Source organism: Triticum dicoccoides, chromosome 5A, assembly GCF_002162155.2.
Source record: "Triticum dicoccoides isolate Atlit2015 ecotype Zavitan chromosome 5A, WEW_v2.0, whole genome shotgun sequence".
In the NCBI taxonomy this organism is placed as follows: Eukaryota; Viridiplantae; Streptophyta; class Magnoliopsida; order Poales; family Poaceae; genus Triticum; species Triticum dicoccoides.
Genome location: NC_041388.1, coordinates 645,506,515 through 645,624,689, shown reverse-complemented (window position 1 = coordinate 645,624,689; position 118,175 = coordinate 645,506,515). Strand labels below are relative to the sequence as shown.

At 47.2% G+C, this 118,175-nt stretch overlaps 2 protein-coding genes, 1 long non-coding RNA gene and 4 other non-coding genes across 8 annotated transcripts; 5 read left to right on the top strand and 2 right to left on the bottom strand.

Moving 5' to 3' along the window:
* Positions 1–9,653: 9,653 nt before the first annotated feature.
* On the bottom strand, positions 9,654–14,444 carry LOC119303709 (glycine-rich RNA-binding protein GRP1A-like). The gene is made up of 5 exons (XM_037580847.1): positions 14,269–14,444; positions 14,027–14,148; positions 13,833–13,901; positions 13,644–13,750; positions 9,654–10,567 (listed from the first exon to the last, which is right to left on the bottom strand). The coding sequence occupies exons 2-5, from the start codon at positions 14,133–14,135 to the stop codon at positions 9,935–9,937; spliced, it is 918 nt and encodes a 305-aa protein (XP_037436744.1). The 5' UTR covers positions 14,136–14,148; positions 14,269–14,444; the 3' UTR covers positions 9,654–9,934.
* Positions 14,445–19,505: 5,061 nt separating this feature from the next.
* LOC119298246 lies at positions 19,506–20,729 on the bottom strand. 2 transcript variants are annotated; one of them, XR_005145827.1, is made up of 3 exons: positions 20,388–20,729; positions 20,108–20,292; positions 19,506–20,019 (listed from the first exon to the last, which is right to left on the bottom strand). It is a non-coding gene; the product is annotated as an uncharacterized LOC119298246 (long non-coding RNA). The 2 variants fall into 2 exon arrangements; XR_005145826.1 differs by having other exon boundaries at positions 20,416–20,726.
* A 27,259-nt stretch (positions 20,730–47,988) lies between these two features.
* On the top strand, positions 47,989–51,384 carry LOC119298245 (DNA-binding protein EMBP-1). Its single transcript, XM_037575720.1, has 9 exons — positions 47,989–48,162; positions 48,302–48,421; positions 48,535–48,641; positions 48,728–48,785; positions 48,887–48,938; positions 49,140–49,375; positions 49,822–49,899; positions 50,651–50,776; positions 50,879–51,384. Exons 1-9 carry the CDS (start codon positions 47,989–47,991, stop codon positions 50,999–51,001), a joined length of 1,074 nt encoding a protein of 357 aa, XP_037431617.1. The 3' UTR covers positions 51,002–51,384.
* Positions 51,385–53,065: 1,681 nt separating this feature from the next.
* Positions 53,066–53,226, top strand: LOC119304437. Its single transcript, XR_005148266.1, has one exon. It is a non-coding gene; the product is annotated as a U1 spliceosomal RNA (small nuclear RNA).
* A 3,104-nt stretch (positions 53,227–56,330) lies between these two features.
* LOC119304444 lies at positions 56,331–56,489 on the top strand. The gene has a single exon (XR_005148272.1). It is a non-coding gene; the product is annotated as a U1 spliceosomal RNA (small nuclear RNA).
* A 40,333-nt stretch (positions 56,490–96,822) lies between these two features.
* LOC119304436 lies at positions 96,823–96,983 on the top strand. The gene has a single exon (XR_005148265.1). It is a non-coding gene; the product is annotated as a U1 spliceosomal RNA (small nuclear RNA).
* Positions 96,984–100,559: 3,576 nt separating this feature from the next.
* Positions 100,560–100,720, top strand: LOC119304441. The gene has a single exon (XR_005148269.1). It is a non-coding gene; the product is annotated as a U1 spliceosomal RNA (small nuclear RNA).
* Positions 100,721–118,175: the final 17,455 nt, after the last annotated feature.

The window sequence follows — 118,175 nt, the reverse complement described above, 5'->3', positions numbered from 1 at the left end:
CGACGTAGGCGGCGATGCAGGGCTTCCGGAGACCCGTGGAGCGGTGGGGAGGAAGAGGGGGTCGAGGCGGAGCTCCTGAGCTAGTCGGGGGAGCGAGGGGTGGCCGGTGACGGCTGCTATGGCGAACGGCGGCGACGGTGGTGTTCGGCCGTGAGAGAGAGAGAGAGGGAGCAGCACGGGAGAGAGGGGGGGGATAAGGCCAGGGGATCGGGGCGGCACCGAGAAGAAGCGTCGCGGCGTCGCGCTGGCGGGGGAGGCAGGCAGACGAGCTGGTGGCGTGGCGCTCCGGCCGTGCGCGCGTGCCGGCCACACGCCTGGCCGACTGGCGCCAGGAGGACGACGGCGGTGGTGGGCTGGGCTGGCTTGCTGGGCCGGCCAGCTGGCTGGCCGCACAGGGAGGAGCCCAGGTAAGCTCCTCCTGTTATTTATTTTTCTGTTTTCTAATTTCTGACATTTGTTTTGATTTAAATAATATATTAAATCATTTATTTAACTTATGCCAATTTTTGCAGGAGCTAGATATATTATTCCAGAGCTCCTTTATAATTGGCATAATATTTGGACATATATTAATATATATAATTAATATATTTCCAATGCAAATATTTATGCATTAATTCCAAATGCCCAAAATAAATACCTATGAGCTCTTAAAAATATTGGTTTGATTTTTATCTCTGTCCAATATTTTCAGAGAGCAACATGAGCATTTTCTTGGACCCTTTTGGAGAAATTTTTATTTGGGTCATTTTCAAAATGATTCTGAGGGTTTCACAGATCCCCATTTCAAGTTTCTGATGAAAGAGTAAACATGATGCAACACTCTAATGCATGACTAGCTAGGGTGTGACAGTTTCATTCTCAAGAAAGGTGTTCAGTTGTCTAAATTTGAGGCTAGAGCTTATGAGGGCATATTTGTTGGTTATGCTACAAACTCTCATGCTTATCGTGTCCTCAATAAATCCACGGGACTTATTGAGGAGACATGTAACGTGGAGTTTGATGAGAATAACGGCTCCCAAGTGGAGCAAAGTGGCACTTGTGATGTAGGTGATGAAATTCCTCCTCAAGCCATAAAAAAAATAGGTGTTGGTTTTATCCTACCCATTGAGGAACCCCTTGTGGCCGAAGGAGAAGGACAATGCTCCACTCAAGTGGAGCCATCACCAACCCAAGGCCCACACGCTTCCGAAGAACAACATGAAGGCCCTCGTCCTCAAGAACATGACCAAGGGCAAGATCATGCTCAAGACAGTGTTGACACATCAAGTGATGCCCAAGGTCAAGTTCTCTCCTCCGAGCAAGTTCAAGAACAATAACAAGCTCAAGACGACGCTCAAGATAATCAAGTGATCACTCCTCGTCTCACCCCCGAGGAGGATTTGGAGCGTCGTGCCGCCAAGGTTGCTTCCAAGCTCTCCACCAAGGATCATCTCATGATGAATGTGCTTGGAAGCTTAAGAAAGGGGGTAAGCACTCGTAGACAATTAGCAAACTATTGTGAGCATCACGCGTTTGTCTCTTGTGTCGAACCCCGCAAGGTCTATGAGGCGCTAGAAGATCCGGATTGGCTCAATCCCATGCATGAAGAACTCAAAAACTTCGAGCGCAACAAAGTGTGGAGATTGGTGCCAAGACCGACGGGGAACCACAATGTCATCGGAACCAAGTGGATATTTAAGAACAAGCAAGATGCCCATGAGATTATCATTTGCAACAAGGCTCGTTTGGTAGCACAAGGCTACTCCCAAGTTGAGGGTATCGACTACGGTGAAACCTTTGCTCCCGTTGCTCGTCTTGAATCCATTCGCATGTTGATTGCATATGGCTCTCATCATAACTTTAAGTTACAACAAATGGATGTGAAGAGTGCTTTTCTTAATGGTCCTATTAATGAATTGGTTTACGTCAAGCAACCCTCGGGGTTTGAGGATCCGTACTTTCCCGATCATGTGTATCAACTCGATAAGGCACTCTATGGCCTTAAACAAGCCCCACGTGCGTGGTATGACCACCTTACCGAGTTGTTACAAGACCGTGGTTTTGAAGTTGGGCTAATCGACCCCACTCTTTTTACTAAGAAGGTCAAAGGGGAGTTGTTTGTGTGCCAATTATATGTTGATGATATTATCTTTGGTTCACCTAACAAAGCTTTCAATGAGGAATTTGCCGCTCTCATGACCTCAAAGTTCGAGATGTCTTCCATGGGAGAGTTGAAGTTCTTTCTAGGGTTCGAAGTGAAGCAAAGAAGAGAAGGAACCTTCATCAACCAAGCCAAATACACTCAAGACATTCTCAAGAGATTCAAGCTAAGTGACGTCAAGCCGGCTTCCACTCCAATGCCCACCAAGTGCCAACTTGACATAGATCCCAATGGTAAAGTGGTGGATCAAAAGTTATATCGCTCCATGATTGGATCCTTGCTTTACCTTTGTGCATCTAGACCAGATATCATGTTGAGTGTGGGAATTTGTGCACGGTTTCAAGCTGCACCTAAGGAAAGTCACTATGTGGCGGTCAAACGAATCTTTCGATATTTGGCTCATACCCCAAACTTTGGCTTATGGTACCCAAGAGGATCAAACTTCAAGCTTGTAGGGTTCTCGGATTCCGATTGGGCGGGAGACAAAGTGGATAGGAAGTCCACTTCCGGAGGGTGCCAATTCCTTGGTTGCTCTTTGGTAAGTTGGTCTTCCAAAAAGCAAAGTTGTGTGTCTCTCTCGTCCACCGAAGCGGAGTATGTAGCAGCCGGTAGTTGTTGTGCACAACTCCTATGGATGAGGCAAACTTTAAAGGATTACGGTGTCACTTGTGACAAAGTGCCTCTTTGGTGTGACAATGAAAGTGCCATCAAGATATCTCTCAACCCGGTGCAACACTTCAAGACGAAGCATATTGAGATTCGGTATCACTTCATCCGGGATCACATTAGGCGAGGAGAGATCGAGCTCAACTATGTCAACACTCATGATAGCCTTGCATATATTTTCATGAAGCCCTTGGATGAAGCAAGATTTCACGAGTTAAGGCATGAGCTAAATATCATTGATTCGAGCAATGTGGCTTGAACCCTTGCACACCCCACCACGCTCAATTTGTTGTCTAGTTTAGGTGTAGGCATGGACAAAGGGGGAGTGTTGTTCTCTAAATGAACTCTTCCTCCCCCCATTATGCATAAATTGATCAAGTCTTTCACTTTAGCCATTGTTGATGGTACTTGTGTTTCAAAGACGAGTTTTGGTCATGGGCCCAAGGTTAAAATCTTCGCGGCGCCATACCTCTTGACTCAAACATAGGTGGCCTCGGCCACCGCCCTCAGAGGTGTGTCTTGGCCGTTTGCTGGTGTGCTCTCCCTTCTTGCCTTTTTGTTTTTTTAGCTAAGCCATGTTGTTTGGTTGCCATGGTGTGCTGGGCGGTACTACCGCCCCCCAGTGCGGTACTACCGCTGAGGGACGGGACCAGGGGGTTATATCGGGGCAGGGGGGTTTCTTCTCCCCCATACCCATTCACTTTGCCCCCTCATTCCTCTTCCTCTCTCCAGCCTCGCCACGCCGCGGGAGGGCTCCGGCGGATCTTCGTCTCTGGGGCGTCCCTCTCCATTTCCTTCGGTGGAGTCGATCCCCACCTCGTTCTCTTGCCATGGATGCCGGTATTGCCCCCGTTCCTTCTCTCCCTTTGTCTCGTTTTCAGATCTTGCTTCTTAGGGGGAATGGTGGTTGCATCTCTAGATTTTTTGCTAAATCTAGGCTTGAGTAGGTTGGAGAAGGCAACTAGACTATCTAGATTAGAGTTTGGTAGGAATATTTTTGAATTTGGCAGGCCGGTAGTGCCGGATCTGACCACGGTAGTAGGAAACCGCTGTTTCCCCGCCTCGAGCGGTACTACCGCTCTCGTTGGAGCGGTACTACCGCTTGACCTCTTTGGAGCGGTACTACTGCTTGGGCGGTACTGCCGTGGGCATGTCATGGTACTACCGCTGCCTGCCAAGTTCCATCATGTTCCTGCCTTACCTTGATCCTTTTGTTGTGTTTGTTGGCTTATGCTCGTTCTTTCTGGTTGTTTTGCGTGTTCTTGTGTTTGGCTCCAGGTGATGAACATCCTGAGCATCAAGCTCGCCGTATCAACCCCGGGCGTGCAACGTCAAAGTGCTACTGCACCTCTGAGCCAGCCGGTGGTTCCTCTAGCACCCAACCGCCACCAGCAGGTGCATCCGCAAGTGCTCCTCCACCTCCTCAGTAGTCGAAGAGATCCGCCAACAAGCCAAAAGGAAAGATTGTGACTGAGATGACTGCCAAGGAGTTTTGGGAAAGGCGTCGCCGCAATCCCTATGAGGTGGACCAAGATCCCACTTTGGTCAACCGCCCGTTCTGGAACCGATTTCAGTTTGCCATCTATTTTGATGTGATCAAGGCCAAGAAGAATCTCTATGTTGATGTTCGCTCCATCGACACTGATGCCATGGAGAAGGACCCTGAGTACTTTGGCGAAGCCCTTCAAATGTGCACTCAGCTGAACATTCTCAGGATCATGCAGTTCAACAAGGATTTCGATGCAGATTTGGCGGCTCAATTCTTTGCTACCGTTCATCTTGGAACAGATGCCGACAAGACTCTGACTTGGATGACCAATGGCAAATTGCTTTACGTCAAGTGGAAGGCCTTCATGGAGTTACTTGATGTGGAAGATCGCGGGCTTGAGACTTCAGTAGGTTTCCGCCCTCACCGCAATACTACATCCACTCACAAGCAAGCCCTTTGGCCCTACTGCAGTGTGAAGGTTCACCCAATGACTAAGAAGGAAACCTATGAGTTGTCTCCGTATCTGGACATTCTTCATCGTGTCTTCCGTGAGACTCTCTTCCCTCGCATCGGGAATCTGGATATGGTCCACTCATATCTCGTGGACATACTTCTTTTCTGTCAGCATGAGAAGGAAGCAAACACTGGAGAGAGCCTGGATATTTCTCATGTTATGTGGCTGAACTTCTCTCTGTCGTTTCTGAGCGCAAGTGCCCGATATATGGTTCATTCATCATGAGGCTCATTGAGAGGGCCTGGGCACAAATCTATCCCAGAGTGATGCTAGAAACTGGAGACTTGGTTTCCCATGAGATCAAGCGTCTGAGGAAGAAGGACAATTGGGGCACCCCAGCGCCTAAACCCGAGGGTCCGTCTGCTGTTGTTGTTGCTGCTGCCATGGAGACCGAGGGTGGGGCTGCCACTGATGATCACAAGGAGGACTTTGGGCCCTCTAGTGCAGAACCTTCATGGGCGAAGAAGTTTAAACGCAAGATGAAGAAGCTTTTCTACATGGAGTCTCATGGTCAGTACATGACTCATGTGGCGGAGAAGCATGCCAGGGTGCGCCACAAGGAGCTCATGCGTCACCTGGGAGCGACAGTTGCCAGTGGTTCTGAGGGACAGCTCACTGAAGAGAAGGAATGGATTCATCAGCATTGCCCTTGGACCGACTCCGATGCCGAGCAGTTTCTGACCAACGACGGAGATGCAGACGATCATGCTGAGATGTGATGTTCGAGATCCTCAGCTTGCCATCACCTGGAGTCGTAGCGTCGCTCTTTGCCCTTTTGGTGTCTCGATGCCAAAGGGGGAGAGAGTGTAGGGATTTGTGTTGTTGCCGTGCTTCGAGTGTGTCTTTGTGTCGTCTTGTGTTTTCTTGTGTGTTCTCTTGTTGTCTTTGTTTGGTGCCTGTGAGACCTAAGTTCTAGACATATGGTGTGAGACATATGCTCCCTATCGCTACCTTATTACTTATGTCTATTCAGTACTGTAGTATATTATGAGTTGCATGCTTGTCCTGTTTTATACTCTTCTCTCATATATCATGTGCTTGGAATTGTTGGACTATAAAATATAGGGGGAGTGTTGATCCGGATGTGTGTGTCTTGCTTTCCAAATGCTCCTCTAACTAGGTGCACACATTCAGGGGGGGCGTCTATATTTTGTAGTTCTTAGTTTTCTTACTTTTATATCTTTTCCTTGTGCAAATCCCTAGTTGTCATCAATCCACCAAAAAGGGGGAGATTGTTGAGGCATATCTCTCTCGAGGTAGTTTTGGTGATTGATGACAACATGTTTGCGGACTAATCATGTGCTTTGAGTAGTTCACAGATCCATCCTTGGCACGAGACGTTTTCTTCCCTTCAGAGTGTCATTCAAGACGGTGTAGCTCTTTCGTTTCTCTTTCGGTGGACTAGTTGCGTAGAGGGCACCGTACTATCAAGAGGGGGTCCGCTGGGGTATTGCTTGGGTGGAATCAACACGTAAACATCATCTTCTCACCCTCAGAGCTCTTCCACTTCATTGGAGAGATCTCTTCTCTTTCTGTGTCCTGTCTGTGTTCCAGCGGTAGTACCGCGCAACCCAGCGGTAGTACCGTTGAGGAGTCACAAGCGGCAGTACCGCTCCACAGCGGTAGTATCGCCGGTGACTCGACAGCAGTACTACCGCTGGCCTGCCTGGCACCACCGCCTCGTCCTCAGCCTCGACGGGGAGATCTTCTCTCTCTCTCTTGTCTGTGTCCCAGCGGTAGTACCGCACTACTAGCGGTAGTACCGCCGAAGGGTCACAGGCGGCAGTACCGCTCCGCAGCGGTAGTACCACCGGTGACCCCGCAGCTGTACTACCGCTGGGCTGTCTGGCTCCTACCGCCTCGACTCGAGAGCTCCTTTTCTCGTGTCAGGTTTTGCGGCACTAGTTGCGGCAGTAGTGGCGGTAGTACCATTTTGGAGTGGTAGTACCGCCCTTACCACCACGATAGTACAGCGCTGGGTCCAGATCCCTGCTGCTCTTCTCTGTGCGGTAGTACCGCTAGCTAGAGCGGCAGTACCGCTGGCTCAGCGGTAGTACCGCCCCCCTTTAGCGGTACTACCGCCCTGTGCGGGGCTGGTTGGTGGGGCAACGGTTGGATTGTTGCCCCCACTATAAAAGGGGGTCCCCTTCTTCCCCTTTGACCTACCTCTTCCCCCTCAAGCTCCATTAATGCTCAAGCTCCATTAATGCTCCAAGCTCCATTTTCGCCCGATCTATCTCTCTAGCCAATCAAACTTGTTGATTTGCTCGGGAGTGGTTGAGAAGGCCCCGATCTACACTTCCACCAAGGGATTTTTGATTCCCCCACTCATCCCTAGCGGATCTTGTTACTCTTGGGTGTTTGAGCACCCTAGACGGTTGAGGTCACCACGGAGCCATAGTCCATTCTGGTGAAGCTTCGTGGTATTGTTGGGAGCCTCCGATTAAGTTGTGGAGATTGCCCCAACCTTGTTTGTAAAGGTCCGGTTGCCGCCTTCAAGGGCACCAATAGTGGAATCACGGCATGTCGCATTGTGTGAGGGCGTGAGGAGAATACGGTGGCCCTAGTGGCTTCTTGGGGAGCATTGTGCCTCCACACCGCTCTAACGAAGACGTACTTCCCCTCAAAAGGAAGGAACTTCGGTAACACATCCTCGTCTTCACCGGATCCACTCTTGGTTATCTATTACCTTTACTTGTGCAAGCTCTTTAGTGTTACTTCTCTTGCTTGCTTGTATGCTTGTTGTTATTACATCATATAGGTTGCTCACCTAGTTGCACATCTAGACAACCTACTTTGATGCAAAGTTTAATTTGGTAAAGAAAAGTTAAAAATTGGTAGTTGCCTATTCACCCCCCACCCTAGTCAACCATATCGATCCTTTCACCCCTGCAGGGAAAAAACATCTATCGATAGCCTGTCCTATGGTAACGGACACTTGGAGTTGTATCCCGATCAATACAACTAGAACTGGATACTTGTGATGAGAAATGAATTGTGGATGAGAAATGGATAGTATGGCTCTGGGATTGCTTTCTCGCAGGGAGTCGAGAAAGGATCTCTGGCCGAGGTTGATAACACTACTTCTACTTTACTTTATGCTACTCTACTCCCTCCTGTTGCTGCAAGATGGTGGTTTCCAGAAGATGCTAGTCATCGATAGGATTAAGCCTTTCCTCTATTCTGGCATTCTGCAGTTTAGTCCATAGATACAACCCATTTCCTTTGATACAGATGCATGCTTAGTTTACATCTGATGTAAGTCTTGTGAGTACTTTGGATGAGTACTCACGGCTGCTTTGCTACCTCTTTTCCCCCATACTCGATTGTTGCGACCAGATGACGGATCTCAGGAGCCAGATGACATCACTGATGACTACTGCTACCCCGAGGGTGCCTACTACTACGTGACGGCTGCTGACGACTTGGAGTAGTTAGGAGGCTCCCAGGCAGGAGGCCTTGCCTTTCGATCGTTGTTGATTTTGTGCTAGCCTTCTTAAGGCAAACTTGCTTAACTTATGTCTGTACTCAGATATTGTTGTTTCCGCTGACTCTTGTGTATTCGAGCTTATGTATTCCAGCCCTCGAGGCCCCTGGCTTGTAATATAAAGCTTGTATTATTTTAATTTGTGTCTAGAGTTGTGTTGTAATATCTTCCCGTGAGTCCTTAATCTTAATCGTACACATTTGCGTGTATGATTAGTGTACGGTCAAATCGGGGCGTCACACCGGGCGGGAAGCCAAGAAGGGGAGGCGCGAGCCTCCTGGGCGGCTGGGCTCCGGGATCCGACCGGCTACCGGTGAGGTCGCGGGGAACGACGAGGCGCTAGGTGTCGGGGTCGGACAGGGGAACTGACGACGAGGCGGCTGTGCGAGGGGCATGAGGTTCTCCTCGAAATGGACAGAACGTGGTTGCGTTCCTTTTCCTCATGGATTGCGTTAGTGGGCCGGGTTTTTTTTCTCTAGTCTAGTTAGAGACATAGGTATATAAGCATATCTAAAATCCCAGGTGGGCCGCGGCCTACCCTGGCCATCCTGTAGATCTGCCCCTGCTTATGATATAAATGAGACACGTATTATCATGCAAAAAAACAAACTACCTCTTCCTCTTCCTTCCCCGAGCGCACCACATGCCTATTTTGTTTCAACGAACGCTGCCTCTGCGTTCATTGGGTTTCCAAAGCGCTTGTTTCAATGATCCGATTGAGGAAGGACTACGGCGCCACTTTCGGCCCGATATACACGCACTGCCTCTTCCTTCCTCGTTCTCCCTAGAATCCATGCCTGCACTAGAGGCACTCCACTGGAATCCTCCGCGGTCGCCGCCCTCCCTACGACCCTACCTCCCTCCCTCTAAGCGGCAACTCCTCAAACCAATCCAGGCGATTCCTCGATCTAGTCCACGTCGTCTCCGTTTCTTGCCGCTGTAAGGACTAAGGAGGTACTCCCTCCCTTCCTAAATATTTGTCTTTTTAAAAAATTTAAATGAACTATCACATATACATGTATATAGACATAATTTAGATTTTAGAATGTAGATACACTTATTTTGCTCCGTATGTAGTCACTTGTTGAAATCTCTAAAAAGACAAATATTTAAGAAAGTGCTTTGGAAGTTGGATCATTGAAAAAAAAAACCGAGGCAGTCCCCAAATGATTCTTATGATATAAATGAGACACGTATTACCATGCAAAAAGAAAAAACTAGCCACATTCCGACAGACGCCAATTGGATGTGTACCCACTGAAAGTCAGTTTTCAATCAATGGGATCGCCAGAAGGGGTTTGCATTCCAACCTGCTTGTCCTATGCAAGTGCACCTGAAGTACTAAATTATGATCTATAGCGAACTGATATAACAAACAGCTACTGAAAGTGCAATTTCACAGCGTCCAATACATGCAGAGTTCAGGTTCAAGTTGGCACCATACTATGAATCCAGCACACAGTACACGAAGCAGACGTACAGAACGTAGCTAAGAGACCGAACATAACACCGAACATAACTTGTTTGCAAGCACTACATTATTATCTTCATCACAGGACATACCAAAAACAAGGAGGTCATGGAGAACAAATCCATGGAAAATTATTAGGCCGGTGCTTCATGTTGGAAAGACATTCAGCTTCTCTTGTTGGCGTAGTCATCTTCATCCTTGCTGAAGTCGTCGTCAAGAAAGTCATCCTGGCCCTCGCTTCTCTTGGTGTCCGCATCACCCTCCCCAGCACCATCCTCCTTGCCACCAACATCAAATTTGAGATCCTTCAGCAGGTCATCGAGCTTACCAGGGGGCAGATCAACAGGGGCATCGTTCGCGTAGCTGTCGTTGCCTGCGCCGAAGTTTCCACCTCCAAATGCAGGAGGTGCACCACCCCCTTGATTCAGGCTATCGCCGCCATAGTTGTTGGCAGGAGCAGCATTGTATCCACCACCACCAACCCCTGTGAAACCAGCATCACCCCCATAGCCACCTTGCCCGCCTTGAGGGGCACCATAGTTCCCCCCACTGTTGTACCCTGAATTATAATTGCCACCACTGTTGTATCCACCACCGCCGCCACCTCTGCCTCCACCTCCATATCCACCACCTCCGCTGTACCCTCCACCACCACCATAGGAACCACCCCCTCCACCGTAACCACCGTCAGCACCGCCATAGCCGCCGCCGCTGCCGTAGCCACCCCCACCACCAAAACTTGGACGACTACCACGGTCATGAGCATAGCTCACCCTCACTATCCGACCCTGCAGATCCTGGTACAGCAAAAGGAAAGATGTTAGAAAATGAACCAGCAGGCTAGGATTATAGAAGACTGATCAAGATAATAACAAAATAATCAGATGGATATCACAGAAGCAAACAGGCACAAAAAGAAACGAGCTGCATAACCAGTGTACAATTTAAAAAGACTGATTCAGCTGATAGCACAAATTAACCTCAACAGGATCGCATGCCAGCCTCCAGGAAGAAAAATACAACACATAGAAAAACACGCCAGAGTGTGCATGAGAAAAGAATAATAAATCAAACAGAACAGTAATACATCCATTGCGCAAGTAAGCTGAAAAGTTAACACACAACCTCTATGAGACCAAAAATTATACTGATGTTTGAAGTCCAATCTTAAACCAACTTCACGCTACAGCATATAGGACCAGATGATGACAGGAACAGAAATATTCTGTTATAAAAGATGCAGACTGACTAGCAACATGATAAGACCATAATGTTAGAGAAACATAGTCGTCTTTTGAGCAAGTCGATGGTTTTATCCCATCACCCTGACCAACACAAATGGCTTGTTCACCAACATAATCTCTCCTGCCTACCGTCCTCAACACTATATGCTCCTATTCAATATGCCTTGACAACATTTAGCACATATGACCAAATACTGTCCATTGCTGCCTTAATAGCAAGGCAACACCATTCTGCATTCATCACGTAAAAGCATGCCACATTCAAGCTGCATTAGCTAAATAGAATTTTGCAAGGAATACAACCGCAAAACTTCTGCTAAATTTTCGATCCTAAGAACAAGTTGCCAAGAGCTGACTGTCCGGCTGATGACACAGGCAATGGCATGCCTCAGTTAGGAAAACTGTGGTTTGTTGCTCAAGGGGCATAAAATTTTCAGACCATGAATCAACAGCTAGTAAGCTACATAACAGTTGGAAATGACAGGGAAACATACAAGACACAGTTACAGTGGCCAGCAAATTGTGCTAGTCCTAGAGTGTATTTGTGGCTTTGCCTCCCTGTAACTTAAAGGACCACTGCACAAGCTGAGATACTACGAAGCATATTTCTGAATCATATTTTGATTTCTAGTGCATCAACATATCAAAATATATTTGCTTATCTGCGAACGTAATTCCGGTGAATGCAAATAACAGGAAATATATACAGTAATTAGGTTCTGTAGTAATCAACCATGTTCAATTTCTCAAATATGTTACTATATATACCATTTAAAAAGATAAAAGCAGTCAGCTTTATTTCTTGGATACACAATAACTTAAGTTTTTACCATAGCCTATTCACATGTCAAGTGTGAACATTATCTCCAAAAGCACTGATAAGTACAAAAATGCTAGCGCCCCTTTGATTCAGGAGTTTCATATGAATTTTGGTGGATTGTAATCATTCAAAACTTATCCTGTGTGCTTGATTTGTAAGATTATAGTCCATAGGAAATTTTCACAAGAATTCTTTTCATAGAAAAGATCCATTGACAAAAAAATCACTTGCAAAGAATCTTATGTTTATTTTACAGTCTAATCATGATGTCTGACCCTACTGGTATGAAATGGGAACATTGCAGTCCTATCTCACAGCAGTTAGATCCATAAAACAACAAACTCCTACAAATTTCATCCTTAATTAGAGACAAACCGGCTAGACGGTTGGACCAAAACTTTCAGCAACATAATAACCAGTTTTATGGGAATAGCAGTCTGTTATAGACAGCAAATGTAAAGGTAGTGTCATAATGTTATTCGGCAGCAAACATATTTTTCCAGTATTATAATGCAATAGTGTAGAAATATGCTATTTTCAGATAAATATAACCTTTCCCATAGAACCAATCATGATCGCCAGACATTATGAAAAGAGACAGCAAATAAATATTCTCAATCTCCGGCGACATAGCTAAAATATCTTATGTACAGGTGGTCATCAAGCCACTCCGTCAAGGCAAGTCGCACGGCTAGAATTGATAGCTGGGTGACCAGAGTTGGAAATGGTCAGGGTTGGGCCACTGGCACATCAACTAGGTCATTGGATGTGATACTCCCAATAAACACCACCCCCAGCTATCACACGCGACCACCCCACACTGATTCCTCTCATCACTACCCTGCCGCTAACTCCCACATCATTTCCCTCTTCTCCTACTTGACCTCCCTCACTGGTGAACACAAGTTGTTCACCTCCTGCCAACTAGACAATGAATAATCAACAGCTTGGTAGTGGAATTGCGAACTTCCAATTTCCCATGAAATAGACTAAAAACGATAGCTTGCTTTTGACTTGACGCGTCACAATTAGTTATTTTGTTTATATTACACATAACAAGCTGTAAAAGTAATATGGTGTCAAGTATGCTTATGGTATTACTGAATTCTGATTTTCTATGACACCTTCATTATAAGGTGAAACACAAAAAGAACTACTTATAGAAGCAAATGCATCTTCCACATACTGCGGTATATGAAACAATAAAACATCCAAGACCACAATGCATGGTCCTTAATTCGGACGATCCCTGGATTAGCTTGTGCTGAATCGCACAACCTTTAATAATTAGTATGGCAATGTAGGTCATATTCCAGAACAGTGCTACCTATGTATGTAGGTTAATAAATGGTATCCACGCAAAAAACAAGAAACTCATAATTTTGCTTTGTGTTCGACCGCAACAAAAAACAAGACTTTGCGCTACCACTTAGGGTTCCAGCAATTAAACTGTTACAGCCACAGATCAGCAAGCATATGAAGGACAAGGATAAGGCATTTACTCTTGTCTAACCAGTGACAGGACTCAATTACCCAACAAGGTAGAAATGCTCTGATGCTTAGTTTAGCCTTGGGATATTTCAATGACTTGAACTGGTGACTACTAAAATAGTCTCTTAACTCATAGGAATCTAATCTGATCACCTAATTTTTATTGTTGTCAAGATAATCTACTAAATCACAAGACTTTAGCCTCCAAAAAAATACACCGCACACAACATACAAGCTACAGTTAGATGATTCATGATTCGGTACTAAACAATGCTTAGAACCGGAACAAGAAAAGAAAAAGCAAAGTATGAGGTTCACCTTCCCATCCATTCCGGTGATGGCAGCTCCAGCCTCCTCTGCCGAAGTGTAGGTCACGAAACCAAACCCCCTTGACCTCCCAGATTCACGGTCCATGATCACCTTGGCTGAACAAATATGACAGAATTAGTACGCAGGATCACATCTTCTACATCAATGAGAAACGGTGGAAACAGGACAGGAACATACATTCCACGACTTGGCCGTAGTTGGAAAACGCATCCGCGAGGCTCTGGTCATCGGTGCCGTACGAGATGCCTGCAAGGACATAACGAATCAGGGCGGCACAATCTAATGGAAGGGCTTCCCCCCAACCAGAAAATCTTAATCTCGAGGCGCGAGGGAAAGAGATGGGCGGTTGGGAAGGGAGAGCTCCGGCGAACCTCCGACGAAGACCTTGGCGGAGGACATGGACCGGACCGCCTGGAGCATCGCCGAGCCGGAGCCCGCGGATCGCTTGAGGACATTCCCGACCTTCTGCAGGAACGCCATCCTTCCGAGACCCCTGCGAAATAGCCGCGGATTTCAGATTGGATCGGATTGGATTGCCGGGCGCGCGCCGACGGATCGTGCAGGTCAGCGGGGTTTAACCAGTCCCTGGATCTGGGGGGAGGCGAGCTCGTACCTCGAAATCTAATGGAGGAAGGTTGCGGGCGCGGTGGAGAGGGCGGGGACGGGACGTCGCGGCGAGGAGGAAGAGAGGGGAGCCGCGGTGGCGGCGATGGGTGGCGGAGGGGTTAGGGTTTGGGAGCGGGAGGGGGAGCGGGGCGGCGGGAGCCTGTAGGGCTTCAGGCGTACGGGGCCGGTGAATGGGGAGCGGCTCCGTTTTAGATTGGATTTTCCCCCTTTTTTGCGGGCGATATTCTCCGTTCAAGAAGTAAATGATAATTGTAGTTTTCCTCTCTCCTTTTTTTTTTGCATGGATTGTGGATTTTCACCAAAGTCTTGGGAACTGTTTAAGAATAGTTCAAAGTAGTGTATGCATATGTAGAAATATTTTTTGTCCAAATTCATACTCTCTCCGTCCCGAGTTACTTGTACTAACAAAAATGGATGAAAATTGATGTATGTTAAACTAAAAATACGTCAGGAGGCATCCATTTTTAAGACAAGTAGTTGCGGACAAAGGGAGTAGTTCTCTTGCACATTTTACGTTAATTTGGATATGTGGAAGATCAAGATCAATTGACCAGGAAGAGTTGAATAGGAGATAGTTAAGATTGCTCTATCCCACGAGCCATGTATATATCCTATGAAACACTTCATGTCTTGTGTTTATATCGTATCCATACTCATATGGATATATTTGTCAATGACACATATCGATGACATGGTGATGGGAAGTAGGGTACAAAGAATGAATATTGAGAGACGAGCATCTTGTCGTAATTTCAGACATAAGTCTTCAACATATTCTCCAAACAAATAAATGTGTCTAGATATGAACCATGTAGGTTTGTATGGCATGTGTTTTGTCTGTCAGTATCGTTTACTCCTACAGTTAGCGGTGTGCTTGTTTTATCATGGATTAAGTCTTTTGTGCAACGTTAACAGCATATTAATCCATTAGAATTGACTTCAAAATGTCCATTATGTTTTTCCAACAAAAATGCCATTATGTAATGACATCGGCTACTTGAACATAGAGTACATATATAGAAAAATTAATTAGTTTAATTTTCATTGAATCGTCATATCCTATGACAGAATCCGCCTATATTGCATAAGGCCTACACAAATGCTTAGAGCAAGTGCCTACCACATTAGTAGGTCTATGAACAAAATTAACAACACATATATAGTTGTTTAGGTTATCGTTGTAATATTCACCTTATCTACTGCCTCTATAAAAGCACGAAAGAGCATATCTAACTCATAATCTGAACCATCTATACAAAACAAAATCTAAAGGTCCAAAACCTATCAATGCTGAGCACCAACCATGTTGAGCGCACTACTGAGCCATTAATGCCACCCATCAACCCCTAATCTCGTAACCCTTCGTTATCGTCATAACTCCCTCACCGACTGCCCCACACATGTTGCCTCCCAATCCCCCGCCGCACTCTTCCTTCAAGCCATCGGATGACCGGCGCACGCCGCTTCCCTACTCCATTGCCTCTCGCATCTAGCCATCATCCTGTCCTACGAGAGGGCCACCGTCCTCTGCTCTGACATTGCTCTTCTACTCTGAGCCCCCAACCCGAACCACGCGTCAATGCCCAACCTAGCACCGCCGCTAAGGTCTTGCATGGAACCACACATGTGGCCACCCAGCCCCGTTGAGGTACAGGCGAGAACCGTCTCCACAATGACTGAGAAGATGGGACACTAAAATGATCGGTATGGTCGACTAGAAAGGGATAGAATAGGCGAGTAACAATTTTTAACTTCGTTTGCAATTTTTAGGCTCGATAATAAAATATGTTATCTAGATATGCAATTAGGTGGAGCAACCTATATGACAAGCACAACAAACAGGAATTGCAAGCTAAAAGTGAACACAAGATAATAAGCCTGCACAAAGTAAAGGATAGAAGTAATCACAAGTGGAGTAGATGATGTGTTTCTGAAGTTCCCTCCTTCGGGGGGTACGTATTCGTTTGAGGGGTGTGGAGGCACGATGCTCCCCAATAGCCACAATGGTTCACCCTATTCTCCTCACTCCCTTGCACCATGCATGGTGTCATGAATCCACTAGCGGTACCCTTCAAGGCGACAACTGAAACCTTTACAAGCAAGGTTCGGGCAGTCGCCACAACTTAATTGTAGGCTCCCAACACCACCATGAAGCTAGGGTGCCCAAACACCCAAGAGCGACAAGATCCACGGGAGAATGATGGGGGAATCAAATTTCTTTGATGGAAATGTAGATCTAGCTCTCCTCCCTCGATCACTAGCAAATCAACAAGTTTGGTGGCTAAAGAATGAGATCGACAAGATAGAGCTTAGGGCATCAATGGAGGAGAGAGGGGGACAAGAGGTAGGTGGGAGGAGGAAGAACCTCCTCCTTAAATAGCTCCACCAAAATGCAACTGTCATGTACAGAAAATGCACAAGGTGATACAACTGCTTCGGAGAGGTACAACCGTCCAAGTCCCGTAAAACAATCTGTAGGGTCCAAGTAGTACAAACGCATCATGTAAAAGGCGTTTCCAAGGCCTAAGCGGTACAACCACTGGGGCCAATGGTGGTACCGGTTATTCTTTAAACTAGAAAATTCCCCGCGCGTTGCAGCGGGAATTTTGAGTAAATAATTTGCAAAGAAAAAAATGTCAACGATATTGTATACATGTTATATAATGTACTAAAGTGGAAGCGTCATATGCATTATTAGTGCATCACTTGATGATTCAGAAACATGATAATAAATTTTCAGGTCCTAAAAAACCATGAGTTGTTAAAATTCATAACACATTTACATACACCACGCTTACATACTTCTTCCAATACATAACAATAAAATGAGCATGTTGCATTCGTTGATATTCTGCACATGCATATGTTCATTTTGGCAATAACTAAATGTTATTGTTAGAGTATATTTGGTAGTTGTAGATATTCATATCGTAGACTGCCATATGTATCCGGGGTTGCCTTGCACCCCAAGTCATGTACTCTTATATATACCGACCGAGGCCTCAATGCAATACAATCAATCCATCAGTTATACCAATTCTATCTTTCTATATGGTATCACGAGGTTAGGTTCGGATCCTTGGCCACAAAACCTAATTCTTCCGCTGCTTCTCACGCACCCCTGTTCTTCTCGCGCCACCGGCCGTCCACCACGGTGCGCAATCGGCGCGCCCTCACGACGGCTTAGTAGCGCGCCCCCGGGGAGGTTCCCTATGATCTCCGCTGGGGGCAGCGCCCTCCTCTGCGGCGGATCGAGTTAATCCGCCGTCGTCTCGCGTCCAGCAGTAGCAGATCGACGTGTACCTCATCATCCGTCATGGAGGCCGTCGACGACGACCCCGATTCGCGCCGCCGTGGTGGCAGCCGCGATCTCCTTGCGGCGCACACGTCCTTCGCCGCGCTGCCGTGGTGGCAGCTAGGGCTTCCGCGGGTGCCCTCCACTCGTCGTCGACCGGTCCCGTGGCGGCGCCGTCCCTCCACCCGGCCATCTTCCTCTGTCTCCCACCACGGGCTCCTGATGGTAGGTGGCGGGCAGAGAAAAGAGGCTGAGGGGTCTGTTCTACGTGCAACCTGGAGGTTTACACGAAGATTTGTTGATGTTGATTTCTTTTTGGTAGTTTCTCTGATTTTTTTTACTCGATCACTGATCGAGATTGAGTCGCCCACCGCCCGTCGAGCGCACGCCTCTACTTCGACATCACCACCGGCTGTTCTTCTCCAACACCCGTATCGTCCGGGCTGGTGTGTGGTGCGCGTCGGGGCACCACCCGCAGCGCCGCCAGGCTCCTCTGCAACACGGTCCCCAAGCCGGTCGTCCCCGACTTCTCCGCCATGACTCCAATCTGCGCAGCATCATCGTCCGTCGTCTCACACGTGCGTCGTCGGTCTGATCAACTGACCGGCGTACGGTCGCGACACGTACGGATTTGGGATGAGTGTCTTCAGTACGCGTGCATCTCCACCGACACGAGGGTTGCGGCTGCATCGTTTGCAGCGCCGTTCTCCCTGGTCCTCTCCGCCGTTGCATCTTCATCGCCGTCGACTACGTCCTCGACATCGTCTACGACTACGTCAGTGCGCGCCTTGTGCGCGTGGTCTTCATCAAGTTGTTCGAGTTCTTCGCCGTCTCCTTCGAGCTCCGCCGCCGCATCATCTGGATCATCAGGCCTTGCACCAGATCGTCCGGGTTCACCTCTTCGCTTCGTCCAGCACCACCTCGTCGTCAGCGTCGCCGTCTCGTTCTTCCCCTTCGTCTACTCCGACAACTGCGGGCTGCATCGGCATCTTCTACCCCGCCATTGTGCGCCTGCGACCGTCGTGGAGGCCTTCTCTGCTGGTCCCTCAGACGACAACGCCTGGTGTGTACCCTCCCTCGCACGTCCGGTATTGGCAACACCGGTGCGCGCCATCGTCCCTGAGGTGTTTTTGGGCCAGGCAAACCCGAGAATGTCTCGCATATCGGCTCCTGACTGCATCGACTTCGGCACCAACCCCCTTTTCGACTGCCTCGACGTGTCGCCGTCTTCGTCTTGGTGGCTTCCCCTTTGCGCCACCATCCTCACGGCGCCTCCTCGAGCACCCGCGGCTTCCTGAGCGGCTACTTACCCTCGGCAACCTTGACAGCTCCACGTCGACCACGGCTACCCTACGCACGGCATCCTTGACCATGGCTATTCACCCTACAGCTCGGCTTCCTCGACATCGGCACAAAGGGCTACCATCCGCATGAGTTACTCGCCGTTGTTTCGCTCCAGTCGCAGCGTCTGCACCGCACCGCCGTTCCAACTGCGGGGGGATGTTAGTCTGTGGGCTCCCGCCTTCGGCTTCTTCTCCAGTCTCATCGTCTGCGGTGCTCCCGCTGTGACTGCGGGGGGATGTTAGAGTATATTTGGTAGTTGTAGATATTCATATCGTAGACTGCCATATGTATCCGGGGTTGCCTTGCACCCCAAGTCATATACTCTTATATATACCGGCCGAGGCCTCAATGCAATACAATCAATCCATCAGTTATACCAATTCTATCTTTCTATAGTTATCCCTGAAGTACAGTTGGCAACTTGCAAACTTGATGGATCACCAAACAGATCATACCGCCAAGTGATGGAACAGCAAACAGTATTATGTGAAATAATAATTCAAACAAATAGTTCAATATTCAGTTAACATGACCACAGAGGTTAAATATCCAACTTAGTAAGCTATCATCCAGCATGCTGGAGATACAACCATTCATCTTTCTCTAAAATAATGTACAGTTTAAGTGCAAAACCTCAATACAATAGTCAAATCGTATCAAGCTTTAGTATCTAGAACACAATATATATAATTCAAGCTTTGCATCAGCCAATACATGAATTTTCCAAGACAGACAACTGATGTAGTTCTACGTACAACAATTTTTAAAATTTTAAATCTCTGAATTTAAGAACCAGACTGCAAAAACAGGATGGTGGGGCAGAATCAAAACAGACTCTGCGACGAAGAGGCTGCAGGGAGAACCTGGTATGGAGACTTGGAGAGGGGAGGAGACATCTAGGGCTGCAGACCTGTCCCGGCAAACACGGACGACACCTGCAGACGATGGCTGATGGGTGTCGACAATAAATAAAGACTTCAAATTCGTTCCACCATCTTGCAAGATAGTTTATCAGGAATCAGCTCGATTCGGGGAAGATGGTTTGGAGAAGAAGACGGCCCATATTGCCTGAATATTGAAGAAGAAGACTCATATTGCCTGAATATTGGTGATGACATGTGACAGGCTTAGAGAGGGGTCTGACTTGAGAAGAAAAAGACCCGTCTGATTTTTTTCCATGACTTACCTGAAGAATGAGAATAATCGCATGAGTGCTTCTCTGATAGAACTCGCTACCAGCTACCTCCTCCCTTCGTTCCATCCAGGCGGCCTGTCGTCTCTATGCGCTGCCAGGATGAAGTAGCGCGTCGCTCCGCTGGCAATTTGGAGGCTTGCTACCTCGCCGCCTCAGCACGTCTCCCCGCCGTCGACCTGCAGTAGGCTCCTCTATTAGACCAAAAGCTTGACAATGTTGTTGGCCAGCAGAATATGATAAAATCGAACGGAAATTTTGCAGATGTTCTGACCCGGTGGAGATTGAAAGTTAAGCCTCACCGAATCTATTTGCCACCTCTCTCTGGCTCGACCCCCTCAAAAAACACTCCCTTCTCGGGCACACTCTGCCATGGACGGCCATGCTCCTCTGTCTTCTCTCTCCCCCACAACCGTTGTGGACTGGTGAGCTTAGGAGGTCACACCGGTGACAGATCTGTTAGGCGCACCAAGAAGATAAGAGATCTCAGAAGATAAAGCGTTGGGGAGGCAGGACTGATTGGGAATTAAAGGTGGAAGGGGAAGTGAAAGGGAAGGGAGGCGGACTGATTGAAAATTAATGTTGAAGGGAGGCGGAAGGTAGACATGAACTGAACCAAACAGACCGAAAGTATGTCCCAGTTTTTTCACTAAAACTCTGACCGGAACATATTCGCTTGTAAGAATCATAATGAAACGTGACTGTTTGAGTGTGTTTGCTTGCTGATGTGGCAGGATTGCTGACTTGGATATGCTGCATGTCAAGAGAATTAGGTTAGTGGGGATGAACTATTTAGGTATTATAGATATCTGGAACAACCGCTCTAGCACCGCCCAAAGTGCCACTGCCAGACCCGAGAAAAAAAGAGGTGGTAGTTGGGTTGGTACAAGAGCTAGTAGTACCACTCCAGGACAAGGAGTGATACAAACACACTTGCGTCTGGTACAGTTCCCTGGTTGTGCCCCGGTTGCCCCACTCCACAGAGGGAGAGGTACAACCGCTTGGGTGGTTTCTACCAGATTGAATTTTGGTCTCTCTTCTCGAACGGTTAGGGAGGTAAATATGGGTGAAATATGTATTTTGTGTATGTGTTTTTTATTCCACCCGTACCTTTCGACGCGAACCCCCTCTTAACAGTACAGATTTCCTACAACCAAAGAAATAAAAGCGTCAAAAATGTCGTCTTCACTCTTTTCCTTCCATAGGGGTACATAACCGTCTTGTGCCATATAAAATGTGCATGTGTAGCTCATGCACATGGTTAGTCCGCAAATTTGAGTTGTAATCAACACCAAAACACTTAAGACAGAAAATGTCCTTCAACCACCACCGAGGTGTCCCTCTTTAACCGCCAGTCCGTACCGGAGACTCTAACCTGTTGTAGATTCACAGCTCCAACGAAAAACAGGCAATTAGACCTCCCTCCCCTCTACTTGTTCGGGATAAGGGACTTGATATGTGAACTTTCGCAAGCACATGATTCGTACTTTTTATGTGAGGCAGTTCTTTGCGATTCCCTTGTGCATATAAGCCTTTATTTGAGACACCACTTGCATTGCAAACAGAAGCTAAGCTGACTGAATTCAAAAGGACTTGCACCACGCAAATCTAAGAAATCAGACTCCAGTTTCCTAGCATGGTCAATCCAACAAAGGTAACAATTTACATGGCTAGGTAAGTAGGCGCATAAGATTGTTCTCTTGGAGGAATCAAATCTCAAATGTACCGGATTGAGCGATATAGTTCTTTGCTTGAAAGCTTTCAAGTCATGTCGTTTTGTGTGGTTAAGATTAATATTAATTTGTGAATCTAGTGTTATTTTCATTTTTTTCCAACTTTACCATCAGACTCAATGAGCCTATCACCATGTTCTTTATGGAGACATTTGATTGTCTTTGATCCGAAACATATTATACATGTGAGATGCCTGTGAACTAGGATCAATAAGAAAATTTCCCTCCGGGTTACATGTGTTGCACGTGCACGTTTACTAGTTCACTTAGTTGTACAATCCTATGGGTCCTTTTGGTTTTGAGCCAAAAAACGTTAAGGGCAAAAAAACTGATGTCGACCACATGATGCGCATATTAGGACGAGAGACAACTATTTGGCTTGCCAACACTTCAAAATGGCAGTATCACACACAATACATATAAAAAAGTATGACGCAAAGCACAATTATTAATTTTGGACCCTAATAGGAAAATGACTTTCTCTCCGTGGTGTCATAGGAGGAAACCATGCTTTAGGAGGCTCCCGCAAGCGAAAGATACTTTTCACATTGGGGAGCTCCCCCGAGCGATCAATGTCTAGCGACCATTCGCTCTGAGAGGGTATATAGTGAACCATTCCATTGTTCTATCGAAGCAAATGCATTGAGATTCGTGTGCAAAATACGATGTATTCAGAGGTTTTGGCCTTTTTGCCAACACAAAACGTTCCATAAGCTTTCCGTTAATTTCCGGGCACGTGGCGTCGGGATAGCCCAAGTTTTGGTAGCGAGAGAAGTTCTCTTGAAATCAGTGGTACAAGCTCTACCGACCTACTCTATGAGTTGTTTCAAACTCACAAAAGGTTTGTGCAAGAAACTTATTAAGACCATGTCTAAATATTGGTGGGCTGGATCACTTGACAAAAGAGGGATGCATTGGCAAGCCTGGGAAAAAATGGCAATCCCAAAGTCCAAGGGGGGCATGGGATTCAGGGATATGGAAGTATTCAACGATGCAATGTTGGCCAAACAGGCTTGGAGACTGTTGGAATATCCTGACAGCTTATGTGCGAGGGTTTTGAAAGGGAGGTACTACCCTGATGGTGAGTTCCTTTCTGCTAACTGCCCCGCAAGTGCCTCTCGCACTTGGAAGGCAATTATATGTGGGCGTGAGTTACTGAAAACAGGGCTCATTCGACGCATTGTCGATGGCATGAAAACGGAGATATGGCATGACAACTGGATTGAGGGCACAAGATCCATGCGCCCATTGGGAAGGCTCACTGATGAGCTGGTTCAGTTGGTTGGGGATCTATTGGATCCGGATACTGGTAAGTGGGAAGAGGAGATAGTACGTCAAGTATTCCTGCCACCAGACATTGAAGCTATACTGGCTATGCCGAGACCTAGACGGGGTGGAGAGGATATTTGGGCATGGGCGTGGGAGAAATCCGGCATCTTCAGTGTAAGAACAGCCTACCGAGAAACAATGGATCGAAAACAGAACCTGTAGGCCAGGGAGGGCAGCTCTCGAGGGGCTGATAGTATGTGGAAGGAGCTCTGGAAGCTACAAGTGCTGCCGAAGATCCGGGTCTTTTGGTGGCGAGTGGTCAAAAATATGCTACCCTGCATGTAGGAGCTGCAACGACGGCATATTAGCGATTATGCGGGTTGTCCGTTGTGCGGACATGGAGATGAAAGTCTCCATCTGTAAGTGCATCTAGTGCCACCCCTAGTTGGTTCTAGAGTATTGATGACAAACCTAGTTGAGGGACTAATGTGTTTGTGAGAATTGCAGGATAATATAGGTAGAAGTCCCTCATTGATTCGGTTTTCTTACCAGAGATGACCCCTAAAAATGTATCAAGACATTGATGTCAAAGGTGGTATATGAAGATATTCACATTGAAGACTATGACAAGAGAAGACATCGCATGAAGCCTGTGGAGCTCGAAGACTTAGATCTTTCGTAGCTCTTTTTCCTCTTCCTTGTTGAGTCATAGGAACCACCATACTGTTAAGTGGGGTCCAGGAGAACCATTCAGAATGACTGAAGTGATGCTTAAACAAAACCTATGTCTTCGAGTGAAGACTATGAGAGCAAATCTTGTCCAGAGTCGGACAAGTCAGCTTTGCTTGTAGCCCAAGTAAAGTTGCCGTGTGAGTTTGAAATCTGACCGTTGAAACACGTGTCAGTTCCTTAGTGACTCAGGGTCATTTCGGACAAATCAGGTCGGGTTGCCTAGTGGCTATAAATAGCCCACCCCCTACAACCATAAACGGTTGGCTGCTCAGAGTTAGTGTACGGCTTTTGTCGTTTGAGAGCAACCCACCTCGAAGCATTTGAGAGAGAATTCCTAGCGAGGATAAAGCCCTAACCACCCAGAGCCAAAGAGAATTAGGCATCACTTAAGTCTTCTTGTCTATGTGATCTGAAGACTTGTTACACTTGAGGACTGTGAATCCTCCAGCCGGTTAGGCGTCGCGTTCTGAGCATCCAAGAGACATTGTGGATTGCCGGTGAACGAAGTCTGTGAAGGTTTGGGAGTCTACCTTGAAGACTTACCAGAGTGATTGGGCAAGGTCTGTGTGACCTTATCTCAAGGGGAATACGGTGAGGACTGGGTGTCCTGAGCTGCGTGTTCAGGACTGGGTGTCCGGGACTGTGTGTCCTGAGCTGCGTGTTCAGAACTGGGTGTCTGGGACTGTGTGTCCTCAGATTTAAATACCTAGCCGCCCTAACCAGACGTACAATTGTCACAGCAACTGGAACTGGTCCAACACATCATTGTCTTCAACGAGTCACTGGTTTCATCCTTCCTTTCTCTTTACGTACTGTTACTCCTTGTGAAGTCATTGTATGATTGCACTATCTTTTATTTTCACTGAGTGACTGCGTGTTCGGTTTGGCTTCATAATATCTTCCTACCTGATCCTTACTACATTACTGCTATTAGTCATTGTGTTGTCACTCTATTGAATACTTGACTATGGCTTGCCTACTGTAGTCTACCTTCCGCTGTAGAGGGTAATAGGTTTATTTCTATCGTCTGTCTTCATAACTTTCACGTTTTGAAGACTTTCATAAAAATCGCCTATTCACCCCCCCTCTAGTCGATATAACGCACTTTCAATTGGTATCAGAGCGAGGTACTCCCTTGTTCTGTGTGATTCGGTTTAACCACCTGGAGTTTTAGCTATGTCGACTGTAGGGATAATCAAAGTCTCCGCTACGTGCCCCGTCTTCGATGGAACTGAATATCCCTACTGGAAGAATAAGATGTGCATGCATCTTGAAGCCATTGACGTCGACCTATGGTATGTCGTCAAGAACGGCGTTCCCAAGGCTGGAGAAGGTGTCACTGCTACTGATGTCAAGAAGTTCGTTCAACTGGACTCTACCGCCAAGAATATCATCTGTGGTCATCTGACCAAAGGACAGTATGGCCGTGTGAGTGCTTTGGAAACATCTAAGCTGGTCTGGGACTGGCTCTCCAAGGTCAACGAAGGCATCTCAACCCGGAGAGATCAGAGAATCAGTGTCCTCCGCAACCTCTTCAACCGCTTCAAGAGAAATGACAATGAGAATGTCCAGCTCACATTTGATCGACTCACTGACATCACGAATGAGCTTCAAGCCCTTGGCGCTACTGAGATCACCAAGCATGAAGTCGTCAAGACACTACTGAGATCACTTGACAGTTCGTTTGACACCCTAGCCCTGATGATTCAAGAACGTCCTGATTTCAAGACACTCGATCTGTCTGACATACTTGAGACGCTCAACACACATGAGTTTCAGCTTTCTGAGAAGAGAGATATCTATGGTCCAAACTATGGGCAAACTCGTGCCTTGAAGGCAAAAGCTGTCTCCTCATCTGAAGAAGAATCTGACAGCAGTTCTGATGATCCTGAAGACATTGGAAGGGAACTTGCTATGCTTGTGAAGAAGTTCCAAAAATTCACCAAGAAGAAAGGCTTCAAAAAGTCTTCCCGATCAAGCTCAAGGAATGATGAAGCTTCTGCTCATGACTACAAGAAGAAAACATGTCACAAGTGCAAGAAACCTGGCCACTTCATCTCTGAGTGTCCGCAGTGGGACAATGAGAACAAAAAGAAGAAGAAGAGCAAGGAATATGACTCTGACGACAAGAAGAAGAAGAAATACTCAAAGTCTTCTTCCAAGTCTTCTTCAAAGTCTTCATCACACAAGAAGAGCTCATCTGGCAAGGCACATGCGTTTGTTGGCAAGGAAATGGATTCAGAGGAGGAGTCCGCTTCTGAGGAGGCTGAGGTGGAGTCTGAGGAGGAGTCCGATTCTGGCGTCGCAAGTCTGGCTACAGCATACGTTGCCAAGTCCATCTTCAACACTGAAGACAATAACCTCATCACCGACACCGATGCAAACGACAAGGACTACTCCGCTCCTACCTACTGCTTCATGGCACGTGGTGCCAAGGTAAACACACGCACTACTCACTATCAAACATCTAGTGACGATGACTCTGATTGTGGTTCAAAACCCAGCTACAAAACACTTGCTAAAATTGCAACCGAACAACAGAAAGCCATGGAACATATTAAAAAACTGTTAGACAAAAGCGATGATCTGTTAGGCGCTGAAATGACTCGATCTGAGTCCTTAATTGAAGACATAAAAAATCTTCACGTTAAGTATGAGGAACTTGAAAGTCGTCATGAAACGCTCTCAACGACTCATGAAAAGCTTTCCTATGATTATCTTCAAAGGAAGCAAGATCTTGAGAAATTGAGAGCGGCTCATGAAGATCTTCAAAAGGAAAACGAGTCACTTCGCACCGAACAGATCAGCTCCACTCAGGAAGGATTTGAACCACCATGTCTTAAGTGCATTGAGCGTGATAATGCTACTACTGTTGCTGAATGTTCTACTGCTGCTACTGTTGCAATATCTTCAACTGTTGATGTGGGAACTAACCCCTCTGCTGAGGATTCCATTGCTATTGCTGATGAGAATGCTAGATTGAAGACATTGCTTGAAACAGGGATGTACAAAAGTCTTAAAGGGCATCAGACACTATGTGATGTCCTCAAAAAGTAGATCTTGAACCGAAACCCGAGGAAAGAGGGTGTTGGGTTCGTAAGGAAAATGAATGCTGATGGCTCTTACTGGAAACCTGAGCAGTACCCCAAAACCACATGGGTTGCTACAAAGGAATCTTCAGCAGATCTATCCAATCTATCTGGCTTCTCTTGTGCAAATCTCATTGTCATTGATGAATCCTTTGATGCAAACTATAAACTGTTTAAGAATCAGAAGGGTGAAGTGTTTGCCAGGTACATTGGTACTAACTGCATGAATGGACCACCTATGAAGAAGATCTGGGTTCCGAAAAAGTGTCTGGAGAATCTTCCTGTGAATGTCATCATGACACCACACGTGAAGAAGACAAACCTCAGACCACAGGCTTCATATGGTCCAAAGGCTTCATACAGACAGAGGACTCACCTGAGTCGCACTAACGCAAATGTTTTGCAGAGAAACCATACTCAGGCCTATGAATATGAGCGCGGTTCATCAAACCGCCATGTTCATAAGACCAAGAACTATTCTGCTTATTCTTATGAGCACTATTGTCCTCCTGCAAGACTTTTTGCTAGGGCTCCAAAGCCAAAGTTCTCAGATGCTGCACTTAGACTTATTGCTTATAAGCCACCCTTGAAGATGTGGGTGGCTAAGAAAGCTTAACTCTCTTTTGCAGGGAAAGGTCTCCAGCAGAAAACCAAAATCGTCTGACGCTATTGCTGGGGACCTTAAACATCTTGTAGGGCGCAAGATCAAATGCCCGAATGGTCTTACTATGTACTTCGTTTCTGAATCGCTTGCTACTCTCCCTATCAGTCCTAATCTAGATCTAAGCTTTCATAACCCACTGGTTCGTCAAATGTTTTTGCTTCACAATTCTCTTCGTGAAGCCTATCCCCCTAACTGCACTGTAGGGTACGACACCAGCGTCTTCAGAATGGATTATTGATAGTGGGTGTACCAACCACATGACTGGCAAAAGAAGCCTTCTTATGGACTCAATCTTACGTCCATCTGATAAGAGTCACATCACATTTGCTGACACTGGTAAAAGTAACATATTGGGTCTAGGTAGAGTTGCAATCTCAAAGGATCAACACATGGATAAAGTCATGCTTGTTGAATCCCTTGGCTTCAACTTAATGTCTGTCTCAATGCTTTGTGATTTGAACATGATCGTAATATTTGGAAAATATCGCTGCCTTGTACTAATGGAATCTGACAAGTCTCTAGTGTTTGAAGGGTATCGGAAAGATGGCTTGTACGTGGTAGATTTCTCAGCAGGACCACAACTTGCCGTATATCTTCTAGCAAAGGCTTCAGAATGCTGGCTCTGGCATCGGAGGCTAGGGCATGCCGGCATGAGGAACCTCCACACCCTTGCAAAGAAGAAGCATGTCATAGGCATCGAGGGCGTCAAGTTCAAGAAAGATCACTTATGCGGTGCCTGTGAAGCAGGGAAGATGACGAGGGCCAAACATCCCTTGAAGACAATCATGACAACCACTCGACCCTTCGAACTGCTCCACATGGATCTTTTTGGTCCCACTCATTACTCAACTCTTACTACTACTGCTTGCCTCTATGGCTTTGTTATTGTTGATGATTATTCTAGATATACTTGGGTGCACATAATCCTCTACAAGACTGAAGTGCAAGATGTCTTCAGACGCTTCGCCAATCGAGCAATGAACAACTATGGCGCCAAGATAAAGCACATCATAAGTGACAATGGCACTGAATTCAAGAATACTGGCCTTGATACATATCTTGATACCTTGGGCATCACACATGAATTCTCAGCCCCATACACGCCACAGCAGAATGGCATCGTCGAACGCAAGAATAGAACACTCATTGAGATGGCGCGAACGATGCTTGATGAATACAAGACTCCAAGAAAATTCTAGCCTGAAGCCATTGACACTGCATGCCATACAATCAATCGTGTTTATCTTCACAAGCTGCTGAACAAGACATCTTATGAGCTTCTTACTGGCAAGAAGCCAAATGTCAGTTACTTCAGAGTATTTGGTGCCAGGTGCTGGATCAAGGATCCACATCACACTTCAAGATTTGCACCAAAAGCACATAAGGGTTTTATGCTTGGATATGGAAAGGATTCACACTCCTACAGAGTCTTCAATCTCTTTCATTATAAAGTGGTTGAAACAGTGGATGTGCGGTTTGATGAGACTAACGGTTCACAAAGAGAGCACCTCCCAAATATGCTAGATGAAGTTCCATCCAGCGAATCGATCAAGCTTATGGGAACCGGAGAAATCATACCCTCTAAAGCTCAACCTGAAGAGGAACTTATCATCTCCGCACCTGATCAACCTGAAGACATGTTGGGGAACGTAGCAGAAAACAAAAAATTTCCTACGGTTTCACCAAGATCCATCTAGGAGTTCATCTAGCAACGAGTGATCGGATTGCATCTACATACCATTGTAGATCACGCGCGGAAGCGTTCAAAGAACAGGGATAAGGAAGGTGTACTCGACGTGATCCAAATCACCGGAGATCCTAGCGCCGAACGGACGGCACCTCCGTGTTCAACACACGTACGGTCAACGTAACGTCTCCTCCTTCTTGATCCAGCAAGGGGAAGGAGAGGTTGAGGAAGATGGCTCCAGCAGCAGCACGACGGCGTGGTGGTGGTGGAGCTGCAGTACTCCGTCAGGGCTTCGCCAAGCTCTACGGAGGAGGAGGAGGTGTTGGAGAGGGAGAGGGAGGCGCCAGGGCTTAGGTGTGGCTGCCCTCCCTTCCCCCCACTATATATAGGGCCAAGGGAGAGGGGGGGTGCAGCCTTAGCCCTTCCTCCAAGGAAGGGTGCGGCCAGGGAGGAGTCCATCCTCCCCAAGGCACCTAGGAGGTGCCTTCCCCCTTTAGGACTCTTCCTTTCCCTTATCTCTTGGCGCATGGGCCTCTTGGGGCTGGTGCCCTTGGCCCATATAGGCCAAGGCGCACACCCCTACAGCCCATGTGGCCCCCCGGGGCAGGTGGACCCCCTTGGTGGACCCCCGAACCCCTTTCGGCACTCCCGGTACAATACCGATAATGCGTGAAACCTTTCCGGCGACCAAAACAAGACTTCCCATATATAATTATTTACCTCCGGACCATTCCGGAACTCCTCGTGACGTCCGGGATCTCATCCGGGACTCCGAATAACATTCGGGTTACTGCATACACATATTTCTACAACCCTAGCATCACCGAACCTTAAGTGTGTAGACCCTACGGGTTCGGGAGACATGTAGACATGACCGAGATCGCTCTCTGGTCAATAACCAACAGCGGGATCTGGATACCCATGTTGGCTCCCACATGCTCCTCGATGATCTCATCAGATGAACCACGATGTCGAGGATTCAAGCAACCCCGTATACAATTCCCTTCGTCAATCGGTATGTTACTTGCCCGAGATTCGATCGTCGGTATCCCAATACCTCGTTCAATCTCGTTACCGGCAAGTCACTTTACTCGTACCGTAATGCATGATTCCGTGACCAGACACTTGGTCACTTTGAGCTCATTATGATGATGCATTACCGAGTGGGCCCAGTGATACCTCTCCGTCATACGGAGTGACAAATCCCAGTCTTGATCCGTGTCAACCCAACAGACACTTTCGGAGATACCCGTAGTATACCTTTATAGTCACCCAGTTACGTTGTGACGTTTGGTACACCCAAAGCACTCCTACGGTATCCGGGAGTTCCACGATCTCATGGTCTAAGGAAAAGATACTTGACATTGGAAAACTCTAGCAAACGAACTATACGATCTTGTGCTATTTTTAGGATTGGGTCTTGTCCATCACATCATTCTTCTAATGATGTGATCTCGTTATCAATGACATCCAATGTCCATAGTCAGGAAACCATGACTATCTGTTGATCAACGAGCTAGTCAACTAGAGGCTTACTAGGGACATGTTGGTGTCTGTGTATTCACACATGTACTACTATTTCCGGATAACACAATTATAGCATGAATAAAAGACAATTCTCGTGAACAAGGAAATATAATAATAATCCTTTTATTATTGCCTCTAGGGCATATTTCCAACAGTCTCCCACTTGCACTAGAGTCAATAATCTAGTTACATTGTGATGAATCGAACACCCATGGAATTCTGGTGTTGATCATGTTTTGCTCTAGGGAGAGGTTTAGTCAACGGATCTGCTACATTCAGGTCTGTATGTACTTTACAAATATCTATGTCTCCATCTTGAGCATTTTCACGAATGGAGTTGAAGCGACGCTTGATGTGCCTGGTCTTCTTGTGAAACCTGGGCTCCTTGGCAAGTGCAATAGCTCCAGTGTTGTCACAGAAGAGTTTGATTGGCCCCGACGCATTGGGTATGACTCCTAGGTCGGTGATGAACTCCTTCACCCAAATTGCTTCATGCGCTGCCTCCGAGGCTGCCATGTACTCCGCTTCACATGTAGATCCCGCCACGATACTCTGCTTGCAACTGCACCAGCTTACTGCCCCACCATTCAAAATATACATGTATCCGGTTTGTGACTTGGAGTCATCCAGATCTGTGTCGAAGCTAGCGTCGACGTAACCTTTTACGACGAGCTCTTAGTCACCTCCATAAACGAGAAACATTTCCTTAGTCCTTTTCAGGTACTTCAGGATATTCTTGACCGCTGTCCAGTGTTCCTTGCTGGGATTACTTTGGTACCTTCCTACCAAACTTATGGCAAGGTTTACATCAGGTCTGGTACACAGCATGGCATACATAATAGAACCTATGGCTGAGGCATAGGGGATGACACTCATCTCTTCTATATCTTCTGCCGTGGTCGGACATTGAGCTGAGCTCAATTTCATACCTTGTAACACAGGCAAGAACCCTTCTTAGACTGATCCATATTGAATTTCTTCAATATCTTATCAAGGTATGTGCTTTGTGAAAGACCTATGAGGCGTCTTGATCTATCTCTATAGATCTTGATGCCTAATATATATGCAGCTTCTCCAAGGTCCTTCATTGAAAAACTCTTATTCAAGTAGGCCTTAATGCTGTCCAAGAGTTCTATATCATTTCCCATCAAAAGTATGTCATCTACATATAATACGAGAAATGCTACAGAGCTCCCATTCACTTTCTTGTAAACACAGGCTTCTCCATAAGTCTGCGTAAACCCAAACGCTTTGATCATCTCATCAAAGCGAATGTTCCAACTCCGAGATGCTTGCACCAGCCCATAAATCGAGCGTTGGAGCTTGCACACCTTGTCAGCATTCTTAGGATCGACAAAACCTTCCAGCTGCATCATATACAATTCTTCCTTAAGGAAACCATTAAGGAATGCCGTTTTGACGTTCATTTGCCATATCTCATAATCATAGAATGCGACAATTGCTAACATGATTCGGACGGACTTTAGCTTCGCTACCGGTGAGAAAGTCTCATCGTAGTCAATCCCTTGGACTTGTCGATAACCCTTAGCGACAAGCCGAGCTTTATAGATGGTCACATTACCATCCGCGTCTGTATTCTTCTTAAAGATCCATTTATTTTCTATGGCTCGCCGCTCTACGGAAAAGTCAGTCAAAGTCCATACTTCGTTTTCATACATGGATCCTATCTCGGATTTCATGGCTTCCAGCCATTTGTCGGAATCCGAGCACGCCATCGCTTCTTCATAGTTCGAAGGTTCACCGTTGTCTAACAACATGATTTCCAAGACAGGGTTGCCGTACCAATCTGGTGCGGAACGTGTCCTTGTGGACCTTCGAATTTCAATAGGAGCTTGATCAGAAGTATCCTGATCATCATCATTAACTTCCTCTCTAGTCGGTGCAGGCACCTCAGGAACATTTTCTTGAGTTGCGCCATTTTCCGGTTCAAGAGGTAATACTTCATCAAGTTTTACTTTCCTCCCACTTACTTCTTTCGAGAGAAACTCCTAATCTAGAAAGGATCCATTCTTGGCAACAAAGATCTTGCCTTCGGATCCGAGGTAGAAGGTATACCCAATAGTTTCTTTAGGGTATCCTATGAAGACGCATTTTTCCGACTTGGGTTCAAGCTTTTCAGGTTGAAGTTTCTTGACATAAGCATCACATCCCCAAACTTTTAGAAACGACAGCTTAGGTTTCTTCCCAAACCATAATTCATACGGTGTCGTCTCAACGGATTTCGACGGAGCCCTATTTAAAGTGAATGCGGCAGTCTCTAAAGCATAGCCCCAAAAATATAGCGGTAAATCGGTAAGAGACATCATAGATCGCACCATATCTAATAGAGTGCGATTACGACGTTCGGACACACCATTATGCTGAGGTGTTCCAGGCGGCGTGAGTTGTGAAACTATTCCACATTTTCTTAAGTGTGTGCCAAACTCGTGACTCAAGTATTCTCCTCCATGATCTGATCGCAGGAACTTGATTTTCCTGTCACGTTGATTCTCAACCTCACTCTGAAATTCCTTGAACTTTTCAAAGGTCTCAGACTTGTGTTTCATTAAGTAGACATACCCATATCTACTCAAGTCATCAGTGAGGGTGAGAACATAACGATAGCCACCGCGAGCCTCAACACTCATTGGACCGCACACATCAGTATGTATGATTTCCAATAAGTTGGTTGCTCGCTCCATTGTTCCTGAGAACGGAGTCTTGGTCATTTTACCCATGAGGCATGGTTCGCACGTGTCAAATGATTCGTAATCAAGAGACTCTAAAAGTCCATCAGCATGGAGCTTCTTCATGTGTTTGACACCTATGTGACCAAGGCGGCAGTGCCACAAGTATGTGGGACTATCATTATCAATCTTACATATTTTGGTACTCACACTATGAACATCTGTAGCATTACGCTCGAGATTCATTAAGAATAAATCATTCACCATCGGAGCATGACCATAAAACATATCTCTCATATAAATAAAACAACCATTATTCTCGGATTTAAATGAGTAGCCGTCTCGAATTAAACGAGATCCTGATACAATGTTCATGCTCAAAGCTGGCACTAAATAACAATTATTAAGGTTGTAGAGGTAGCGTGCCGACGGCGATCACATTGACCTTGGAACCATTCCCGACGCGCATCGTCACCTCGTCCTTCGCCAGTCTCCGCTTATGCCGCAGCTCCTGTTTTGAGTTACAAATGTGAGCAACTGCACCGGTATCAAATACCCAGGAGCTACTACGAGTACTGATAAGGTACACATCAATTACATGTATATCACATATACCTTTCGTTTTGCCGGCCTTCTTGTCCGCTAAGTATTTGGGGCAGTTCCGCTTCCAGTGACCACTTTCCTTGCAATAAAAGCACTCAGTCTCGGGCTTGGGTCCATTCTTTGGCTTCTTCCCGGTAGCTTGCTTGCCGGGCGCGGCAACTCCCTTGCCGTCCTTCTTGAAGGCTTTCTTTCCCTTGCCCTTCTTGAACTTAGTGGTTTTATTCACCATCAACACTTGATGTTCCTTTTTGACTTCTACCTCTGCTGATTTCAGCATTGCAAATACTTCAGGAATGTTCTTTTCCATCCCCTGCATATTGAAGTTCATCACAAAGCTCTTGTAGCTCGGTGGAAGCGACTGAAGGATTCTGTCAATGACCGCGTCATCCGGGAGATTAACTCCCAGCTGAGTCAAGCGGTTATGCAACCCAGACATAGTGAGTATGTGCTCACTGACAGAACTGTTTTCCTCCATCTTACAGCTGAAGAACTTGTCGGAGACTTGATATCTCTTGACCCGGGCATGAGCTTGGAAAACCATTTTCAGCTCTTCGAACATCTCATATGCTCCGTGTCTCTCAAAACGCTTTTGGAGCCCCGGCTCTAAGCTGTAAAGCATGCCGCACTGAACGAGGGAGTAGTCATCGGTACGTGCCTGCCAAGCGTTCATAACGTCTTGTTCTGCAGGGAGAACAGGTGCGTCACCTAGCGGTGCTTGTAGGACATAATCTTTCTTGGCAGCTATGAGGATGATCCTCAGGTTTCGGACCCAGTCCGTGTAGTTGCTGCCATCGTCTTTCAGCTTGGTTTTCTCTAGGAACGCGTTGAAGTTGAGGACTACGTTGGCCATTTGATCTACAAGACATATTGTAAAAAAATTAGACTAAGTTCATGATAATTAAGTTCATCTAATCAAATTATTCAATGAACTCCCACTTAGATAGACATCCCTCCAGTAATCTAAGTATAACATGATCCGAGTTAACTAGGCCGTGTCCGATCATCACGTGAGACGGACTAGTCAACATCGGTGAACATCTTCATGTTGATCGTATCTTCTATACGACTCATGCTCGACCTTCCGGTCTTCTGTGTTCCGAGGCCATGTCTGTACATGCTAGGCTCGTCAAGTCAATCTAAGTGTTTGCATGTGTAAATCTGTCTTACACCCGTTGTATGTGAACGTTAGAATCTAACACCCGATCATCACGTGGTGCTTCGAAACAACGAACTGTCGCAACGGTGCACAGTTAGGGGGAACACTTTCTTGAAATTATTATGAGGGATCATATTATTTACTACCGTCCTTCTAAGTAAACAAGATGCAGAAACATGATAAACATCACATGCAATCAAACAATAATAGTGACATGATATGGCCAATATCACATAGCTCCTTTGATTTCCATCTTGGGGCTCCATGATCATCTTGTCACCGGCATGACACCATGATCTCCATCATCGTGTATCCATGAAGTTGCTCGCCAACTATTACTTCTACTACTACGGCTAACGCGTTTAGCAATAAAGTAAAGTAATTTACATGGCGTTTCTCAATAACACGCAGGTCATACAAAAAATAAAGACAACTCCTATGGCTCCTGCCGGTTGTCATACTCATCGACATGCAAGTCGTGATTCCTATTACAATAGCATGAACATCTCATACATCACATATATATCATTCATCATTCATCACAACTTTGGCCATATCACATCACAGAACACTTGCTGCAAAAACAAGTTAGACGTCCTCTAATTGTTGTTGCATGTTTTACGTGGCTGCAATAGGGTTCTAGCAAGAACGTTTTCTTACCTACGTGAAAGCCACAACGTGATTTGTCAACTTCTATTTACCCTTCATAAGGACCCTTTTCATCGAATCCGCTCCAACTAAAGTGGGAGAGACAGACACCCGCCAGCCACCTTATGCAACTTGTGCATATTAGTCGGTGGAACCGGTCTCACGTAAGCGTACGTGTAAGGTTGGTCCGGGCCGCTTCATCCCACAATACCGTTGAAGCAAGATAAGACTAGTAGCGGCAAGAAAGTTGACAACATCGACGCCCACAACAAATTGTGTTCTACTCGTGCAAGAGAACTACGCATAGACCTAGCTCATGATGCCACTGTTGGGGAACGTAGCAGAAAACAAAAAATTTCCTACGGTTTCACCAAGATCCATCTAGGAGTTCATCTAGCAACGAGTGATCGGATTGCATCTACATACCTTTGTAGATCACGCGCGGAAGCGTTCAAAGAACGGGGATGAGGAAGGCGTACTCGACGTGATCCAAATCACCGGAGATCCTAGCGCCGAACGCACGGCACCTCCGTGTTCAACACACGTACGGTCAGCGTAACGTCTCCTCCTTCTTGATCCAGCAAGGGGAAGGAGAGGTTGAGGAAGATGGCTCCAGCAGCAGCACGACGGCGTGGTGGTGGTGGAGCTGCAGTACTCCGTCAGGGCTTTGCCAAGCTCTACGGAGGAGGAGGAGGTGTTGGAGAGGGAGAGGGAGGCGCCAGGGCTTAGGTGTGGCTGCCCTCCCTTCCCCCCACTATATATAGGGCCAAGGGAGAGGGGGGGCGCAGCCTTGGCCCTTCCTCCAAGGAAGGGTGCGGCCAGGGAGGAGTCCATCCTCCCCAAGGCACCTAGGAGGTGCCTTCCCCCTTTAGGACTCTTCCTTTCCCTTATCTCTTGGCGCATGGGCCTCTTGGGGCTGGTGCCCTTGGCCCATATAGGCCAAGGTGCACACCCCTACAGCCCATGTGGCCCCCCGGGGCAGGTGGACCCCCTTGATGGACCCCCGGACCCCTTTCGGCACTCCCGGTACAATACCGATAATGCGCGAAACCTTTCTGACGACCAAAACAAGACTTCCCATATATAATTCTTTACCTCCGGACCATTCCAGAACTCCTCGTAACGTCCGGGATCTCATCCGGGACTCCAAACAACATTCGGGTTACTGCATACACATATCTCTACAACCCTAGCATCATCGAACCTTAAGTGTGTAGACCCTACGGGTTCGGGAGACATGTAGACATGACCGAGATCACTCTCTGGTTAATAACCAATAGCGGGATCTGGATACCCATGTTGGCTCCCACATGCTCCTCGATGATCTCATCGGATGAACCACGATGTTGAGGATTCAATCAACCCCGTATACAATTCCCTTCGTCAATCGGTATGTTACTTGCCCGAGATTCGATCGTCGGTATCCCAATACCTTGTTCAATCTCGTTACCGGCAAGTCACTTTACTCGTACCGTAATGCATGATCCCGTGACCAGACACTTGGTCACTTTGAGCTCATTATGATGATGCATTACCGAGTGGGCCCAGTGATACCTCTCCGTCATACGGAGTGACAAATCCCAGTCTTGATCCATGTCAACCCAACAGACACTTTCGGAGATACCCTAGTATAACTTTATAGTCACCCAGTTACGTTGTGACGTTTTGTACACCCAAAGCACTCCTACGGTATCCGTGAGTTACACGATCTCATGGTCTAAGGAAAAGATACTTGACATTGGAAAACTCTAGCAAACGAACTATACGATCTTGTGCTATTTTTAGGATTGGGTCTTGTCCATCACATCATTCTCCTAGTGATGTGATCTCGTTATGAATGACATCCAATGTCCATAGTCAGGAAACCATGACTATCTGTTGATCAACGAGCTAGTCAACTAGAGGCTTACTAGGGACATGTTGGTGTCTGTGTATTCACACATGTATTACTATTTCCGGATAACACAATTATAGCATGAATAAAAGACAATTATCGTGAACAAGGAAATATAATAATAATCCTTTTATTATTGCCTCTAGGGCATATTTCCAACAAGACAATGCTTAGCCTGAAGACAATCCCACTAACAATGACAATGATCAGCAAGAGCAAAACCTTCGCCCTGTACATCCTCGTGTTGCCAATGAAGTGCAGATTGAGAGAATAATTGACAGCATCAATGCACCCGGTCCGCTCACTCGATCAAGGGCAACTCAGCTGGCAAACTTCTGTGGGCACTTCGCATTCGTCTCAATAATAAAACCCAAGAAAGTTGAAGAAGCTTTCATGGAACCTGAATGGATTCAAGCTATGCAAGAAGAGCTTCAACAGTTTGAGCTGAATAATGTATGGGAACTGGTTAAGCGTCCTGATCCTCGGAAGCACAACATAATAGGCACCAAATGGATATACCGCAACAAGCAAGATGAGCATGGTCAAGTTGTCAGAAACAAAGCTCGTCTCGTTGCTCAAGGATATACTCAAGTGGAAGGCATTGACTTCGATGAAACATTTGCTCCTGTGGCTAGACTTGAAGCCATACGCATACTGCTGGCCTATGCAAATCATCATAACATACTTCTATATCAAATGGATGTGAAGAGCGCCTTTCTCAATGGCAAAATTGAAGAAGGGGTGTATGTTGCACAACCGCCTGGCTTTGAAGATCCAAAACATCCTGACATGGTATACAAGCTCAACAAGGCACTATATGGCCTCACACAAGCCCCTCGGGCCTGGTATGACACACTCAAATACTTCCTGAAGAGCAAAGGCTTCATACCTGGTTCCCTAGACCCCACTCTCTTCACGAAGACATATGATGGTGAACTGTTTGTGTGCCAAATATATGTGGATGACATTATCTTTGGCTGCACCAATCAGAAGTACAGTGAAGAGTTTGGATATATGATGCAAGAGCAATATCAGATGTCCATGATGGGAGAGCTGAAGTTCTTCCTCGGTCTTCAAATACGACAGCAACGCAACGGCATCTTCATATCTCAAGAAAAGTATCTCAAAGATTGCCTGAAGAAGTTTGGTATGCAAGACTGCAAAGGCTTCACGACACCAATGCCAGCCAAGCATCATCTGGGTCCTGACGACAATGGTAAAGAGTTCGATCAAAAGGTATACCGCTCCATGATTGGCTCTTTGCTTTATCTATGTGCATCTAGGCCAGATATTATGCTTAGTGTTTGTATGTGTGCTCGATTTCAAGCGGCACCAAAGGAGTCACATCACTTAGCTGTGAAGCGAATTCTTCGATATTTGGCTCACACCCCAACTCTAGGATTATGGTATCCAAAGGGCTCAGAGTTTGATCTGGTTGGATTCTCGAATGCTGATTATGCTGGTGACAAGGTGGATCGCAAGTCTACATCAGGCACATGTCATTTTCTGGGACGATCACTTGTATGTTGGTCTTCAAAAAAGCAGAACTGTGTATTTTCTCTCCACTGCTGAATCTGAATACATTGCTGCTGGATCTTGCTGCGCTCAACTTATGTGGATGAAGCAAACACTCAAGGACTATGGCATTCATCTAAAGCAAGTGCCACTCTACTGCGACAATGAAAGCGCCATCAAGATTGCCAACAACCCAGTTCAGCACTCGAAGACAAAGCACATTGAGATTCGTCATCACTTTCTCAGAGATCATGTTGTGAAGGAAGATATTGATATCATACACGTCAACACTGAAGAGAAATTGGCAGATATCTTCACCAAGCCCTTGGATGAGAAGAGATTTTGCAAGTTATGGTGTGAGCTAAATATCCTGGAATCCTCAAATGTCATGTGATCAGGCACACATCCTAACACTTATGCATATTGATGACTTAGATGTGCAACACACGAAGTAAAGTATATCTTCAATCAATGAAGACATACATTCTAAGTGTGAATACATTAATGTGGAATTTGACTTCGGAGCGCCACGATAATTGTGCGCCGTGTCTGGGTCTAATACTTCCTATACGGTGGGTAACGCCACCACCAAATATTCTGTTTGAAGTGTTTCACTCATGGCGTTACATTTGCTATGTCTTCACATTTGGTTTGGCTCCAATCTCAACTTGTCTTCATGATTATCTTCATTATGTCGAATATATATATGTGTACTGGTGTTCTGTCCTCTACATCATTCACTTATATCTATGTCTTCTTGTTGAATCCTTTGAACTAAGTGAATGTGATCGGACCCTAACCTCTCTATGCTTTCTATCTCAAACTCTATCTCTCCAAATCATATGCATTCTATTGAAAACAGTCGAATGTCTTCTCCGCGTCCTTGTCAGCAGAAGATACAGAGACAACCATTAAGTCCGTTTTCAATGCTCATTCCTCCACCTGAAACCCGGAGAAGTGGGAATGACCACCCGACAATCCAGGCATGCGTGGGACATGGAACAAACTCCAATATGCTGCATAATGGCCACGTGTTCCTCAGATGCGAAACGCCAGGGGCACCTGTGTAATAACGCAGTGCAGCCCCTGTACCTATAAATACACACCTCACAGCAGTCATTATCTCTTCTTCCACTCTCGCACGAACCCTAGCGCCACCGCTAGCCCTCGATGACGCCGGCAACGAAGCGCTTCGCTACCGCAACCTCTCCGACGCCGTCTTCACACCGACCAGGGACATCGTCTTCTCCGCCATCACCGTAGGTGTCCTCCGTCGCCAAGTTAGGGCACGGACGATCGAACTGCTCGGCCTCCTCTTCCACTCTGTCTAGCAGTTCTTCGTGTGGTAAATAAAACCTCCTTTTTACGGCCTCTTTGATCCTATAGCTTTATCACTTTCTACCACAAGCAGTTTCTGTTCACACAAGTTGGATCTCTTTCATACTGCATCTCATAACATGCCTAGTATATTCACTTATGCTTCACAAAGTAGTTAGATTCCTCACTTGTACTGATCCGTGGATTCGTACTAATCTGGAACCAACTCCTTGTCTATGAGTGAATGTCTTCGCACGATGAGGTCAATGTCTTCTAAACTGATTTATCTTCAAAATCTTCTGAGAATGCATATGACCTCTTCCCCTTCCCTCGCACCTTAATGCTGTCACAGGTACATGTCCGTGGGAGAATCCCTTGGTTCTCATAGTCTGCATTCATTTGCAGAATTCTTACAGCATCATATAAATTCTCCCGAAGTCAGTTCCTGTTTGTCCAGCAAGCGAAAACCTTTGAAGCCTCTGAACGTATTGAAGCCTTTCAGTTTAAAGTTCATGGCTTCAGAGAAATCAGCAAGGAAGGGTGGCAGAAAGCGTCGTGGAGAAACATCAAGAGATCTGCCCGATGACATCTCAGAGCTGTACAAGACAGATCCTGAAGAGGATTACAATCAGCGCAAGACGTGAATCCAATGGATTCGACGCTATTGGGCAGAACAGTGGTTCAAGTACAGATTTGTGACCAAGGAATATGCTGAAAAGAATGCTATCAAGCGACCATGGGGAGACATCCTCTATAAAAATCTTCAACCCAGGACCAGAGATGAAGCCATTGCTATCCCTGTATGGTCCATGGACCACAGCCTGTGGATGCTGACCCATCGTCCCTGCTATGGTGTCGTGACGACATTCTGTTCAAACGCAACTTCCAGTTTGCCCAGAACTCGGCAAAGCAGAACAAGAAGACATTAGGACTAGACTTCAACCCTGGTCCTTCTGCTCCAAGGGCTGACGGCACACGTGATGCAGAACCCAATGTCGTCGGTCCTTTCTACAACCTTGAAGGTCTCATCACCCATATCTTGGTTCAAGGGACAACCTTGGATGAGCCTGCAGATGACGCTGAATCAGATGAAGCGCCTGCAGTGCCGAAGCCAAAGAAGCAGCTTAAAGCTTCAAAGCCTGCTTTTGCTCCAAAAATCTCACGGGCAAAGCCACTGGCAACTTCACCTCCTGAAGACAGTGTGCAGTCTGAAGATTTGTCATGCATCTCCAAGCCCTAGACGGTCAAGATGCCTCTGCCACACACCGGCCAAAAGCTAACAGCTGCTGCCATTCTGCGCAATGATGCCATTGATCTGTCAAGTGATGAAGATCTTGCAGATGACGCTCTTGAGCAACTCATCAAGAGCAAAGAAGAAGCAGAAATCTTCAATGATCTACCTCTCTTTGACGTGACAATCATCCACAACTTCATTGATGAGTGGTTTGACACGCCAAACATCAGCTTTGAAGATCTGCAACTACCCATTGGCCTCAGTGTCGCCTTCCATGGCGCCATTGCTTCAGAGCTAGCTCTCGCTCAACGCATCGTCGAACTGAAGCAAAAGATTGACTATGAAAAGGCTCAGTTCAAGAAGCATATGGCCAAGCTCAGCATGCAAGAGGTGAAGAACTTCAAGATTATGCTGCACGAGCTCAAGGAAGCCTTTCTCAAGAAACGTGCAGAAGCTCAGGGTTCTCGTGAGCGCATGAAGGTTCTGGCCGATAGATGTGTGCAAGCCTACAATGAGGCTGAGAAGTGCAAGGCCCTTGGGCGTCCTGGCATCGACCCTAGAATGGCTGCAAAGAAGAAGAAGAAGCCCGCTACGGCTGAACCCGACGCACCAAGGCAGGAAGCAGATCCCATTGTCTTCCCAACTAGAATGACTGGCTTGAAGCCAAAAGGCCGGTCAACTACTTCAGAGCTGAAGAAGACAAGGACTGCTGAGGCTGAAGCCCGGAAGAGGAAATATCCTGAAGCCTCTCCTACTGCCCCCTCCAAGAAGAAGAGGAAGACGAAGAAAGAACGGGCTGCTCCCATAGAGCCTTTGATTGTTGAACCCATTTCCATGGTTCGTCCTGACGCTGAACGCCAACTGACAATCCATGAGCCTACTTTCACAGAGGCTCATGAAGCTGAAGACTTTCCAGCAGCTGACCCCATCGCTGCTGAAGACATTGGTCACCATGACCATGTAGAAGATGGTGCAGTCCTTCCTCAGCTCGAGCATAGCGAACTCATCAGCATTGGTCGTCCTCTGACGCCAATTGCTCAGGATGCTTCATGGGCTGATCGCCCACAAGAGGAAGAAGACTTTGAGGCCCAGCCAACTCCAACTACACAGGCGTCGCCTGCGTTGCGCAGGCTTCGCAAAGGACCAAGGCCTCCAGTCTCTACGTCTGAAGCTGAAACTGCTGAAGACATTCCGGCTGCATCAGCCAATGAAGAAGAAGTCCCACAAGCTGCTACTCCCCTGTTCCACCAAGAAGCGGTTCTCGAGGAGAACGTGATTGTGACCGACCCTCCAGCTCGTCCAGTGGAGGTTGAAAATATTGAGGCTGCCACCACCAACACCAATGAAGCCACTGACGCTGTCATGGCTGAAGCTAATGTGGAGCCCTCCCCAACAAAAGCATCAGAAGTCAACGAAGCCACTGATCCCACTGCTTCTGTTCCCGCGCCTGCTGCCGGTCCTCAGTTCGACTATCATGTTGAGCACAGGCCTTAGGTACAGAAGCCAATCCCAAGATTGCTCAGATTCCCAGGTCCTGCATCAGCATCTGGATCCTTCAATATCAATGGCTTTAGAGCAGACAACACATTCTTCAATAGCTTCAGGAACCCCTACTCAAGGGAAAGAATATCATCTGATCGGTTCTGGAGCTATCCGCAGCGAAGCTATTACTCTTGCATTCTCTACAATCAAGGTCACATCTTCCCACACAAGCGTCTTGACATTGAAGCAATAGCTAGTCTGCCCTATCTGGAAGAAGCTCTGAATTGCTTCAAAGAAGTTGGATTGCTGCCATTCATCACTGACCAAGAGCATTGGAATGAAGAGTTGCTGCTCCAATTTTATGCCACACTTCACATCCGCGGGTATAACAGAGATTCGAAGACTTGGGTCCTGGTGTGGATGACAGGAAACGTTCATCACGAAGCCAAAGCCTTTGACATCATTGAGCTCACTGGTCTGCCCACTCCCGGCGATCTCTACGAATCTGGCTGTCAACTTCATAGTGAAGTTGTGGAGAGCATCTTTCAGAGGCCTGAACCTAACATGAGTCAGATGCTCAGTATGATGAAGCCATTACCCCAAGATGCTGCATATCCCAAAGAGTTCTTTGTTGAAGACCTAGAGTATCTGCCAAGGACTATTTATCACATCATAAGGCGAACTCTCTGGCCCATCAAAGGGCACTCTCCACATGCCAAGCTGGAAGGTGTAATGAAGACTTTGGTCTTCTATATTCTTCATGGAAAATGCTTCAATGCACATGACTTCTTCATTCGCCAACTTGCTGCATCGGGCTCTGATCTGTTTGGTTTGAAGTTCTACGCCCCATGGGTCATGCGGCTGATCAAACTTCACTCCACTATCTCATATCAGCCATCTGCTTGCAATCATCAGATTTTTCTGCCTGATGTGGATATGTCTATTGAAGCCATCTATCCTGAGCCTGCCAAGGAACCTCTAAGTCTTCAGAATGCAGAGCATCAGAGTTTTTCTCAGAACATTGAAGGAGTTGAAGCAGTCGCTCGTGTGTCTCCTTTGGCTGGCACTACACGTGCACCGCATCCTGCTCTCACTGAAGCCACTAACAGTACAACTGCTCCACGACCCAAGAAGTGCACTCGTGTTCTCAATGACCGAGAGCTTCTTGTGGCTCTTCATCAGAAACAGGATAGACATCATGACTGGCTGAAGCGTCAAATGCAAAGCCTCTTGGTGGATGTTAATCGCATTCGCAATCTTGCCACCAAGAATGCTTTTGTTGCCCATGAAACCTCTCGCCGCACATGGAAAGGGCTGATGCTGATGTGTTCTGAAGATGATCTTCAAGAGGATGGCTTCTCTGAGCGCTTCAAGTTTGACTCCACACCTCCTCGAAGGGCAGTGCTGCGACGAACTCCATCTCTTGAAGACTCTGAGTTCTCTTCCTCTGCTGCAACTGTGAATGCTAGAGTGATCGAGGATGAAGACGATGCTACTTCACCGCCACCTCCTTCAGCACGCTTCGACTCTGCTCCAAGCTCTTCTGCACCGCCAAACACCACCAACGACCCTGCTGCTTCACCTACTCTTCATGGGAACGAGTAGATGCTCTATGTCTTCAAACCTTTTTGGTCCTTACTGACAAAAGGGGGAGAAGCATATGAGTTTGATAGTCTTCAAACGGGTCTATATGGGCGGGTGCTTTATATTTTGCTTCGTGTTTACAACTCTCATTTTGATACATTTGGTTCTTTGAGTTGTAACACTTAAACTCGATGGTCATCTGCTACCTATTTGCCATTTTGTGATGCGATGATAAATTCCGCATGTGCGACGATAAATTCGGCACTTAGATCATTTTGCAGACGTCCATTTTCCATTATGCATGTCATTATCTTCACATACCTTCACATGCATAGTGAATTGTCATCATAAGTTGAAGAGGATCTCCACAAGCACAACCTGCCATGTGCATTTGCATTCCAAAAGCAAATTACTTATATGCACATCTTCAGGGGGAGCCCTTGCAACTTATGAAGACAATTCCTTATCCTTTACAATTTCACATATTATATTCCCCGTTGAAAACTTCAACTAGTTTGTCATCAATCACCAAAAAGGGGGAGATTGTAAGTGCATCTAGTGCCACCCCTAGTTGGTTCTGGAGTATTGACGACAAACCTAGTTGAGGGACTAATGTGTTTGTGAGAATTGCAGGATAACACAGGTAGAAGTCCCTCATTGATTCGGTTTTCTTACCAGAGATGACCCCTAAAAATGTATCAAGACATTGATGTCAAAGGTGGTATATGAAGATATTCACATTGAAGACTATGACAAGAGAAGGCATCGCATGAAGCCTGTGGAGCTCAAAGACTTAGATCTTTCGTAGCTCTTTTTCCTCTTCCTTGTTGAGTCATAGGAACCACCGTACTGTTAAGTGGGGTCCAAGAGAACCATTCAGAATGACTGAAGTGATGCTTAAACAAAACCTATGTCTTCGAGTGAAGACTATGAGAGCGAATCTTGTCCAGAGTCGGACAAGTCAGCTTTGCTTGTAGCCCAAGTAAAGTTGTCGTGTGAGTTTGAAATCTGACCGTTGGAACACGTGTCAGTTCCTTAGTGACCCAGGGTCATTTCGGACAAATCAGGTCGGGTTGCCTAGTGGCTATAAATAGCCCACCCCCTACAACCATAAACGGTTGGCTACTCAGAGTTAGTGTACGGCTTTTGTCGTTTGAGAGCAACCCACCTCGAAGCATTTGAGAGAGAATTCCTAGCGAGGATAAAGCCCTAACCACCCAGAGCCAAAGAGAATTAGGCATCACTTAAGTCTTCTTGTCTGTGTGATCTGAAGACTTATTACACTTGAGAACTGTGAATCCTCCAGCCGGTTAGGCGTCGCGTTCTGAGCATCCAAGAGACATTGTGGATTGCCGGTGAACAAAGTCTGTGAAGGTTTGGGAGTCTACCTTGAAGACTTACCAGAGTGATTGGGCAAGGTCTGTGTGACCTTAGTTCAAGGGGAATACGGTGAGGACTGGGTGTCCTGAGCTGCGTGTTCAGGACTGGGTGTCCGGGACTGTGTGTCCTCAGATTTAAATACCTAGCCGCCCTAACCAGACGTACAGTTGTCACATCAACTGGAACTGGTCCAACACATCATTGTCTTCAACGAGTCATGGTTTCATCCTTCCTTTCTCTTTACGTACTGTTACTCCTTGTGAAGTCATTGTATGATTGCACTATCTTTTATCTTCACTGAGTGACTGCGTGTTCGGTTTGGCTTCATAATATCTTCCTACCTGATCCTTACTACATTACTGCTATTAGTCATTGTGTTGTCACTCTATTGAATACTTGACTATGGCTTGCCTAGTGTAGTCTACCTTCCGCTGCAGAGGGTAATAGGTTTATTTCTATCATTTGTCTTCATAACTTCCACGTTTTGAAGACTTTCATAAAAATCGCCTATTCACCCCCCTCTAGTCAATATAACACACTTTCACCATCACTGTTTGATAACATGTGATCATGCCAAGTTATTTTGGATGGAGGCACAAACTGTATTTGCTATAAAGATGCCCCGACTCCATCCACACACTTGGGCTACTGACTTGCTCGATGCTAGCTGGGTGCCAAAGAAAGATGCAGCTATTGGCATTACGGTGATGTGGGCTATTTGGAGCAGCCGAAACAGGTTCACTCATCATGAAGAAAGATATCAACCAAAGCGGTCCATGGAGATTATTGCTGAAATTGTGGGGACGCGGGAGCTTCCCCCCAAGACACATACACCTGCTGTAAATGAGCAGCAGCGATGGGAGGCGCCGATGACCGGGGTTGTCAAGATGAATGTCGACGATGCAGTCGACACGGCTAGTGCAAAAGGTGGCACCGGCGTAGTTGCTCGTAACAGCGAAGGCAGACTACTAGTGTCGCGGTGCACTGGCTACCAAGGGGTGGTTGATCCCCTGACACTGGAGATTTTGGCTTGCAGAGATGCTACTTTGCTTGCGAGGGAGAAGAACTATCAGAATGTGATAGTCGAGACAGATTGCCTCAATGTTGTTCAACTATGGGAAGGTAGGCTGAGAGGCAAATCGAAGGGATTCCATATCTTCCAATAGATGCAGGAGGAGTTGCCGTTTTTTCAGGGATTTCAACTTCGTTATGCTAGCCGTCTAGTTAACTTTGTTGCTCATATTTGTGCTAAGGAAGCTTTAGTTGTAGAGAATGTTGCTACATACTCTAATGTAATCCCTGGTTTTCTGAGTTGCGCTATGCACTCGGATTTGCTATCGCTGAATGAATAAAATCCGGAGAGTGGAGGTTTCGAAAAAAATAAAAATTGGTAGCCAAGTTCTTGTGAACCGTCGCAGTCGGACGAAAATTTGAACCGGACTTGAACTGGGCCACCGCCAACCGCGTGCCACCTCCGCCGACACGTGGACACCCTGCGCCGCCCCCGCTCACCGCCCCGCCCGAAGCGACCAGAAAGGGACCAGTACCCGAGCCAAGCGGCGAGCCGGCGAGCCACCGCCCCCCGCCTCCCCTCGCTCCCGCCCGCGCGGTATCCTCCCCCTCCACCCCGCCCCGCGGCCGCAGCGCTCCGCAGATCGAACCCTCACGCGCGCCATGGCGTCCTCCTCCTCCGCGACGTCCGGCGACGACCGGCCGCCGGCCGCCGGGGGCGGGACCCCCGCGCAGGCGCACGCGGAGTGGGCCGCCTCGATGCACGCCTACTACGCGGCCGCCGCCTCCGCCGCCGGGCACCCCTACGCCGCGTGGCCGCTGCCGCCGCAGGCCCAGGTACGCGACGCGATCCTCCTCTCCTAGAGCCGCTCCCGGGCCGCAGACCCGCGGCGGCGGGGTGGCGTTGTTGCCTTGTTGGTGGCGGGGCTTTGAGTTCTGATCAGTTTTTTTCCTCTTTCGCGGCGGGGCGCAGCAGCACGGCCTGGTGGCGGCCGGGCCGGGGGCGGCGTACGGCGCGCCGGTGCCGTTCCCCATGTACCACCACCCCGCGGCGGCGTACTACGCGCACGCGCACGCGCACGCCTCCATGGCCGCGGTAAATGCCGAGCTCCTCTCCCTCGTTTATTTTCTGGCGAAATTGGACCTGACCGTACGTGGTTGTGCGGCCGTGTGCGAAATTAATTGTCTGCCGCGTTCTGCTCTGTGCAGGGGGTGCCTTACATGGCCGGCGAGTCTGCGTCGGCGGCGGGGAAAGGGAAGAGGGTGGGGAAGACACAGCGTGTCCCTTCCGGCGAGATCAATTCCAGCTCCGGGAGGTACGGCGTGGTTTCTAATCTGTGCTCGCATTTGTGTTCTTCTTTGTCTGTTGGCCGGGTGGACTGAACTGATATGGCTTGCACAGTGGCGATGCCGGGAGCCAGGGGTCATCGGAGAAGGGAGACGCCGGCGCCAATCAGAAGGTGCCTCGTTTGGCATTGTCTGAATTATGCTTTTCTAGCAATCTTTGATTGTTAGTTTTGGTTGATCCACAATTTCACATGTGTTTATGTAATCTGTCCAGGGCTCATCATCATCCGCCAAGAGGAGAAAGTCCGGCGCTGCGAAAACAGAAGGTGGGTTATCAGTTATCACAAACCATAATTCTTGGATACAAGGTATGATGGGTTAGTTTGAAAAGACGATGACTGGACCAGTTACACTTCATACAAAGGAAGAAGTGGGCTTGGATTTGTGTCATTGCACCCTAAGAGAGTGCTGCAAGGAGTAGTTTGTCTATGTTGGTAGTATGTGAGAATGACAATTGGCATTTTCAGGTGAACCATCTCAGGCTGCCACAGTGCAGAATGCTGTAACCGAGCCGCCATTGGAAGACAAGGAGAGGTCTGCATCCAAACTGTTGGTTTTGGCGCCTGGGAGGGCGGCACTCACCAGTGCTGCACCAAACTTGAATATTGGGATGGATCCCTTGAGCGCTTCTCCATCCTCCTTGGTGCAGGGGGAGGTGAACGCCGCAGCTTCTTCCCAGAGTAACGCTTCGCTGTCTCAGATGGTATAGTTTTCCTTTATGAATTCGTTTCTTCAAAGGAAGTTTCTCCTAGACTTCCAGCCTCTGCACTGTTATGATTTTTGAGAGCGTGATAAATTGGTAATTGTCATGAATGACCAGTAGTTTTCCTCTCATTTTGGAAATTGAATAGTGCATTTACTTGCGGACTTTAGCCCTCTTTTATAAAAGTGTGGTGACAAATAGCATGTAAATGTTTTTCAGATTGCATCTTATATGATTATAACAACCATACTCTTGAGGCCGTGACGAGCAATCAATCTCTAATACGTATATATTACCGAAGCAGCACCTAAGTCAGAAATTTTATGCCCGCAAATACCATTGGTTATTAAATATGAATCTATAGTTACTGGTCACTCGTGACCACCCGGATGTTTCTGCGAGTGAATTTTTGCAATGTTCTGCAAGATTTATCTTTGTTTTTGCAGGATGAACGGGAACTGAAGAGGGAGAGAAGGAAACAATCCAACAGAGAGTCTGCAAGGAGATCAAGATTACGCAAACAGGTACACTCAGTACTAAAGACGAAAAATCTCAAGTGGGAATGTGAAAAAAAAAATACTTCACACAATGTTTTGTACTTTCCTGCACTTATTTATTTCCTGGTGAGTGTGTGGCACTAGAAGTAGAGAAATGATAGGTACAAAATTTACGTTCAACACTATGGACGTTTGACTGTTAAGTTAGGTCCGCACAAGGATCTCTCCGCATGAGAATGCTCCAGATAGGTTATGCTGGACATAATGTCTGAAACAATCACCGCTGGCCTGATGGCCTGGTCATCTTGGAAGCATTTCTCTCGCTTTTATTGCTAAAATGGGATTACCCAGTTTTTATTGTTTCAGAAATTTAAGTGTTGGCTTTGTAGGGAAGTATGCAATCACTAAAAGTTTTGGTTAACTGGGATCATCGCAGGCTTCTAGAAGTTTAATTAGAATATACTTTCTACTGCTTCTTGAGCAATGCTGCCTAATATACTTGATTTGTTTTAACTGGACTTGATTACAGTAGGGATGTTTAGTCAAGTGTCCCTATGACCTATTACCTGCATGTTGCTGAAATTATCTTTTGGGGGTAATATATCTAACATTTTGAACTCAGCTGAACAGCGAAACATATCCAGTTTAGGCAAGTAAGACAACACTGTATCGATTTTCTAGGCCAGCAAATGAATTAACTTAAGATTATTTGATGATATAAAATTTCACCGTTGAAACAGTATACTAATTGATCTCGATTTCTTCTTATGCTACCTAGCAAGAATGCGAAGAGTTAGCCCAGAAGGTAAGTGAGCTGACCGCAGCGAATGGCACGCTCAGATCAGAACTCGACCAGCTTAAGAAGGACTGCAAAACCATGGAAACAGAAAATAAAAAGCTGATGGTGAATGCCACACCCCTCTCTGTCCATGCCCTTGATGGCAAAGTTATTTTCATAACTCAATCTTACTGCTGACTGTAACCAGTGGTTTTCTGATTAATGCAGGGTAAAATACTAAGTCACGATGATAAAATGCAGCAGTCAGAGGGCCCTAGCGTTGTGACTACCCTGAGCATCCAGGTCGAAGCGCCCGAGCCGCATCAGGGAGGACACGGCAAAGCTTCATAAGAAAAGCTCAACAGCAACAGCGAGGGGTTGGATCGAGTGCCAACCAGTAAGTAGAAGTCAAGAAGATTGGTGGAGTTCCCTATTATCTAACCCTGCCATCGCCCGATAGGGTTTCACCCCCCTTTTGAAGCTCCATAATCATACTTGGTTTTTGGTCTTAGTCATGGCTGGCCAATGAGTTGTTTGTAAAACATGGTGTACATAAATGTATGATAGATTACTATATTTCTTGTTATATTTTGGTGTAGTACAAGAAGTGACATCCGGACGGGAGAAGAGCTCTTGCTGGTGTGGTAGTGATACTGTGTTCAGTATCATCTAGGGAAGCTCTGCTTCATTAGTGGTTTAGTACATGCTAAAAGTGCAATAGATTGGACTGCAAAACTGGTAAAACTTTCTTTGGTACCTGGCGAGGGTCTCTCCCCGCTCGGCTGGGACATGGAGGTAGGGGCTGAAACGGATCGGACAGTGCACTTACCGTTTCTATTTTCATACTTTCAAAACAAATACAAACGCGAATATGGATATCGTCGAATACAAATGTGGATTGGGTTTACTAGAATAAGGATACACATCAGATGTTTGCTCAATTCGGAACGAACATATCAGATGTTTGCTGAATTTGGAACAGACACAAATAATAGCAACATGTTAGTTAAAAGAAATAAGTCAACAGATATGTGACACAAAATAATCAACTTGCAACGTATAATAAGTCAACGATAGATATGTTCATAAAAACACACTACTATGATGCATAATAATTACTGTAAGTTTAATCATGTAAAATTTGAAATTGACAACTCATTAGGCTTTTATGTTCGATAATACTGGGGCTAAAATTGGTTAATTAGCTCATGTAATTTTATTTGGACACGAATATATCAATTTTCTTATCCATATTTGTGTTAAAATAGATTGGGATATCTTTTGTCTTGGCAATGTCGATGCGTGGCTACTCGTACTATACACATGGTTCCCAATATAATTACTTTGAGCTTAGCTATATTAAGAAAATCATCGGAATGAATCTAAACTACCAATAACAGCTAAAAATCTATCTTATGTTGGGGTCGCGGATCGGGTTCTACTAGTTGGTTCTTTTCTGGCGTGTCTGATGTGCTCTTCTGTGGTTTTGCTTGGTTGTTGTGGAATCAGAGCTGTGGTGAGTTGTGTTCGTGTGGTGACAATGATACGCACTCGGTGGCTGTTTGCGGAGCACTTGGTCCGCGCAAGCCCCGCGTTTTCCCCTCGCGATCGTCCTCAAAGTCGGAGATGTTGTTCATTGGCGCGTGTGGCCCACTGTTGGCATATGTTGCCTTTTTATGCAGCTGTTTGCACACTAGCTTTGTCGATGGGGTTGTTCAGTGAAGTCGGAGTCCCTTGTTCAGAGGCAACCAGTGATAACTATGATGCTTGCGGCCCCTTGATGGATGTCTTTTCTTCTTTATAGCTATATATGATCCATGCCGGCGGCCAGGTTGGCCGATGGTGCTCATTTTCTATGGTTTGGATTATGTCGGTTTTAGCCTTGTTTCTTTACAAATTAACAGAGCAATTTTAACTCTCTTATTAATCAATGAAATGAGAAGTCTTTTGCCTCGTTGCAAATAAATAAATTCCGCACAACAAAAGAAAAAGGAGAGAAAATATATTAAGGAAGTAAAAAGATGAAATTGCAATGAGCTTATTTCATAGTTGCCCTGAGTTTTTTTAGAATTGCCATTATGTCATCTCTTATTACAGTGAAATAATTTCCATGGGTTCAATATTTTTCTCAGGAGAGAGCAACAAACTGCACGAGAAGAATCCTAGCATATTTATTTTTTGAGGGCAATGGCACAAAAGCTGCTACGGCTCTTCAAGCCCACACGCCTATCTTCAGGCCCATACAGGTCAAACGCGAGCCCGCTGGAACGAACCTCCCCAGACCGCGCGCCTCCCGTGACTCCCCTTCACGCCCGCTGCCGTTGCGTGCTTCGGTTTTTAGTACCACCTCGCCTAGCCGAGGGGAATCGAGAGGGAGAGCTGGCTATAAGAGGAGGGCGAGGTGCTACGTTCTCCTCACTTACCTGGACGGGGTCGACGGGCGATCAAGAAGGCCCGTGGCCTGGGTCAATGGCCCACATTGCACTTGGTGGGTGCGTTGGCCCATCATCTCCCCAAGTGGGAGAATGAACGTCATAATTTGTGGTAGAGGGGGTACGCGTTCGCGCGGCCCCTGCCAATTCTTTTAAATTAAATCTTGGTCCCTGGCCTGGCTTGCACATGCGGTCTGTTTTTGCAATCCAATCCTTGTCTGGTATGTTTCATCTGTTGCACAACCAGAGGGAGCCGTAATGCCGTATGATCTGGCCTTCCCTGAAACTAAGTTGCGGTGAACTGAAAAAACAACACTGCAAACTATAACAAAACCATATGCGCCCGTCCAGTAGGAGAATCCCTTGCTCACACATTGACAAGGCTTCCAGCAAAATAAGAATAACCAGCAAGTAATCAAACACCGTCTCTAACTAAGCTCTAAACACTACAGGATGGAACTACCTGCAACAACTTCAGAGCTCCTGCCCGCCGTGAACATCTACGGCACATGCTGCAAAAAGGCTACTTTCCTGTTCAGTTCTCTGCTGGAAGAGCAATTTTTCGGAACAGACTGGTAGAGCTGGCTTAAATAAAGATGAACAACATTTTCCATGCATGCTGAACTGCACGCTGGCTCCAGCCTCTCATACGTTCAGGCAGTGCGTTCTTTCAACACGAGAAAAGAAGAGGCCATTCATGGAACTGAAGGTACACAACACAGGAGGGTTCTGAACTTCTGATACAAGTGTGGCACAACAAGACTGCAAAATGTCCAAGATGAACTATCTACACTACATTACGCGTCCACATGAATCGTGGGATATGTTTCAGTCCCCTGAGCAGATTAAATCAATGTACAAGCAGGGCTGATTACCCGTTGCAACTGCCCCAACAGACTGAATCAACAGTCTTGGTGTTCCTTTTGCGCGATTCTGTTCTAGTACGTACTATTCATTTTAAGACAAAGCACATGCTGAAGTGTGCAGAGCAGACAGAGATTAGATCAAAGCAGCCTAGAAGTTAAAACTTGTCACTCGTGGAGCAGATACGACCAAGTGTTGTGGGCTACTGCACCAAAGCGTTCTACATTAGTACAAAGCAAGTTGACGATTTATTTTTTTTGCGAAGAAGAACACCAAGCGGACACAAATTTTAATGATAAATACAGTGACAGTTATGCCAGCCTATAATGCCTCTCTTGCTCTAGCACCTACAGTTTATGATTGCAACAAACTTTTCACAAGGAATTCGCTAAACGACCACGAAACAGCTAGCAGCCCATAAAAACATAGTAGAAAGTCGTGGATAAACGTGGGCTCTATGTGGTTTAGAGAAGTCTAGTAGCCTTTATATATGGTGAACCATGATATAAAACGACACCATACACTCCTTATTCCTTAAAAATAGGTAATTCCTTCCTCCCACAAGAGTTTGTTCCGACAGTCACTTTGCATCAATTATTTCGCATGCTACATACAATTTCAAAGTCATACATGATACATGTGCAGTCATCCACAACCATTAATAAGATGGACCTGTGTAAGGTCATACCTAGCTAACTTACCGGCAACCCATTAATGGTTGGTGACTAACATAAATCGTGAGTTATGATGCAGTACATCACTTCATCATAATCTCAAAGTGAGAGTGGTCGTCTAGCCAGTGGCCTCCACGATAAATAGTAGTATGTTATCTTCATGCTAAAGAGCAAGCCAACACGACCAAATCGTCTAACTATGTTAGAAGTGTAGCTGGAAAAACTTAGAGGAATTTGAAAAATAATAACCAAGTTTCACAGGCAAGCTACATGTCAGTCGAATAAGAAGAGGAGGCATCTGGAAACAATAGCTTCCTGGCTGGATTGCCTGTCCGCAAGACTTGCTAGACATAAGTGAGCCATAGTCATAGCTAAGTGTGCTAACGCTCAAGAGGTTGGAGCATGCAATGTCCATCGTTTATCGTCTACGGTACAACCTCACCTGTAGCGTCAAATACCATGAGAATATGGACAAAGCCAGCACACAATGATCCTTGACGGCTGTTAAGTGTAACGCCCCGGATGCAGCACTGGTGCAAGAAACGCCGAGACCACGCCATGGCAGAACGTGTAGGTGCAAAACAAGAGAAAGAGAAAGAGCAGGCCAAGGATGTTAACTGATGAAACTGAAGACAAGTCAGGCAACACCATGACGGGCAAGAATACTGAACCTGAAACCAATGAGCAGGACGGTGAGTCCCGCAGGTCAGGGAGACCAGCAGCTGACCAGCACCATCTGTAAAAGTATGCCGGTGACGAATGGTTAAATACTGACAGTGGGCCACAACTGGAAGTGTGCGCAAAGTGTATTAAGTAGCATCCAGTTCACCTATCTCGGCATCCGGTGGATCAGAACTGAACCGAAGAACCGTGACCAGGGCTAGTGTTCCTCCTCTCTGGTCGTTCCCTCTTGTAACCAGACTTGGATACTCGGTGAATCAATTGAGAGAGTAGCAATTCCGTTTGTCTGATTGAGTAGTAGCTAGGTTCGTAACATTAAGACTCAGACAGCAACCTAGCTAAAACGCTGGTTGCACCTTAACTATTTGCATGGCAGTGAGCCACAAGGGACTCAATAGTTGCTAAACTCTTTGTCATCTCGAGCAAGGGTTTCCTTTCCTAGGAACCTCAACATCCTAGCGTTGTAACTACCTTGAGCATCCAGATTGAAGCGTCCAATCCGCATCATGGCAGAGACGGCAAAGCTTGGTAAGAACGCTTGATAGTGACATCAAGGGGTTGAAGTGCAAACCAAGAAGTAGAAGGCGAGGGAGATTAGTGGGATACTTATATTATCTATGCCCGCCATCGCCCGATAGTTCTTCGCCCCCTTTTGGTAAATAGTGACATCAGAAGAGCTCCTGTGGTATGGCAGTGATACCGTGTTCAGTATGAGGTTATACTGGAGGGAAGCTTGTTGTGCTTTACATGCTGAAACTGTAATGGATTGGACTACAAAACTGAAACTCTTTTCCCCGCAAAAAAGAAAAAACTGAAACTCTTTTGAATATCTGACGAGGGGCTGTCTCGGCGTGGGCTACAGGTGGTGATCGCCCCGCTGGGAAACGGAGACTGAAGCGAACCTCCCAGAACGCGTGCTTCCCTTCGCCCCTGCTGCTGTGCTTCGGTTTTTAGTACCACCTCGCCCAGCCGAGGAGCATCGAGTAGAAGAGCAGCCTATAAGAGTAGGGCGAGGTGCGACCTAGCTCCTTACTTACCGGGACTGGGTCGACGGGCGATCAAGAAGGCCTGTGGTCTGGGTCAATGGCCCACATTGCACTTGGTGGGTGCGTTGGCCCATCATCTCCCCAAGTGGGAGAATGAACGTCATAATTTGTGATAGAGGGCGCGGCCCCAGCCAATCCTTTGAAATTTAATCTTGGTCCTTGCCAGACCTCGCCTGCTTACTAAGTCTGGTGTTACAATGCAGTGCTCCTAGTCTGGTTCATCTGTTGAACAGAACAGACAACAGTTTCTTCAGGTAGTGTGTTCTCTGAACAGAGAACGAAATTCAGTAATTGCTGGAGGGTTCTGATCCAAGTTTCTCTTGGCAACACGAACCACGAACCCGTCCTTGCCTGGCCTGCTTAAGAAAATCCAGTCCTCCGGGTCTTCTTCAGGCAGTGGTCGCTTAGTGTTGTTCTCTGAAGAGGCAAAACAAAATTCAGCAATTGCTGGAGGGGTCTGACCCAAGTTGTTCTCTGAAGAGGGAAAACAAAATTCAGCAATTGCTGGAGGGGTCTGATCCAAGTTTCTCTAGGCAACGCGAACGACCAAATATATGCATCTCGTGCTGCCCGGTTGTACATTCTCACGCCCTTTACCTTCCTGTTAGCGTTACATTCAACTAGCTAAAATTTGGCTCGAACTGAACTTATGAACATGCAGAGACATGTAGATAGAGCCGATTCAACTCACTGCAGGGTTTACTTTAACTTGTTAGTTCAAGCAGAGCCATGCACCCCACACAGACTTAGCATTTCGCCGCAAAAATTCTAGACAAGAAAACCTAGCTTTAGTTCCATTCATTGAGCCTGAAACTAAACAAAACGTCAACAGCTTTACACTCAGATTTGCCACCAACCAAGGTTATCAACACCCTGCAAAATGAACCAGAGCTAAAATGAACAAACAACACCCCGCAAAACTCATAGGAAGTATGCCTCAAGCCCTCAACTCAAGAGCAGGTACACACATGCTAATCAACACAAAGCATAAGGTTCAATGCACTACATGTATGTCTTCTTGATGTTCAGGGCCAGCAACCATACGCCAAACCAAGCCAGGTGTGTTTTTTCAGTACATGTATCCTGCCATTTCGACACATGCATGCAACTTAAAAAAACAAACCATGACCCTGTAGGGGAATCCCTTTCTCACAATTGACAAACCCATAAGGGCCCCACCATGCCTCTTGAGGCAAGGCTAAACTTCAAACTTGTTAGTTCCAGCAAGATAAGAAGATTCAGTAAGTAGAGTTCAACAACATACCTAACTGATAAAGAAACACTGCCTCTCACTAAGCTCTAAACACTCAAGGATGGAACTACTCACAAAAGCTTCAGAGCTCCTGTCACCGTGAACATGTAACGACAGTAGAAAAATACTGCAAAAGAGCCACCGTTCTGTTCTGTTCTGCTCTCTGCGGGTGCCGGGAGGAGCAATTTTCCAGAACAACCTGGTAGGGAATCAGCATTTTCATGCATGTTGAGCTCCACGCTGCCTCCAGCCTCTCATGTCACACGTTCAGGCAGTGTGTTCTTTGAACGTAACAAAAGAAGAGGCCATGCATGGAACTGATACAAGTGTGGCACAGCAAAAAAGTGTGGCACAGCAAGACTGTAAAATTCCCAAGATGAGCTATCTGCACTACATTATGCCTCCAGGTGAACATGGGATATGTTTCAGTTCCCTGAGCAGAGTAAATCGATGTACAAGCAGAGCTGATTATCCATTCCAAATGCCACAATAGAGAGAATCTACATTTTGGTGTTCCTTTTGTGCGCTTCTTTCTACTATTCATTAAGACCAAGCACATGCTCAAGTGTGTAGAATGAAATTAAACCAAAGCAGCGGCAATAAATAGCACTCCCTCCATTCCAAATTAAGTGACTCAACTTTGTACTTTGTATTAACTTTAGTACAAAGTTAGTACAAAGTTGAGTCATTTATTTTGAGGCGGAGGGAGTAGTATGTTACCTTCATGCTACAAAGCAAGCCAATATGTGAGCGCCCCGGCTACAGCAACCCCACTGGCAGGAGGGACCAAGCCCAACGAGCCACGACCCAACAGGGCCCGCAAGCCCAACCAACGCTTCTGCGGGCCGGAGTGGGTGACGACCCAGCCTACCGCTACTTAAGCACAAGTCACCAACCCCAGCAGGCATCCAGTGGATCACGGCGGCGGCGGCACTTGTTCTTGTTCCTTCGATTCCCTGTTCCAATTCTTGTAATCAGCCCTGTAATCGCCACCTGATACCGAATTCGTGAGCTAGTGCAATAGATCGAGATTACTCTAGAGGGTACCTAACATCTGGTATCAGAGACCAAGCCCATCCGCCGCTGCAGCATTCTGGCTCAGTTCGTGGAGACCAGATCTCTTCGCCAGGCACGCGCGCGACTCGTCGCCATGGATCCTTCGGTTCAAGCCTTCCTCGAGCGACTGGAGACCACCCTGAAGGAGCACACCGCGGCGATCCACGCCTCCAACAACAAGGTAGACGATCTGGTGGCGTGGCGGCCCGATCTCGAGCGGCGCGGCGCCGATCTGGGCGACTCCGTCGCCGCTCTTCAGCTCTCGCGTCCGACCATCACCAAGGAGGGCGCGGCGACTCGGCCGTCTGCGTCGAGCGATCTACCACCTGCAACGACTGATGTCCACCCCGACACCGTGTCTGGCGCGGTCGACCCTCCCATCGGGCCTACTGGCCACGGCGTATTCAACATCTCTCGGGGGTCGCCGGCGGCGTCCTTCCAGACGCCGCCGCCACTCCCGGCAAACGGTCAGATCAATTCCTCAACAATTGCTCTGTCATCTCCTTTCGCTCATGCCAGCCAACTCCTCGCGGGGTTGGGCCAGGCGCATCCTGCTATTGTGTTTCCTAATTTTGCGGGCGAAAATCCTCGCCTGTGGAAGACGCTTTGTGAACAGTACTTCACCATGTTCAGAATTCACCAGTCGTTTTGGGTGCCCATGGCTTCGCTTAATTTTTCAGGGTCAGCCGCTGTTTGGCTGCAGTCGATTCAGAAGAAATTATCTGAATTCGATTGGGAGTCCTTTTCGGCTCTGTTATGCACTTGTTTTGGTAGATATCGCCATGAGCTCTTATTCGGACTCGATTCACCCATTCTACTTCCTTACTCGTTTTGTGGAAGGTTTACGGGCAGACATACGAGCGGTGGTTCTGGTTCAACGGCCGCCCGACTTGGACACTGCATGCTCCCTCAGCACTCTTACAAGAGGAGGTGATCCAGGGGGCGTTCGACGACATTCATCAGCCGTCGACGTCCAGGCCACCAGAAGTGCTCCCCCGTAGTGGCGTGCCTCTGCCACTGCCGGCTCCACCAACGCGCCCTCAAGTTCACCAAACGGCCACGGATCGACGCAGCCTCGAAGGGGCACGGGCGGATGTCGCACGCCCAGACGGGGCCCGCTCCGAGCCGGCGAAACTCAAGGCGCTTCGCGATTACCGGCGCGCACGGGGGCTCTGCTTCAAGTGCGGCGAGCACTGGGACCAGGAACACGTCTGCCCCACTTCAGTTCAACTTCACTTCATCGAAGAACTCCTGGACTTGTTCGGCATCAGCTCGGTACTCGACGGCGACGCCTCATCACCAACCGATGCGGCATCAGAGACTATGATGGCTATCTCGCGCCCAGCCTTGTCAGGTGGAGTGGCCCCGAAGGCCTTTCAACTGCGCGCATGGATACAGGGACGCGAGGTCCTGATGCTGGTGGACTCGGGCAGCTCTACGTCATTCATCAACCAAGAGTTCGCCAAGTCAATCGCAGGCTTGCATCAGCTGCCTCGTCCCTGCATGGTGCGTGTCGCAGACGGAGGCGAATTGCTCTGTACAGCTCAGGTGCCGCGATGTGCATGGAACACCTAGGGTAATGAATTCCACACTGATACGAAGGTTTTGGCTCTGGGCACATATGATGCTATTTTGGGAATGGATTGGCTCGAAGCTCATAGCCCCATGACAGTTGACTGGCGCGCCAAATGTATTCAGTTCATGACAGTGGCGGGAGTGGCCTGTCTGCGCGGCCATGATTCTGACTCCACTACGTGCCACTCCATCAATTTCGTGCAGCTTCAGAGCATGTGCAAAGCAGGGGCTGTGTCGCATATTGTGTACCTGTGCTCTGAAGATCAGTCATCAGACAAGAAAGAGGCTGTCCCAGCTTGCCTCCAGGAAGTATTGGCAGAGTTTCCAACTGTGTTTGGTGAACCAGAAGGGCTGCCACCGAGGCGCGAATGCGATCATCGCATTCCCCTAATTCCTGGTGCGCAACCTATCAACATTCGTCCTTACCGTCATAAACCTGATCATAAGGATGAAATCGATCGTCAAGTGGAGGAACTCTTGAAGGCAGGTATTATTCAGAAGAGTTCCAGTCCGTTCTCCTCACCGGTGATTCTAGTTAAGAAGAAGGACGGAACGTGGCGTCTATGTGTGGATTATCGCCACCTTAACGCACTGACAGTAGTGGGAAAGTATCCAGTGCCAGTCATAGAGGAGTTGTTGGATGAATTGCATGGCTCCCGCTGGTTTTCTAAGCTTGATCTTAGAGCAGGGTACCACCAAATTAGGTTGGCTGAAGGAGAAGAATACAAGACAACATTTCAGACTCACGCATGCCATTATGAGTTCCTCTTGGTTTCATTTGGATTGGCCGGAGGCCCTGGTACATTCAACGGAGCAATGCATGGCACGTTGCGACCTGTCCTGTGTGATGGAGTCCTGGTTTTCTTCGATGATATCCTAGTGCACATGAAAACTCTGGAAGAGCACAAGCTGAAACTCAGAGAGGTCTTGGGTCTCTTGTAGGAGAGTCAAGGAAAGCAAGTGCGCTTTTGGACAGCAACAACTCTCTTATTTAGGGCATGTCATCAGCGCAGGAGGGGTGTCAACGGACCCGAGCAAGGTACATGCAGTGGTGGAGTGGGAAACACCAAGTGACACCAAAGAAGTGCGCCGTTTCTTGGGCTTAGCCGGCTATTAGCGCAGATTTTTCAGGAATTTTGGAGTGATTGCGCGGCCACTATTCAACTTACTCAAGAAAGGAGTCCCGTTCGTTTGGACGAGCACAACTCAAACTGCATTTCAAACTCTCAAGGATCAGTTGGTTTCTGCCCCAGTCTTGGCCTTGCCCGACTTCTCTCAACCCTTCATCATGGAAACTGACGCTAGCGACAAGGGCATCGGCGCAGTGTTACAGCAGAATGGGCATCCATTGGCTTTCATGAGCAAAGCCCTAAGCCCTCGCTATCAAGGCCTCTCAACCTATGAAAAGGAGTATCTAGCAATCATAGTGGCAGTGGATCAGTGGAGGCCTTACCTCCAGCACGGTGAGTTTGTAATTCACACAGATCAGAGAAGTTTGGTGCACCTGGAAGAGCAACGCCTCACCACCCCATGGCCGCGAAAGGCATTCACCAAGCTCCTCGGGCTCTAGTACCGCATCAAGTACAAAAAAGGAACGGACAACTCAGCTGCAGATGCCTTATCGCGTGCCCAACCCACTGATGTCCTCTTTGCAATGTCGGAGTGTCAACCAACATGGCTACATGATGTGATGAACAGCTATCATTCCAATCCTCAGGCCCTGCATTTTTCAGAACAATTGGCCATACGTGAAGATCCAAAAGGTCATTTCTCCTTACAGCAGGCCACTCTGCGTTTCCGAGGACGCATTTGGCTTGGTGGTTCTACAGCCTTACAGCAGCAAATCATGAGGGCCTTCCATGACAGTCCGATAGGGGGACATTCTGGGTTCCCAGTGAAGTATCGTCGCATTCGACGTTTGTTTGCTTGGCCTAAGATGAAACTGCATATTCAGCATTATGTCAAGTGCTGTCCAGTCTGTCAGCACGCAAAACCCGACAGAGCTGCGAACCCAGGACTATTGTTGCCACTACCAATTCCAGCCGCACCGTGGGACTTAATTACTATGGATTTCGTTGATGGCTTGCCTCAATCAGGTAAGGCCAACTGCTTTTGGGTGCTCGTGGATAAAAGGACTCGGTACGCTCATTTCCTTCCCATTGCCCACCCTTACACGGCAGCTAAGGTGGCCAAACTATACATGCAGCACATCTATAAGATTCATGGTTTCCCTCGCGCCATCGTGTCTGACAGAGATCCAGTCTTTACAAGTCACTTCTGGCAGGAATTGTTCCGTTATGCAGGCACTGAGCTACGTTTGAGCACAGCCAACCACCCGCAGACGGATGGTCAAACAGAGCGCGTGAATCAGTGCGTGGAAACCTTTCTCCGCTGTTTCACGCACGCGTGTCCACGTCGTTGGAGTTTCTGGATTCCCTTGGCACAATTTTGGTACAATTCCTCCCACCACTCAGCTATTGGAATGTCGCCCTTCAAGGCTCTGTTCGGCTATGAACCGCAGCAGTGGGGAATCACAACGACAAGCTCATGTTCAGTGCCATCCTTGGAAGCCTGGCTGGAGGAGCGGGCAGTGATGCAGCAGTTGATCCAACATCATTTGCACCACGCTCGACAGTGCATGAAGAGCAATGCAGATAAACACCGCTCTTTTCGGGAATTTGCCATGGGGGATAGTGTCTACTTGAAGCTCCAGCCTTACGTGCAATCTTCGGTGGCCCCGAGGGCAAATAACAAATTATCATTCAAATTCTATGGCCCGTATCCCATTATCGAGAAGATCAATGCTGTCGCCTACAAGTTGCAGCTTCCAGCACAGGCGTCTGTCCATCCCGTTTTCCATGTGTCTCAACTTCGCCGAGCACTTCTCCCTGGTACGGCTGTCACTCCTGAGCTTCCCATCTGTTCTGACATGCTTGCCGTTCCTGTGGAGATACTCCAGACTCGCTGGCGTCGGAAGAATGGTGCTATGGTGGAACAGGTCAAGGTACGTTGGTCTCTGGCGACTGCCATGGAAGACACATGGGAAGACCGCGTAGCTCTCTTCGATCGCTTTCCTCAAGCTGCGGCTTGGGGGCAAGCCGCCACTCAAGGAGGGGGGGGGATGTGAGTGCCCCGGCTACAGCAACCCCACTGGCAGGAGGGACCAAGCCCAACGAGCCATGACCCAACAGGGCCCGCAAGCCCAACCAACGCTTCTGTGGGCCGAAGTGGGTGACGGCCCAGCCTACCGCTACTTAAGCACAAGTCACCAACCCCAGCAGGCATCCAGTGGATCACGGCGGCGGCACTTGTTCTTGTTCCTTCGATCCCCTATTCCAATTCTTGTAATCAGCCCTGTAATCGCCACCTGATACCGAATTCGTGAGCTAGTGCAATAGATCGAGATTACTCTAGAGGGTACCTAACACAATATGACCAAAATCATTTAACTATGTGATGATTGTAGCTAGAAAAATAGAGGAAGTTGAAAACGCAAGTATGACATGCAAGCTACATGCTAGTCGGATAGGAAGATGAGGCATCTGGAATCAATGCCCCCCGCGTCAGCTTGCCTATCAACAGGACTTGCTGGACATAAGTGAACCACACTCATAGTTAAGCATGCTAACGTTCAAGAGATTGGAGCACGCAATGTCCACCGTTCATTGTCTACGTCGTAACTTCACCCGTAGCAACACATACCATGAGAACATGGGCAAAGACAACACATGGTGATCCTCGGTAGCTGTTAAGGCTCCGCAGCAAACTACCAGATGTGTTAGTTGCACTTCGAACATTTGTAGGGCAGCGAGCAACCAGAATGCTCAACAACTGATCAAAATCTCTACATCTCGAGTCTAGAGCTAGGGCTTCCTTTCCTTGGAATCTCAATACTGCAGCAGTGCAGCTCACCTTGAGGCTGCAAAGCGGCTCGTTGTAAACAAGGTAGAGACACTTCAATTTTATGCATTAACCAGAACCCTTTTCCTGCTAACTAGTGGTTGGGGCGCGCCCTGGGCGCGCCTCTTGAGGCGTTTTGGTGCGCACTAATCATGCTGGTATACTTATTTATGTTTTGAAAGTGCATATAAACAACATTGATTAGAAGTATGATGCATGGAACACAATTGCATCATTGCATCAGAATAGTGTTCATTAATCCAATAGAACAAGCATAGTAATTTCATAGAAGCTAACGGGTTCATATTAACATAAAAGGGTCGGTCTTAGAAGGTGCTTGGTCGACATTAGTGCCACTTCTCCAAATACCATAAGAATTACGTTTCTTATGGCAAGACTGAAGTTGTGTCTATTACCACTAACTAACGAAGCGCCATTATAATATTCATCTATGACCAATGTATAAGGGAATAAATTTGCCAATTGTCAAACACACTGAACCATTAGATACTTAATCGGTATCATACAATAAAAGAAAGAGTTGGGTTCCAAATCACATTCAATTTTGATAATTGATGGAATAATAGTCAAGCACACTAAATTACTGAGTCCTATTTCTAGATTAACAGGTCTCAAACGAAAAGATTTACAGTCTTATCCCATATGCATAATTTTCTTAAGACCCACACCACAATCCAAATACATCTTTCTTTCTTGACACAAATAATGCTACTATAGAGGAGAACAAAATATAGCTCAATAGAGCTCAGGAATGAAGCAAATACAATCAGTATAGGACTAACGACATAAGTTTCATTAACTCCCTCGTTGTAGAGACAAAGCGGCATGGTGATAGTGTTGTACGATCGAGATGCCTACACACCACAAGATAAGCCTAATGAAATTCTGAATTGCAAAAAAGTTATAGATGATTCAAATAAGCAAGGACAACATATAAAAGAATAACAGAACAAAAACCAAGTATCCAAGGTTAAAAATAGAGTGCCTAGGTAACACTAAAAGGATATATGAGACATGTGAAACAACGAGTTAAATTAGCCTAATGGAACACATGTAATCTTAGCAAGAAAAATATGACTGTATGAAAGTTAAAATTAATATGATGACTGACTACGTAAACTCGCTTATGTGCTCGGGCTCTCCTGATCCTGAAGTGTGTAGTAGACATCAGTAGAAAATTTACGAAAAAGGGTTTCTGTCGGTGTCAAAACCGGCGGATCTCGGGTAGGGGTCCCGAACTGTGCGTCTAAGGCGGATGGTAATAGGAGGTATGGGCCACGATGTTTTACCCAGGTTCGGGCCCTCTTGATGGAGGTAAAACCCTACGTCCTGCTTGATTTATTCTTGATAATATGAGTAGTACAAGAGTTGATCTACCACGAGATCGGAGAGGCTAAACCCTAGAAGCTAGCCTATGGTATGATTGTATGTTGTCCTACGGACTAAAACCCTCCGGTTTATATAGACACCGGAGGGGTTAGGGTTAAACAAGGTCGGTTACAAATGAGGAGATATACATATCTGTATTGCCTAGCTTGCCTTCCACGCCAAGTAAAGTCCCATCCGGACACGGGACGAAGTCTTCAATCTCGTATCTTCATAGTCCAACAGTCCGGCCAAAGGATATAGTCCGGCTGTCCGGAGACCCCCTAATCTAGGACTCCCTCAGTAGCCCCTGAACCAGACTTCAATGACGATGATTCTGGCGCACAGTGTTGTCTTCGGCATTGCAAGGCGGGTTCCTCCTCCGAATACACCACGGAAGAATTTGAATACAAGGATAGTGTCTGACCCTGCAAAATAAGTTCCACATACCACCGTAGAGAGAATAATATTACCACAAATCTAATCTGCTGACACGTTTTGGCAGCATGACATTGCGCCACGGCCCGGTAATTATTTGAACCGTTTTTCTTTAACCAGCCCCGCACATAACGCGAGGCGGTTTCCTGACACGTCTTGTCAAAGCAGAGATCGTGTTCCCCTTATTACGGGATTCTCATCAATACGGACGTGGGTAACCCAACCGTGCCTAGGACTCCTAGATTTTAGGCAAGTCCCAAATGGCCACGAGGAGGACGCCTGATATTCACCCTCTTTATAAAGGGACAAGGATGTTACTTTTTTCCCTCCCGTGCTCAATCGAATCCTCCCCTGCCTCGAGTTCTAACACCCAAAGCCAAGGTCAGGTGCTTCGGACCTTCAATCATGTCCGGATCCAGCCTTCAAGGCCAGTGGATGTCTTCCTCCGTCACGGAGGAGGACATCAAGAAGTTGAGGGAGGCTAGATATCTGACCGCCAAAATTTCGCATAGGCTGCGCACCTGAGGGCAGGTCGTCCCTACTCCCGAACCCAATAAGAGCGTTGTGTTCGTCTCCCACTTCCTCCGAGGACTAGGCCTCGCTTTGGATCCCTTTGTCAGGGGTCTTATGTTCTATTACGGGCTGGATTTTCACGATCTGGCCCCGGACTCCCTTCTTCACATCTCGTCATTTATTTTCGTTTGTGAGGCCTTCCTCCGCATTACCCCTCACTTCGGCTTGTGGCTCAAGACCTTCGATGTGAAGCCGAAGATGGTCGAGGGACAGCACGCAGCGTGCGGAGGTGCTTTAATAAGCAAAATCGCTGATGCTCCATGGCCAAAGGGTTCCTTTCCAGAGGTGTCAGGATTGTGGCAACGGGAGTGGTTTTATGTCACAGCTCCCCGAAGTGCCAAGTGGGTAGCTGCCCCCAGCTTTCGCTCGGGCCCTCCACCACAACTAATGTCATGGATCAGCAGGGGACTGAGCTGGGGTCCAGCCATGGACGTGCCAATACTGTAGAGCCGTATCCGAGATCTCTTCGAGGGAGATTTCAGTCTGGTTATGGTAATGCAAGTCATGCTGGTTCGTCGAGTCCAGCCTTGCAAATGTCGGCCCCTCCGCATGTGGGAATTCAACCCGGAAGGACCGCGCACTATTCAGAATTTCCTCGGCATGACGCATGAGGAGATGTACAAATCGTTCTTCGGACCCCAAATAGAGTGTCCGGACACTACCGAGGACGTGGGCCTGAGCAGCAACCGCACCAGTGCGCAAATAAGTAATCCTATGGCCAAAGACACCGTCCTTTTATTTATCATGACATCATTATGAAGAATCGCTCTTTGACCAGGAATGGATAACAAAGGCGAAGATGATCCGGTGTTCGGCCTCCCTTCCTGAAGGCTTGGACAATCCGGTGCTGGAAAAGATGCTCGAGCCAGCACCTTGTCCGGTGCCCTCAAAGGAAGATGAAGGGGGGAATAAAGAGGGCGAAAGTGGGCCTCCATCGCTACCTATTCCAACCGAGGGAATGAGCGCCTCCACGAGGGAGGATAACCAAGGGGAAGAATCTGACATTCTCTCTCCCCGGGGAAGGAAGAGGACTACCTCCGAAGATCCAGAAATCAAGGTTTCCAAACGGGAGAAGAAATCTTCGCCAGAGGGTCCTGCCTCGGAGGGTGTTCTTGTCGCACAATGTCCGCGCGGGGATCATCCCTCTAACGAGCTGTAAGTAATCAAAAGGTATTTAATAGTGAAGATATCCTACCTTACTTCTGAGGAAAATAACCGAAGTATTTATCTTGCAGTTTGGATCTTAACCCTTCTCAGCTGAGCTCGTCTTCGGGGGATCTTCTTCCGGAGATGATGGAGAGTGAAACGCCTCCCCCTGCCACACCGCCTTACGAAGCGGGCAACCCTGAGGTGTCGTCGCAGAGGGCTTCTCCTGATCCGGCAAGGCCAGAAGGTAATCCTATGGCCACCCGAAGTCCTCAGTATTCAGATCTCGAAGAAAGCAATCAAAAGAGTCCGGCACCGTCTGGTGCGCGGTCGGATATATGGAGGGATATGCTGGAGAAGGCGGCTATCTCAGAAGAGCACCGCACATTGATGGGTAAAGTGATTGAAAGGATTTCGTCCGCTGAAAGCGGGCTGCATGAAGCCTTTGTGAGTCTACTGACGGGTTTTGAGGTACGTGAAATGATGTATATTTTTGAAAGTACCGCACATTTTTAGATGTGCCATGTGTAGATAGTAGCCCCTGAGACTCTGGTTGTCATCGAAAATGGCGGCAAACAGAGGATCATAGTCCCAGGTAATAACCAGACTACCTTTATGTGCAGGTGGTGGAAACTCCGGTGGCTAGCCGGACTGATGGGTATGCCGAACTAAAGCGGCAGCTGGATGCGGCAGATGCCGACATCGTGCTTGTCAACAAGCGGCTTGACGAGGCACAGGGTGAGTGGCTTTTCTGGTGATCATCACATAATAAGAGCAGCATGATGCTAGTATCTTTAATATGTTGTGACTGCAGATGGAGCGGCCACCGTGGAGACCCTTCGGGCGGAGCTTGCCCGAGCCAAGGAGCAAGCAAGGAGTAGAGATGCGTCTGCTTTGCAAGCAGCCGAAGAGTTAAGGGCCGAACAGGCCGCACATTGCGAGAGCAAAGAGAAAATGGCCAAGATGGCTGTAAAGTTAAAAGATACTGCCGACCATTGCCAGCTTCTTGAAGAAGAAAACCAGGCGAAGGCGACGGACCTGGAAAAGGCCACGATGGCGACCAAAGACACCCGCTCTGCGATGAGAGCGAAAAAGGAGGAGCTGCGTCAAGCCAGGGATATCGCGGCTGGGAAATCCTTTATGCTGCGGAGGAAGTTTGGAGATCCTCGGTATGCCCCTCTGGACCGGCTGTGGAGTTCAGCGGACGCATATCTGGACTTGGCGGCGAGTGCTGTAGATGCGGCCGAATACTTCCGAGATCAAACATATCGTGAAGTGAACAAGCTATTCTGGTCACAATTTAACGTTCCAGAGCGTCCGCTTCCATTGACTGGTCGGCTTGCCGAATGGGCCGAGCTGAATAGGTTGTCCGGACTCGCCATGAGGTCTGTTGTGGATTATCTGTGGCCGGAAAGGCCAAAGTTGAACAATTATTTTAGTTTGGTGCAGCAGTTCCTTGGTGCGGTGCCGCGCATTAATGCGATGAAGAGGTCGGCGTGCATAGAAGGCTCGCGGATGGCCCTTGCCCGTGTCAAAACATACTGGGCGAAGATGGATGCCACCACTGTTGCGGTGCAGGGTTCGGCCATAGGCCGAGTGGCTGCCGAGCACTATTTTGAAGAAGTTCTTGAAGGCACTCGTTCGATAGAGGCCCAGTGCTTGAAGAATATTATGTTTGAGTGACATGTATTCTCATTGTAAAAACAATGTTTTATTAAGTTTATCAAGGCTGTATTTATACTTTTGCCCGAAAGTATTATGATGCCTCTTGTGCGACCGTTTATGTATATATGTATATAACCTGAAAGATTGCAGTCGTTGGCTTCAGCCCCCACGCATATAATGCAGGGGTGTTCGTAGAAGACGCGTGTTCACACTTAACCCAACGTCTTGGTCCATTAAGGAGGTGATAGCGCAACGAACTAGGCAACCAGACTATAATGCTTTAACACTTTCACTTAGCCAGAGGAGTTTGACAGTGGTGCTACTATATAGCCCCTGGTGGCTCCGCACTCATCCGAATTCGGGGTGCGTACATGCCTGGCCGGGAAATGGCCCTTCGTTAAGGCGGAGGAATCCTGAAGATTTCGATAGGTCATCGAGTGGTTGACCAGTCTCACGCTATATCATGACAGTCAGTTTTCGGCTTTCTCTACTGAGGTGCTCGTCCGGATGAACCAGGGCACAATCACAGTAGTTCTCCTGGTGCCGCCTTAGCCGATAGAGCGGAACGTAAGGCAGCAAAACACAGGAGCCGGGCAAACCCAACATTTGACCAAAGACATGATTCAGAGCTGATGCATATAAGGCCAAACTTGCGACGCCGAACACTCCCTAAGGTATTCGGTCTTTACGGTGTAAACCGGGCCTAAACAGTGCCCTTTGTAATAAGCCCCTGGTGTCCAGGTACGTGCAATATTCTGACGTGGCCACATGCCAATACGTCAGCATCCTTCTCAATTGTATTGAGAATCCGAGGGATGTGTATCAACAAGAGACAGTAAAAAAGGTTTACGCAGGGTCTTAATCTAAAAAGAATCCTTGGAACGGGTCCCCAGTGCACGTCTGCGCCTGTGTCTCCGTTGTGCCGTATTCTGGACGGGTGTAGCACGATGGTCATCTGAAAAAGAGAGGAACTTAATTGAAAAGTTGCCGTGCAAAAGGTAAGTTATACTAAATAAACAATATGAGTAAAGTTGAGCCTAATTGTCACTTGTGCGCGCGCGTTGAGCCCCTTGTATTGTAATAGGGGTATAGCCATCCAACCTATATCAATTACATATAGCAGTACCAGACACGTCCAACCGTGTCCGTGGTCTTAACGGCATGTCAGGTGCTTTAGTTGGTGAGGTCGTTTAGTGCGCGGCTGCCAAGGCAGCCGCACGGTCTTCCGCGCGCAAGGAGCGCTCAATATTTCCATTTACTGTAATGATGCCATGTGGACCGGGCATCTTAAGCATGAGGGAAGCGTAATGCGGTATTGCATTAAAGCGAGCGAAAGCTTCGCGTCCGAGTAGTGCTTGATAGCCACTTTGGAACGGAGCGATGTGGAAAGTTAAATTTTCGCTACGGAAGTTATCGGGAAAGCCGAATATAACCTCTAGTAGCAGGGAGCCCGTGCAATGGGCCTCTAGGCCTGGCGTTACTCCTTTAAAGGTAGTATTGCTGCGGCTAATTTTTGTTGGGTCTATCCCCATTTTGCGGACCGTGTCCTGATATATCAGGTTTAAACTGTTGCCACCGTCCATCAGGACTCGTGTGAAGTGGTATCCGTCAATTATTGGGTCTAATACCAAGGCAACCCATCCTGCACGCCGGATACTTGCTGAGTAATCTCGATGGTCGAAGGTGACCGCTTGGGACGACCGGTGGCAGAACTCCGCTGTGATAGGCCCTGGGACATGTGTCTCTAGGAGTGCCGCTTTTGTTTCCCCCCTTTGTCACGTGTAACATGTTTACTGTTTTAACTTCTGGTGGGAATTTCTTTTGTTCCCCAGTGCTTTGCTTGCGAGGCTCGTCCTCATCTTCGCTTGGTGTATCCTGCCCCCTGGTGTTTGGCGTTGAGCTTGCCGGACTGCTTGAAGACCCAACATTCTCTATGGGTATGATTTGTAGGTTTATCGGGGGTGCTATGGATCTGACATATTTGGTCCAGAATCTTGTTTAGGCTGGACAGTTCATCTCTGTTGCCTTTGGGGGCAGCTTTTGCTGACTTGGCCGAGAGCTTTTGAATCCGGCATTTACCGCTGTGCTCTTCGGGCTGTCTTCTTTATTCCGGCGCTTGTTTTTGCTGCGTCGTGATTTCCCGTTTCCGTCCCTGACTTCGGATGTACTTGGGTCACTGGTGCTGCATCGTGCTAACCAGCTATCCTCGCCCGAGCTGGCCCTTTGAGCTTGAGGGGTAAGTACTTGATGGTGTGGAGATCGTCTCCTCGAGCCATATGGATATGGAGGATGTAGTCCTCAATCCAGACCCCAGGGTATGTCGTTCCATCGTACGCCTCTATGTTTACGGGTTTGAATCCCTCTGGAAATTTACGGTTCAGCACCTCATTGGTGAAACATAGGGGGTGTGCGGCACCCCTGTATTTGGGTGTACCGAGGTATTGGGATGTTTGTTGTGTTGCATTGCATGCTAGAGCGCGCTTGCGTGGCCCGTAGATGGATCTGGTTGCGCCGTACTTTTGATGCGAGTCCTCACGTGGATCGTGTACCGGCTTATGTGCGGCGTCGTTTGCCGTTCTATGTTGGCCACGAGGTCGTCTATCCGACTGGATGGCCGTTTTCTTTTTTGATTGCGGGGGATCTAAGGCCTCCTCATCGAATTCAGGTAGCAGCTTTTGCTTCGGGTAGCTCTTGGTGTGGCGATTACCGCCGTACTTCGCTGCAGTGTTGAGTACTTCACTCCATCTGATTCTGAGTGTGTCTTGTGCAGCCCTGAGCCTTTGCTTCTGCTTTTTTAGACTCCTCGCAGTGGCAACCAGCCTTTGATGGGCATTCTGTTGCTCCGGGTGCCTGTCCGGTGTGATGTCGTCTGACTGTTATCTTCGACGGGGTCGGGTTGTTCGGTTTGATTCTCCGTGTTGCCCTGGTCGGGCGATGGTTCACCCTGCTCTATCGCTGGGTCTATATGACCGCTGTTTCTGCCGAGACGGGATTTGGAGCAGCGCTTACGCCACCGCTTTGACTGCTTCTCGAGGGAACAACCCTTCGCTGCGTCCTTCCATTCCTCGTCGTCGTTTTCTTTGGGTGTGTCCACCATGTATACATCATATGATGGAGTGGGTGTCCAGTGCCCTGTGGGCAGTGGTTCCTGTTCGTCTCCTGCATCGTTGTACATACCATCGATGTCTTCGGAGTCGAAGTCGAGCATGTCGGTCAAATCATCGATAGTGGCTACTAAGTGGGTGGTGGGTGGGCAGCGAATTTCTTCGTCATCCGCATCCCAATCCTGCCGAACATAGTTCGGACCGGACTCTCCTGACAGGGAGAGAGAGCTTAATGAGTTCAGTATGTCGCCGAAGGGCGAGTGCTGAAAGATATCCGCGGAGGTGAACTCCATGATCGGCGCCCAGTTGGATTCGATAGGCACGAGCGCAGGCGGCTCGAAGTCCGTGGCCGGGGAAGAATTCGGTAGTTCAGCGTCACGGCTCCCGTGAAGGGTAAGGTCGATACTCGGCTCGATCGCCGATGAGAGTGCAGCCTCCGTGGCGGGGTCTATCCACCCGTCCATAGATGGCGCAACTGGCTCCGAATTGAGGGTCAGAGCGGTTGCCGGCATGATCTCCTGAACACTGTCCGATGGCAGAGCTAAATCAAGTTCATCGTGACCGTGTGGTGCACTAGGCAGGGGCTCGAATCCGTCGAAGATCAAGTCTCCGCGGATATCGACCGTGTAGTTTAAGCTTCCAAACCTGACCTGGTGGACAGGGGCGTAACTCTCGATCTGCTCCAGATGGCCCAGCGAGTTGGCCCACAGTGTGAAGCCGCCGAACACAAAGATCTGTCCGGGGAGAAAAGTCTCACCCTGAACTGCATCGCTATCGATGATTGAAGGAGCCATCAAGCCTAATGATGACGACACAGAGGAACTCTCAATGAAAGCACCAATGTCGGTGTCAAAACCGACGGATCTCGGGTAGGGGGTCTCGAACTGTGCGTCTAAGGCGGATGGTAACAGGAGGCAGGGGGCACGATGTTTTACCCAGGTTCGGGCCCTCTTGATGGAGGTAAAACCCTACGTCCTGCTTGATTTATTCTTGATAATATGAGTAGTACAAGAGTTGATCTACCACGAGATCGGAGAGGCTAAACCCTAGAAGCTAGCCTATGGTATGATTGTATGTTGTCCTACGGACTAAAACCCTCCGGTTTATATAGACACAGGAAGGGGCTAGGGTTACACAAGGTCGGTTACAAAGGAGGAGATATACATATCCGTATTGCCTAGCTTGCCTTCCACGCCAAGGAAAGTCCCATCCGGACATGGGACGAAGTCTTCAATCTCGTATCTTCATAGTCCAACAGTCCGGCCAAAGGATATAGTCCGGCTGTCCGGAGACCCTCTAATCCAGGACTCCCTCAGTTTCCCCCCGCTTTGTATTACAAAGCAACCACCGATACATCCAACAATAGGTGTTGGGGCCGCAACACAAACAAGCCCAAAGAAAAACAGAGAAAAAGAGAGAGAAACTAATGCCAACAACGGCAGATCAACGAACGAAGACGACCGGCGACCACTGCACCCTCCAGAGAAGTACCACCACGCTCCCAGCATTCCGAAGCGTCGCGTACCAAGCAACACCTTCAAGAAGGAGACGATGACGATGCTGCTGTTGCCCGGACTAGTCCTAGGGTTTCCCCCGGTACGCGGGGGGCAGTGGGGGAAGGGTGTACCCGACGCCCTTCAGAAAGGTCCGGCGGCACCCACAGGCGTCGCCGCGTCGGGGCAGGACGAGCCGCCAGAGATTTCTCCCAACCCAAACCCCCACCACCACCCCAGACGAATCATAGTGCATCGCCCATCACGCCGCCCACCAACATGTGCCACCACGGCCACCGAATCAACTTCGCCATCTCCCTGAGGTCACCGACATGAGACCTGGAGGGCCGGAGAAGAGCTAGAGGCCTCGGGGGCTTCTGCAACATCACCGACGTGAGGGGACAACCACCACCGCTGCCGCGGAGCCGACCGGACGCACAAACAAGGGGCCTGCCAGGCGCCGAGGCCCGGCCAGACCCAAAAGGATCTGGACAGCCCCTGCCGTCACGCTGCAGCTCGCCGGCCGACGAAGCCGCCACCGCCCGCAGACCATCGCCTCCTCGCCACCAACCAGGGAGCAGCGTCGCTGCGCACCGGCCCGTCGGCCCGCCCAAGCCCAGATGGAGCCTGAAAGGGCCCAGATCTGGGCCGCCCGGGCGCCGGCGGCCACCAGCACCGCCACGCCGTCCCGCGACCAACGGTCGCGCCGCCGCACTGAGAACCCCGAGGCCCGCCACCGAGCCGCATCGCTGCTGGCCGAGGTGCACCGCCGCCCTCAGGAGGCCCCCGCGCCTCCCCAAGTGCACGCGGGGAAAGAACGGCCCGCCGCCGCCGGCGCTGCGCGGGCAGGGCCCGGCAGACCTCACCGGCGGTGGGGGGAGAAGGACGGGGAGGTGGGGCCGGAGGAGAGGCGGATCCCGGGGTCCGCCCGACGCCCGCGGGGGGCGCGCGAGCGGACAGGGAGGCGGCGGAGGAGGGGGTGTTAGAAATATGCCCTAGAGGCAATAATAAAATGGTTATTATTATATTTCCTTGTTCATGATAATTGTCTATTGTTCATGCTATAATTGTATTATCCGGAGATCGTGATTCATGTGTGAATACATAGACCACAACATGTCCCTAGTGAGCCTCTAGTTGACTAGCTCGTTGATCAACAGATGGTCATGGTTTCCTGACTATGGACATTGGATGTCATTGATAACGGGATCACATCATTAAGGGAAAGATGTGATGGACAAGACCTAATCCTAAGCATAGCACAAGATCGTGTAGTTCGTCTGCTAGAGCTTTTCTAATGTCAGGTATCTTTTCCTTAGACCATGAGATTGTGCAACTCCCGGATACTGTAGGAATACTTTGGGTGTGCCAAATGTCACAACGTAAATGGGTGGCTATAAAGGTGCACTACGGGTATCTCCGAAAGTGTCTGTTGGGTTGGCACGAATCGAGACTGGATTTGTCACTCCGTATGACGGAGAGGTATCTTTGGGCCCACTCGGTAAGACATCATCGTAATGAGCTCAATGTGAACTAAAGGGTTGGTCACGGGATGATGTGTTACGGACGAGTAAAGTGACTTGCCGGTAACGAGATTGAACGAGGTATTGGGATACCGACGATCGAATCTCGGGCAAGTAACGTACCGATTGACAAAGGGAATTGTATACGGGATTGCTTGAATCCTCGACATCGTGGTTCATCCGATGAGATCATCATGGAACATGTGGGAGCCAACATGGGTATCCAGATCCCGCTGTTGGTTATTGGCCGGAGAGTTGTCTCGGTCATGTCTGCATGGTTCCTGAACCCGTAGGGTCTACACACTTAAGGTTTGATGACGCTAGGGTTATTAGGAAGATTTGTATGTGATTACCGAATGTTATTCGGAGTCCCGGATGAGATCCCGGACGTCACGAGGAGTTCCGGAATAGTCCGGAGGTGAAGATTTATATATGGGAAGTCATCATACGGTCACCGGAAATATTCGGGGGTATGTCAGTATTGTACCGGGACCACCGGAGGGGTTCCGGGGGTCCACCGGGAGAGTCCACCTGCCCCGGAGGGCCTTATAGGCTGTAGGTGGAAGGGAACCAGCCCCTAGTGGGCTGGGCGCCATCCCACCCTAGGGCCCATGCGCCTAGGGTTTCGGGGGAACCCTAAAGGGGGGCGCCACCCTTGCTTGGGGGGCAAGCCCCCTCCCACTTGGTCGCCGCTCCTCCCTCTAGATCTCATCTAGAGGGGCCGGACCCCTTTCCCCTTGTCCCTATAAATAGAGGGGCGAGGGGAGGGCTGCAGCACCATATCCAAGGCGCAGCCTCTCCGCTCCCCAACACCTCTCCTTCTCCGCGTGAGCTTGGCGAAGCCCTGCCGGAGAACTGCCACTCCATCACCACCACGCCGTCGTGCTGCTGTTGGAGCCTTCTTACTCAACCTCTCCCTCCTCCTTGCTGGATCAAGGCATGGGAGATGTCACCGGGCTGCACGTGTGTTGAACGTGGAGGCACCGTTGTTCGGTGCTTAGATCGGATTCGGCCGCGATCTGAATCGCTACGTGTATTACTCCTCCAACCGCGTTCTTGCAACGCTTCCGACTCGCGATCTTCAAGGGTATGAAGATGCATTCCCCTCTCGTTGCTAGTTACTCCATAGATTGATCTTGGTGATGCGTAGATTTTTTTTTATTTTTGCAACGATCCCCAACAATGGCATCATGAGCTAGGTCTATGCGTAGTTTCTATGCACGAGTAGAACACAAGTTGTTGTGGGCGTCGATTTTGTCAATTTACTTGTTGTTACTAGTCTTATCTTGATTCAGCGGCATCATGGGATGAAGCGGCCTGGACCGACCTTACACGTACACTTACATGAGACTGGTTCCACCGACTGACATGCACTAGTTGCATAAGGTGGCTAGCGGGTGTCTGTCTATCCCACTTTAGTCGGATCGGATTCGATGAAAAGGGTCCTTATGAAGGGTAAATAGAAATTGGCATATCACGTTGTGGTTTTGGCATAGGTAAGAAACATTCTTGCTAGAAACCTATAGCAGCCACGTAAAAACTTGCAACAACAATTAGAGGACGTCTAACTTGTTTTTGCAGCATATGCCGTGTGATGTGATATGGCCAAAAGGATGTGATGAATGATATATGTGATGTATGAGATTGATCATGTTCTTGTAATAGGAGTCACGACTTGCATGTCGATGAGTATGACAATCGGCAAGAGCCATAGGAGTTGTCTTAATTTATTTATGACCTGCGTGTCAACATAAATGTCATGTAATTACTTTACTTTATTGCTAACTGTTAGCCATAGTAGTAGAAGTAATAGTTGGCGAGACAACTTCATGAAGACACGATGATGGAGGTCATGGTGTCATGCCGGTGACAATGATGATCATGGCGCCCCGAAGATGGAGATCAAAAGGAGCAAAATGATATTGGCCATATCATGTCACTATTTGATTGCATGTGATGTTTATCATGTTTTACATCTTATTTGCTTAGAACGACGGTAGCATAAATAAGATGATCCCTCGCAATAATTTCAAGAAAGTGTTCCCCCTAACTGTGCACCCTTGCTAAGGTCCGTTGTTCCGAAGCACCACGTGATGATCGGGTGTGATAGGTTCTAACGTTCGCATACAACGAGCCAGATTTACACACGCAATACACTTAGGTTGACTTGACGAGCCTAGCATGTACAGACATGGCCTCGGAACACGGAAGACCGAAAGGTCGAACATGAGCCGTATAGAAGATACGATCAACATGAAGATGTTCACTGATGATGACTAGTCTGTCTCACGTGATGATCGGACACTGCCTAGTTGAATCGTATCATGTATCACTTAGATGACTAGAGGGATGTCTATCTGAGTGGGAGTTCATTAAATAATTTGATTAGATGAACTTAATTATCATGAACATAGTCTAAAATTCTTTGCAATATGTCTTGTAGATCAAATGGCCCACGCTAATTTTACCCTCAACTTCAATGCGTTCCTAGAGAAAACCAAGCTGAAAGACGATGGCAACAACTACACGGACTGGGTCCGTAACCTGAGGATCATCATCATAGCTGCCAGGAAAGCATATGTCCTTGATGCACCGCTAGGTGAAGCACCTGTTTTCCAAGCAGAACAAGACGTTATGAACGCTTGGCAGACGTGTAGTGATGATTACTCCCTGGTTCAGTGCGGCATGCTTTACAGCTTAGAACCGGGGATCCAAAAGCGTTTTGAGCAACACGGAGCATATGAGATGTTCCAAGAGCTGAAAATGGTTTTCCAAGCTCATGCCCGGGTCGAGAGATATGAAGTCTCCAACAAGTTCTACAGTTGTAAGATGGAGGAGAATAGTTCCGTCAGCGAGCACATACTCAAAATGTCTGGGTTGCACAACCGCTTGTCTCAGCTGGGAGTTAATCTCCCGGATGATGCGGTCATTGACAGAATCCTTCAGTCGCTCCCACCTAGCTACAAGAGCTTTGTGATGAACTTCAATATGCAGGGGATGGAAAAGACCATTCCTGAGGTATATTCAATGCTGAAATCAGCGAAGGTGGAAATCAAAAAGGAACATCAAGTGTTGATGGTGAATAAAACCACTAAGTTCAATAAAGGCAAGGGTAAAAAGAACTTCAAGAAGGACGGCAAGGGAGTTGCCGCGCCCGGGAAGCAAGCTGCCGGGAAGAAGCCAAAGAATGGACCCAAGCCTGAGACTGAGTGCTTTTATTGCAAGGGAAACAGTCACTAGAAGCGGAACTGCCCCCAAGTACTTAGCAGATAAGAAGGCTGGCAATGCCAAAGGTATATGTGATATACATGTTATTGATGTGTACCTAACCAGCACTCATAGTAGCTCTTGGGTATTTGATACCGGTGCAGTTGCTCATATTTGTAACTCAAAACAGGAACTGTGGAATAAACGGAGACTGGCGAAGGACGAGGTGACGATGCGCGTCGGGAATGGTTTCAAGGTCGATGTGATCGCCGTCGGCACGCTACCTCTACATTTACCTACGGGATTAGTTTTAAACCTCAATAATTGTTATTTAGTACCAGCTTTGAGCATGAACATTGTATCTGGATCTCGTTTAATGCGAGATGGCTACTCCTTTAAATCTGAGAATAATGGTTGTTCTATTTATATGAGAGACATGTTTTATGGTCATGCCCCGCTGGTCAATGGTTTATTCTTATTTAATCTCGAACGTGATGTTACACATATTCATAGTGTGAATGCCAAAAGATGTAAGGTTGATAATGATAGTCCCACATACTTGTGGCACTGTCGCCTTGGTCACATTGGTGTCAAACGCATGAAGAAACTCTATGCAGATGGACTTTTGGAGTCTCTTGATTATGAATCATTTGACACGTGCAAACCATGCCTCATGGGCAACATGACCAAGACTCCGTTCTCCGGAACAATGGAGCGAGCAGCCAACTTATTGGAAATCATACATACTGATGTGTGCGGTCCAATGAGTGTTGAGGCTCGCGGTGGCTATCGTTATGTTCTCACCCTCACTGATGACTTGAGTAGATATGGGTATGTCTACTTAATGAAACACAAGTCTGAGACCTTTGAAAAGTTCAAGGAATTTCAGAGTGAGGTTGAGAATCAACGTGACAGGAAAATCAAGTTCTTACGATCAGATCGTGGGGGAGAATATTTGAGTCACAAATTTGGCACGCACTTAAGGAAATGCGAAATTGTTTCACAACTCACGCTGCCTAGAACACCTCAGCGTAATGGTGTGTTCGAACGTCGTAATCGCACTCTATTGGATATGGTACGATCTATGATGTCTCTTACCGATCTACCGCTGTCACTTTGGGTTATGCTATAGAGACTGCTGCATTCACTTTAAATAGGGCTCCGTCGAAATCCGTTGAGACGACACCGTATGAATTGTGGTTTGGTAAGAAACCTAAGCTGTCGTTTATGAAAGTTTGGGGATGCGATGCTTATGTCAAGAAACTTCAACCTGAAAAGCCCGAACCCAAATCAGAAAAATGCATCTTCATAGGATACCCTAAGGAAACTATTGGGTATACCTTCTACCTTAGATCTGAAGGCAAGATCTTTGTTGCCAAGAATGGATCCTTTCTAGAGAAAGAGTTTCTCTCGAAAGAAGTAAGTGGGAGGAAAGTAGAACTTGATGAAGTATTGCCTCTTGAACCAGAGAGTGGCGCAGCTCAAGAAAATGTTTCTGAGGTGCCTACACCGACTAGAGAGGAAACTAATGATGATTGAGGGAGTCCTGGATTAGGGGGTCTCCGGACAGCCGGACTATCTCCATTGGCCGGACTGTTAGACTATGAAGATACAAGATTGAAGACTTCGTCTCGTGTCCGGATGGGACTCTACTTGGCGTGGAAGGCAAGCTAGGCAATACGGATATGGATATCTCCTCCTTTGTAACCGACCTTGTGTAACCCTAACCCTCTCCGGTGTCTATATAAACCGAAGGGTTTTAGTCCGTAGGACAACAACAACCATAACATACAATCATACCATAGGCTAGCTTCTAGGGTTTAGCCTCTCTGATCTCGTGGTAGATCTACTCTTGTACTACCCATATAATCAATATCAATCAAGCAGGACGTAGGGTTTTACCTCCATCAAGAGGGCCCGAACCTGGGTAAAACATCGTGTCCCTTGCCTCCTTTTACCATCCGGCCTAGACGCACAGTTCGGGACCCCCTACCCGAGATCCGCCGGTTTTGACACCAACATTGGTGCTTTCATTGAGAGTTCCTCTGTGTCGTCACCGTTAGGCTTGATGGCTCCTACTATCATCGATAGTGATGCGGTCCAGGGTGAGATTTTCTCCCCGAACAGATCTTCGTATTCGGCACAACGGAGACATGGTTTCTTTAAAAACTATCTTTTTGCACGACAACTTTTTCACCTAAGTTCCTCTCTTTTACAGATGATCATCGTGCTACACCCGTCCAGGATACGGCACAACGGAGACACAGGCACAGACGTGCAGCAGGGACCCGCTCCAAGGATTCTTTTTAGATTAAGACCCTGCGCAAACCTTTTTTACTGTCTCTTGTTGATACATATCCACCGAATTCTCAGCACAGTTGAGAAGGATGCTGATGTCTTGGCATGTGGGCACGTCGGAATAATGCACGTACCTGGACACAAGGGGCTTCTTACAAAGGGCACTATTTAGGCCCGGTTTATACCATAAAGACTGAATACCTTTGGGAGTGTTCGGCGTCGCGAGTTTGGCCTTATATGCATCAACTCTGAATCATTGTCTTTGGTCAAATGTTGGGTTTGCCCGGCTCCTGTGTTTTGGTGCCTTATGTTCCGCTTGATTGGCTAAGGTAGCACCAGGAGAACTATTGTGATTGTGCCCTGGTTCATCCGGATGAGCACCTTGGTAGAGAAAGCCGAAAACTGACTGTCATGATATAGCGTGAGGCTGGTCAACCACTCGATGACCTATCGGAATGTTAGAATTCCTCCACCTTAGCGAAGGGCCGTTTTCCGGCCAGGCATGTACGCACCCCGTGATCGGGAGAGTGCGGAGCCACCAGGGGCTATCTAGTAGCCCCACTATCAAACTCCTATGGCTAAGTGAAAGTGTTAAAGCATTATAGTCCGGTTGCCTCGCTCGCTACGCTATCACCTCCTTAATAGGACTAAGATGTTGGGTTAAGTGTGAACACACATTTTTTGCGAGCACCTCCGCATTATATGCGTGGGGGTTGAAGCCGACGGCTGCAATCTTTCAGGTTATACACATGTATACATAAACGGCCGCACAGGAGGCATCATACTACTTTCAGGCAAAAGTATAAACATAGCCTTATAAGAACTTCATAAAAGCATTCTGTTTACAATGAGAATACATATCACTCAAACATAATATTCTTCGAGCACTGGGCCTCTATCAAACGAGCACCCTCGAGAACCTCCTCGAAATAATGCTCGGCAGCCACTCGGCTTATGGCCGAACCCTGCGCCGCAACAGTGGTAGCGTCCATCTCCGCCCAGTATGCTTTAACACGGGCAAGGGCCATCCACGAGCCTTCTATGCACGCCGACCTCTTCATCGCATTAATGCGCGGCACCGCACCAAGGAACTGCTGCACTAAGCTGAAATAGTTGTTCGGCTTTGGCTTTTTCGGCCATAGCTGATCCACAACAGACCTCATGGCGAGTCCGGACAACCTATTCAGTTCGGCCCATTCGGCTAGCTGGTCAGTCAATGAAAGCGGACGCTCTGGAACGTGGAATTGCGACCAGAACAGCTTGTCCACTTCACGATCTGTCTGACCTTGGAAGTACTTGGCCGCATCGACAGCACTCGCCGCCAAATCCATATACGCATCTGCCGAACTCCACAGTCGATCCAGAGGGGCATACCGTGGATCTCCAAACTTCCTCCGTAACATGAAGGGTTTCCCAGCCGCAATATCCCCGGCTTCCCGCAGCTCCTCCTTCTTCGCTCTCATAGCAGAACGGGTGTCTTTATCCGCCGTCGTGGCCTTCTCAAGGTCCGTTGCCTTCGCTCGGTTTTCTTTTTCAAGGACCCGACAACGGTCGATAGTGTCTTTTAATTCTATGGCCATCTTGGCCATCTTCTCTTGGCTCTCGCAATGTGCGGCCTTCTCGGCTTTCAACTCTTCGGCCGCTTTCAAAGCAGCGGCATTACTAATCCTTGCTTGTTCCTTGGCTTGGGCAAGTTCTGCCCGCAAGGTTTCCACGGTGGCAGCTCCATCTGCAGTCACAACATATTAAAGATACGGGCATCATGCTGCTCTTACTATGTGGTGTTCACCAGATAATAACACTTACCCTGTGCCTCGTCAAGCCTCTTGTTAACAAGATCGATGTCGGCGTCTTCCGCATCCAGTTGCCGTTTTAATTTGGCAAACTCACTAGTTCGGCTAGCCACCGGAGCTTCCACCACCTGCACATAGGGGTAGTCTGGTTATTGCCTGGGAATATGATCCTCTGTTCGCCGACGTTCTCGACGACAACCAGAGTCTTAGGGGCTACTATCTACACAGGGCACACCTAACATGTGCAGTACTATCACATATTATCTCATGTACCTCAAAGCCTGTCAGTAGACTCATAAAGGCTTCATGTAATCCGCTTTCGGCGGACGAGATTCTCTCCATCACTGTACCCATCAGCATACGGTGTTCTTCTGAGATGGCCGCTCGCCCCACCAACTCCCTCAGAACGTCCGACCGCACACCAGCAGATGCCGGACTCTTTTGCCTGCTCTCTTCGGGAGCCGGACGCTGGGGACTTCGGGGGTCTATGGGATTATCTTCTAGCCTCACCAGATCCAGAGAGGCCCTCCGTGAGGACACTTCAGGGTCGCCCGCTTCTTGAGCGGAGGAGTCCGGGGGAGGTGTTTCGCTCTCCATCATCTCTGGAAGAAGATCCCCCGAAGACGAGCTCAGCTGAGAGGGGCTAAGGCCCAAACTGCAAGATATATGCGGTGGTTATTTTCTCAGAAAAAAGATAGCATACCTTTACTATTAAAGTATTTTGGATCACTTACGACTCGTTGGAGGGCTGATCCCCCCCGCGGACTTTGTGCGGCAAAAGCACCCCCCGAGGCAGGACCCTCTGTGGGAGACTTCTTCTCCCGTTTGGAGGCTTCGGCTTCCGGATCCTCGGAAGCAGTCCTTTTCCTCCCCCGGTTGTCCTCCTTCGTGGAGACGCTCATTCCCTCGGTTGGAACGGGCAGCGATGGGGGCCCGCGTCCGCCCGTATTATCCCTCCGGTATCTTCCTTCGAGGGCTCCGGGCAAGGTGCGACCTCGAGAATCTTTTCCAATACCGGGTTTTCCAAACCCTTAGGGAAGGGGGCCAAACACCGAATCATCTTCGCCTCTGTTAGCCAGTCCTGGTCAAAAAGCGAACTCTCAGAAATAACTTCATGACGAATAAAAGACAGTGTGTTCAGCCAGAGGATTTCTTACTTGTTCGACGGCGCGGTTACTGGTCAGGCCCACGTCCTCGGTAATATCCGGACACTCTACTTGAGGTCCGAAGAATGACTTTTACATCTCCTCGTGCGTCAGGCCGAGGAAACTTTGAATGGCACGCGGTCCCTCTGGGTTGAACTCCCACAAGCGAAGGGGCCGGCGTTTGCAAGGCTGGACGTGACGAACCTGCATAACTTGTATTACCACAGCCAAATTAAAATCTCCCTCGAAGAGATCTTGGATGCGGCTTTGCAGTATAGGCACGTCCTTGGCTGGACCCCAACTCAGACCTCTGCTAATCCATGACATCAGTTGTGGTGGGGGGCCCGAGCGGAAAGCGGGGGCAGCCGCCCACTTGGCACTTCTGGGAGCCGTGACGTAAAACCACTCCCGTTGCCATAATTCGGACATCTCTAGAAAGGAACCTTTCGGCCATGGAGCTCCTGCCATCTTGCCTATTGATGCACCTCCGCAGGCTGCATGTTGCCCCTCGATCATCTTCGGCTTTACTTCAAAGGTCTTGAGCCACAGGCCGAAGTGAGGGGTAACACGGAGGAAGGCCTCACACACGACAATAAATGTTGAGATGTGGAGAAAGGAGTCCGGAGCTAGATCGTGGAAATCTAGCCCGTAATAGAACATCAAACCCCTAACGAAGGGATCCAGAGTGAAGCCTAGACCTCGGAGGAAGTGGGAGACGAACACGACGTTCTCCTTGTGTTCGGGAGTAGGGACGATCTACCCTCGAGCAGGTAGCCGATGTGAAACCTCGGCGGTCAGGTATCTGGCCTCCCTCAACTTCTTAATGTCCTCTTCCATAACGGAGGAGGGCATCCATCGGCCTTGAAGGCTGGATCCGGACATGATTGAAGATTCGGAGCACCTAACCTGGGCTTTGGGTGTTAGAACTCGAGGCGGGGGAAGGGTTCGATTGAGCACGATAGGGAAAAAGCGAAAACCTTGTCCCTTTATAAAGAGGGTGAATATCAAGCATCCTCTCCGTAGCCGTTTAGGACTTGCCTATAATCTAGGAGTCCTAGACACGGTTGGGTTACCCACGACCGCATTAATGAGAATCCCGTAATTGGGGGAACACGATCTTCGCTTCGGCAAGACGTGTCAAGAAACCGCCTCACGTTATGTGTGGAGCTGGTTGAAGAAAAACGGTTCGAATAATCGCCGGGCCATGACACAACGTCATGCTACCAAAACGAGTCAGTGAATTGGATTTGCGAAAATATTATTCTCTCTACGGCGGTATGTGGAACTTATTTTGCAGGGTCGGACACTATCCTCGTATTCAAATTCTTCTGTGATGTATTCGGAGAAGGAACCCGCCTTGCAATGCCGAAGACAATACTGCGCGCCGGACTCATCATCATTGAAGCCTGGTTCACGGGCTACTGAGGGAGTCCTGGATTAGGGGGTCTTCGGACAGCCGGACTATCTCCATTGGCCGGACTATCTCCATTGGCCGGACTGTTAGACTATGAAGATACAAGATTGAAGACTTCGTCTCGTGTCCGGATGGGACTCTACTTGGCGTGGAAGGCAAGCTAGGCAATACGAATATGGATATCTCCTCCTTTGTAACCGACCTTGTGTAACCCTAACCCTCTCCGGTGTCTATATAAACCGAAGGGTTTTAGTCCGTAGGACAACAACAACCATAACATACAATCATACCATAGGCTAGCTTCTAGGGTTTAGCCTCTCTGATCTCGTGGTAGATCTACTCTTGTACTACCCATATCATCAATATCAATCAAGCAAGACGTAGGGTTTTACCTCCATCAAGAGGGCGCTAACCTGGGTAAAACATCGTGTCCCCTGCCTCCTGTTACCATCCGGCCTAGACGCACAGTTCGGGACCCCCTACCCGAGATCCGCCGGTTTTGACACCGACAATGATGATCATGAAACTTCAGGTCAAGTTGCTACTGAACTTCGTAGGTCCACAAGGACACGTTCCGCACTAGAGTGGTATGGCAACCCTGTCCTGGAAATCATGTTGTTAGACAATGGTGAACCTTCGAACTATGAAGAAGCGATGGCGGGCTCAGATTCCGACAAATGGCTGGAAGCCATGAAATCCGAGATAGGATCCATGTATGAAAACGAAGTATGGACTTTGACTGACTTGCCCGATGATCGGCGAGCCATAAATGGATCTTTAAGAAGAAGACAGACGCGGATGGTAATGTGACCATCTATAAGGCTCAGCTTGTCGCTAAAGGTTATCGACAAGTTCAAGGGGTTGACTACGATGAGGCTTTCTCACCCATAGCGAAGCTGAAGTCCGTCCGAATCATGTTAGAAATTGCCGCATTCTATGATTATGAGATATGGCAAATGGACGTCAAAACGGCATTCCTTAATGGTTTCCTTAAGGAAGAATTGTATATGATGCAGCCAGAGGTTTTGTCGATCCTAAGAATGCTGACAAGGTGTGCAAGCTCCAACGCTCAATCTATGGGCTGGTGCAAGCATCTCGGAGTTGGAACATTCGATTTGATGAGATGATCAAAGCGTTTGGGTTTACGCAGACTTATGGAGAAGCCTGTGTTTACAAGAAATTGAGTGGGAGCTCTGTAGCATTTCTCATATTATATGTGGATGACATACTATTGATGGGAAATGATATAGAATTCTTGGAAAGCATAAAGGCCTACTTGAATAAGTGTTTTTCAATGAAGGATCTTGGAGAAGCTGCTTATATATTAGGCATCAAGATCTATAGAGATAGATCGAGATGCCTCATTGGTCTTTCACAAAGTACGTACCTTGACAAGATATTGAAGAAGTTCAACATGGATCAGTCCAAGAAGGGGTTCTTGCCTGTATTGCAAGGTATGAGATTGAGCACGGCTCAATGCCCGACCACGGCAGAAGATAGAGAAAAGATGAGTGTCGTCCCCTATGCCTCGGCCATAGGGTCTATTATGTATGCCATGCTGTGTACCAGACCTGATGTAAACCTTGCCATAAGTTTGGTAGGAAGGTACCAAAGTAATCCCGGCATGGAACACTGGACAGAGGTCAAGAATACCCTGAAGTACCTGAAAAGGACTAAGGATATGTTTCTCGTTTATGGAGGTGACTAAGAGCTCGTCGTAAAGGGTTACCTCGATGCTAGCTTCGACACAGATCTGGATGACTCTAAGTCTCAAACCGGATACGTGTATATTTTGAATGGTGGGGCAGTCAGTTGGTGTAGTTGCAAGCAAACCGTCGTGGCGGGATCTACATGTGAAGCGGAGTACATGGCAGCCTCGGAGGCAACACAAGAAGCAATCTGGATGAAGGAGTTCATTACCGACCTAGGAGTTATTCCCAATGCGTCGGGCCAAATGACTCTCTTCTGTGACAACACTGGAGCTATTGCCCTTGCCAAGGAGCCCAGGTTTCACAGGAAGACCAGGCATATCAAGCGTCGCTTCAACTCCATTCATGAAAATGTTCAAAAAGGAGACATAGATATTTGTAAAGTGCATACGGACCTGAATGTCGCAGATCTGTTGACTAAACCTCTTCCTCGAGCAAAACATGATCAACACCAGAACTCTATGGGTGTTCGATTCATCACAATGTAACTAGATTATTGACTCTAGTGCAAGTGGGAGACTGTTGGAAATATGCCCTAGAGGCAATAATAAAATGGTTATTATTATATTTCCTTGTTCATGATAATTTTCTATTGTTCATGCTGTAATTGTATTATCCGGAAATCGTGGTACATGTGTGAATACATAGACCACAACATGTCCCTAGTGAGCCTCTAGTTGACTAGCTCGTTGATCAACAGATGGTCATGGTTTCCTGACTATGGACATTGGATGTCATTGATAACGGGATCACATCATTAAGGGAAAGATGTGATGGACAAGACCCAATCCTAAGCATGGCACAAGATCGTGTAGTTCGTCTGCTAGAGCTTTTCTAATGTCAAGTATCTTTTCCTTAGACCATGAGATTGTGCAACTCCCGGATACTGTAGGAATACTTTGGGTGTCCCAAACGTCACAACGTAACTGGGTGGCTATAAAGGTGCACTACGGGTATCTCCGAAAGTGTCTGTTGGGTTGACACGAATCGAGACTGGGATTTGTCATTCCGTATGACGGAGAGGTATCTCTGGGCCCACTCGGTAAGACATCATCGTAATGAGCTCAATGTGACTAAAGGGTTGGTCACGAGATGATGTGTTGCAGAACAACTAAAGTGACTTGCTGGTAACGAGATTGAACGAGGTATTGGGATACCGACGATCGAATCTCGGGCAAGTAACGTATCGATTGACAAAGGGAATTGTATACGTGATTGCTTGAATCCTCGACATCGTGGTTCATCCGATGAGATTATCGTGGAACATGTGGGAGCCAACATGGGTATCCAGATCCCGCTGTTGGTTATTGGCCGAAGAGTTGTCTCGGTCATGTCTGCATGGTTCCCGAACCCATAGGGTCTACACACTTAAGGTTCGATAACGCTAGGGTTATTAGGAAGATTTGTATGTGATTACCGAATGTTATTCGGAGTCCCGGATGATATCCCGGACGTCACGAGAAGTTCCGGAATAGTCCGGAGGTGAAGATTTATATATGGGAAGTCATCATACGGTCACTGGAAATATTCGGGGTATGCCGGTATTGTACTGGGACCACCGAAGGGGTTCCGGGGGTCCACCGGGAGGGTCCACCTGCCCCGGAGGGCCTTATGGGCTGTAGGTGGAAGGGAACCAGCCCCTAGTGGGCTGGGCGCCATCCCACCCTAGGGCCCATGCGCCTAGGGTTTGGGGGGAACCCTAAAGGGGGGTGCCACCCTTGCTTGGGGGCAAGCCCCCTCCCACTTGCCCCCCTCTAGATCTCATCTAGAGGGGCTGGCCCCCTTTTCCCTTGTCCCTATAAATAGAGGGGCGAGGGGAGGGCTGCAGCACCACATCCAAGGCGCAGCCCCTCCCCTCCCCAACACCTCTCCTCCTCCGCGTGAGCTTGGCGAAGCCCTGCTGGAGAACTGCCACTCCATCACCACCACGCCGTCGTGCTGTTGTTGGAGCCTTCTTCCTCAACCTCTCCCTCCTCCTTGCTGGATCAAGGCGCGGGAGACGTCACCGGGCTGCACTTGTGTTGAACGCGGAGGCACCGTTGTTCGGTGCTTAGATCGGATTCGGCCGCGATCTGAATCGCTACGTGTACGACTCCTCCAACCGCGTTCTTGCAACGCTTCCGACTCACGATCTTCAAGGGTATGAAGATGCACTCCCCTCTCGTTGCTAGTTACTCCATAGATTGATCTTGGTGATGCGTAGAAAAAAATTTAATTTCTGCAACGATCCCCAACAGGGGGAGGGGGAGGAGAGGCGCGACGCGCGCGGCCGGAGGCGGCGGGAGGGGAGGGCGGCCGGCGGCGGCGAGGGGAGCGGGAGGGTAAACCCTAGTCGCCGCTAGCGGGGGGAGAAAATTTGGCATGACTAATTGAATGCTATTTCCAAAATGATAACAGAACTATTTTGCAAGCTATTCTGTTTTATATCTACAAGTGTACATAAGAGGATCGATTACTTCAGTTCTATTAGGTACAAACTTCTTTCTTCTCTTCGGAGAGAAGAAAAGCTTACTGGTGAGCTGAATCATGATCACCTTCAGATTTATGTACACAAGAGCACCAGCAAAAAAATTTATATTCTTCACAACAGATAAAAGTACCCAGAGTTCCGATTCACACTGCTAGCCAACAAACTAACAAGTTAATCAGATTTTCAAACTATAATTTGACAAACACCTTATCCCCATAAAATTCTATTTAGCTTTCCAAGTTTATAATAAGCAACAACAAGTGTTTCATCATCACCATGCTTCTGCAAGAACCTGTGCAGACCCTTGTTAGACTTCATATTAAAAAATATAGAGCCACAACCAAAGGGACCTATAATGTATCCTCAAACTTGTCCAAACCCTTCAGCTCGAACATTATTCAAATACATGGCATAAAAATCAAATAGACATACTTCTAGCAGAAAATTAGTAGGATCTAATTTGGTAATCAAATATAAATTCTTCACACAGAACAGCAGTGTGAGTTGTTGAGTGTGGGTTAATTTGGCACTATGATGACAATACAATAGAGATAAGCAAACCTATTTAACTTCTTCAGCCATTGATTAAGGTTGTCAAAGATAATTTCACATTTAACTTGCAACCATGCAAATACACATCATACAAATGGCAATTTGAATTAAATCTGCTACATGTAGAGTTGTAGACACAGAAAGTGTCTGCCAAACATCTAAACAGCCATAGCTCGAAGGCTAGGTCGGGGAATAGAAAAGAGCTCACCAAAGGACACGGACATGGAAGCAATAAACAACACTGGAAAACCAGTAGTTTGGACAAAAAACGGAGGGAGAAATAATAAGTAGGCCTCATGCGAGAACTAAACTCCAACCATCATGGTAAGGTTATGAAGAATTTAGGACAGAAGTCTGAATGTGGCCTCCTATAAAATACTTTCTAGATAGTTATATTGTACTAAGAAGCTAAATCAGGAAGAAAAAACATGTTTCAATGAACAAACACTCTTCACGACATACTGCATATATATATATACACATCAAAATATAACTTCAGTATATTCAAGGATGGCATGAACATAGGCCTGGGCGTTCGGTTCCCCCCAACCGATCGGGTCGGTTCCTCGGTCAATTCAAAATTTCGGTTTTGCCAAAGCACGGACCGATCGGTCAGTAAAATATTAGCTAACCGAGCCTTCTCTGCACCGAATTTTCGGTTCGGTCGTCGGTTCTACCGAACAGCACCGAGATATATATTAAATAACAAATGGAATCACTGCCTTAGACTAGCCATAATGAAGAGTAACATACATTAGTAACATACACAAATTCCTAAACTATGTTACTATCTTTATAGTAGGTAGTAACATAAGTGTAGTGTCATGCAAAGGTTCATTTATTAGGTTATAGACTCATATTGCATTGGGACATGTGATGTTACAGTAACTAGCTAAGTTACTGTAACTATCTCTCTCCTCATAAGCAAATTTGCTGAGTTGGACTCGATGTTATACTGCTTAAGTTACTCCCATTGTGGCTAGTCTCAGTGAGCGGGAGTACTAGCAACATCAATAATTTTATTTTGATGCACAATGCTCGTAGGTTTGCGTACTAGCTACTAGCTACATCTGCTAGTCTGCTATTGATTCTCCCGAGCTATACTTTACTCCCTCCATTCCAAAATATAGTGCGCCCGCGCTTTCTGATGTCTAATTTTGATCATAAATTTAGCCAACGAGACCAACTGCGGTGGGAGAAAAAATTATATAATTGAAAACTTCTTTCGAATACGAATTCACTGATATAGTTTTTGCTCCCGCCGCAATCGGTCTTGGTAGTTAAATTTACGGTCAAAATTGAAGCACGGGGATAGAGGAAGCACTACATTGTGGAATGGAGGGAGTACTTTGTAAAATTAGTGGTGACAACCCCTTTAGGCTGGTCATAGTGGGGAGTAACATATATACTAGTATCATGCATATGATACTAGTGTATGATACTACATCCATAATGCATAGTATCATAAAGTAGTATCATAGGTGGTCTCATTTATTGACATGCATGATACATAGTAGCATAACATTTATTATGTTACGGTATTTACTTATGTTACTATGACCCTCTCTCTTTTCTTTAATTTCCTGCCACGTAAGCATGTTTGCGAGTCCCAAGTATATGATACTAGTTATGTTACCCCCACTATGGACAGCTTTAGTACTACTACCCGAGAGAAGTATTCCCTCCATTCCAAAATATAGTGCGCCCGCGCTTTCCGAGGTCCAACTTTGACCATAAATTAACCAACGAGAACAACTGCGGCGGGAGAAAAAATTATATAATTGAAAACTTCTTTCGAATACGAATTCACTGATATAATTTTTGCTTCCGCCGCAATCGGTCTTGATAGTTAAATTTACAGTCAAAGTTGAAGCACGTAGATAAAGGAAGCACTACATTATGGAATGGAGGGAGTACTACTAATACTTTGTCTTTTACACAAAATATGTAGCGACGGCGGCTCACTGTGGTCTTATTCAGGTTCGCTTCTTCCCGATGCGGCTGTGGGACTCGTGCACTCGAGCAGTGGAAAGAGCACTTGAGTACAGCAACAGGCGTGCAGGTTGGACCCTTTTGTTTACTCGGGTTTCGGTCTATTCAGGTAGCCCAGCAATAAACCCGAATTCACCAGACTAAATTCGTTTTTCATCAAATGCAAACCGTACAAACAACCGAAGTTCCCGGTTTTGGTGAATTCGGCTTCGGTGCCGGTTAGTTCGGTTCGGGACATCGGTTTTCGGGTTATATGCCCAGCCCTACATGAACATATGCAGACCCTAAACCCTAACCCCTAGTATTTACCTTGAAACAGGTTTAGTTCCGAAAGAATAAATTATGTGCTTTAATCCTGGTTAGGGTGAGAAGGTCACCTGGACGTGTGCAACGGGAACCTAGCAACAACGAAAAACATATTAAGGTGAGGACACCCGGTTTCCTCACTAGTGAGAACGATTGCAATGTTACAGTCTGGTGTTTGCGTCGTGATGACGTAGAACTGGGAGTCCACCGATGCTCGTTCCTAGCCCGCAAGCTGAGCCCAAACGTATCAACCACCCCCTTGCTCTAGATCCATTCTGTGAACACAGAAAACACTAATTAATGCAACTCCAACTTCACAAGAACTCAATCATAACTGAGTCTTTTTTTTCAGAGAACAAGCCAAAACTTGATGCAGCAGTTGTGTGTGCACCTGCCATTGCATGGATCAGTTGTAACTGTCACCCACTGGTCTCTGAATTGCCTTGCCTTACAAGGGCAAGTTTGAGCATACATACTGAATCAATTAATCCGGGCGACGGCTTCCATCACAACCTACAGTGAGACTCCACCATCGGGCATTGGAAGTAAAACCAAGACACGGTCGGTGACACTTGGGTACACCAACAGCTAAATCGGTGAGGCATATTATGAAATTAAAGCACTTCAATAAATGAGTGTGTGCACATGTATAAGAGGATGTCATCATGTACTGAGAGCACCGGGCATATTAACTGTTCATTTCTTTCTTACGATTGACAATCAGTTTAAATGTCTGGTAGTGAGTTACCTAACATGCTTAAGTAAAATAACTAATAGGCATGATAGAAAATGAAGCAAATAAATAAGCAATAGTCATTGCCGTGTTATGTAGCCCATAGCAATTTAGAAATGAAACTTCAGTAGCAGATATATGATTTATGTGTGAGCAAACAAAATAGCTTTTACAGTAGTTAGCTGTCAGAAGTGGACCATTTGCAAGTAGGATAGTTTGATAGTCTGAAATAAGTGTTTGTGTGTCAGAATAGTTAGCAAATACAGTAGAACATACATATTAACTTCTAAATGAGTGGTTATGTGTCAGAATTGTTATCAAATAGCCTCAGGTCAACATTGGTGACACCAATCACCAAATCCCAAGAAACAGGACATCTATCAGATGAGGGTTAGGCAGATGGACGTAAGTTAAATTCCTGCAGCTAAATTCAGATGACACGGAAAATTGCAGACATATATTGAGGGTAATATTTTGGTTTTTTTTTGCCAAGTCTGATGGAATTGTCTGCAAGTCAAAGATGACCAGCAATTCTCCATGTACATACAGTGATCTAAGCCTAAGTTCCTTCAATTCCACATATGCAGATGAAGAAGGAAGATGGATGCGTACCTAGTTGACCGCACGGGCGTGGCCTTCTTGCCGCCGACGGCCAGTCCTTCTTTGAAAACTAGTGTAGGATCCATCTTCCTTCTTCATCTTCCTTCTTGTAGTAATAACCGCCTTCTTATTGACTTGCCAAATAATTAGTGTAGGAAACTAGTGTAGGATCTGCTATTTTTGAAGATGTTATTTGGCAAGTCAATAAGACATGGGGCAGTTGAGACAGTTTTCAAAGAAAACTAGTGTAGGAAACCGGAGAGGGAGCAAAACAAATCAGGGGTTGGATGGAAGAAAGAGCGAAATAGGAACCTTACATTATTTTTAAGTGGTATATAGAGAGATAGAGATTTGTGTTATATCCCTTGCTTATTTAAATCATTGTCGATCTTCCCTTTTTATGTCAATTTTTTTTGTGATACTCACATTATTCTTTTTTTACATGGAAATGAGAGTGGCGGGTGGCCAGAGGATTTAGAAACGTGTCCCGACCTCGCCATGCACCACCAACCTAAAAAGTCATTTGATTAATATCATATACACCAGTGCTACTTCTCGCGATCAACTTCGGACCAACATTGCAAAACTAAAGCTACTTACATGATAATATTGAGTATCAAGAAGAGCAGAAAAAAAAAGTAGGAACAAAATACTTTTGATTGAAAAGTGAATTGAAGCACAAAACTGCATCTGTCCTATCCACATCTACCAGGTACTTCCTTTTACATAAAAAATGTCAACTTTGGCATGGACTCTCGATTCCATGGATATTAACACACACTTATGTTGCCGCAAAAAAATAACACTTATGTTTTCCTTGTACAAAATTTTTCCTAGAGAGATTTATTTGGTCGTACATCCTTTCATAATGCTGTTGTGGGTGCCATTGCAAGTTTCGAAATATCTATTTCCAATTATTGTTGCCACATGCTTACTCATAACCTGGAGGTCTTGACTAGTGTAATTCAGTGGTCGACCCTTTGCCCTTGCAGCTATACTGATAGACGTCCCGCAAAAAAAAGCTATACCGATAGAAACAAGTCAAAGAACATGTCGACGAAGTGCAAAAGCCACTAGTGATGTCGCCCCATTCATCCTGAAGAAGGATAAGAGTTCCCTAGCAGTTTGTGGGTTACAATGTCAATAACAAAGTGAGATAACAAACTGGAGGATCCAAATATGGATCACGAAAATGAGCAAGCATACTATTTTTTTTTCGAGAAAAACTTCCAATCTATTCATCTCCAATCATGGTAGTACAACGAACACTAGAAATAATAAAAATTACATTCAAATCCATAGACCATCTAGCGACGACTACAAGCACTGAAGTGAGTCGAAGGCGCGCCGCTGTCATCGCCCCTCCCTTGCCGGAGCCGGGCAAACCTTGCTGTAGTAGACAGTCGGGAAGTCGTCGTGCTAAGGTCTCATAGAACCAACGCATCAGAACAACAACCGTCGCGGATGAAGAGTGTAGATCAAAAGGATCCAACCTGAAAACATACGAAAGAAGACGAACGACGAACAGACCCGAGCAAATCCACCAAAGATAGATCTGCCGGAGACACACCTCTACACGCCCACCGATGATGCTAGACGCATCACCAGAACGGGGGCTAGACGGGGAGACCTTTATTCCATCTTCAGGAAGCCGCCACCGTCTCGCCTCCTGAGTAGAACACAAACTCTAACAAAGCTTGAAAAAGATCTAAAAACGAAGCCCTTCTACCGGCAAGGGCCAAGATCCACTCCGCCTCCATGGCCCTAAGGCCACCGGAGACGACACAGACCGACGCCGGCGCCGGCGGGAGGCAGAGAACGCTGGCTTTTTTTAGAGGCGGCGGCTGGCTAGGTCAGCCTGTCCCTGTTTCTTTTCGGGACGAGCAAGCATACTATTAACTACAAATTGAAGGCAAAGAAATTTAGAACTATCTTCCTTAAAAAAAGAGGCTCAATGGTCATCAGGATACATACTCACGGAGACAGAGAAATCAGGCAGATCAGGAGCGTGAAAATCATCATACAACACACTCAATGCCGGGGTGTGCGCATGTCGAGGACAAATAGCCCACACATTGTGCAAAAACCATGTACTCGTAGAAGCATTGCAAACTTTGGATTGCCGTTACGTTGTACAGAAGATGGCAGGTCTACTAATCCCCAACCGGAGAGAACATACACTATCTATTCCGTTAGTTTACTTTGCATCAAATCGGACTAAAAATAGGCTGGAAAGAAAAGGAAGAATACCCCATCTGAACAACTAATACTAGTACATGATCCGGAATATGACTACCTTGGACACAGACTCAATATTGTAGTACTCCCTCCGTTTCATAATGTAGTGCATATAGGTTTTAAAAAGGTCAAATTTTGCAATACCAAAAATATAAAATATGAAACTGCATCTTATGATGAATCTAACTATATATGTTATGTTTGGCATTTTAGGTGTAAATGAAAACTTGGTCAAAGTTTATGAGGTTTGACTTTTCAAAAAATCCACCTGCACTACATTATGAAACGGAGGAAGTATATGTTTACCTGTATGTATGTGTTTTCTTTAGCATGTGGGATTTAGCTATTGAAGGAAAACACCAGCACGCACCGCAACTACCACTAAAAGCTAATCATATTTTGTTTTCACCACAACAACAAAAAATCTTCCACACTGAAAAGTGAGAGGAAACTCTTCCAAAAGAAACGAATGAAGAAACTTTAAATGCACATGAGTTTATTTATAATTTTCCTATTTTTTGTTGAATTGTCATGTACCTGTTTCCTTTTAGAGAGGAAACAATTGCCATGGCTCATTCTTCCTAGAGGAGAGAGCAACACGATTACACTTTGTTCTTTTTTTTTAGTGGTGAGCAACACGATTGCACAGCAAGAGCACAAAACTGGTACTCTCAAGGCCCACGTCTTGCTGCTGTAGGGCCCAGATAGGTCAAACGTGAGCCCACTAAAGTCTGCAGCTAGCTAATCGCGCGTCTTCGTCTAAAAAAAAAAGCTAATCGCGCGTCTCCCCGTGACTCCCTTCGCCACCGCGGTAGCTGCTCTTCAGTTTTTAGTACCACCTCGCCTAGCCGAGGGGAATCGAGGGGGAGAGCAGGCTATAAGAGGAGGGCGAGGTGCAACGTCCTCCTTACTTACCTGGACGGGGTCGACGGGCGATCAAGAAGGCCCGTGGCCTGGGTCAATGGCTCACATTGCACTTGGTGGGTGCGTTGGCCCATCATCTCCCCAAGTGGGAGAATGAACGTCATAATTTGTGGTAGAGGGGGTACGCGTTCGCGCGGCCCCTGCCAATTCTTTTAAATTAAATCTTTGTCCCTGGCCTTGGTTGCTAAAGAAGCCCGGTTTTACAATACAGTCCCTTGGCTGGGTCATCTGGTCTCTGGCACATACAGTTCCTGGTGTGGTTCATCTTTTTTGGAAAAATATTTCAGTAATGGAGGGAGTGTTCTGCACTTCTGATCCAAGTTTCTTTGAGCAACATGAACACTTCTTGACGTTCCCCTTTAGTAAACTTTGGCGGGAAATTCACTTATGCACACGCAAAAACATGTAGCCCTTTGAAGCAGAGACAAGCACCCGGAATCTAGCTTTAGCCTGAAACTAAGAAGTTGTGGTAACTGAAAAGCAACACGCATGCAAAACTAAACCCAAACCATGCTCCCGTCCCGTAGGAGAATCCCCTGCTCACACATTGATAATTCCATAAGGCCCCAGCATGCCATGCCTCTTGAGGCAAAGCTACACTTAGAACTTTGTCAGTCGGAGGCTTCCAGCAAAATAAGAAGAGCCGGTAAGTAGTTGGACACTGTCTCTCACTAAGCTCTAAACACCAGAGGATGGAACAACCCGCAAGAACTTTAGAGCTCCTGTCCGCTGTGAACATCTACGACACATACTGCAGAAAGGCCATTGTTTCTATTCTGTTCTGTTCTCTGCTGTAGGACCACTTTTTCGGAAGAGACTGGTAGAGCCTCTCATACGTTTAGTTCACGCAGTGTGTTCTTTGAACATGAGAAAAGAGAGGCCACTCATGGAACTGAAGGTACACAACACAGGAGGGTTCTGATACAAGCGTGGCACAGCAAGACTGCAAAATGTCCAAGATGAACTATCTGCACTACATTATGCGTCCACGTGAATCGTGGGATATGTTTCAGTCCCCTGAGCAGATTAAATCAATGTACAAGCAGGGCTGATTACCCATTGCAACCGCCCCAACAGAGTGAATCGACAGTCTTGGTGTTCCTTTTGCGTGTTTCTGTTCTAGTACTATTCATTAAGACAAAGCACATGCTGAAGTGTGTAGACAGAAATTAGATCAAAGCAGCCTAGAAGTTAAAACTTGTCGCTCATGGAGCAGCTTCGACCAAGTGTTGTGGGCTACTACACCAAAGCGTTCTGCATTAGTACAAAGCAAGTTGATGATTTATTTTTTTGTGAGCAAGAACACAAAGCCAGCACAAATTATAATGATAAATACTGTGACAGTTATGCCAGCCTATAATGCCTCTCTTGCTCTAGCACCTACAGCTTATGATTGCAACAAACTTTTCACAAGGAATTCGCTAAACGACCACGAAACAGTTAGCAGACCATAAAAACATAGTAGAAAGTCGTGGATAAACGCGGGCTCTATGTGGTTTAGAGAAGTCTAGTAGCCTTTATATATGGTGAACCATAATATAAAACGGCACCATACACTCCTTATTCCTTAAAAATAGGTAATTCCTTCCTCCCACAAGAGTTTGTTCCGACAGTCACTTTGCATCAATTATTTCGCATGCTACATACAATTTCAAAGTCATACATGATACATGTGCAGTCATCCACAACCATTAATAAGATGGACCTGTGTAAGGTCATACCTAGCTAACTTACCGGCAACCCATTAATGGTTGGTGACTAACATAAATCGTGAGTTATGATGCAGTACATCTCTTCATCATGATCTCAAAGCGAGAGTGGTCGTCTAGCCAGTGGCCTCCACGATAAATAGTAGTATGTTATCTTCATGCTAAAGAGCAAGCCAACACGACCAAATCATCTAACTATGTTAGAAGTGTAGCTGGAAAACTTAGAGGAAGTTGAAAAATAATAACCAAGTTTCACAGGCAAGCTACATGTCAGTCGAATAAGAAGAGGAGGCATCCGGAAACAATAGCTTCCTGGCTGGCTTGCCTGTCCGCAAGACTTGCTACACATAAGTGAGCCATAGTCATAGCTAAGTGCGCTAACGCTCAAGAGGTTGGAGCATGCAATGTCCATCGTTTATCGTCTACGGTACAACCTCACCTGTAGCGTCAAATACCATGAGAATATGGACAAAGCCAGAACACAATGATCCTCGACGGCTGTTAAGTGTAACGCCCCGGATGCAGCACTGGTGCAAGAAACGCCGAGACCACGCCATGGCAGAACGAGCAGGTGCAAAACAAGAGAAAGAGAAAGAGCAGGCTAAGGATGTTATCTGACGAAACTGAAGAGGCTAAATTTCGTGTTTTGACCTTTTTCCGAAACCTATTCGAGATTTGACCCAAGTTTGAAATTTTTTCGAGATCTGACCCTTTTGCTACCGCCAGGGACCATGACGGTAGGGTATAACAGCCTACCGCCAAGGTCCCTCGGGTAGGGTTGCATGCCCTACCGCCAAAAAACTCCTAAATATTGAACACAATGCGTGCTCGTGCCTACCGCCAAGCACCTTGGCGGTAGGGTTGTGCAAGCTACCGCCAGCCCGGTTGGCGGTAGGCTATTAGACCCTACCGTCATGGACTCTGGCGGTAGCAAAAGGGTCAGATCTCGAATTTTTTTCAAACTAGGGTCAAATCTCGAATAGGTTTCAGAAAAGTGTCAAAACACGAAAATTTGCCAACTGAAGACAAGTCAGGTAACACCACGACGGGCAAGAATATTGAACCTGAAACCAATGAGCAGGAGGGTGGGTCCGGCAGGTCAGGGAGACCACCAGCACCATGGGTAAAGCATGCATGCCGGGGACGAATGGATAAATACTGACAGTGGGCCACAACTGGAAGTGTGCGCGGAGTGTATCAAGTAGCATCCAGTTCACCTATATCGGCATCCAGTGGATTAGAACTGAACTGAAGAACCCTGACCAGGGCTAGTGCTCCTCCTCTCTGGTTTGTAATCAACCAGACTTGGATACTCGGTGAATCAATTGAGAGAGTAGCAATTCCGTTTGTGTGATTGAGTATAGTTGCTAGGTTCGTAATATTAAGACTCACTAGTTTATACTCCCTCCCTAAACAAATATAAGAACATTTATCATGGCGTGGTCTCGGCATTTCTCCCCGCACATAGTAGTCCCTGCCGTGCGCCGCGATGCGGAAATCCGACGGCACCACGTCGCCCACCTCGTCCCGATCTAACCAAGCACCCCCTCAGCCCTTGTTCGGTTGCGTGCGAATCCGAGTGGATTGAAGGGGTTTGAGGGGGATTTAAACCTCTTGTAAGTCAAAATACAAATCAATCCTTGCCAATCCCCTTCAATCCTCTTGGGGAGAGGATTAACCGAACAAGCCCTCACCGAGGACGGCTACCTACAGGTCAGCGTTGGCGACGAGGATCCGCAGCTTGCTCCCGGCGTGGATGCGGTTCCGTTTCTTTTCTGAAGAAAAGAATTGGTCATGGTTCTGTTCCTTTTTAGAGGATTTCAGAGGACAAGAAGAGCAACACTGGCAAAAAACAGCTACGGCCTTCCCGCTGAAGCCAACCTCCCAGAACGCGTGCCTCCCTTCGCCCCCGCTGCTGGTGTGCTTCGGTTTTTAGTCCCACCTCGCCCAGCCGAGGAGCATCGAGAGGAAGAGCTGGCTACAAGAGGAGGGCGAGGTGCAACCTTGTTCCTTACTTACCTGGACGGGGTCGACGGGCGATCAACAAGGCCCGTGGCCTGGGTCAATGGCCCACATTGCACTTGGTGGGTGCGTCGGCCCATCATCTCCACAAGTGGGAGAATGAACGTCATAATTTGTGATAGAGGGGGTACGCGTTCGCGCGGCCCCTGCCAATCCTTTGAAATTTAATCTTGGTCCTTGCCAGACCTGGCCTGCTTACTAAGTCTGGTGTTACAATGCAGTGCTCCTAGTCTGGTTCATCTGTTGAATAGAACAGACAGCAGTTTCTTCAGGCAGTGTGTTCTTTGAACAGAGAACAAAATTCAGCAATTGCTGGATGGTTCTGATCCAAGTTTCTCTTGGCAACCAAATATATGCATCTTTGCTTGTATATTCTGGTGCTCTTTTACCTTCATGTTAATGTTACATACAACATGCAGAGACATGTACTCCTAGATAGAATCGATTCAACTCACTGCAGGCTTTCCTATAGCTTGTCAGTTCAAGCAGAGCCAAGCACCCCACACAGACTTAGCATTTCGCCGCGAAAATTCTAGACAAGAAAACCTAGCTTTAGTTCCATTCATTGAGCCTGAAACTAACTAAAACGTCAACAACTTTACACTCAGATGTGCCACCAACCAAGGCTACCAGCTAGCAATTCTCTGTGCTAAAATGAATAAATAACACTCCACAAAACTCATAACGAGTATTCCTCAACTCAAGAGCAAGTACACACATGCTAATCACCAAGCATACGGTTCAACGCAATACATGCATGTCTTTTTGATGTTCAGGGCTAGCAACCATACACCAAACCAAACCAGGTGTGTTTTTCCACTACATGCAACCTTAAAAACCAAACCATGCGCCTGTAGGGGAATCCCTTCCTCACACATTGATAAGCTTGTCAGTTCCAGCAAAATAAGAAGATTCAATAAGTAGTTCAATAGCATACCTAACTGATAAAGAAATACTGCCTCTCACTAAGCTCTAAACACTCGACGATGGAACTACTTGCAAAAGCTTCAGAGCTCCTGCCACCGTGAATATGTAACGACAGTAGACGAATACTGCAACAGAGCACCGATCTGTTCTGTTCTCTGCGGGAGGAGCAGTTTTCCAGAACAAGCTGGTAGAGCATCAGCATTTTCATGCATGTTGAACTCCACGCTTCCTCCAGCCTCTTAAGTCACACGTTCAGGTAGTGTGTTCTTTGAACGTAACAAAAGAAGAGGCCATGCATGGAACTGATGGTACACAGAACACAGCATAGGAGGGTTCCGATACAAGTGTGGCACAGCAAGACTGCAAAATGTCCAAGATGAACTATCTGCACTACATTATGCCTCCAGGTGAACATGGGATATGTTTCAGTTCCCTGAGTAAATCGATGTACAAGTAGAGCTGATTATCCATTCCATATGCCACGATAGAGAGAATCGATAGTTTTGGTGTTCCTTTTGTGCGCTTCTTTCTACTCCCTCTGTCCCAAAATAAGTGACTCAAGTTTGTACTAACTTTGTACTAAAACTAGTACAAAGTTGAGTCATTTATTTTGGGAGGGAGGAAGTACTATTCATTAAGACCAAGCACATGCTCAAGTGTGTAGACTGAAATTAAACCAAAGCAGCCTAGGAGCTTAAAACTTGTCACTCGTGGTCTCGTGGAGCAGCTTCGACGGCTGCTGCACCATAAGCGTTCTGCATTAGTAGAAAGCAAATTAATGATTTACCTTTTTATGAACAAGGTATGCAAAGCGGACAAAAATTATAGTGATAAGTAATAATTATGCCAGCATATAATGCCTTTGTTGCTCTAGCACCTAAAGTTTATGATTGCAACAAAATTAGCGGCCCAACAAAATTATAGTAGAAAGTCGTGCATAAACGTGTGCTGTTTGTGCTTTAGACAAGTCTAGTAGCCATTCCATAGTGGTTTATAAGTTCACAGTACACTGATTTGGTGAAGAAAATCTCTTCCTAGACAATACTCGACATGACTGATTCAGAGTGTTTTATTCATGATACCGCAACTATCCCGTTTCTTTTTCCTGTTTTCCGAAATGAAAGCAGTGGCCAGATGACAATTATATTCTGGAAAGGATATACCCAAACGCCATGTATCAATTTATTTTTTAGAAAAAAGTTAAAACCTCTGCATCAATCGATGCATACAACCATCTTTATTAATTATTCAATGAAGGTCTAACAAAAACATACATCAAGCCATCCGAAGCCATCACTCACACCTACAAACTCGATAATGCGGAGTGCTCTCACTCCTCGTATCTAAAATCGATGTCATCACCGATCCATCAACATAACATATCGGAACCAACAGTCGGTGCAGCAGACCTAAACCGTACATCACATGTACACATTTTAGAAGTCACCATCATCATCGGACCACTGACCCATCTTTAGGAGAGAGATCCGCATCATCCTTGCCAGTCCGGCCATCCGTCGACGCCATCACGGCGCCGAACGGCGCCACCACCCTGCGCTCGTCCATCCAGATGCGAAGACTCTAGAAGATCTGTCGTGCGCAGCATCTGCCGACCAAGCATGACACAACGTAGCACCTGTCATCCAGGCATGACTTGACATCTTCACCGAAACTCCGTGCAAGACAAAACTGCTCCACCTCCTGCCTCTGTCTTCCAACGCTGCTCCACAAGCGATGCTCCGAAGAGAGAAACGACACCACAATACCGCCATTGTCCGATCTGGAAGACCGGATCCTAGGGTTTCCCTTGGAGCAGCACGAATGAGTCGACAATAGTTACACGACGATGCCTTCATCAAGGTAACGTCGCAAAACGGCGCCATCGCCCTCAACCGGCTCGGTTTTCACCGGCAACTATGTCTTCCCAACTCACAGCCGGGACTAGATGATGGATCTCGAGATCCGACCACCCAGCCTCAGGCTGACCACCTTCGACGGAGGAGATGGCCACCACCGCCATAATCCTCGTGATGCGTCGCAGACCCAGAGTGCCTTCACGAGCTGTTACCAAGGCCGACGAGAGGCAGCAAAAGAGGGCATAATAGCAACAACCCTAGATCGAGCCCGCCTACCACGTCGCCGCCTCCTGCCAATCTCGCCGTCTGCAGCAGAACCCCTTGACGCATCCCGGTAGCTGCTGCCCGCCATCCATATCACAAGGGGGTGAAGATCTGGCCGCCGTCGCCGACTCAGATCCCCGGACGCCAGAGGAGTTCTTCCGCCGCCGCGCCACAAGGCCGTCACCCAGCGACATTGCCGACAAGGGGGGATGCGGGGTCGAGGGGAGGTGGGTGGTGGCCGCCTGGTGTAGCCTGGCAGCGGCCACACGAGGTCGGGAAGGGAGCGAGTTGTAGAGCTACGTAAAAAAGGATCGGGAAGGCTGGCCTCTCCTTCAAGTTGATCAATATATTATGGGACACAAAAATAGATACTTGGAGCTAACCAATATGCCACTCTTTTCTCGGTGGATAATTCTGACAACATTAAATTCCTTAAAATAGTTACTAGAGCTTGCTGACGAAGGTTAGGAACTAAACGTCCTTTACTATGAGTATAAAGCAAAATGACCACTCCGTATATTTAGGATACCAACACAAGCATATGGTGCCTTCCCTATACCACCCAGATGCAAGCTGTCTCACCAATATTGAAAGACGCTGCTCACAAAGCCATCATAACGAAGTGTGTTAGGCATCACTGAAGTCTTTCTGTCTGCGTGATCTGAAGACTTGTTACACTTGAGGACTGTGAATCCTCCAGCCGGTTAGGCGTCGCGTTCTGAGAATCCAAGAGTCATTGTGGATCGCCGGTGAACGAAGTCTGTGAAGGTTTGGAAGTCTACCTTGAAGACTTACCAGAGTGATTGGGCGAGGACTGTGTGTCCTTAGCTCAAGGGGAATAAGGTGAAGACACGGTCTTCTGAGTTAAATCTTAGCCTCCCTAACCAAATGTACAGTTATCACAGCAACTGGAACTGGTCTACCAAATCTTTGTCTTCACCAAGCTACTGGTTATATCCTTCACTCCTCTTTACTTTACAGTTTGTCTTCGTGAAGTCATTGCTTGCCTGTATGATCTGATTGACTTCACTGAGTGAAGACTGCTTACTGTTTGGCTTCATACTGCCTTCCATCCCGATACATACTACCTAGCTGCTGATAGTCTTCGTACTTTCATTTTATTGATTACTTGACTATGGCTTGCCTAATGTAGTCTACCTTTTGTTGCATATCAAAAAGACCTTTCATAAAAATCGCCTATTCACCCCCTAGTCGATAACTAGCACTTTCAATTGGTATCAGAGCAAGGTGCTCCCTTGTTCTGTGTGATTCGGTTTAACCACCTGAAGTTTTAGTTATGTCGACTGTAGGGATAATCAAGGTCTCTGCTACATGCCCTGTCTTCGATGGCACTGATTACCCCTACTGGAAGAATAAGATGCATATGCATCTTGAAGCCATTGACATCGACCTCTGGTATGTCGTCAAGAACGGCGTTCCCAAGGTCAGTGAAGGTGTCACCGCTGCTGATGTCAAGAGGTTCATTCAACTGGACTCGACCACCAAGAAGTCACCTGACCAAAGGACAGTATGGCCGTATGAGTGCACTGGAAACTGCGAAGCTAGTCTGGGACTGGCTCTCCAAGGTCAACGAAGGCGTCTCAAGTCAGAGAGACTCAAGGATTGATGTTCTTCGCAACCTCTTCAACCGCTTCAAGAGAAACAACAATGAGAATGTCCAGATCATGTTTGATCACCTCACTGATATCACAAATGAGCTTCACGCGCTCGGCGCCACTGAGATCACCAAGCACGAAATCGTCAAGAAGCTCCTGAGATCACTTGACAGCTCATTTGACACTCTGGCCCTGATGATTCAAGAACACCCTGACTTCAAGACTCCCGATCCGTCTGACATACTTGAGAGGCTCAACACACATGAGTTCTAGTTATCTGAGAAAAGAGATATCTATGGTCCCAACTATGGCCGATCTCGCGCTTTGAAGGCCAAGGTTGTTTCCTCGTCTGAAGAAGAATCTGACAGCAGTTCTGACGATCCCGAAGACATTGGAAAGGAGCTCGCTATGATTGTGAAGAAGTTACAGAAGTTCACTAAGAAAAAGGGCTTTAGAAAGTCTTCAAGATCCAGCTCAAGAAATGATGAAGTTTCCTCTCGTGACTACAAGAAGAGAACATGCCACAATTTCAAGAAACCTGGTCACTACATCTCTGAGTGTCCCCAATGGGACAATGAGATCAAGAAGAAGAAGAAAAAATATGATTCTGATGACAAGAAGAAGAAGAAGAAATCCTCAAAGTCTTCATCAAAATCTTCATCTAAGTTTTCATCACACAAGAAGAGCTCGTCAAGCAAGGCTTGTGCGTTGGTTGGCAAGGAGATGGATTCAAAGGAGGAGCCTGCTTCTGAGGAGGCAGAGGTGGAGTCTGAGGAGGAGTCTGATTCAGGCGTGGCAAGCCTGGCTCTAGCTTCAGCATATGTCGCCAAGTCCATCTTCAACACTGAAGACAATGACCTCGTCACCAACGCCGATGCTGATGATGAGGATGACTCTGCTCCCACCTATTGCTTCATGGCACGCGGTGCCAAGGTAAACTCACGCAATGCTTACTTTCAAACATCAAGTGAAGATGACTCTGAATGTGAATCTAAACCCAACTACAAAACACTTGCTAAAATTGCAACAGAACAACAAAATGATATGGAACATATTCAAAAGTTGCTAGACAAAAGCGATGGCCTATTCGACACAGAAATGACTCAAACTCAGTCCTTAAACGAAGACATTAAAAATCTTCATGTTAAGTACGAGGAACTTGAAAGTCGTCATGAAACACTCTCAACTACTCATGAAAAGCTCTCTTATGATTATCTTCAAAGGAAGCAAGAGCTTGAGAACTTGAGATCGGCTCATGAAGATCTTCAAAAAGAGAACGAGCCACTCCATGCTCAATAGATCAATTCCGCGAAGACTTTGAGCCACCATGTTTAAAATGTCTTGAGCGTGATAATGCTGTTTCTGTTGCTGGATGATCTACTGCTGCTACTGTTGCTATGCCTTCAACTACTGATGAGGAAACTAACCCCTCTTCCGAGGATACCACTACTGTTGCTGATGAGAATGCCAGGTTGAAGACATTGCTTGAAACAGGGATGTAAAAAAGCATTAAAGGGCATCAGACACTGTGTGATGTCCTCAAGAAATAGATTCTGAACCGAAACCCTAGGAAAGAGGGTGTTGGGTTCGAGAGGAAAATGAATGTTGATGGTTCATACTAGAAGCCTGAGCAGTACCCCAAAACCACATGGGTTGCTGCAAAGGAACCTTCAGTGGATCCATCTACCTTATTTGGTTTCACTTGTGCTAACCCAATTATCATTAATGAATCCTTTGATGCAAACTCTAAACTGCAGGAATGGACCACCTTTGAAGAAGATCTGGGTGCCCAAAAGTGTCGGCGTTCTGGGAACGGGGGTCCCCAGACTTGCCTGCCTGCGGCCTGCGGCGTGGCTCAAAGGGGGCCCAGCGCGGCCCATCTTCACCAACACAGACCCAAGACCCTCGCGAGGGGCCAAGCCTCGCGGGGCGGATGACGCGGAGCTTCCTCAGGCACAGCCTCACTAGGCTGGCTCGCGAGGAGGTGGAGAGATCAAGGCGGGGTACCTTATGAGGTGCCCGTGACGCAAGCCATGACGACCAAGGGCGCCAGGCGAGCGCCAGCCCGCGCAGTGTCCTCCTTTCCTCTTTGGTGCAAAGGGAGCAAGCGCAGCCGCGGAGTACCGAGGCATCAGGCAAAGGTTGCCATTTCGGTGCAACAAGACCAAGACCAGGAGGACTGCAAGACGGAGGTCATCATGGAGCCCAAGACGGCGTCACCACCAGAGCTTTGTGCAGGTGAAGACTACTTTTGTCAGGATAGCTAGTACTAGCTGTCCCCCTTCAAATTAGCCCGCCATTGTTGGCTCCCTTCCCGCTCGATATTTGGGAAGAGGACCAGGGCCTCTATAAATAGGACCAGCCCCCCACAGGAGAGGAGGATCAGAGGGAGAGAGAGAGGTTAGAGGCTAGAGGTTGGGCATCAACAATCGAAGAGAGAGAGAGAGAAGGGTGACTGAACTCCTCCCAGCAGTTCATCGCCCCAGCCAAGGACAGACCCTCACGAGGCTGTTCTTCCTTGTATTGTTCATCATCATCAGCCCAAGAGGCAATCCACCACGCCACACACTAGAGTAGGGTATTACACCGTAATGGTGGCCCGAACCAGTATAAACCCTGTGTCTCTCGTGTTGTTCTTTCCATAGCTTAGATCTTAGCGAGGCGGAGGGGTGCAGGTAGGTAGGAGGCGAAATCTCCATGCGCACCCTAGTGTTCGAACCTCAAGGGTCTGCCAGAACCCGAAATCCGACAAAAAGTTGTCTTGAGAAACTTCCTGTGAATGTCATCATGACACCACCAGGGAACAAGACAAACCCCAGACCAAAGGCTTCATATGGTCCAAAGGCTTCATACAGATAGAGGACTCACCAGAGTCACCCTAATGTCAATATTTTGCAGGGAAACCAAACTCAGACTTATGAATATGAGCATGTTTCGTCAAACCGCTATGTTCATAAGACAAAGAACTATTCTGCTTATTCTTATGAGTATTATTCACCACCTGCAAGGCTATTTCCTAGGGCTCCAAAGCCAAAGTTCTCAGATGCTGCACTTAGACTCATTGCTTCTAAGCCACCCCTAAAGATGTGGGTGGTTAAGAAAAAATAACTCTCTTTTGCAGGGAAAGGTCTCCAGCCGGAAATCAAAGGCGTCTGATGCTTATGCTGGGGACCTAAAACATCTTGTGGGACGCAAGATAAAATGTCCAAATGGTCTTATTATGTATTTCGTCCCAGGATTCCTTGACAAACATCCTATTTATCCTAACCAAGACCTGAACTTTCATAATCCGCTTGTTCGTCAAATGTTTATGCTTCACAATACCCTTGGTGAAGCCTATCCCCCAAACTGCACTGTAGGATATGACACCAAAGGCTTCAGAATGGATTATGGACAGTGGATGCACTAACCACATGACTAGTGATTGAAGTCTTCTCATGGATTCAACCCTACGTCCATCTGACAAGAGTCAAATCACATTTGTATAGGAACAATAGAACTCGGGAGTTCCTGTTTCAAGAAGATCACAGCTGTAAAACTGTGTATAAGCAATAGTTTATGAACAACATATATAATAGAAAACAACTCGTACCATAAGTTTCTTGACACAGTTGGACCTGTTCAACGAGTGCGGCAGTGGCACACATATCCCACGTGGCCTTCCACCATTGAAACGCCCCACAAGGACCTCAAGACGATCAATAAAGTGTAGGAACTTGTGGATGTCGATCCAGTCAACTTCAGTGCCATTAGTAACAGCCGTGTTATTACAGAGTAACAAACGAGCAGACTTCTTAACTCTGAAAAAACCTACACGTGCCACCAATTATAAGAAAATATTAGTTAAAAGTAGCATCTTCGTGAGAGATTCGTTGCTACTTCTAAAGTTAAATTGTGATTAGTTAGACTGAATAAGTGGATTAAGAAGTAATCGAGGCAACAAGCAAGAACCAGATACAAAACTAACATGGATGAACAATTGGAACGATGTCGGGGTGGAAGATCACAGTGAAGATGAGACCAGGCTCTGCTATTTCCATCAACATTCATGCGCCAACTTTCAGTCCGTAACACTTGAGAAAGTTTATCCAAGTTCGGCCATAAAAAAAGCAGTGATCTTCTTGGTTCATGAACCCAACTCGGAACTTATATCCATGGCTTGTCTTCACTGTGACCATTAAACTAGTGTATTCAGTTATGGCAAGGCCGAGCATCTTGAGTACATGTGTTCTGGCAGAGCAAATAATACACTGCAGGAAAAATAATATGAGAACACAGCATGGTCAAAAAAACCCCACCCTCCCGGATAGAAAAGAGGATTCTAGGAACATACTGTGCGCGTTTCAAAATGCTATGTTAGGATGAGAAGGAACAAGTGTGGCGTCTCGCCGAGGGCGCAGAAACCTGTAGGGTACTCGCACTTTGGGCACTACAAATGAAACACACTAGATTCAGTAGGAAGAAAAATGCATCAACGGCGGCGACTGCCATCCTAGGATTACCTGCGACCGAGGGACTTGGGTTTATCGGGGATGGATGAAGAATTCGTACCTGGTTCTCCATGAGAAAACCCTATGCAATCGCCGAGAGGGGGTTTTCTCTGAACAAGCAGACGAGGGAGAAGGGGATTCAGGCCCAGTGAAATATTGCCGCTTCGTCCGTCCAGCTTACTGCTAAAGCTGGAAAGGGGGGTTGTGATTTGATGGCTCATTGGGCATTACTGCAGCGCTACGACCGGGGTGTGTCTACCGTGAAGTTGTGCACTCTAATTTGTGCATATGGCACGTGGACCCCGTTGTCGGTTGCCCCACATATCAGCGAAAGGAAGTAGAAAGACAGGAGTAACTAGTTACACATAAATATATTTTTTGACAGAGAGATACTCCCTCTGTAAAGAAATATACAAATCTTTTATATCACAGTATCACCTTGCCGAGAAATATACTCCCTCTGCAACGCACGGGCATTATGGGGGTTCAGCTGAGAATATAATACTCAGATTTTTTTGAGGGATAAAAGCTGCTTTATTGAAGATTAACAGTCATAGGTATACAAATAATTTCGGGGGTTCCTGTGAGCCAAAGATGGCGTCCACAGGGCAAAGAAGTAGCAGCTTTTGCGAGCACATGCGCTTCAACATTACACTCGCATTTTTCATGTATGATCTCCATGGTTTGGAACATATTCTTCTTCATCCTGATCTCGTCCATAATAACTTTGCTGGGCCCCAAGTATGCCTCTCCGATATGCTTGACTGTTGCTGAACAATCGGTGCTAATCTGAACTTGTTGCAGGTTTAAGTCAAGAGCCAGAGATAGCCCCTCGCAACATGCCATTGCCTCTAGGATCTCTGGATCAGCAACACTTTCGCACACCAGTGCCGATGCTCCAAGGAAGAAGCCTGTATGATCCCGGCTCACAACTGCCAGGGCTTCCCTTTCACCATTGCGAGATAACGCATCATCAACATTCATCTTCGCCCAACCCACAGCAGGAGGAGGACGCCACTTTTGCATTGAGCTAGTGCTTCTCGAAACCAGGTTCTGGACTTTGGGCCGTAGGCCGACCCTGCATGTTTGGGGGCCCATGTGTTCTACCTCAGCGCTTTTCATATTGCAAGCGATCGGTACGGCGTTGGTTTTAGATGCTATCGCAAGGCGAATACACTAAATTGAATAAAGCACGGCAGCTGTTGGAATGAAATCGAACGACAGTTCCTAACCAGCAATCAGAGTTGCAATTCTATCAACAATATACCATGTGATAAATAATACTATCGTACTACTTATACACACAGGACACTTGTTTCACCATGCCAGATTATTACATCAAAATCTCTCGGAGGATAGATCAGTTAGGCAGTTGTGTGCTGCTACTGAAGAATTTCAAAGTTGATTTGGACCAGCTCTCCTTGCTGAGAAAGTTCGATTTTGACATCATCCCCTACCGCAAGATATGATTTAGATTTGAACCTTGACCATCCTTTAGCATCAAATATCATGCGACCATCCTTTGTACTTACGATATATAGCAGGTTCATTCACACCAAGGCTGCGCATGGTAAGAGAAACTTGGCCGCGGTCGCCCGGATTGTTGAACGACTCCCTTGTTGCTCTAGGAATTCTCTGTTTGCAAACAAGAAGACATACCCAAACAGTTAGATCAACACAGTGAATCATGTGAAACAACATGGAAAGAAAAAAGAATGAAGCACTTGGGCGGCCAATGCTTACCAAGAAGGTGGAAATGTTGGTTTTTGTAAGGACTTTGGTATATGAAGTGCGAACTGCAGCCCAGTCTGTTGCCGGTGCAACTGCACGGGTCGGAGCAGATGCAAGTGCAAGTGTTGGTGCAGGTGCCGAAGCCGCTGCTGCTGCCGGAGATGGTGCTCCTTGTAGAGCCGGTGCCGGTGTCGGAGCAGGTGCCGGTGTCGATGCCCGATCCTCCGGTAGATCAGACTGACCCGCTGACGCGGTCGGTGCCCAATCCTCAGCTGGATCAGACTGAGCTGCTGCCGTTGTCAGTGCTAGAGCAACTGTCGGTGCTCGATCTGTGCGAGACAGCGGCGATCGTGTCTGGTCTGCTATGATCAGCTTTCTAACTTGACTAGGATCTGTGACCGTGATCCAGTTTTTTTTCTTCATTTCTTTTAGACGCGAGAAGGACTAATTGTGGCGTTTTTGTTAAACCAAACTGCAGTTCATCATAGGGATTCAGCTTGTACTCAGGCAACATACTGATCCAATTTTTTCCAGTAATATAAGTGATGGACAGTGCCTTCGTTACTGACACGACATAAGAAGTGAAACCTGCAAAAATAGCCATCGTAGAGCAAACCAAACGGTTTATTCTGTGATGAATGTCACATTGCAAAATCTGCATCGTAAAATTGCAGGAAAAGAAAGAAAACATGACATTAAATCAATAAGATTTAGACAGTAAATCAATAAGATTTACTTGATGTGACACGAGTGAATCCTTACCAGGAAATCACTATGTTGAAGTACTAAACAGAAGATTGATCGTCCAACTACGCATGGCATGCAGGGGCCCCGCCTACTCCCACAAGCAGGACAGTCCAAAGGTCGTGACAAATCGTATGGACCGAACATCCATGGGGCTGGAAATCCTGGTGGGTGCGATAAACCCTGCAATGCATACAGATATTGGAGTGTAACCATAATTGATAGACCGTCCTCACAAAAAATATGATATGGATACTTCAAAATATACAGACTGAATTGAGCGGACAAACATTAACATAGACCGTTCTCAGGACTGACCACACACCAAAAGCGGCAGTACTAATAAACAATACAGGGTTCACAAACACAAATCAAGTACTGAACAATAGTACTTACTACAGACAAGCAAAGTTGCACTAACTAAACTCTGCAGACTATTTTTTGCCACCAACCTACGGGATGAACTCCACATAACTGACTAGGCCATGGACTTCATGTGAGATGTCTACATGCACCATCACCATCTTGTCAACCTTGGAGAACCTAACAGAGTGGTCTTTCCACTCATAAACATGATGATGAAGACATGCCGCATCAGATTTGTTGGGAAGCTTTACAAGAACCACACCCTTCGTAATCGAAGGCACAGCCAGGAAATTGTTGTGGTCAAGTACAGCCTCAAGAACACGCCTGACAACAATGCTACAGGAAAACACTAGTTCAGGACACGTGGCGACAAGGACACAACAGCTGGATAGTTCAGCAGTAGAACTCATCATCAGGTCTTCTAGTTCACACGGCATGACTTTGAGAACTTCATCTCCACCGCGGATCTGGTTCTAATTCAAACAGAAACCATATTTTATTACTACCTCCGTTCAGAAATATAAGATGATTTTCAATATTATACTCCATATATGACTACATATACGCACAGAAATGAGTGAACAAAGACACTAGAACATGTCTTCAAAGGCATGAGAGCAGAGGGATTACATGCAATATCCATAACACAAGTTACTGAGGCAAATATACCCTCTTAAAAGGTAGCATTGATGTTCATAAAGTACTCCCTCCGTCCCAAAATTCTTGTCTTAGATTTGTCTAGATACGGATGTAGATTTGTCTAGATACGGATGTATCAAGTCACATTTTAGTATTAGATACATCCTTATCTAGATAAATCTAAGACAAGAAATTTGGGACAGAGGGAGTAGTTGAAAGTAATCTATAAGAAATCAGTGTCAACCTCTCGCATGTTTTGGTCAAAAGAGGAATTTAGAACCGTCATTTGGCACACAAAAATCACATGCAAGATCACCCAGAAAGTTGTACTACTAGTACTAGTACTGCGTGTTAGATGAAAAAACACGATCAAGATCGAGATAAAGATCGTCAAGATGAGATATTACCTAGACTTGCTTAATGAGGGATCCCGAAGAGGGGGGCTTGGACAGGGCGATGGCTTTGAGCTTGTCTGCGGTAGTCTCGGCGGGGTGCTTGCGCTTCTTCGTACCATGAGCCTCAACGGTTTTGGCCGGAGCCATAGACATCACTTCGGCCGGTGCTCCAACGTCCATCAAGAAACTGTCAAATAGAAATAAAAGAAAAGAAACCATAATCACAAAACCAAAAGAAGAAAAGAGAGGGAGTTATAGGATCAGTCTCGGGGTTGCAAGACCGGGCCTTGGCCAGAATCAACACCATTGATGCGCTCACCTTTCCTTCTTTGGGAGAGAAGAACAATGGCAGAAGTAGGTCGGAGTTTTCTTGAAGAAATGAGGAACAAGATGAGGCAGAAGTGAGGGTTGGGTAGAGAGGAAGCTGAGAGAGAAGAGTGAAATGATGGTTGCTTCATCCGTCCAACTTACTGCTGGAAAGGAGGGGGTTTTGTGATTTGACAGCTCATTGGGCATTACCGCGGCGCTTCGATTGGGGTAGTCTACCGTCACTCTACTACGGAGTAATTTAGTGCATTGCTGGTGGACCCCGATGCTGGCTGTCCCACACGTCGGCGAAAGTGAGTAATTTAGTGCATGGCTGGAGGAGGATCCGCATGGTAGAGCGTGTCCACTGTTTTTCAGAAGAAAAAAATGATTACAGCAAGCGTTTCCACTCTTATGACGGAGGAGTGTGAAACACGGCAACCACTTGAACATACACAGTGCTCCTACTACTAGGCATGTGCAGTGGTTCATACGTCAGTACTACACAATCTTGTTGCAAGTGTAGTAAGATATGACGATAACAAATGATGTTGTGCGCATGTCAACTACTCCTATATGTAACATAGTACCACTTTTTTGACTGTCCGATCGAGAATGGACGGTGAGATCAATGTTAACAGAACTAGGTCCATAGCGCACAGAGAGTACGGTGCTACAGTACTCCACGAAACATGAACCATATGAAGCACGAATAGTGTTAGGCAGGGTGTATGAAGGGTGCACGGGATGGGAGCAAAAGTTCCCTTCTCGACCCACTTTTGGGTGTTTGGCAGAGTGTATGAAGGGTGCATGAGTCCATACTAGTAGGTTGACAAAAATACACGAAGAGGAAACAACTATATTGAGATGAGAATGCAACCAAACACACCCACACGCTTTGTGCTACAGTGACTGATCTGCACCGTCTGAGTTTGATCCAACGGTCATGTCGCGCCGAGACATGGACATGCCCATGCAGAGGGCGCCTAAACACCACCGAAGTCTCTCTGCTTCTCGAGGCGCACGATGTTGGTGATGCAGGGTGCAACCGCCCGCAGAGCCCGCTCCCGGTCGACGGGAGCTAGCTCATCAAAGACGATGTCCAATGGCACGAATGGATTCCGGTGACGAAGCCCTAAAAGGATTCACCCGGCAACGGCGACGACAGCCCGCAACCCCTCCTTGTCCAGCTCATCCCCCACCATCATGCAGAGACGGCTTAGCTCCTCGGAGATATAGGTGAAGAAGGAGACCAGGTCAGGAAGCCGCAGCTCATTGAAGTCGACCGGGTGGTCGAACAGGTTTAGCCCGACGGCCGGTATCGTCATGCTGGCACGGCGGTAGGCATCGCGCAGCCGCAACACGTGCGTGGCAACTTGGTTCACCAAGTGGCTGAGGTGATCCTGGACCTCATCACGATCGGCACGCTCGCGCTCTAGCCGGCTCCCCTGATGGCCTATCATATCTCCCACTTTCTGTAGCAACACCACCGACGCCTCGAGCATCTTTGTGGTGGACGCCTGCTGCTTTTGAAGCTCCGTGAACTCCTGCACATAACGGAGGAGCATGGCACTCCTCCCCTCCTTGAGCTCACGGAGCTCCACGTCCTTGGCCCTGAGCTCCGCATCCTTGGCAAGGAGCTCCTGTGTCAGGAGCCTCACCTCGGACTCCGTGATCTGCTGCGCCGCCATGGCACCAGGTAGAAGCAATGGGGAGAGGAAGCAAAGGGGGCGAAACGACTGAAAGGCAATGCAATCTACGGGAAGGTGGAGGGAGCAGGGAATCTTTTGGTTTTCACCACGGTAAAACACCGGTCGACGACTTCTCACATGAGGGAGCAGTGGGTACATGCGGAGTCATCGTGACTAATTGCTGCCGCACCTGCTCCCGTCAATCAAAAAATTAAAAATCCTGTCGCGCCTGCTCCCGTCAATCAAAAAATTAAAAATCTTGCCGCACCCAAACACCAGAGCAACGCCGCAGTGAATATTTAAATTTACCTACTGGCAAGTAGATAAAAAAAGGGGTGAAAAAACAAATGTGGCGGCGGCCTAGCTAATCGGTCGAACTAGCCCAACTAGCTAGCCACCATGCTTCACTGATGTACTCGTCGGGAAAGGTGGTCTTTCGTGATTTGACGACTCATTTACTTGCTTCGGCGCTACGACCGAGGAGGACCCAGAAAATGCGCGGTAGGGCGTCCCACGTCAGGAAGAATATATGCGTGCACCACCCGGGAGGACCCCGAAACCGCGCGGTAGGGTGTGCCACGTCTCGGCACGGAGGAAAATGTGCGTGTAAAAATATACTGTATCAGATGTAGTACCTATGGTTCGACCTCGGGACCCAGCCAGTCGGTTGAAAACACCCCACTAGCCACACAACTTCATCATGCAAACGTGGCACAGAGGATAGATGTGGTTAGCTCCGTCTCGACCAGCCACAACGTCTCTTGTTCTAGGCGATTCTTCTATTTTCCAAGTTTTTTTAGTTGTAATAGCACCACGACAAGCTAGCGCCGCTCTTCGTGTGTGCCCGTGCAAAGGTTAGATGATGGAGAGAAGAGAGATTGAGATTGCAGACCTGGGACCCACCAGTAAGTGAGATAACGGTCATGCACGTGTTGACGAGGCACTCCCTCTACTCTACTCAACGCAAGTACTGTATAAAATCAAGTTATGGGACAAAGCCAACAACCGTTCATTTTTTCAGGCTATCGACTTACGCTTTGTAGTCCAGGTTGCCAATTCGAATCTCATCTTTCAGATTTGTTAGTTTTAGGTCCAAATTTGATTAATGACAAGTGGGACCCCCGTGTGTTGTTCCGATATTTCAGTGTAGGATGGTTTTTTTGAACAAACACTTTGCGCGGTTAGACAAGTAACGACACGAGTTACACATTTTTTGGAAGTTTACGAACAAAAATGACAGCGGCATAGAATATCACATCCACCCCGCAGCATAGATACTATGGTGATACGAGTTTTTACACCGTTGGAAGTGAGATCCAATGGCTTGGGAGTAGTCTTTGTAATTATGCGCAATTTGCAAACTCTCCAAAGGTTTTTTTGCAAATAAAACATTCACGCCTCGTGTATGCCGTTGCATCTTCGATCCAACGGCTCCCCGGTGCTCATATTAGGTGCTCCCCGTAGCTTAATTACCCGCTACGGTGATTAGAGTAGTTGTGGGCCGAATGCTACGAAAATATAATCTAAACCGACCGGAATAAATGCCTACACAAATTAATCCAAGGTTGGAGTGCCCCTCGCAATGTAAATAGCTCTGGCTTTGCGAGGGATGGAGAGGTAGTAGCTTCAACGCGTGGAAGATACAGTGTGAGAAAGCGAGGTCAATCGAGAGACATATAGATAGAGAGACAAAGTGAGTGTGGTCCAACATTCATTGAACAAATATATATGCTCTGGAGAGATATTGTCCGATTGAGCTTTTTGGCAAGGGTGAGGGCTGTAAGATAGAGCTTGAGAGATGATCCAGTCACAGACGTGTAGATATATTTTGTGCGTGGGAGGAAACAAGGTCAACCGATCACATAGGGTCGCTGTGCGATCGAAAGAGTGAGACGGGTTGGAGAGAGTGACCTAGATAGACGATGTGCGTGAGAGAGTATACAATGTGAATAGGTTGAATTGGGCTCAAACATGGTGATATATTGTTTTTTGGCTGAGAAAGACCAAGGTCAATCGAAACATACGGAGAGAGAGAGAGAGATTGAGTGAGCGTGGCCCACCATGAGGTCGAAAGAGTGGTGGCGGCTTGGATGAACTGACCTAGATAGACAATCTGCGTGAGAGAGTATAGAGTGTGTCGATTGAGGCCCGAACAGGGAGATATATCATTTGTGTGTGAAAGAAAATGAGGTTAAACGAGACTCAGATAAAGAGAGCGAGATTGAGCGAGTGTGGCCCGCCGTGCGGAAGAAAGAGTGAGACAGTCTCGAGGGAGTAACCTAGATATACAACGTGCGTGCGTGCGTGCGCATGCACGAGAGGTTGGGGGCTAGATAGGCAATGCATGTATTTAGCGCGAGAGGGTGAGAGGGAGAGGGGGGAGAGAGAGAGCTCGGCATGGGGTGCAATAGCGGGTGTGTGAGGTAAATACATTTGGTAACAGAGTGGAAAAGGGGGTTGTGTAGTTGAGAGACTTAGAGATTGAAACATGGAGAGAAAGAATGAGCGTGTGTTGGAAACCGATAGCTTCCTAAGGTGATTAGGAGAGGAAGATTGACCGATACAGGAAAGTATGTAGCG

Excerpts from the sequence above, each read along its gene's own strand:
- LOC119298245 (XM_037575720.1), top strand. The coding sequence starts at position 47,989 with ATGGCGTCCTCCTCCTCCGCGACGTCCGGCGACGACCGGCCGCCGGCC. Across the intron at positions 48,642-48,727 it reads ATCAATTCCAGCTCCGGGAG|TGGCGATGCCGGGAGCCAGG; the intron begins GTACGGCGTGGT and ends TGGCTTGCACAG. Across the intron at positions 49,900-50,650 it reads GATCAAGATTACGCAAACAG|CAAGAATGCGAAGAGTTAGC; the intron begins GTACACTCAGTA and ends TATGCTACCTAG.
- LOC119303709 (XM_037580847.1), bottom strand. The coding sequence starts at position 14,135 with ATGGCGTTCCTGCAGAAGGTCGGGAATGTCCTCAAGCGATCCGCGGGC. Across the intron at positions 13,902-14,026 it reads CGCCAAGGTCTTCGTCGGAG|GCATCTCGTACGGCACCGAT; the intron begins GTTCGCCGGAGC and ends ATGTCCTTGCAG. Across the intron at positions 10,568-13,643 it reads TCACCGGAATGGATGGGAAG|GATCTGCAGGGTCGGATAGT; the intron begins GTGAACCTCATA and ends TTGCTGTACCAG.